This window comes from Lithobates pipiens, unplaced genomic scaffold (assembly GCF_037356315.1).
Source record: "Lithobates pipiens isolate NorthernLeopardFrog02 unplaced genomic scaffold, aLitPip1_a1.2 Scaffold_10, whole genome shotgun sequence".
NCBI lineage: Eukaryota > Metazoa > Chordata > Amphibia > Anura > Ranidae > Lithobates > Lithobates pipiens.
The window spans coordinates 71,428,942-71,573,120 of record NW_027507686.1 but is presented as its reverse complement, the minus strand read 5'-3'; the positions used below and the strand labels follow the sequence as shown (position 1 = coordinate 71,573,120).

The 144,179-nt window shown below is 43.6% G+C and overlaps 1 long non-coding RNA gene across 1 annotated transcript; it reads right to left on the bottom strand.

Moving 5' to 3' along the window:
- Positions 1-71,695: 71,695 nt before the first annotated feature.
- LOC143941858 (uncharacterized) lies at positions 71,696-138,027 on the bottom strand. Its single transcript, XR_013264488.1, has 3 exons — positions 137,786-138,027; positions 112,941-113,052; positions 71,696-72,119 (listed from the first exon to the last, which is right to left on the bottom strand). It is a non-coding gene; the product is annotated as an uncharacterized LOC143941858 (long non-coding RNA).
- Between the last annotated feature and the right edge of the window lie 6,152 nt (positions 138,028-144,179).

Sequence of the window (144,179 nt, the reverse complement as noted above, 5' to 3'; positions counted from 1 at the left end):
GAGTCTCTCCTATCCTATGGAACTCCCTACCCCAACCTGTCTATCTCCTACTCTGCTTTTAGAAGATCCCTGAAAACCCTCCTCTACAGAGACGCATATTCTACCCTCACCTAACAACTGTACTTTTATTTTCTCCATCAGATAATCCCCCACAGTTATTACCTTTTGTTTCACTTGACCCTCCCTCCTAGTTTGTAAGCTCTGATTCCTCCCATATTAAATTGCATTGTAACTGTACTGTCTGCCCTCATGTTGTAAAGCGTTGCACAGCCTGCTGATAAATCCTGTATAATAATAATAATAAAGTGCAGATGGGGTAATCGATGAATTTATTTTTTCGTTCAACTTGAGCAAAAAAAAATAAAAAATCATAAATGGTCTGCTTAATTGCTATAAACGGTGTTATACATGTATTTTTTTTATTTTGTCTATAGCTAAAGCAGTAAACGGGCCATGCAAATATGGTGCTTATTCAGTATTAAATACAATTTCTGAAAAAAAAAAAAAACATGCATGTAGATACTAAGAACTGAATGTAATCTAAAAAATAGGATTTTTATATACAGCTTACCTGTAAAATCCTTTTCTTGAGAGTACATCACGGGACACAGGAGCTCATTACATAGTGGGTTATATAGGCACCTCTGGTGATTGGACACTGGTTAACCCCCATTAAGGAGAATTCCTCCCCTATATAACCCCTCCCATATGGGAGGCACCTCAGTTTTGTAGCAAAGCAATAGAAAACCACGTAAAACCCAAGAGGGGTGGGAGCCTTGTGTCCCGTGATGTACTCTCAAGAAAAGGATTTTTACAGGTAAGCCGTATATAAAAATCCTATTTTCTTGATCATACATCACGGGACACAGGAGCTCATTACATAGTGGGATGTTCCAAAGCAATGCTCAGATTGAGGGGAGGGAGACACAGATCATAATTATAGACCGCCATGGGCCGGAGGACCCAAAACTGCAGCCTGCAGTACACTACGCCCAAAGGCGATATCCTCTTGCCCTCTGACATCCACCTGATAGAATCTGGTGAATGTGTGGACTGATGACCAAGTTGCAGCCTTACAGATCTGAGTCAGGGAGGCCTGGTGATGCGCACTGCCCAAGAAGCACTTACAGCCCTAGTAGAGTGCGCTTTCACTTGAAAAGAGAAATAATCTGTCTAATCCACCTTGAGAGAGTGGATTTTGATGCCGCCTGGCCCTTCCTAGGGCCTTCCGGCAAAATAAATAAGCAATCAGTTTTCCTTATCTGAGCTGTTGCTTGAAGATAGATACTGATTGCCCTAACCACATCCAAAGTGTGCAAAGATTCTTCTGCGGACTGTGGGTATGGAAAAAAGGATGGTAAGATTACATCTTGATTCAAATGGAATCCTGAAACCACCTTAGGTAGAAAGGACCTGTTGGGGCGCATGACCACCCGGTCCTTATGAACAATTCGATACGGCTCTTTGCTGGAGAGAGCTGCTAGTTCTGACACTCTTCTAGCCGTGGAAATGGCTACCAAGAAAACCAATTTTTTGGTCAAAAGAACTAATGAAGCCAGATGCAAAGGTTCAAAAGGTTGCCCCTGCAAAGCCAAGAGAACCAAATTCAGATCCTATGGGCATACAGGAGGTTTGACTGGCGGCCTTATCCGCATAGCCACCTGGATGAAAGCCCGCACCAGGGAATGCGATGCAAGTGGCTTCTGAAAAAAAACACTGACAAGGCCGAAATCTGCACCTTGATAGTGCTTACGGCCAAATTCATTTCTAGGCCTGACTGGAGAAAGGCCAAGATCCTGCTAATGACATACTTTCTAGGATGCCATTCCCTGAGTTCACACCAGGAAACATATGCCCTCCAGATTTTGTAGTAAATAAGCATGGAGGCCGGATTTCTGGCATTAACCAGAGTAGAAAGGACTGGCCCCGAAAGCCCACGGTCTCTCAGAATGTGGGTCTCGGCAGCCAAACTGTCAAATTCAGACTGTGTAAAGCAGGATGGTAAATTGGACCCTGTGAGAGCAGATCTGGCCGGAGAGGGAGGATCCTTGGCCTGCCTACTGCCAACTTCATGATCTCTGCATACCACGGTCGCCGGGGCTACCAAAAGAACCAATTTTGTCTCCCTCTTCACTCTTCCCAGGAACCGCGACAGAAGCGGGCAGGGGGGGAAGGCATAAATCAGATTGTACTGATCCCAGGGAACTGTCAGAGCATCTGACCCCTGAGCAAGTGTATCTCTTGTCCTTGACACTAATTTGTCCAGCTTTCTGTTGAACCTGGACGCAAACAGATCTGGAGTTACCCCACCTGCGACATATGTCCAAAGACACGTCGGGGTGCAGAGCCCATTCTCCTGGGCACAACTGCTGGTGGCTCAGAAAATCCACCTGCCAATTTTCCACTCCTGGAATGAAGACTGCAGAAAGGCATGGAAGATGCTTTTCTGCCCAGACAAGTATGCGATTCACCTCTTTTTGCGCAACCAGACTCCTAGTACCGCCCTGGTGATTGATATAGGCCACTGCTGTGGCATTATCGGACTGAACCCGAACAGGGAGACCCCGTAGTCTGGAAGACCACTTTATGAGAGCCATATAAACTGCCCGGATCTCCAAGACATTTATGGGCAATAGCTTCTCGATCGCAGACCATTTCCCCTGCGAGCACGTCTCCTCTAACACTGCTCCCCAGCCTGTCAGGCTGGCATCTGTCATAATAACCTTCCATGGAAGAGGAAGAAAGGTTTTGCAAATTCTCGGTTTGTAACCACCAGACGAGACTCTTGCGTGTCCCTGGGGATAGACGCATAGGAAGATCCAAGGATTGGGGCTTCCTGTTCCAAGCAGCAAGGATGCATCTTTGCAGAGTCCTTGAGTGGAACTGGGCAAATGGAACGGCCTCGAAGGAGGCGACCATTTTCCCTAACAGTCTCATGCACAACCGAATGGGGGAAGATCTCCTGCCCAGAATTAGGCGCACCAGATCCCCGATGGCCAAGGCTTTTGGCCTTGGTAGAAACACATTTCCCTGAGCAGTGTCGATAAACATACCCAGGTATTCCAACCTGGTAGCAGGCTGTAGGGACGACTTTTCTAGGTTTATAATCCAACCTAGGCGTTTCAGGTGTTCTAGTGTTCTGGAAACACTGTAGTTCAGGAACGCTACTGTTTTCTCCATGAGAAGCAAGTCGTCTAGATAAGCCATGACGGCTATACCCTGAGCTCTTAGGTTTGCCAAGCGAGGGTCCAGAATCTTTGTGAAGACTCGCGGGGCCATAGCGAGCCCGAACGGCAAGGCCACCAATTGAAAATGGCGCAGCTCTACCGCGAACCTTAGATACTTTTTGTGTGCGGGAAAAATTGGCACATGGAGATATGCATTCTTGATGTCTATTGATGCCATAAACTCTCCCCCTTGCAGGGAGGAGACCACAGTGCGAATTGACTGCATTCGGAAGGACCGGATGCGTAAAAACCGGTTCAGATCCAGGATAGGTCTGACACTTCCATTTGGCTTCGGAACGGTGAAGAGATTCGAGTAAAACCCTGAACCCTGTTCTTTTGGGTCCACTTCTACTATCACCCCTTGGGATAGTACTATCACCCCCTAAGTGATCTAAGGCCAGAAATAGCGGTTTTTACTTTACTGGATCCCTGGGGATCCTTGACCTTAGAAAGCGAGAAGGTGGAATCTCCTGAAACTCTAGCTTGTAGCCCAGAGATACCGAAGAGATCACCCACTTGTCCCGGATCTCTTCCCGCCAGGCTTCCGCAAACTGCCGAAGCCTTCCCCCCACTCGGCCGAGCGGGGGCGCCCCTTCACAAGGAAGCTTTTGGGCTCTGCTTGGCAGGCTTCCGCCCCCCAAGTTTTTTTCTGCCCCTGGGCCCGGCCCTGAGCCTTTCCTGTAGAGGAGGGTTGAGAAGGCCGTCGCTACTGCTTAGAGCTTGATGCTCCGGGAGAGAGAGAACGCCTAAATAATGGACGTTTGCTCTTTTTGACTGGAAGGACAGTAGATTTACCCCCTGAAATTTTTTGGATGAATTTGTCTAATTCTTCTCCAGACGTTCCCCTTTAAACGGGAACCCAATCAAATGCTTCTTGCATGATAGCTCAGCTGCCCAATTCTTTAGCCATAGGGCCCTTTGCATGTGTACCAACAGGAGAGACAAACGAGATGCTTGTTGGACAGAATCCAAAATCGCATCAATCATGAAACACAGAATTTGAGGTATTTCTGTATAATTCTCCACTTCCTCACTGGGAAGGAGGCCAAGCATCTGCTTAACCTGTTCCTTGAGGAACTGACACAACCCCACGGCTGCGACTGTAGGTTGCACTACAGCGCCAGTCATGGAAAAAGAGGCTTTTAATAATGTTCCCAACTCCTTATCAGTTGGATCTTTAAATACCTGAGCATTATCCAACGGACAGGTCAGGTTTTTATTCACGCAAGAAACAGCCGCATCGACAGATGGGACCCCCCATTTCTTGGTGAAACTTTCCTCCAGAGGATAATGCATAGAAAACCTTTTAGGAGGAGCAAACATTTTATCAGGATGTCCCCAATCCTCATACATCAATTTATCCATTAAGGGATGAATTGGAAAGGAAAAAGCAGTCTGTGGGACTTTCCTGACTCCTAGGGAAGAAACAGAGGACGTAGCGACTTCAGCAGCAGGCATTCTGAATGTGGTACGCACCAATTCAGTATAATACTGCACCTGTTTTCTGAGCGCCTGGGAGGAGGGGACTCTCTCCTGTTCCTCTGATTCCTCCGACTGCTCAGGATCCCTGTCCCAAGATAGGGATCTCTCCTCATTGTCAGAAGAATCATCAGCAGAGGGAGGGGATCTACCCCCTTTCCTGCTATCTTTCAGGGAGGCAGAAATAAAATTTATGATTCTCCCTTCAAAACCCTCCAATGTAGCCCTAAGGGAGTCCTCAGTGACGTATACCGGGGCTGAGACATTAGGAGAGGCTGCAAAACCTGACAGGGGCACTGACTCATCCTGTGAGGCTGGCTCCAGTCTTGCGGGGGGGGGGGGGGGGGTGGTACAGCGCCATGCACACCAGGTTTTTCTTGGGGTTCTTTCTCAGAAGAACCTCCTACCTGGACCTTGTAAAAGACTCTGCCAGAAACTTTCGTGCCACTATGTAAACAGTACACCAAGTCTGTTTTTTCCAGAGAGCCCAGTCTTCCAATAGGAGAGGACTTACAGGCCAAACCTCGTTTCTTCGGATGACGAGGCCCGGGTACCATACCATCTTGGGAGTCAAATATCGGCCCGAGATATGGATCCGGTTTGTTGTAGCCCTTAGGCCCCCGCAGGGAGCTGCACAGAGCTTTCTTCATAGCACATGTTTTACATGACCAACCACCATAGACACTGGCGAAAAAACTGAGGTGCCTCCCATATGGGAGGGGTTATATAGGGGAGGAATTCTCCTTAATTGGGGTTAACCAGTGTCCAATCACCAGAAGTGCCTATATAACCCACTATGTAATGAGCTCCTGTGTCCCGTGATGTATGATCAAGAAATATAGATTCTGAAGTTTGTTAATGTTCAAAAAAATAATATTCCCAGTGACCCCCTGAAAAGCATAGGATTGCTCCTGAAAGTCAGAAAGGATTAGTAATTGTGCTACTGCCATGATGCATGTGTGTTGAGGATAAGAAAACCCAAGAACATACCGTATATAATATATTGCAGCTTAAATTAGAACTGCTGGAAACTTTCGTTTTAGTGTCATATTTTTCAGAAAATCTCTGTTGATCATATCAGAAATGCAGTTTCCTTGTCACTTCTAGTGAGCTGAAATGAAACATAAAACCATGTTGCCTTTTCTCTGCAAAGTACTAATCTCCCCATACCCCATGTCATGGAAATTAACAAACACCGACATAGTTGTAGTCCAGTCTGAGTAACAAACATGACTTCTTCCATAGATACAGGGGGGGAGTGAGCATAGCCACCCATGTACAGGAACAGTGTTATTTATAGTATTACCAGGTGGAAAAAAAATAAATAAAATACTGCAGCCATCACTTTTACGAACTGGTATTTACACAGTTTTGTCTAACATCCTATCGTTATCCAAAATTTGACGCCTCAACCTCTGCAACATCTCCAAGATATGCCCCTTCCTAACCAATGTCACCACGAAGCTTCTAATCCACTCCCTGGTCATCTCTCACCTCGACTACTGCAACTCCCTCCTTATTGGCTTACCTCTAAATAGGCTATCCCCACTTCAGTCCATTATGAACGCTGATGCCAGGCTCATCCACCTTACAACCGCTCAGTGTCTGCTATACCGCTGTGCCAATCCCTCCATTGGTTGCCACTCAACCAATGATTTACATTTATAAGGAATTTTTGAGTATAGCCTCAGATATTGTGTCCTACAATTTATAGGTATAAAATGTACCATCATCCAGTTATTGTATAGAGGTGAAGGGGGGGGGGGGGGGGGCGAAGAGGGTGAGGACAGTTGCTGTGGCTGTCCTCTCACACACTAACCAACAGAGAGACTGCTGTGGACTATCCTGGTACTGATAGAGAAACAATCAACTTTAGGTAAAAATATAATTTATTACATATACGGTAAAAAAACATACAATTGAACAAAATCAATATACAGGTAAAAGGGAAATGTAGGCCTTACAATATACAAATATTAAGTAGGTTTTCCCAAGACATAGCTGGTAATGGAGTTTACTAGTTACGCAGTCCTAATGCCGCTTCTTCAGGAGGAATAATCCTATAAAACAGGTAATATATTTAGAAGAGACATACACAAAACTTAGCAGACATGAAAAAATATATGAATCAGCAGTAACACTGAGTGGTTGCTTACCCGGAAGCCCAAAGGTTCCCCCCGTGGTGGACATGGGGGATTGTTAGCGGAAAGTATATCTAAATAATGAAGATAAATATGTATAGGGTAGTGGGTAATTAGTCTGGCAAATTCCAACTAGATGATAAATCTACACTAAGATGGGAAATGTTGAAGGGAGGGGAAAGAAGGAGGAGGAAGGGAGAATAAAAAAAAAGGGGAGGGAGGGGGAGCAGGGGTATTAAGGGGGGAGGGTGAAGTGGATGGAAAAGTGAAAGGGGGGGGGAGAGGAGAGATGAAACAAAGAAAGGAAGGGGAAGGGGAGTTGTGTGTGGGTAAGGGGGGGGGAGAGGGGGATGGTAAGCTCTAAGGAGCAGGGCCCTCTAATTGCTAGTGTGTTGTATTTGTACTGTCTACTCTCAAGTTGTAAAGCGCTGTGTAAACTGTTGGCGCTATATAAATCCTGTATAATAATAACATAGTGAACATGCCTACATGAATGCAACAAAGAATGATGACCTAATCAGCCTAGGATAGGTTAAGGACCAGCCAGCACTACACTGTAGTGTAGTCTGTAGTGTTGCCCAGGATGGGGCTAGCTTGTCTGGCAGGGGTGGCTAGACAGAATTAAAATACTTTAGTACAGGGATATGCAATTAGCGGACCTCCAGCTGTTGCAGAACTACATGTCCCATGATGCATAGCGAGACTCTGATAGCCACAAGCATGACACCCAGAGTCAAAATTATGATGGGACTTGTAGTTTTGCAACAGCTGGAGGTCCGCTAATTGCAAATCCCTGCTTTAGTAGGTAAAGGTGTTCATATATATGTATAAACTGTATATTTAGCTGCTTACCAGCAGTTGAGCTTTAGGAATAGGAATAAAGCTGGGTCACTTAGACCTGATTCACACCTATGCAGGTTGCAGTTTGCATATAGCAGGTGCATTTTGCATTTTTCAATACACGCTTTTAATCCATTGAAGTCTATGGAACCAGAAAAAAAGTCCCTGGCCCTTTACATAAAATGCACAGGCATGAACTACATCCTTAGGAAACAATATTAAATGGACTGTAGTATGTTTCTGCAAAACTAAAAAATGCATAGGTGTGAACCAGACCTTACCAACTCCCTGTCTGATGATTAGACAGCGAAAATACTTCTACGCACTGAGGCCATCACTGTGCTCACCTTCTGTCAGCAAGCTCCCTGTGATAGACTGATAGTATTGTGAGATTGAGCTGAACCTTATTGTGTTGCTATTTCCAGTGTGACTCTCAATATACAGTGGATTTCAAAATGCTAATAAAGACCGATTTGGAACTACTTTACCAGCTATATCTAAAAAGACATTTACTGTTCATTGATTTTTATTGAATATACCCAGATTAAATAGTGTTTTTTGTATATCTGCCTAAATTCAGCTTTAACTTTTCTGTTCCACTATGGCTTATTAGAGTCACACCTACATGGATGCCTTTTGGTACATTTCGCTTGCTTAATCCATGTGACAAGAAATCTCATGATACTAGATAATCATGTGTTTCTGCAGTCATTGTTACTGGTCATGTAAAAACACCATGTAAACTTACATTTCATTTGGAAAACTTTGGACTAAACCTGACCCGTGGTGTTCCACAGTGGGAGCAATATGCAGTGCCTGATGGTGGTCATAGGCACCCAATTCTTTTGAGGAACAGTTTTGGAGTTGTGGCTTGGTATTGGATCATGCTGGTAGCAAGAAGTAATGCAATTGGTGCTTGAAGTGTCAGCGAGTGCACAACTATAGTGTGGGGCAGAGTGACTGGACAGGTATGGCAGGTGACAGGAAATGGAGGTAAATGGGGAAACTCCGCTTTCAAGTTCAAAATATAGTAGTTACACAATGGTTTCTATAGGAAAGCAGAGTTTGGCTCATTGGGCAAGATAAGCCAATGAGCATTACAGGGCCCTAAACTGTGGATCTGTTCAATATATATATATCAGCTATTGGCTAATCATCCCTAATTCAAGCTAGGGGGGACTGGAAAGTAAGTATAGAAAAGCCACTCTTCATTCTGGCTGACCAGACCAGCAACTGCTGCTTGAATGATTTCAAAACATAACCCATACAACTCCTTAGGCGATCATACTCATGTGCTATTGTTTCTGAGGTGCAAAAGCTGTAAACCTGTAGGTTTTTCATGTTTACTTAACACAATGACTATTTTAAGACTTACAAAGTGACAAAATCAGCTTTTCTCAACCTTTGTACCTCCAGAGGAACCCTTGAAATAATGTTCAGGTCTCATGGAACCTTTATTATTATTATTACTATTATTATTATACAGGATTTATATAGCGCCGACAGTTTACGCAGCGCTTTACAACATTGGGGTGGAACCTTTACTAAAACAAGTTCTGTGTGGGTCAGTGGGAAAAGTGTCTCCTTTACACACAGCAAAAAAAATGATTGGTGTCATGCCTGCTGATTCCGCCAAGTGGTATTGTCCCTGGAGCTATGCAGACACCATCAAATGGAAGGTCAATCAGCCACAACCCAATGAACTCCTAGCAACCTCTGGAGTAACCTTAGGAATCCGCGAAACATTGGTTTAGAATAGCTGGTCTAAATGGATGGTGTTGTTCCAGTATACAAATGTGTGCTGTTACAGAGGTAAACATAGGAAATCAACCTCTACTTTTGCATTAAATTACCTTTACGCTTATGCCTGCGGGCAATGTTTGCTATATTTATAGGAGAGGAGAGATATACTGAAGAAGAAGGAGATTCTGGTGTAAGGTAAAAAAATATTTTAAATAATAATGCACAAATGTGTAAAATAATCTTATTTGAAAGTTTAATGCCTGAGTTGCCACAACCCATTACAAAGTTATGTATCCGTCCTTACTATTTGCTACATTACTGTGACACACACAACATAATAATCTGCCTGTCCTTACATATCGTATAATCTGCCTGTCCTTACGTATTTTATAATCTGCCCTTCTCACCCAGTGAAAGAAGAGGCCACACTGACCACTAGGTGCTCTTCTACCAACATCGCTCCCATTGGCTGGGTGGCTTCTTCGTGAGGCATTGCTTTGAATATCAGTAAATTACTACTACTTCAATATTAATGATTTTGATGTGTTTGTATATTTGAACAATGTACATGAAAGCTGAATGTACAGGTTGGATTTTATTTGTATTGAATCCTCATTGTTCTATATACAGTGTGAACGGAAAGTATTCAGACCCCCTTAAATTTTTCACTCTTTGTTATATTGCAGCCATTTGCTAAAATCATTTATGTTCATTTTTTCCCCTCATTAATATACACACAGCACCCCATATTGACAGAAAAACACAGAATTGTTGACATTTTTGCAGATTTATTAAAAAAGAAAAAACTGAAATATCACGTGGTTCTAAGTATTCAGACCCTTTGCTCAGTATTTAGCAGAAGCCCCCTTTTGATCTAATACAGCCATGGGTCTTTTTGGGAAAGATGCAACAAGTTTTTCACACATGGATTTGGGGATCCTCTGTCATTCCTCCTTGCAGATACTCTCCAGTTCTGTCAGGTTGGATGGTAAACATTGATGGACAGCCATTTTTAGGTCTCTCCAGAGATGCTCAATTGGGTTTAAGTCAGGGCTCTGGCTGGTCCATTCTAGAACAGTCACAGAGTTGTGAAGCCACTCCTTTGTTATTTTAGCTGTGTGCTTAGGGTCATAGACTGGGCCGAAGGTTTACCTTCCAACCAGACAGAGGTCCTGAGCACTCTGGTTTTCGTCCAGGATATCCCTGTACTTGGCCACATTCATCTTTCCCTCAATTGCAACCAGTCATCCTGTCCCTGCAGCTAAAAACACTCCCACAGCATGATGCTGCCACCACCATGCTTCACTGTTGGGACTGTATTGGACAGGTGATGAGCAGTGCCTGGTTTTCTTCACACATACCGCTTAGAATTAAGGCCAAAAAGTTCTATCTTGGTCTCATCAGACCAGAGATCTTATTTCTCACCATCTTGAAGTCCTTCGGGTGTTTTTTTTTTAGCAAGCTCCTTGCAGGCTTTCATGTGTCTTGCACTGAGGAGAGGCTTCCGTTGGGCCACTCTGCCATAAATCCCCAACTGGTGGAGGGCTGCAGTGATGGTTGACTTTCTACAACATTCTTCCATTTCCCGACTGCATCACTGGAGCTCAGCCACAGTAATCTTTGGGTTCTACTTTACCTCTCTCACCAAGGCTCTTCTCCCCCGATAGCTCAGTTTGGCCGGACGGCCAGCTCTAGGAAGAGTTCTGGTCGTCCCAAACGTATTCCATTTAAGGATTATTTACAGGGCAGCACAGTGGTGTAGTGGTTAGCACTCTCACCTAGCAATAAGAAGGGTCGCTGGTTCATATTCCAACCATGACACTACCTGCCTGGAGTTCGCATGTTCTCCCTGTGCCTGCATGGGTTTCCTCCGGGTACTCCGGTTTCCTCCCACAAACCAAAGACATGCAGGTAGGTTAATTGGCTTCTGTCCAAAATTGGCCCTAGTATATGAATGGGGATCTTGGATTGTGGGCTCCTTGAGGGTAGGGACCAATGTGAGTGTGTAATGTACAGTAATAGGGACAATTGTAGACACTCACTCAGGTTGAACTGGATGGACTGGTGTCTTTATTCAACCTTACTAACTATGAAACTATTATGGAGGACACTGTGCTCTTATATGCAGCAGAATTTTTTTGTAACCTTGGCCAGATCTGTGCTTTGCCACAATTCTGTCTCTGAGCTCTTCAGGCAGTTCCTTTGACCTCATGATTCTAATTTGCTCTGACATGCACTGTGTGCTGTAAGGTCTTATATAGACGGTGTGTGGCTTTCCTAATCAAGTCCTATCAGTATAATCAAACACAGCTGGACTCAAATGAAGGTGTAGAAACATCTCAAGGATGATCAGAAGAAATGGACAGCACCTGAGTAAAATATAGGAGTGTCGCAGCAAAGGGTCTGAATACTTAGGACCATGTGATATTTTAGTTTTTCTTTTTTAATAAATCTGCTAAAATGTCAACAATTCTGTGTTTTTCTGTCAATATGGGGTGCTGTGTGTACATTAATGAGGAAAAAAAATGAATTTAAATGATTTTAGCAAATGGCTGCAATATAACAAAGAGTGAAAAATTTAAGGGGGTCTGAATATTTTCCATTCCCACTGTAACTGGATCAGAATAATACCATAGATCTCATCTCATGTTCAAATTGAACAATAAGACCGGTCATAAACGGGTAATTTTTTTCCGATAAGCCAGCAGACTGATCAAAAAAAAAAATGAATGCATTCCACCCATCCACACATGCGAGTTGAATGCAGGAATCCTCTCCATTGTGCCATTGAATTGTGATAGCAGGATTCCTCCGCAGTCAGAATAGGGAGTACACTGATCAGGGGCTTCAGGCCACCGATCCACAAAAGTTTTTCTTTTACAAAAGTTTTATTGAAAAGTAGTCACAACAGGTTATTACAATTATGCGATGGATACATCAGACATATAGTGAAGAGGGAGATCCCGATAACGGGATAGTGCATATATGGTATAGCAGTTATTGAAACAATGAGGGAATTATAGACTGAATATTAGTAGTACTTCACATTAAAAGTCCATTTGTGATCCGGAGAATGTTGTGTGAAGGGCGGTCACGTGAAAAAAGGAAAAGATAATTTGTGTATTTACCCTTTTTTTGTTTTCTTCATTTTACATGTCTTACTTTGCTGTAACCATCGTCGTTAAGCCGACTCCCTGAAATCAAGTTCTCAGAGAAAGGTATGCAGAGGAAGGGAGAGAATAGACTGCAGGTTGTAGGGGGGAGGACCTGCAAGAGGAAAAAGAAAAGAAGGATGGAGGGAGGAAGGTGGGAAGAGCCCATTTGGGGAGGGGTGCATCCAATTACCCATTAGATTGAGAGATGTTGGGTGTTGATTGTGTGCTATCCACGGTTGCCATACCCTGAGGAATTTATCGTGGGTGTCAGAAGTGAAGGATGTTAACTTTTTGTTAATCATTATATCATTCATTCGATTTTTAACTGCTTCAAAGCTGAGTGCAGGAGGTTTCCATGCCCTCGCAATGGTTAATTTAGTGGCATTAAAGAGATTCTGAGCCAACTGGCATTCCAGGCGGAGAAGTTCAGGGATGGGCTTACATAAGAGGGCTTCGCAGGGGTCCCTCTTAAGGTTAGAGTGATGCATGTTACGTAGAAGGGTATAGACCCTGACCCACCGCAAAGGTTTTTCAACATTCCCGTTCAACAGAAGCCAATCATTAGATAGAATTGTTGAGCAGGAATGGCCATAGCTGGATCAAAATCAGCTTTAGGCCAATGACTCACAAGTGACTTCGCCACTAGCGATCTTCTCACTGACAATTTGTCAAAATAGCCAGTGGCGGGATTGCTAAGAGGCTTACAGTTTTACATAGTTACATAGTCTGGTTGAAAAAAGACATGAGTGCATAGTTCGACCAATAAAATGTTTTGTCTCTATGGAATCATTCCCTCTGTAAATGAGGCAACGAGGCGAGATGTCGCTTCCATCACTAGCAATCGAGATTCAGGAGCATTCTGGCCAGCGACAGAGCGACATCTCGCTGCATGTGGCTACAGTGGGAGTGATTCCATAGGGATACTTAGCAGCCTCTTTATTGATCTTGCCACAGGCAATTTGTTGCCAGCGGCAGAATTGCCACGTGTCATCAGCCTTAGAATATGCTTTATGTGATGTATGCATGTGTTGGGAGTAAAATGGCTGGACCCTTTCTAGCTACAGTACTAATAACCATTCTAAAGCATATGGTCACCTTTCTACTGCACGTGTATTGGGCAGTGTTGCCGACCTACCAGACTGAAATTTACTGGCACCGCCAAGTTTTTACTGGCACTTCCAAAGGTTACAAAACACAATTTTAAGTGCAAATTTGAGTATTTAGGCTAGAAACAAGTACAATATGCAATTAGCAATATGATTTAAGGTAGATCTTAAAGCGGGATTCCGCTGACCTATCATTTTTTTTTGTATGTCATTGATATCTGATTATACTATTAGTCTAGCACTCACTTGTTGCTGTTTTTTTCTCCCGGGCTTGCCAATTAGGTCCATGAGTTTAACTTTTAAAAAATCCTCCCGGCATTTGAAGCCCACAAGCACTTAGTTCGGGGATGCGGTGAATGCTGTGCTCCCAGCATTCACCACTCGATCCCGCACATGCTCAGTGATATCAGCAAGCAGCGCCATAAAATTTCGGGTTGTCTCGTCACATGACCGGCATCTTGGTTCCGAAATCTCACGAGACGCCGTCCCCCACTGATTCCTGAGAAGACTCTAGCAAAACTCCCAGGGGTCTTTGCGAGGCCGGGGAAAGGCAATAAACACGCCTACTCCCACGGGAGGAGAGCCCGGAAGTCAGCAAACAAATTACTCCTAAAAGGTAATTACGGCATAATTATTTTTTTTAATGGTCATTTGAGCATCTATGGTCCTAAGAGAATTAAATAATATTAACTTGAAAAATTGAGTACAACACCGCTTTAATGCAAAAATCATATTTCTTATTTTATTTTCGATATAGTAAGTAAGTAGCTCAGGGACAGGACTCAGGAGGGCAAAATATTAGAATAGGCAGGCACACACACATGAAATTGACTCTCACAGTGATACTAACAGCAGTGTGCAGCACAGATGATGATGACATCTCATTGACATGACACGTCCCCTATTGAGTCACAGTGACAGTCTCTCTCCACCCTAGGTGGTCCCTTCAGTTCACTCCAGTCCAAACAGCACTGACAGTCCCGCTTCTGGTTTGCCTTGCTCCCGTCCCGCAGACCTGCACACGAGGCTCTGGCTGCTTCCTTGCACCATGACATCACATGACAGGCTCAGGCACTGCCTCTGCCCGACCTGCCCCTTGCCGGCACCGCCTGAACACACTGTAGCAGGCACTCAGATGGTCTCAGCCAACTCTGGACCAGAGCTGTGCAAGCCGAGCGTCAGTCTTATTTTTAACTGCCAACCTTTTGCTGTCACTGGCATTTACTGGCAGGAGAAAAGTGCCCGTTACTGGCTGCCAGTAAAAATACTGAGGCTTAGTAACACTGGTACAGGCCAGCTAAGCGCCAAGTCTGCACATCTATATAGAAATGCAGTAAGCCATGGGAATAATTTCTTCTCTTTGCCATTCAGATTTAGCATTGTTACCACAGACATATTCAGTGTATTTGTATATTTTGTAGGAGTCTTTTTTAATCTGATCCGGCCCCACCCTACCTCTCATGGCTGCTGGTCAAAGGATCTGCATAGTTTTAGCCAAACCACATGCAGGAAGTTTTATGACTCATACTCATGGGTATCATTACCACAGCTACAACAAAGCTTGCTCTTCTTATGCCAGTAGAATACAGCATTCTGTGATAGCCCCTGACACACAGCACCTCTGCTGAAGTCAGCTATTGTCAGCCGCCAAAGCACAAATTAACATTATTATATAGATTGTGCATCACCGTACTGCAGAATATAACTATTACATGACAATGTAATAATAACAAGGCATAGACTTGTGGGAAGGAGGGCCCCACTCACAAGAGCTCACAGTACAAGGGAGGGGGAAGAAACAAAAGTTCAAGACATTCATAAAGTGCCATACAGATAGCACCTGTTTGTGATTAGCGGAGAAAGTAGTTCCTTGCCTGGTGAAAGTTTGTGTATATAGATCAATAGGAAAAATGTGCAGACATGAGCTTGTCAGTTTTTAGACAGTTTAATGCCGTCATTGCCAACTGGGGTTCCCTGGAACTGTGGGGTTCCTTGAGATCACCAATATAATATAGGGGGCAATACAATCTTTACTGTGTCTGAAAAGAATTATTTAATTTTATGATTATTAGGGAATCCCCATTCTTTATTCTTTTATTTAAAATTCTGTTCAACCTTCTGATCATGCTAATGTATGATGAGCTGTAATAATTTTAGTAGGGGTCCCCTGAGACCTGAAAACTATTTCAAGGGTTCCTTCGTGTTAAAAAGGGTGGTTTGAATGCTTGGAATTGTTTTGTGTCATGCATAGAAACATCCTGGATTCGTGAGTGAGAAGTGGTAATAAGATAGATCTAGTAAGCAAAAGTTTTTTAACAGATAATATTTATCAAGGTCTGCACAATTCAGATTGGATATATAAGGGTTGGCTTTAAGACATACAACACATCATATAAACTAAGCCCAGAAGGCACTTCAAGGAGGTACATGAGTCTCCTACTCGATCAGATTTTCCTCCATAGCATTAAATGCAGTTTATTTGCGTATCCTTAAATTCCTTAAAAAAAGGGGAGGGAGAGGGGGTCCCAGCCTAGAGTCGGGTGGAGAAGGAGGAGGACAGAAGGATCCAGAAAAAAAGGCTTGAGGAATAAGAGGAAAGCATCACCACACCACATCAAATTTGATTCCAAGAATGGAAAAAGTTTATCTATTCAGAGGTTCAGCTGGACCATGAGTATCAAACTTTTTTGGACCTTTTTTTTGCCATCTTAGGTCAATTTATACAGTGGTAAAACTGCATTAACCGCAGACACCCGACTAGTAAGTGTCGGCGAATTGGGTTGCTTCCACCTAAGGAGAATCTCTCTACGTGCATAGTAGAGTGTAATGAATACACATAGTTTCTTATCTCTAGAGGCTACAATATCTTCCATAATGCCCAGCAACGCCAGGTGGGGGTCAAGCTCTAGAGACCAGTCACAGAGCTCGATCAGATGTGCAATCACAGATACCCAGTACAAGCAGATAGCTGGGCATTGCCACACCATGTGAAAAAAGGTTCCAGTAGAGGACGAACAGTGTGTGCAGATAGAGCTAAGCTGTGGGTAAATAACTGCCAACCTCTGAGGGGTTTAAAGGGGTTGTAAAGGTTTGTGTTTTTTCCCCTTAAAGCATCCTATGCATTAAGGTGAAAAAACACCTCGCTGTCATGGCCCCCCCCCCCCTGTTTTACTTACCTGAGCCCGTTCACCTGCTGTGCGCGTCACCTGGCGTCCTCTTCTCCACGGAGTCTGGCCGTTGATTGGATAGCCATTGGCTTGCACTGCTGTCAATCACATCCAATGATGTGGCCGCCGGAGGGGCGGGACCGAGTTTATGGACGCCAACTGTATGACACGGGAGCGTGCCTGCAAGCTAACCCTCGAAGGGGTTAGCTTTAGCGGGGAGGAGTCCAGACAACCGCCGTGGGACCCCAGAACAGCAGGCTCGGGGGGCCACTCTGTCCAAAACAAACTGCACAGTGGAGGTAAGTATAACATGTTTGTTATTTAAAAAAAAAAAATCAAACCTATTCAACCCCTTTAATAAACCCTGTGGAGAAACTTTAACTGTATAAAGCGATCTGAAATCATTGTCCCTATATAAGAGTCTACACAGTCCTCCCAGTCATCAGTAGTAAGCTCCGGTATATCCATTTTCCACCTGTCAAATGTTTTACTAGAGGTTTGGATCTATGAGTCTGTCAAATTAAGATATAAGGAGGATAGGGGATATATTATGGTGAAATTGAGTTATATGACTTTGGTGTCCTTTTATGAAGCAGTGAAATCTATTCACTGCTTCATTCTTCGGCATTCACAGAGGAGATCTTTCTCCTTTGTGTGCCAGTTTATAAAGCAAAGTAGATCGCTTCACCTTTGGAGGATCTACAAACGCTTCTAACACTGGAAAACGGCCCCTAATACTGCAATCTCGTGAGACTTTATGAGATTACAGTACTAGAAATTCACCGATACACAGAGATGTCAATTTATTAAGCAGTGATAAATTATCACAGCTCAATACACTGACACACGGTGTGATTAATGTTAGTGAAATAAAGAGTCCCCCTACATAATATATACATGTATACATACATACATACAAAGACATTATACATACATGTATATACAGACACATATATATATATATATATATATATTTATATGTATACACATAAATATGATTGGGGGACATGGTTACAGTGTTGGGGGGTCTGAACGAGGCATAAGAAAGTTAATTATCTTCCTCTTTCCTCCTCAGATCCCCCCAGATTCTCTCTTCACTCCCTGATTCTCCACCTCTGGAGCTGGTGAATTGGGGAGTGTGAATTCTGACACAGATCACTAGTGAAGCACTCAGATCGCAGCTTCATAAACTGGCCGTTACTTTGTCATTCAATGAGGATTCTCGGTGTGTGGAGATAATCGGTGGGAGAACAAGTTCAAACACTTCTCCCCCAATTATCTCTGGTTCATAAACTGTTTATGGGCTGTGATCAGCGGCGATCCTCTGGATCACTGCTGATCACTGCTTCATAAACGGACACCTTTATGGGAACAAGATCTCCAAGAGACTTTAGATCTCGAGGAATGGCACTCAATAATAACAGCAGCATCTCGTTCGCTCATCAACACCTCTATTATTGACGCCAACTATAAGGTTATGTTAAGATATAGGACAGGTATTGGGAAGAGTAGAGGAGTTGGAGGATAGGTTGGATAAATAGGATATGAGGTTGGATGGGCTAGCGGAACAAGTGGTACACCTGCAGAGAACAAATATAAATCTCCAGTATAGAATTGAAGATCAGGAAAATAGGGGGAGGAGAAAGAATGTGCGTATCAAAGGAATCCCGGAGAAATATAACTACGGGACTCTGGGAGATACATTACAAAAACTTTTTAATCCCCTGTTAGAGAGGGACCCCTCTGAACCGCTAAAATTGGAGAGAGTTCATAGGATCTCCAGGGGGAGGATAGCAGAAGAAGAGACCCCTAATAGCAAGATTCCACTATGCAGAGGAAAAAGAGCAAATAATGGGGAGGCTGAGGACGCATCCAGAATTGTCCCTGGATGGGGCAGGACTGCAGGTGTTCTCAGACCTAGCACCAGAAACATTAAGGAGAAGGAGATTACTAAAACCCCTAACTCAACAGATGTCTGCCTTGGGGATTGTGTATCAATGGGGTTTTCCGGCCTGTCTAAAGGGGAAAAAGGACGGTCGCTCGGCAGTACTACGTTTTCCGGAAGATCTCAGAGCTTTCTGTGATAGGCTGGAAATACCCCAACCCCTATTACCAGGGTGGGGAACTGAAGTTAGAGAGGAAGGACTGACTCAAAGGAGAGCAAGATGGAAGAGGGGGCGCGGGGTAGACCCTAATGGCGGGGAGACAGTTGGAAGCTAATTTAAGAGTAGGTGAGAGGGGGGGAGAATGGAGGGATGGTGGAGAGCGGGGGGTCGGGGGGGGAGCTCTTGTAGGCCTACTAATGTGAGCCACCTAGGTTAATATGGGAAGGAAAAAGACACCTCGAGGTGATGTGTCGACCCCATATGATCAACGCAGAAAGGGGGGTTCTCCGAACAGCGTTACGGAGAGGGGTGGGAGGGAGGGGGGGAGGTTTGGGAAAATTTGTATATTTGTTTTTTTTTGTGTGTTGGTCTGTCAATCCCGATCTGTCCCCTCGAAAAATGTCTCTCGGTCGGCGGAGGTCGTGAAAAGAAATTAATATTTAACATCTAATGACATTAATCAATGTGATAACATATAATGTGAGGGGGTTAAATACAAGAGAAAAAAGATTTAAAATCAATGAGGAATTGCATTTCCTGAGGGGGAATGTAATTTGTTTACAGGAGACGTACATAACCAGTACCTCGGGAATTAAAATGTCATCAGTACAATTTCCAGTGTGGTATTATGGAGATTCACCATCGGCCCACTCAAGAGGAGTAGCCATTGGTTTTGATAGACAATTGAAATTCGATATCCAAGACCGCTTAACCGACCCAGAAGGCAGATTTCTGTTTTTAAAGGGAAAAATAGGGGCAATACAATATACAATAGCAAATATTTACGCTCCAAATAGAAACCCAGATAGATTCTTAAAGAATATTGTAATAAAACTTGAGGAATTCAGAGAGGGCCTGGTAGTCCTAGCAGGTGATCTAAACTGGTGCTTGGATCCAAGGATGGATTCTTCGGGGGGGGGGCTTAAGAGCGTCGCAGCAGAGATATAGGGGGGTAATTAAAGCATTGTCAAAGGCCCAGCTTATGGATGCTTGGAGGATTAGCCATCAAAAAGAGCGGGACTATACTCATTTCTCAGCGGTCCATAAAACCTTTGCGAGATTGGATTATGTTTTTATAGAACATCGATTGGTGCCCAACCTGAAAAAAGTTGAGATCAAGTCCATTACTTTATCAGACCATGCTCCAATAGTTGCCCAAATAGAAATGCAGGAAGGGACAGAGAGGGAGAAGATCTGGAGAATAAATGATTCTCTAATACAGGAACAAGGGACAAGTCGACAAATCGAGAAAGAGCTGATCGACTTTTTTGAACTTAACGACACGCAGGAAATATCTAGAGCGACCCTATGGGAAACACATAAGGTAGTAATAAGGGGTAGGTTAATTGGGATTGGAGCAGGAATAAAGCAGGAAAAACAGAAAAGGAAGACCCAACTATATAATGAGATAGAACAATTGGAACAGAAAACTAGACCTAGAGGGTTGCAGGAGAGTCAGGATCTACAAAAAAAAAAAGAGAGCTAGAAGAGCACTTGGATCAGGACAGGAGAATAAGGTTTCACGAGATAAATAAGGAAAGGTACCAATGGGGGAATATGCCAGGTAAATGGCTCGCAAGAAGGGTCAAGGAGCAAAAAAGTAGGACTTTTATTCCTAAAATAAGAAATAAGGAGGGGGGAGTTGAAATTTGCGACACCAGAAATAGCTGAGAATTTCCATACATACTATAGTACCCTGTATAAATTAGGAACAAATGGTAAAGGAAGAAAAAGGAAGGAAGCGATTAGGGAATATCTCAAGAAGCTCGAGTTCCCAAGAGAAGAGAGAGAGGAAATGGAGGCCCTAGAGGCCCCCATCTCACCTATGGAAGTGGAGAGAGCAATAAAGGAAATGCCACTGGGGAGTAGCCCCGGCCCAGATGGGTTTTCTAGTAGGTATTATAAGAGATATAAGACCCTGTTAGTCCCAATACTATGTGAATACTTTAATGCAGTGGGTGAGGGCCTAGTGTTCCGTAAAGAAGCGCTTTTGGCCCATATTTCCCTAATTCTGAAGGAGGGTAAGGATCCAGAAGCGTTGGAGAGTTATCGCCCAATATCACTATTGAATGTAGACATAAAAATATATGCAAAAATAATAGCTGAAAGGTTAAAGATTCTCTTACCAACATGGGTCCACGCCGATCAGGCGGGATTCGTGCAGGGACGAGAGGGAAGGGATAACTCGGTGAAATCCATCATTCTGATCCAAGAGGCACATAAAGAGAAATGCCCGACAGTGCTGATGTCAATTGACGCCGAAAAGGCCTTTGACAGGCTAGATTGGGAGTTTATGTACGAAACCCTAAGTTATAAGGGGGTAGGGGAAAGAATGATGAGATGGATCAAGGCATTATACACTCACCCAACGGCCAGATTAAGGGTTAACGGATCCCTGTCTCGCCCCCTAGAGTTGTTCAACGGGACGAGACAGGGATGCCCGCTCTCTCCGCTACTATTTGTTCTGAGCCTAGAACCCCTTTTGGTGGCAATACGTAGGAATCAGGATATCCAGGGTATCAGGGTGGGGGGGATGGAATATAAATTATCGGCATTTGCAGATGATGTGTTGTTATATATAACTAATCCAAGAACTTCTATCCCCCCGATCCTGAAGGAATTGGAGTATTATGGAAGATTATCAAACTTTAAAATAAATCTCACGAAGACAGAGATCTTAAATTTGAATATACCAGTGGAAGAACAGAATGCCCTAGCATCAAGTTCACCATTTAGATGGTGTAAGGGGGAGTTGAAGTATCTAGGGATAAAATTGACCCCACAGAGACAAGGTCTCTATGAGGCAAATTACATCCCGCTCCTAAATAAAATTAAAAAAATAATGAATAACATGAGGTATAAAGCAGTATCCTGGATGGGTAGAGTAAATGTAATAAAAATGATTATCCTCCCTATAATAAATTATACATTTCAAATGAATCCTGTTCCGATCCCAATGTGTTTCTTTAGGAAATTAAAAACGTTAATGATGACTTTTGTATGGCCCCTGAAACGAGTCTTAGTAAAAGGGAAAAAAATATAAAGTCTTAGTAAAGGGAAAAGACAAGGGGGGAGTAGCATTACCAGATGTTAAGAAATATTACGAGGCAATAATAGTAGCTAGAGTTGCAGATTGGATATATAACCAGAAGGAAAAGGGTTGGGTAAACTTGGAAATGAGACTGAGTGGAGTCCCGCTAGAAAAAATGGTATGGATACCATCTGATCAGCGGAATTTAGGAGAAAACACGAGTAATTTAACGAGACACACATTAAGAGTATGGGATAGTATTAATAGGGCGCATAAATGGACTCACAATTCACCGTTAATGTCACTTTTGGACACAGATTATTTTTTACCAGGGAAAGAGGAACGTTTATATTTTAGTAGATGGGCAAGTAAAGAGGAAATAAAATTAGGAGAAATTATTAAAGGAAATAGGTTGTACACGTATATGGAACTCATACAAGAGTGGGGACAAAAACCATTGGATAAATGGAGGTACACTAAAATCACACATTTTGCACAGAGTTTACCAGGCCCACTGCGGGGATTAGAGTCTTTGAGACCTTTGGAGAATTTACTGAAGGACAATAAGTGTTTGGTTCGAAAAGTATCAAAAATTTATAAAATATTAAGACAAGAAAATGACTTAGAATTTCCGAGATTTATAGGGAAATGGGAAGAAGATTTAGGGGCACTAAGGAATGATGAACATAGGATAAAAATATGTAAGCTCACCCACACATTAACAAGAGAAGTCCGTATGATAGAGATGTCGTATAAATTACTATCAAGATGGTATATGACTCCTAAAAGCATGCAGAGGTTTACAGGGGCACGGCAGGCATTGTGTTGGAGGGAGTGTTCGGAAGAGGGCTCCCTCTCACATATATGGTGGAGTTGCCCCAAAATATCCCCGTTCTGGGACAAAATTGTAGAAATTATAAACCTGGTGACACAAAAGAAATGAAAGAAAAACCCCTGGACATGTCTCTTTCACGACACCGAACTAGGAGTAATACAATATAGGAATACGATAGTCCCACACCTCCTCAATGCCGCCAAGATATTGATTCCTCGTTATTGGAAATCTAAACAAATCCCAAGAATTACGGAATGGGTTCAGAGGGTAGAACAAACGAGGAAAATGGAGGAATCATTACATAAACTACAAAACACAGAGGAAAAAGATCATGGGGAGTGGCAACACTGGCTGGCATTGTTGGAGAGGGAGGACTGTCGCGAAATGTTTGAGGGTTAAGGGGACAGAGAGGGAGAGGACAGGGGTTTTTTTTTTTTTTTTTTTGGGGGGGGGGGGGAGGGGGGGTAAAAGAAATTTAGGGAGTGTAAGTAATTGTCAGTAGTGTACTTATATGTGAATAAATGTATAATTGTTTATTAAATGAGAAAGATAAAGGAAAGGTAAAAGAAAAACTTTGCCACAATGATGTCAAAAGGATTTAGCGGAGGCATGAACAGTGAGTTGATTATACTCCGCAAGGATAAAGTATTGGACTGAGATGGCAAGAAAAAAGAAAAAAAAAAAAAGGTTATGTTAAGATGGTATATAGTACCGGCCAGACTTGCCACTTTTGTGCCCGGAGCCACCCCGGTTTGCTTTTGAGGATGCGGACAGTTGGGGACAGCATACCATAATATGGTGGACATCCCCCAAGGTCAGAAGATTTTGGATCAGGGTCTACAACTTTATATACACCCTTACCCAGATTAACCTGCCAAAACCTGCCAAAATCCGCAAAACACGCATTCCTGGGTGGCAAGGTAGCCGAGGCTTCCAAACACAGATGAAGGCTTCTCACCTTCATATTTAAATCAGCTAATATCTTGATAGCAAGAAATTGGAGGTCTGCGGCCCTACCATTCGACCAACTTAAACATAAAATGTCATGGCTTATGCTAAATGAAAGACTTACAGCAATAGTACAGGATAAAATGAAAGTGTTTAATAAAGTATGGGACCCATAGATCAGATATTTAACAAATGACCCTCGGACCATACCAATAGAGGACCAACTATGCAATGTGGAGCCCCCCCCCTTCTCTTTCCCCCTTTTCTATTTCCACTAATTTCTACTCTCCCCCTCTTCACTCAGTTAACGACCAATAACCTCCCTTTTCTGGACAAGTTGAAGTTTACGGACAACCGGGGAGGGGGGGGGGGTCTCACACCCAATGTTAGGGGGTAAGGCCGGTGTTTCGGGTCGGGGGGAGGCCCCCCCGGGTATTATAGGATGGAGTCTTTCTCAAACCAGAAGTCAGGCAAGGACGGGTATGGCTTCAAAGGCCACACAAAGTTAAATACACTTATCTCAATGCAGGTAGAAAAACTGCTGTTGTAAACTATTTTACAGTGGATAATGAAAACAAAAACTGTGATTGTAAACACTCTAGACGAATTTCCTATGCAATTTGTATGTTTGCAATGTAAACAACCACCGTGCAATACCTAAAGAAATGTCGAGAACTGTGTTATTTGTATTCTGAAAACTTTAATAAAAATCACTGAAACATAAGGTGGATAGGGGTTTGTCCAACAGTCTTGACATCAACAGCCCCTCAATCCTATCAGTCTCTAAAGTGATAGGCTTACGAAACTGAGCCCGAAGCATGTGATGTAACAGAAAATATTGGAAGAACATACTTAGAGGCAGAGCAAATCCATCCCTCAGTGCAGCAAACATGTTAAACATGATAACATGATAACATGTTTAAGCATAACAATACCCTTAGCTGCCCTTAACTGAGGTTCCCGGGATCTGAGTAAAGTGTCTCAATTGGGGATTACCCCATAGGGGGGTATAAGGCGAAAAAGTACCCTCTGTCCTATATATACCTGCAGCTTGGACCCCCACACGAAGCGTAGTTCACATAGGTCCAGTGACCTTCATATGTGCCTTAGGTCCGCGATAAACTACATTAGTCAACGCAGCATAGGAGCCTAGCAGTGGCGCCTCAAGTGTAGTTGCCTGGTTTTGGGTGGAGTAAGCAAAAGTTTTGTTTAGGGTTGTAGTTAGAAATCAGAGCGGTTACCTACAGGGCTTTTTATAATAAGGTAAGAAATGTGGATTCTGCAATAAACTAAATGAGTGCTCCCATAGAGGGCTAGTATGGTAAAAGTGTCCCTGCCACTACAAAAATCTTCAACATGGACACACTTCCAGGTATGTTGGATGCCTGTGTCCTCTAGTGCTGGCTCTGGTTTCCCCAGCTTGCGCTATGTCACTACTGTGTCATGTAATGGCATAGGCGCTGGCAGGTGGAACTACGGAACGCAGCAGGGAATGCGATATCCTGCAGTGATGTTCCTGTATTGGCATTAGGACTGGAGGTAAAATCACAGCACACATCCTGCATAAATGCCCTGTATTGGCAGTGGGGCTACAGGTGGAACCATAACATACAGCAGGAGATGCAATATCCTGTATTGGAATTTGGGGCTGCAGGTGAAACCATAACCCACAACAGGGTTTTCAACACCTAGATCGGTGAAACACTGCAAGTTTGTTTTCGTTCAACCCAGTGAGCTGAATGGAAAAAAACAGCTTAGGTCAGAGCCGCTGTACTCACAATCTGATGTTAATACAGCAATCTCCCCTGCTGTTCTGACAGGGAGATGCCCTAGCTGCTGTACATGGACCGCATGTCGGCTTGTTTCTATTGAACCGGCCATTGTTGCCCGACATGTGGTTCAGAAAGTATTGAAGTAGGTGGTTTAGCATAGTAACCTGACCAGTCATCAACAGCGGCCTCCATGTTTCTGTCGGGAAAGGTTTAAATTTTTTTTTTAAATATTACATTTTCATTTGGACCTCCTTTATTATTGTAAACTGTTACAACAGTGGCTAAACTCTGTGAGGTCACTACTTGTTCCAATTGTCATAGGGATAGGGGGATTTCTTTCACTGAGATGTGTACTGAGATTGGTACTCTTTGGTTACTCTGGAATTTGTTCATAATCTGTATTATTGTACTACTTTCTCAATGTCATCACTGTCCCTTTCAGATGCAAAATGCACAATAAATGCTAATTTAAAAAAAGTTATATTTAAAGTGACTTAGCCATGGCATTTAAACGTTCCATAAAAGCATAATAGTAGTGTAAATACCAACCTTTCCTTTCCTGCTGCCCACACTGCTAAACTCAACTCTGATCCTGAATAAATGCTACTAGGAAGTCAGCAGGAAGTTTTAGGGCTTGTTTACACCATAGAAAACTATGTGCCCTGTTCACCCCATGCAGTACATGTGCAGTGGTGTGCAGAAAAACATAGCTCAACAGACACAGTGTGAACAAGCTGTTAAATCCCGGGTCCCCTGCAGTTCTTAATGGTCCTCTTGCTGACCACTACCTATTACAACAGAAAGTAGTGACTTGGGGTCAACAGGAAGAACCAGTGTCAGCTTTGCGGGGTGGGCCAAGTAGATTGACACTCCGAGAAGTGTCTGTTTTGTAGCCAACTTCAGAGAAAGATTTCCCAGGATCAGAGTGAAATTATGCCATGTGAGCAGCAGGTAGGGTATGTATTTACACACTTCTTTTACAAGGTATGGTTTTTGGCATTCTCTGCATTAAGGTAAAAAAAACACCACACTACCTGTCCCTAAACACCTACAGTCAAACTCCCACAAGGATGGAATAGGGGAGTGGTTTACTGACACTGTGTGTGTGTGTTTGTCTACATATGCACACAGCCCGGCTTGGGACCCAACAGGAGTGTGCATGCATGAGTGCCTCCTTAGCAGCCATACAAGTCCAAACTCGTCTGAGATATCCTGTTTGGAAGCTAATAGCTAATTATAGGCAGTGAAGGCATGGCCTGCCTCACAGCCACATGCATACATATCCCTTGCATGCCTGTTGCTGACAGCTTTCCAGGATGGTTCAGGTGGGTTTGGGCTCATGTCCAAACACAACTGAGCTCATCTCTACATCTTATTTGCTACAGGAGGCACCTAAAGGAGAGAGGAGTGGACAGTGCCAGCAGTAGGGCTTCCAAAAGAGGAGCTAAGTGACCTTTCTGTGCAGTATCGATGACCAGAGCAGGTAAGGCCTGCCATACACAGTTTGAATCTTTTCTGGTTCAGCAGAAACCAGCTGAGGTTTGAACCCCATTAATGGACAGGCTGAATGTACCAAGTTGTATATTTAGCCGCTAGCAATAATCACTGACCCCGCTGGGAAAAGACAATTGCTGTTTCCCCTATCAGAACTGTCTGTGTTGCTGGGGGAGTCGTGCAAATTTCATGGGTTGCAGGAAAGAAATTTGCACCTTGTATGGCCTTCCTTAATATAACCTCTTTTTTAATTTGCTGAATTTTTATTGAAATGTTTCCAATACAATAAGGGGAATAAAATGGAATAAACACAAGAGTAGCCGTAGAATATCAATACATCCTATGCGAATAATGCTTCCCAACTATAAAGCAAGAGTGGCAGCAGCCTTATACTATAAACAAACATGAATAAAGCCAAACTTGCAGAGCATCTATTTAAAAGAGCAATTTGAACGCCTAAGACATAGAGGTCCTTTGTTCCCAAAAAGTGTCAAGAAGACAACATTCTGGCAATCGAAACAATATGCATACAATTCATACCTCTGTGTCCTAATGCCTCTGTGATTGATCTAACTGGCAGATATGAGCAGGAGGCCTGGCAAAAAAAATAACAGCCACAGCCTTCACTGTTCAGCCAGAGCCTACTGGAGCTTAACAAAATAGGAAGAAAACACATAGAGACAATAAAGAAAAAGAGGGAAAGGAAGAGGAAACGGGATTGGAAAAGGAACCTCACTATTCTAGAAATCAGGAGGTCATTTGAGAAGGTGGGAAATGGTCTATCCAGGGTTGCCAAGTCCGTTGCAATTTGTCATACTTGTCGTCAAGGATCGTCGTCAATCTTCCATTAATTAGCATACCATGAACCCAATTTTTAACCTCTTCAATGCTAAGAAGTGGCGTTTTCCAGAACAGTGTTATGGTTTGCTTTGTCACCATGAAAATATTAGTAATTAGAGTGTGTTCCTGATGGTTAACATCAGCGATAGGTTTATGTAAAAGGTCTTCTCATGGATTTTTCCATAAATTTACATGAAGTGTATCGACCAATATGTATACCCTAATCTATAACCTTGGGACAGTTACCCCACATGTGTTTCATGTCGCCCAAATCCGAGCAACTTTAGAAACAGTTGGATGGATATGATGGCTGCAGAGCAGAACCAAGGTCATTTGCCCATTTTTTGCAGTACAAAGGGATTTGCCGTCCAGTGTTATTCAATATAGAGGAATAGATCAAAGAGATCAGACCCTGAGTCATGGGATTGGTTCGACATCTGGTCTCAAAGGCAGTAAACAATAGTGGGTGTTCATGATGTTTGGTAAGGGACTCTAAAAAGTGATGAATTTGTAGATTTTGAAAACATTCAGATTCTGGGATTTCATGGGAGTCCTGTAAGTGTTGGTACGAACAGATACCTCTAGCCGTAAGCAAAGAACGAACTGTATTGAGACCCTTATGCTTCTATCTTTGGAATCTATGAGGATCCTCCAACCCAGGTGGGAAAGGAGGGCAGTTGAGCAAGCCTATTTATTTTATTTTTTTAATGCCTTTAGTATGACTTTTAAGGTCTTCCTTAAACACTGATCTAATCAAACCTGACCACATTTGGCAAAACTACACACACTAAGTCAAAATGATGGCAAGAGCAAAAAAAAACAACAAAATTGTAAAGTATGAGCAGCTAGGAGCTTTAATACAGTGTACTGCAAAAAAAGACTGTTCACTGAGAACTTTGAAAGCTGACGTGCACATGTTGACAATAGGATCTTGTGATCTTTGCCCAGGGGTTAACCTGGATAATAGGCATCTTCTGTACATGCCTTTCTTTTGATTTATGCCTTGTCGCATACTTTAGCTGCAGAGCACTCTGTATAGTATTCCTAGATAAAAAAAAAAAAAAAAAGGTTTGGTGTCCTGTAACAATGAATCCGGTGCTAACAGTAAAATTCAACACATGAAGGAAACACAATGACTCACACATGGGTATGATTACTGGTGCCTGGCAACCCTCTTCCTATTTTGGTATTACACTGCAAACATGAGAAAACAAGCCACACATGAAACATGCAGCTGAACACCTCTAACCTCAGCCTCAATTCTGGCCTCCCTCCCCCTCTAAAGGCCTTCAGTGACTGCAGGTTGGAATGTGAAAGGCACATTCCGTACAGTGCCAGAATTCCTTCTGGAGGATTCACATCCCCATCGTTCCCCTGGGCTCCACTCCTGCCCAGCTACCCGCTCTAGTATAAGAATTTACAAACATTGAGCAATGCCTTCTTTACAAAGAATGAAACAGTGGGTAGAGCCAAAGTTGGTTTAGGTACAGGAGAAACCTTTTTTGTCCACTCACACAACACCGCATATTGAGGCACGTTGCACTAGGCAGCTTTTACTTTTTAAATGGGTTCTGATTGCCCTCCAAGGCACAAAAAAAATATATCCTGCTTTTGTTTTGAAAATGCAATGCCCTACACCGCAGCATGTACTACAGTGCACTGTGCATGTGTGTTGGTGTGCAACAATTGCACCGCACTACATATACAGTATACTGTGCTTTACCCTGCGTTGTGGCGTGAACAAGTCTTAAATTTGTCTTTACGTTAGCGGTGAGCTCTGGCGTGTTTGGATGCTCTGCTAAACCCATGTGGCTCAGCCTGCCAGGAAGTTGTCACCTGTAAAAGATAGTAGATGATTGCACTTCAGTAAAATTATTAATATCACACAGGATTTATATAGTGCCAACAGTTTGCACAACGCTTTACAATATAAGGGATACGGTATGCTTACAATACAATTTAATATAACCCCTTCCAGACCAGACCTTTTCTACCCCTTTGTGTTCACATGTAGCAATAAGTATTTTTTGTTCAGAACCCCCAAACATTATATATATATATTTTAAAAGCAGAGGCCCTAGAGCACATACAGTTAGGTCCATCTATATTTGGACACAGGCACAGTTTTAGTTTTTTCAGGTATTTACTAAAATATATTCAAGCTATAGGTATATATGGGCCGAACATGCACATTCTCAGGTTTAATTTGAGGGTATGTACATCCAAATTGGAGGAAGGATTTAGGAATTACAGCTCTTAAGAATATCCACCCCCCCTTTTTCCAGGGACTGAAAGTAATTGGACAGTTAAATCAAAAGCTGTTTCATGGCCAGATGTGGGCTACTCCTTTGTTAATTCTTCATCAATTAAGCAGGTAAAAGGTCTGGTGTTGATTCTAAGTGTGGTATTTGCATTTGGAATCTATTGCTGTGAACCTACATCATGTGTTCAAAGGAGCTGTCCATGCAAGTGAAACAGGCCATTGTAAGGCTTCAAAAATGAAACAAAGAGAGATAGCAGCAACATTAGGAGTGACCAAATCAACAGTTTGGTACATTCTGAGGAAAGAAGAATGCACTGGTGAGCTCAGCAACATAAAAAGGTCTGGATGTCCACGGAAGGCAACAGTGGTGGATGATCACAGGATCCTCTCTACGATAAAGAAAAACCCATTCACAACATCTAGACAAGTGAAGGACACTCTCCAGGAGGTGGGCATGGTCTACAATCAAGAGAAGACTTCATGAGAACAAATGCAGAGGGTTCATCACAATGTGGAAACCATTCATAAGCCTGAGGAATAGAAAAGCCAGATTAAACTTTGCCAAAAGAAATCAAAAAAATCCAAACCAGTTCTGGAAAAGCATTCTTTGGATGGATGAAACTAAGATGAATCTGTACCAGAATGACAAGAAAAAGAAAGTGTGGAGAAGGCATGGAACAGCTCATGATCCAAAGCACACAAAGTCAGGGCTGCTGATAGAAATCACGGGGCCCCCTTTAGCCCCACCCTCAACCACACCCCTGGCTCCGCCCCAGATCCTGCTTGCGCATGCGCAGTAGGAAACCAGCTAGTTACAATGGCGGTGCCTGCACCTGATCCGATGGATGGATCGGCCTCGGGGTGCCGACATCGCAGGCTCCCTGGACAGGTAAGTGTCCTTATTAAAAGTCAGCAGCTATAGTGTTTGAACACTCAGTCTGTGAAGCTGCCCGGGTCCCCCCTGCTGGCAGGGCCTGGTACAACAGGGCCAGTTGTACTGGCTTATCAGCGGCCCAGTACAAAGTCATCTGTAAAACATGGTGGAGACAGTGTGATGGTATGGGCGGCTTCCAGTGGCACTGGGTCATTAGTGTTTATTGATGATGTGACAGAAGACAGAAGCATGAATTCTGCAGTGTTTAGAGATATACTGTTGCTGCTTGTATAAACAATCCATCAGCTAGTGAGCTGCAAATATTGCTTTTTACAAGAGAGCCGACGACCGGCTCTAAAAAATAGTACCGGATGATGCCTACAGCTGCAAGCATCATTGCAGTATCACCATCCAAAGTCCAGCTATGTACAGGTACGTTGTTGGTCCAAGTAGATAATACAAGAGGGTTCCCGTGGGAAATCACAATCTAATAGAATTAACTTCTTTATCGTGGTACATAAATCCATTCATTACATGCATGAAGTGCGTTGGAGATCCTTTACATGGTTCCTACAGTTACAAGCTGGACTAGCACCTGGTTTTTGGGCACATAAAGGTGGACTGACCTGGAGCGGTATTTTATAATGTTTGCCAAGCTGTTATCTGTAATGGGCCAATCTCCAGCAGGGGCATTCCCCAGGCCGCAGCCGCACGTATATTGGGGTGTTTATACATATAATCGTGGGATGGGGCACGCCCCACAAATGACTGGCCCATTACAGATGACAACTTCCTGGTGGGAATCGGCCAAATGGGATTTGAAGAGCATTCAAACACGCCCAAGTGCATCTCTAATCCTGTCACATGCCAGCTAACAGCTGAAAGCAGGCTTACTGCTGCATCTTCATACTGGTAAGTGCCAGGATCACTTATCTGCCAATAGCCTTATGCTATGCAGCCGTACTGTGCAACAGTAGTAGTAGATCTCAACTAGATGTAAAACATTTTCTATACTTGTGTTTCAGCTGTATAATTAGCTGTTTCACTGGAATTGTCCTACCCAGGCCAGACATTTCCTGCATGTTTATATTAGACAAGGAAATTGGCTCTAGGACATTTTGTTTTTCTGAACCTAGCATAAAGCCGTGAGATAGTTACAAAAACATTTTACCTTGTGTTTATTTCTTCTGCTAATTACCTGGATTGTCTTATTACACAAGAAAAGTCTCAGTTCAGTGTTCATCAACTAAAATAAATAAATGCATGCCTTGCCCATGCAGGGACAGCCAACAGGTTTTCTTTGATCCCCTACCCCTGCAGTACATACTCACCATTTCTTCACCATTTCTTCACTCCCTATCTACTCTGTTTAGCCTTTTGGAGCAAAGACACAGTAACTTACTGGTGCCTTGGGGTTGGCCCAGCACTGTCACATAGGGTAAGGAGAAAGTTTTCAACCTTGTGCAAACTTTGAAAGGAATGGGCTGCTTTTTCTCATTCTGGGTTGGCTGGAGTGGACAAGTGAGTTTAAAGTGGAGGAGTGAAGAAAAGGTAAGTATAAACTGCTTGGCAAGAGCCAAGAGAATATGTTGCTTTGCTCTGCATGCACAAAGCACAGGGTAGCTTTAGTAACACAGGTGAACAGCTTGAGGAATCCAAGGGCAAAGTGCCACTGGAGTACCGTATTTGCCAGTATATAAGGCGACCGGGCATATAAGACAACCCCCTAATTCTCCAGTTAAAACGTTGGTTTTGGTCCCGCCATATAAGATGACCCCCTTCTGACTAGTCTGTCATCCCGGTAGATGTGCGGTAATATCGTATGTACAGTAGCTTCGACAAGACCCAGTATACATACATTATACCACGCTGAGCCAAAAACGGCGACCGATGTAGTCTATTAATGAATACAAAGCCTGCTCAGATTGGCTTTGAGAGTCAGAGAGGCGCAGGCTGATGATGTTCCAACCTCTGCCAATCACAGCGAGCGATGTATTCTATTAATGAATACAAAGCCTGCTCGAATTGGCAGAGGTTGTAACATCAGCCCGTGCCTCTCTGACTCTCAAAGCCAATCCGTGCAGGCTTTGTATTCATTAAAAGAATACATTGCTCCCCCGTGATTGGTCAGCACTGTATATTGTATGTAGCCAAAGCTACATATAGTATTACCACACATCCAACAGGCTGCAAGATTAAGGAAGCTTGGCCCAAACAAACTAAAAGTGCACATTTTGTACTGGTTTATAAGATGACCCCCGATTTTTTGGGGATGTTTTTAAGTATAAAAAGTTGTCTTATACGCCGGAAAATACAGTAGTCTGGTAGCAATTAGGGAGAGACTCTACACAGTAAGTGGATGTTTTGGAGAGCTGCAAACTACTAGGCTTCAGAGCAGCTACCCACTCTCCAGTTCTAACAGTGGTGGGCATCTCACATGGCTGCAAACCACTTGTTCAGCTTCTCTGTCTCGTCCGGTGTGGCCTCTCTGAGCTGCTGAGGGAGAGAAGCAGAGAAACGTATCTTCCCTGAGCATGTCCAAGCACTCAGGTGTGGGAAAGGAGTTAAAGGGGACTGGACCTGCAACTAAGCAGGGGAAGTAAATGGGCACTCCACTACATATCTATATCACACACCAGCCCACCCTGTGTGGCAAAGGCTTCAGAACAAGAGTAGCAGCCTGGGAAAAGATTATCAAGGAGTCAAAACACCACAAGCACAGTAGAGTCAATGTATCAACATGGTCCTCTCTGTGTCAGACAGACAAGTTGCCTGTAGGTCCTCAGTTGGTCAGTCAGTAAGATGACCTACAAAAATGTTACTAGATAATAATAAATCAGATTTGCATTTTATTATAGGTAGTGGAAAAGGGTGATCTATTGATTTGTTTCTTTGTAGCTTAACCATAACATCACAGACAGCTCCACGATCGTAATGTTTCTTCAATTCAACACCCAAATAATCTCACCAAAATTGGCAATGGTATTTTAGGTATTGATCCGTATAATTTCAATTATTTTACCAGATTAATAATAGTCTTTTACCTCTGTAAGGATAAACGGACATACTGTAAATTCTTCTCCAGATATTCTTGAGTTGTTTGTGCGGATGGAACACTACCTGAACAAATGACAGCAATCGCAAACCAGAGTTCATAAAAGACACACTGAAAAGAGTACAGCGCAATAGGATTTTTTCCTGCCAAGAAGGTTTTCCATTTGTACTTCAACATTGTTTGCAGTCCTTTCAATTTGTATGCTTCAAATGCTTACTAATGTATTGATGAGACCCAGAAACAATAATGCCGTCTACACACGACCGGACTTTCCGGCAGACTAGGTCCAACGGTCTTCCCGAAGGACTTTCGGCGGAGTTCTGACAGACTTTCCGAACTAACGGACTTGGAACGGAGTCCGTTGGAAAGATTTGAAACATGTTTTAAATCTAAAGTCCGTCTGATTTTTAGACAGCAAAGGTCAGATGAAGCCCACACACGATTGAATTGTCCGGCGGATTCGTTCCGTCGGACCTTTGCTGTCGAAAAGTCCGGTCGTGTGTACGAGGCATAACACTTTCCTTGGTGGATGCTTTTCACCAGCCAATGCTGTATAATTATTTAAAAAGCAATTATGGGAATCTTCTAGGATCAGTCTGTGGGTTACTGATGCTATCCAGGAGCCACTGGAACTGTATTAAAGTCAGGCACTGTGTACAGTTCATTTTTATCTGAGTTCTGTTCCTTCATTTAGACCATGGGTGCTCAATCTGTGTCCCTCCAACTGTTATAGAACTACAAGTCACATGAGGCATTGCCACTGACAGTTACAAGCATGACTCCCCAAAGTGTATTTTACCTGTGTAGCTTGCTGTTTGGCCAGCGCTGTTTGGTTTTTTGCTGTGACATTTTCTCTCTGGGTATGAGAGACAGACAGAGCCAGGATTGAGGGTACTTTTTCTGTATGCATGGGTGGAAAATCTGGGTTCCCAGATTCAAATTTAGTACCAAAAAGTTGATCTTGGATATCGGGATTGCTTTGCCTGGATGATTAGCGGCACAGTGGTGTGGTGGTTAGCACTCTCGCCTAGCAGTAAAAAGGGTCACTGGTTCGAATCCCAACCATGACACTACCTGCCTGGAGTTTGCATGTTCTCCCTGTGCTTGCATTGGTTTACTCCAGGTACTCCGGTTTCCTCCCACACACCAAAGACATGCAGGTAGGTAAATTGGCCCTAGTATATGAATGGAAACCTTGGATTGTGGGCTCCTTGAGGGTAGGGACCGTGTGAGTGTGCAATGTACAGGGATAGGGACAATTGTAGACACTCACTCAGGTTGAACTGGATGGACTGGTGCCTTTATTCAACCTTACTAACTATGTAACACCCCGATCAGTATAGATTTCTGGCTTCATTGTTGCTGGAATGTACCTTTAAAAAATAACTGGAAGAAATACACATGCCTGGCTTATAATGACTGCATTCCCTCAGGAATTTCTTCTCCACATCAAAAGGTTAATGGATATATATCCTGACAACACACAGCTTGTAAGGCTAACCAACTGTAGTTAGCATATTAACAAGGTTATTTTTGCTCAAGAGCAGCAATTCATTTTACATGGACAGTGACAATGTCGCTATATAATTTCAATATACAGATGTTTTTATTTTTTTTACCTTTCTAAATACTCCTCTAGTACATGTGACATTAACACAGATACCTCAAAGGGATCAGTTATATGGATAACTGGCGCAGTGGTCACATTCCCAAGGCAGGTTGCAGCTGTTGTGGAATATGTAATATGATCATCCACAGCAATGGTCACCATTTACATGTATGCATATATTTGAACTGCAGCAGTTGCAGATGGACACATACCCCATCTGTACTGAAAGTATATTGGCGTCATCATTTCAGAATCGCATTCTGTGCTTTCCATTGGGTATTGAAATACAAGTAAAGAAATTATATTATGTGGCTTGTCTTTAAACCAAAAAGTAAAGAAATCTTGTCTTGCTTAAGAAATTATGTTGTCGGTGCCCACATCTTAACAACTGGGTCACTAAAATTTGGTCATGAACATTTTTTGATGGTGTTCCAACAATGCCACTAGCTTTTAAAACCTTGGAGCTAATTAAAGGTTTTATATTATGACATTTAACTTGCCTGTAAACATTGATCGTTTTACAAACCATGCTGGTTAAAGACATTCCCACTAAATCCACCTCTATTAAGTGTTCAAGCCAACCCAACTGCAGAAGTTTATAGGTTATCACTGCCAGCCTGAGGTTTCAAAGTGGCCTATCTAAAAACATTATATGTTAGTAGAGAGGGAGTGCACATGGTGCATTAAAAGTCACCATGCATGTCTCTGTTATCATTATCATTATTACAATGTTGTATTATAATACAGGATTTCTTAGCTCCCAACTGTCCCGCATTTCGAGAGACTGTCCCTGATTTGGAGCAATGTTCCTCTGTCCCTCATTCCTCAACATTTGTTCCTCATTTTTGTCATATTTATATAGATATATATATATATATATAATGCACTTTTTAACCACTTGCCACCCGCCCTATAACAAAATGACGGCGGCAAAGTGGTTTCAAAATCCTGACCGGAGGTCATATGACGTGATCAGGATTTTGAGCCGCTGCGCTCCCCCGGGGGAGCGCATCGCGGCGATTGTTGTTGCAGGGTGTCAGTCTGACACCCTGCAACTACGATCTTGGTAAAGAGTCTCCGACGGAGACTCTTTACCACGTGATCAGCCGTGTCCAATCACGGCTGATCACAGTGTAAATAGGAAGAGCCAGTGATTGGCTTTTCCTCACTTGCGTCTGTCAAACGCGAGTAGAGGAGAGCCGATCAGCTGCTCCTCTGACGGGGGGGTCTGTGCTGATCGATTATCAGCGCAGCCCCCCTGAGGATTCCCACACTGGACCACCAGGGACGCCACCAGACCACCAGGGATGCCCAGGACAAGGTATGCCACCCTAGACCACCAGGGATGCCAGCCAGTGCCACAATGGATGCCAATCAGTGCCCATAATGGATGCCAATCAGTGCCCACAATGGGCATCACTGATTGGCATGCATTATTGTTTGGCACTGATTGGCATCCATTAGTACAGTATATTATAATACAATGCCGCCTATCAGTTCCCATCTGTGCTGCCTATCAGTGCCCATCCATGCCACCTATCAGTGCCCATCCATGCCCATCTGTGCCGCCTACCCATGCCCATCTGTGCCGCCTACCCATGCCCACCTGTGCCGCCTATCCATGCCCATCCATGCCAATCCGTGCCAGCTATCAGTGCCAATTTGTGCCACCTATCAGTGCCCATCCGTGTCACCCATCAGTGCCACCCATCAGTGCCGCCTATCAGTGTCCATCAATGCCACCTCATCAGTGCCACTTCATCAGTGTAACCCCATCATTGCCCATCACTGAAACAAAAAGTAACTTTTTTTTTTCAAAATTTTCGGTATTTTTTTATTTGTTTAGCAAAAAATTAAAACCGCAGAGGTGATCAAATACCACCAAAAGAAAGCTCTATTTGTGGGAAAAAAAATCATAAAGATTTCATTTGGGTACAGTGTAGTATGACCGCGCAATTGTCACTCAAAGTGCGACAGCGCTGAAAGCTCAAAATTGGTCTGGGCAGGAAGGTGTTTAAGTGCCCGGTATTGAAGTGGTTAACAAAAAGTGTTTTCCAGCGCTAAACCTTTCACCTGGTTTGTAAATTGCTGCATTTGTAAATTCCAAAAGACAATATTAAGGAATAGTAGTGGTAAAAAAAGCCCTTGTGGGTTTAACCAATCTTGTTTTTTTTGTACAATTCTCCTTTAACAGGGCGTGGCAAAGGGTTGTGTCCTATGCCTGCATACTTTTGCTGATAGGTGTCCCTCATTCCCATCTCAAAAAGTTGGGAGGTATGGGATTTATATAACATCAAAAGTTTTCACTGTGCTTTACAAAATAAAAGGAGACAGTATAGTTACAATACAATTCAATAAAAGAGGGTTAGGCAGGCCATACACAGTTCGATCTATCAACTTGAGTACAATCAGCATGGCGTGGTTGAAGGAAATACATTATCTCTAATTATGGCCAACCTTAGGAGCACCGGTTCCGGAATCAAGCATGGGAGGAGGCGATGAGGTAAAAAAGCAGGATGTTTTGGGAGGAGCTTTGGGAGATATTTTGGGACAAGGTTGGTGATGTAGCTTGGGACAAAGTAGTGGATAGCGTTTTACATAATATCTTGAATTATGCGTTAAGTGTGTGGAAGCCAGTGGTGGGAATGGTAGAGAGGATGGACAGACACCGAATAATGGGTGTGGCAGCAGCATTCATGATAAAATGAAGGGAGGACAGCATGTATAGAGGTAGGCCATGAGAGATGTCAACATTAATTCATAGCTTTGTGGTGTAATTGTTAACAAGGTGCAAATTTTAGAAATGATACCGAAGTTGAGGCACCAAGATATGGACAGTGATTGCATGTAGGGCCAAAAGGAGTGGTCAGGAACCAGAATTGCACCTAGCGTCCTGCCATCAGGAGATGGACTGATAGTTGTGTTGCTGAGCTTGATATAGAATTCAAGAGATGGGAGATGAGGGAAAAAAACAATATGCTCAGTTTTTAAAAGATTGAATTTGAGGAAGTGGTGTGACATTCACATTGATAGGTAGAAGTTATAAAACAACAATTAGTGAAATTCACAAAGCCATACAGTACAAAAACAGTGTAAATAAATGATTGAATATAACTTTGGTGCAAATGTGTAACATGAGATAAATGAGTTTAATAAAGTGCACAAAGTTCATTTGATTACTTCATCTGAAAATGCTCTGAAAAGGGTGGTACTTGCAGAGCCCGAATAGGTAAGGGGAGGAACAGAGAGATAGATTTAGGTGCCAATAGCATAAAGGTGCTATTGGTAGCCATTTGAAGCTATGAACTGACCAATAAAGGAGTAGAGACTACAGAATAGAAGTGGTTGGGGGACCCCTACAGAAAGTAGAAGAAGTAGAGGTGTTGGTGACATTGAAAGTTCAGTGATATAGGTAGGAGGAGAACCAGGAAAGTGCAGGGTCTTGAAGGCCAAGGTTGTGCATTTTTTTGAGAATGAGAGGGTGGTCAACTGTACAAAACAGCAGAAAGGTCGGCGAGTATGGTTTTTACTCATTAGTGAGTTATAGGAAGGCAGTTTCTGTGGAATGGTGCATGTGAAAGCCAGACCATAAGGTCAAGAAGGTTGTTATCAGTGTGGTGGTACTTCAGATAGTTGAAGTTTGCAGGTAGAAAGCAAAGCAATACGTTGTTGAAGTTGTTGAAACTGGTGGGGTCCAGTGTTTTTTTTTTAGTATGGGTGTTATAAGTGCATGTTTTTGAGGGGTGGGGAAGATGCCAGTATAGAAGGAGAGACTGAAGGCATGATTTACACAGCATGGGATAGGGTGACCAGTGTGTAGTGACCAGGGTGACCAGTGTGTAGTTGTGTGGGAACAAGGTCCAGTGGGTAGTTTAGTAACTTCTGTAGTAACAGGGTCAAAAGTGGAAAGTATTTAACGTGGTAATGCACATTATGTAAGGCGGGGGAGATATCTGGACAAACTAACTGTGAAGATGCAACTGAATGCATTAAAATACATGCAACATGTAGATGCCTCTGTATTCTGAGCTGGTACTCTTGCCTTTTGTGCCAGGTCATGTATCTTTGTGGTTATTATTGTGTTAAACACTAAATGTTTTCCCATAGTAACTACTGTGGAATATGTTTTAAAGCATAAAAGACAATGGATTTTGAAAAAAATCACAAATGAAATTATATTTTAGTTATAAATGTGGTATAAGCAATACATCAGTCACCCGACAAAAATGTGTAAACAAAAAGTGTAATAGGGGTAGTTAAACTCATATGCTAAGCCCTCCCTCTCATTTCTGCTTTCCCACCAGTTTTATACTCACGTGTCTCAAATCCAGCTCGCTAGATCACATAACCTCCTGTCAAATTCTTTCCAGCTGAACCCATGCATATAATTTGCAATCCCATATAATCCTATGGACTTCCAAGCATGAGTTCATACTTACAAAATGCATTGGGGTGCAGTGCAGTTGCACAGACCCAGCCAGCAAGAAATGGACAAGCGTCTGCGCAATCTAGTGACTGATATCTCAATTGATTGGAACAGGTAAGTATTAGCCCTTGTACACACAGTCGGAGAATCCGTCGGAATGTGTCCTATCGGACCGTGTTGTCGGATAATCTGACTGTGTGTGGTATGCATCGGACTGATTCCGTCGGACCCAATTTTCCAACTTGTTGGAAATATTTTCCGACAAACTGGTCCGATCGGACATACTCCGATCATGTGTAGAGAATTTTGATCGGACCAAGTGCCACGCATGCTCAGATCAAATTCCTACATCAAAGCTATTGGCTACTAGCTTGAATGTAGTCCCATCGTAACTAAATTACGTCATCACGTTCTGAAAGATCGGATTTTTCGACAACTTTGTCCGACCGTGTGTATGCAACAGTTTCGGACAAGATCCGACGGACAAAATCCGACGGATTTGGTTGTCGAAATCTCAGATCGCGTGTACAGGGGCTAAGACAGGGAATGCCACGTGAGTTTAACTGTCCAGAAAGGTTCAGTAACATTTTAAATAAATTTTTTTTGTTAAAGATCTGTATATCATAAACAACCGCCATGTCTGTCAAAGTACCATAGGTACTATTTTCACAATTTTTTTTTTCATCCTCTTTTGGATTTCACTGCAGCTGATCTCCTCCAGCTTCGTTCGGCTATTTTCTGCCTACATGCATGCACTCCAGCATCGGTTTCCAATCATTGCTCATACCTGCTCGTGGCTTGGCTGTTTGCAGCCTGTACCACAAGCACATGTAACAGGGTAAAAGTGCAGAAGCTCAATTTGGAGACAGTTTGTTACCCCCCCCCCAAAAAAAAAAAGAGTCAGAAAAACCCTCATGGTAGGATAAACACATTCTATTTTACTTAGATGTAGTACCCCCTATAGTTAGTTTACTAGGCTAAATTTTGTTTTTTGGCTTCACTGCAGTCAGCGGAGCAGTATTCTACTGTTTGTCTGATCCCTCTCACTTGCTTCTGGGGAAGCTTCCAGAATGTAGGGCACAGACAGTCAAATATCCAATATAAAAGTCCCTACAAGGAACCATACAGAAGGTGGCTGGGGAGGTCATGAATGTCTGGGAGGTATTTCTAGAATGTTCTTTCCTCCCCAGTTTTCCTGGGGCTGCTGCCTCTGGGAGATAGCTCATGAGACAAGAAATTACAGTCGGGCCTCAGCACTTGCTGAGCTAGGGGCCTGGAGAAGACTATCAATGGATTTTGCTAAAGTCCTGGTCTGGAGAAGGATCTTTTGTCTCACTCACTGAGGAACTAGCTGAGGAAGTTTTGTGGCAGACAGCTCTTAGTGTTGTTAGTTGTTGTTAGTAACTAAAAACATAAAAGGGGGGTTTCGGGACTTTGAATAAGGTATTATGATGGGACTCAACAAGTATAACAAGGTAGTAAGTAATGTGTTTATTGTCTAAAACACACAACAATGACATGCAGCAGTGGATACAGGGTATTTGAAAAAGTAATCCTCCATAACAGAATCCTGAAAACACCAGGTAGTGGCCTGTGAGTCTAAAACATGTGCATCTTCGTGCAAGTCCAACACGTTTTATGACACTGAAGCCGCTCTTCAGGGGCGAATACATAATAATATAAAATCTGTAGGGAGATATAAACACTCAGCTCATAAAATTTCTGATCACGCGACCCACTAGGGGGAAGAAGGGACATGGAGTGGAGGAAGTAAGAAGGGGAGTGTTAATCTCCTCTGCTATATGTTAGCAGCTTGTGAAGATATCTGTACTGGAGAAAATAGGCCAGCATGATTGTCTGTACTGGGAGCTGAGGTCAAGTCTATAGCAAGGCAGGGAAAATTAAAGTGTTTCCCAAGGACAGTGTGTGTCCAACATGGGGTGCAGCAAGGAGCGTCAATCTAGAAATTAATGATAGTATATAATATAATAATATATAACCCAAGTGGGGTAAATATAGATGAGACCCCTGAACCAAGTGAATGTAATAAAGGTTGTTGATAGTAAGACCTATGTTTGGGACTTTCATGTGTGTGTCTGTAGATAAAAGGATTTGTGCTAGAAGCTTATCCTCTTATTGATCATTTTGAAGTCTCCTGAACCCCTCTCCTGTTTAACCACTTGCCGACCGCCGCACACACACATAAGTCGGCAGAATGGCACAGGCATACGAATGGGCGTACCTGTACATCCCTTTAAATTTGCCACATATCGGGCACGCATGCACCGCGCACCCTGGGAATGTGCCCATGAGTCCTGTAAACTTGATGTTTCGCTGGCGGCCCGCGATTGCGACAAGGAGAGGCAGAACGGGGAGATGTGAACAAGGCATTTTCCTGTTCTGCCTAGAAACATGACAGGGATCTACTGCTCCCTGTCATCGGGAGCAGTGATCTCTGTCATGTTGTAGTGAGCCCATCCCTCCTATAGTTAGAATCACTCCCTAGGACACACTTAAGGTTGAACATATTTTTATTTCCAAGATCAATGAAAGTTCAGCAATACAAAATTACAAAAATTACAAAAATACACAAGTACTGAGGTACATAAATATGGAGAACCTTGTGTGTAACATAACTTGTTAACATCCATTTTTAAACACATACAGAGGGAGGAATAGGTTGACAGGGAGGGCGGGGAGAAGGGGAAAAGCAAGGTAGACGGGAACCCTAGAGATGGTGAGTGCTTGAGAACACAGAAACAAGGCGTGGGCCCCGTATCCCTGTGGCATCTGCAATTACTGGTGGGGATAATATCAGGGAACTTAGGGCCCAATACCCTGTGACAGTGAAAAAGAAAAAAAAAACTACATAACAGATACCATACGTCTTGTGGCATAACTGCAATAAACTTTGTCAACCCCCGGAACAATCTCAGGGCAGTGTTCTAACGGCTAACATAGATTGTCTCAAAGAAGGGAAGGGGAGAAAGAGCCAGTAAAAATGGGTATGTATGGGCAACCAAGAGAGCCGACATCTGAGCCATGTGGCCCTTTAGACGGTTTTCAAAATAAACACTTAAGTTCAGCTCGAATCGCCTCCTGAGCATAAACCATCTAGGAAGCTTAGCGAGGATGAGTGATGGCGCCATATAGACCACAGGGTGACGAACTTGTCATACCTGTCATCAACGTTCGCCTGTAGTTCCTCCATGACCATCACCTAGGACACACTTAACCCCTTGATCGCCCCCTAGTGTTTAACCCCTTCCCCACCAGTGTAATTTATACAGTAATCAGTGGCTATTTGAAGCTCTGATCACTGTATAAATGACAATGGTCCCAAAATAGTGTCAAAAGTTTCCAATGTGTCTGCCATAATGTTGAAAGCCCTGATAAAAATCGCAGATCACCGCCATTACTAGTAAAAAAATAATAATAAAAATGCCATAAATCTACCCCCTATTTTGTAGACACTACCAATCAGTATACACTTCTTGCAATTTTTTTACCAAAAATATGTAGAAGAATACATATCGTCCTAAACCCTGGAAGAAATTTATTTTTTTATATATTTTAGGTGGGATATTTATTATATCAAAAAGTAAAAAATATTGTTTTTTTTCAAAATTGTCTCTCTTTTTGTTTATAGCGCAAAAAATAAAAGAGGTGATCAAATACCACCAAAAAAAAGCTCTATTTGTTGGAAAAAAATATGTCAATTTTGTTTGGGTACAATGTCTCACGACCGCGCAATTATCAGCTAAAGCGACGCATTACAGAATCGCAAAAAATGCTCTGGTCAGGAAGGGGGTAAATCTTTCCGGGGATGTAGTGGTTAAGTTACTCAGCAATAAATGAATCTATTAACTGTGCTTCTTACCGGCAGCCTCTGTAATAGCAAGGGAGAGGCATATTCTCAGCAGTCCCCCCAGGGGTGAGCGCTACAGAAAGATGTAGATTTATTAGGAACAAAGGCATTGAAATTCCATTAACATGCTAAAGCTTATATGAAATTTTATGAATTAGGTTTAGGTATATTATATTCATTAGAGGGAGAACTAGGGACAAGGCTACAAGCCCCTGCTTCTAAACTAGTCCTACACCACTATATAGACTCTTTTTCACTTTAAATGATCAATTCCTGTACTTCTTAAGCTGGTCATACATGGAACGAAATTCCTACCTACTGATCGATTTCCCTGTCTGTATTTTTTCACTCAGTCAATAGGCTGCATCATTGATCTGTGTATTCTAACAGTGGGGAAGTCTCCCTGGTGTCAGAATACAATACTGCAGTGGGGAGGATTCCTTCCCCCATCCACCTCAAATGTGTGAATGTGGTAATCGGATCAGTGAATAGCCAGCCTTAGGCAAAAAAAATGGCAGTTTTGAATGGCCTTGGTTAGCTTGAAGTTTGCATAAAGTTTGCATGTTCTCGCTGTGCTTGCATGGGTTTCCTCTGGGTAAATAGTCCCTACCCAAAATTAGCCCTAATATAATATTCTACTAATATTCTACTCAGTGCACCCATGATTCCTGCCTCTACAGCAGATAATGTGTTTTGAGTTCCTATGGCAGAAGTTGCTCATTGCTCAAGGAACTCTAGCAACCTCTGGAAGAGCCCTAGTTGAGAAAGGCTAACCTAATGAAAAAAGCGACTGCAAATTTTTTTTCTCTTTCGTTCATTGAAGGACACAGCTCCATTAAATATTTTTTTTAAACTTGGTTTAGTCAAGAAAATGTGCACATCAGGGAAAGAACATGTTGACATTGAAAGCAGTACAGGGTCATGACTAATATCATACATTATGACAAATCAAACATCAAATCATCACATTACATGTACACATAAATTTCTTGAACCTGATATAGAAGAAAAATGAAAAACATCCACCAAAATAGCGAAAAACTGTCATAATACGATAGTCACAATGTTATCTACAAACTACAGTTACTCACCTACACCAATGCTCGTACAGGAGCAATACGAAATTTTATTGCCCTGACTAGTCCAGCACACCAAACCCTTGGTCTTTTGTTATATAGCAATATAGTCATATATTGACTATTAATCTGCGCAGCAATTAAATGATGGGGCAAATTAAAGTGGGGGGGTCAGAAATCAAGTGAAGGAGCCCATCACCGGCATCTTGTGAATCTTCCAAGGGCCTTAGAGTTTAAGGAACTTCTTGGGTATCCCCTCACTTAATATGTTAGTTTGTAGAGTGGTAGGTTCTGGTTAATCATTTTATTCCAAAAGCCAACATATAGGTAATTTGTGCGTATCCAGTGTAAAGCTATAGCTTTTCTGGCATAAGTAGAGTAACAATCTGAGAAATCTTTTAGCCCTAGTAGAGAGCTTGGCATCTTCAAAAATACCTAATGGACAACCCCATGGGTTACAGACATTGGGAAGATCAAAATTATCAGAAATAAAGGCCAAAGCTTCCGACCAAAATGTTTAAGAAATATTTATTTAATTATTTAATAATCAATGCAATGTCAAAAAGCAACAAATCACGTAATCTACAACTGTAGGTGAATATAGCCACCAACTGCAAGCAGGATCTTTCTCAGTAATGGCTGAAACTTAAAGTGATACTATAGGTTAGTTATTTTCTAAATAGGTTCCTTTAAGCTAGTGCATTGTTGGTTCACTTACCTTTTTTTCCTTCGATTTCTCTTCTAAATGCTTTTTTTCTTTGTGTGAATTTCTAACTTCCTGTTCCTCCTCTGTAAGTTTGCCCCCCATCATCAGAGCCGTTCTGGCTGGGGGTTAGTATGCATGCTCACCCCCTCCCTTGGCACTACATCCCTGCAGGGAGACGCTATGTACGTTCACAGGCACCGGAGGCAGGGGAGCCACGGGCGTGTCTAAGATGCTGTAGCTAGGCCTCCCATGCCTTTTTATTGTATTCAATGCTCAGCAGCACAGCCCGCCTTAACTTCGCCCCCCTAATTGCTGAAAGTTGGAATAAATATTTAAATATATTAATTTGTTTTTTTTTTAATAGTAACTAGTATTTGTTTATACTATGGGTGTGCTGGGGAGGCAGGAATGGGCGTGTTAACTGGGCAGCGTGTGTTCAACCAAGGAAGAACTAGAAACAAGAACTAGGCTCGATCTCGCTCTGTCACAAGGCGAAAAAGCGGCAGTGTGCATGCGCGATGCCGCTAAGCCTCAAGAAAACTGTAGTCCCTTTGGAGCCATGACATAGTTGAAACGAACATGCTCAAAAACCTGGAAGTTTAGGATACAGTACACAGAGCAAAGGAGGAAGGGGAGAAAAATACTTCTCTAAAAGGTAATTAAATCATTTTGGCTCAAACAAAATCTATATTCTATATATATATATATCACATAGATTACATATTCCCCCCAAATTCTTTTCCTTTACAACCCCTTTAATATTGACTTGATCTGGGGGATTATCTTGTGCTGCTTTCTAAAAGTAATGCATAAAGTTTTGTGCTCCTACACAGATCTCGCATACTAATATTGGCCCAGATCCATCAAGCACATGGCTACAGGTAACCACTGCCTCAGTGACTGTGAATTCTTCATACCACTGTGTCGCCAATAGGGAGGCAGGAAGGGCTATGAAGGCTGATCTACACAGCGCTGAAAAGAAACTAATTTGCTTTCAGACACTACCAGTGGTGGCACATTTTGTGCAGTTGTCTTATACAGAGGCATAACTAGAACCTTCAGGGCGCTGGTGCAAGAAACCATCAAGGGCCCCTCTGTCCCTTTCCGTTGGTACCGTGGCCCTTTCTTCTGGTCTCTGAGCCCTTTCTTCAAAGCCCGGGGCCCTTCAAACTGATCCCAGGGCCCTTTACTCCAGTTGGGGGGGCCTTTACTTTTCTGCAACTTTGATGCGATTTGATTGACGTAGACTGCAATGCTAAATCACAAAAGCCATAAGCAAGTGACAAGAAAATTGCTTGAAATTGGCAAAGAAATCGTTAGCAAATCACACAACTTTGGAGTCGCAGCAGTGTGAACCAAACCCTTGTTCTGCAGCGGGGCCCCTTCCTGATGTCTTGGGCTCCACCCACGGTGGCAGAACGCCAGGGCCCAATTGCAAGTGCAACCTTTGCGACCCTGGTAGTTCTGCCCCTGGTCTTACAGGCCTTGAATTGAGACAGTTAGAGATGCAACGAAGGTAAACATGTAGGTAGGATCCTAAAAGCAGACATGCTATGACACGAATACCGTAAAAATTACCTGGGATAAAGTATTAAAGATAAGATAACTACTACTGATTAGTCTGGAACTCAACTGAACTCAACTGATGATATAGTAGTCTGCCAATAACCTTAGATAAGGAAAAACAATAAAGAATGTCAAGAGTTTAATGTCAGTTAGAAATCGAATGTCTTGTATTAATATAACAGCCATTATTTATTGCAATTATAGCACAATGACGTAAAAAACTGGACCATCCTGGACCATCCTAGCTGATGCTGGCATAATAATACTACGTGATTTGGTGATTGTCAGAACATTTAGTGATGAAGCAATGGTGAATAACTTTATTTTGTGGCATCTTAACTGCTGTATCCCAGGTAATGTTTGTAAGCCTGACAGTATATCTACAGTATTGTTGTTAAAGGTTACATGATTGGCATTTCACGCTTTAATTATTTTATAGCATTCTTTTCATTTATTGCTATAATTATGTTTAACTTCCTATCAGTATATTCCTTATCACATTCATATTGTTTTTTTCACTCCGGTAATATTTACACATGAAACGTTGATAAGATAAAAATATTTCATTAGAATTAAAAAAAATGATCAAAGTGCATATTTAAAATGCCTCACCAGTCATTTCTATAGACCTTATTTGCAGATTAATTATTTTGCGTATAAATACATGTACTGCAGTCATGGTAGAGAGTGTTGCCATGTCTCTTGCTACTCCTGGCACTCAGCCTTGCCAAACTATAACAGAATGGAAAGGAAGGAGAAATATTACTTTATTCCACGGAAGGAAGAAAGGCGCCTCTAAGTGCAGTATTAAAAGGTTTAATATAGCGCACAAGGGGTTAAAAACACTTACAAGATCGTAGAGATAATCAGGCATGTAATTATCGAGTCCTCATATGATATCTTAGTCCTTTCTCTGTCCACGGGTGGAGAGTGGGGAGAGGCGACCAGCATCTGTCAGAAATCTCCAAGTATGTGCGAGAGGGAGGAGGCAGTGAGGCGGCAGTCCACGCTGAAACGCACGAGGCTGATGACATCAGTGAAGGGCGGTGGGCAGTAAAGTGTTTCAGAGCATGCGTGGCTCCTTCATCAGACCTATGCCCATATTTTCCAGACAAACTTATGAGAGGTGTGGGGAGGGAGTAAGGGAAGGAGTAAGGGATAGATGGATGGATAGTTGATGCCACTCAGGGTTGTGTTACTATGGACAAGCTGGGAGTGAAGCCTGAGCGGCCATACATATGTAGATTATGTCATCCTACTGGACCCACCGCAGCTCAACATAGAACACCATGGCCTTTACAAACTTTTACCATATGCCTTTGCCTAGCCATTTAAGATATCTGTTCACCTTTCATTAAATGTTCAATCCCCTATCCCGGATCACTATACTTAATATGCCCGTAAACTCTTATGCTGATTTACTACCTTTTTATTATCAATATCTTTTTTCCATTTTTTCCTAATTTATATTTTTTACCCATATTGAGGACGACGTGATCTACATAAATACGGCTGCTCAGGCTTCAGTTGTGATTTGTCCTTAGTAGCACAACCCTGATTGCCATCAATTACCCATCCATCTATCCCTTACTTCTCCCCTTACTTTACCCCCACACCTCTCATAAGTCCGTCTGGAAAATATGGACGTAGGTCTGACGAACCGCCCTTCACTGACGCCATCGGCCTCGTGCTCCACCAGCGCACCCTCAACTTTCTATTACTTTGTTCCATACATATGCAATAAGAGAGCACAAACAGCACACAAAGCCACAGTTATTCTTGTGCGCCATAATATTCTGTCTTGGTTGCAACTCCTGGAAATTCCACATTTGTTGTGATAAGCTTCGAAGGGGCTGCTGGAAATTCTGTTCAGAGGCTACCTGCCCAGTTTTCGGTCCCAGAAGCACACAGACAAATTCAGTCTCCAGTCTAGAGGCCTTTTTTTATTGCAGGTCTTGAACAAAATGCAGGGAGAAGGGTAGAGGGTTCAGGATACCCAAGGCACTCAGAAAACTTGGGGAACAGCTTGCCCTAGCAGTATTAAGCCCTGTTCTAGCTCCCTCAAAAATAATGCTGATAGAAGAGGCGTGTAAATCTGTAACCCTCTACGAGTAGTCACAGTCCTTTATCAACAACTTCTGACATCTCATTCTCAAAAAGTACTTCCATACCTGCCGCTATAGATGAAAGTTCCCACCTCACCAGCCAAGCTTCCACAGGCAAGTTTCCTTAAGGCTCTCAGCCCATAGCACCTGCTGAGGCCTAGTAGCACTAATTTCTCTGGAACACACACATACATGCCCCTTCCCAGTGGGAAAAATCCCTAGGGGAGAGAGACTGATCAGATCCTCCAAAATATTATCTTCTCCCCAGCCATATCTTCTGGATTTTGCTTCTAATCCCCTTATGGAGGCTGCCATTTGTGGATGGACATTTTATGGTTACACAACCTTGCCTATAATTGCTATAATCTTTGTATATGGACTATAAACTGAAGGACTTATGAATAAATAGTTGTGGAACAAATCATCTGAGTTTTAATTATTTCTTATGGGGAAATTTGCTTTGATGAGTGCTTTTGATTACAAGCAAGTTTCTGGAACGATTTATGCTGGCAATCCAAGGTTTTATTGTATTATGATATGCATAACTTTTTCTGCAGCGTTGAACTGGGTCTATAATACAACTATGGCATATACTGTACAAGTATATGAAATGATAGGGATAAGAAACATAACCAAAGTATGTCAAAGGTTGTCCACAAACACTTAAAGTGGTATTAAAAGGTTTCATAACAACAACAAAAAAAATCATACTTACCTAGGTGGATGCAGCATTGATCCAATCTGAGCTGCATCTGTCCCCTGCTGGCTCTAAGACCAAGAATGAGCGATCAAACACCGCTGCCTGCTCAGCTCCTGGTCTTCAAGTTGCAGAGAACTGGTGACTATTTGTCACCAGCTCTCTGCTCTGCCCCTGCAGCACTCACTGGAGCGCTGAGCTGTGGAGGGGGTCTCACTAAGACGCTGAGCCAGCTGCCAGCCCAAGCATTTGGGTGTATCCTGACCATATGATAGGGATCTTTTTTAAAGCCTGGACCAGCTCTGTGACTGCTGAACAAACTGCACTCCTGTGATCCATTGGAAAAGTACAGCCAAAAAAGCTTTGGCTATAGTTCTCCTTTAAACCCAAAACCAAAAATGTAATACATTGCAATTTACCAATCCCTTGGCGTAGTGCCTGAATTTGTTTTTATAGTCTTTTTTTCCTTTATTTGCACCTGCTGATATTCTCTAGATTCTCTGCTAAAAATTATATATAATGTTTGGGGGTTTTAAATAATTTCCTGGCAAAAAATAGATTTTAACTTTTAAGCAACAAATGTCAGAAATAGGCATGAAAGGGTTTTTAAGTAGTTATAGCAACATTTTTGTTTCCTTATGGGATAAAGATTTTTACATAAATGAACAAAAGCTGGCCATTGTAAGTACACCTATCAGTGTTAAATGGTTTGTCCCAACCTTTCAACTGCCAATTTTGTTGGATAGCTTGGTCAAGGAAACTGAAAATGAACAAATTTATTTTGTCAAGATCAATAACCTAAAAAAAGAAAACTTATCTTAAAGAGGAACTGCTCACATAATTTGTAATAAAAACATCTTTGCCATTCTGAAGCTTCCCTCCGACCACTTTGCATATTTTATATATACTGTGATTCTGTACTTGCGAAATATGCTGCGGAAATCTCCCACCACTGAGTCTGGCTGCAACCATTATAACTGTGGGCAGCTGAAGCTGCTGCCTGTTCACTTCCTGGATTTACACAGAGGCACACCTCCAGCTCTGCAGCTTTCATTGGCCCTCTTATGACCCATCCCCCCTCCCTTCCTAGCAAACTCTCACGTTAGACCTGCTCCTGTTCAGTGCTCTCAACCGATGTCTTAGCCCTTGTACACACGGTCGGAGATTCCGACAACCAAATCCGTCAGATTTTGTCCGTCGGATTTTGTCCGACGGATCTTGTCCGAAACTGTTGCATACGCACGGTTGGACAAAGTTGTCGGAAAATCCGATCTTTCAGAACGTGATGACGTAATTTTGTTATGATGGGACTACGTTCAGGCTAGTAGCCAATATCTTTGATGTAGGAATTTGACCTGAGCATGTGTTTGGTACTTTGTCCGATTGGAATTCTCTACACATTTTCGGAGTATGTCCGATAGGAGCATTTTGTCGGAAAATATTTCCAGCAAGTTGGAAAATTTGGTCCGATGGATATTCCGATGGAAACAGTCCGATGCAGACCACACACAGTCGGAATATCTGACAAAACGCTCCGATCGGACACATTCCGTCGGAATCTCGGATCGTGTGTACAAGGGCTAAGAGTGCTGACTAGAGTGTTCTGGTGAAGGGGCTGTCCCGCTGTCAGAACACAGTGGAACAGCAGGGGAGATCACTGTACTAACATCGGATTATTAGTACAGCGGCTCCTAGTGTGTACTAGGCTTGAGGCTGGCCATAGACTGTTCAAATCTCAGGCTGGTTCAGCAGGAACCAGCCAAGAAATTGTGTGTTGGCAGGCTGAATCTACCAAGTTGGTCAATGGATTGAATTCACTTGCGATTATCAATAGAAGTTGCTATAGCCGCTAGCATTAATCACTATTTCTTGGTGGGGGCGGCTTCCCCGACTGCCCCGCCCCCTGCTGGGAGCAAAAAATTGCTTGGCAGGAGGGATTCTGTCTGCGCTGATGGGGGAATCGTGCAAAGTCTCTTTTCTGAAACCCGTGGTTGCAGGAAAAATCATTTGCACAGCCTATGGCCTGTCTAACATTGTGAGCATGCTTACGAGAGGGTAGATCTGAGTACTCGTCACTGTGCTGCTGCTCCTTTATTGGCTCCAACCAGCAGGTTGGGGGTGCACACAGGCATTACATGACCAGGGTAGTCTAAAGGTCCCTCTTTTACCTGTTACCCATTCCACTCCAACCCCCACCCCTTTTACCACAACCCTGAATGATGAGACCACACCTTGCTTTGGAGTAAAATGGCCATAACAGCCTTTATTACCATTACTCAAACACTCCAATCAAAATATATATCTCAATATATAAATAGCCAAATATATATGTCTAACCATAACCAACATCAGGTATAACGAATAGCATATAAATAACATGCCCGGTCTGGTGATCTCTGACGGTGACCCATACTTTACCAAACAACCAACTCACTGCGGTACCCACTTCCACTTAACCAGGCCTCCAGCTGTGACCGCTCGGAGACAACTTCCGACAGTGATAACCATAAAGGTATTCCATCCAACGTTCAGGAATACACCGGAGGGACCCATAATAGCAATGGGCCCCCCACCCCTTATCAGATGACCTCTGATTTACCGCCAACCGTCAAAGACCACCAGACAAACACCGCCAACCCAGTTCCATCCGCACCGCTGTCATGACACCCGATCCTTGCCACCTGAAATAGAACAAAAACAACAACCGAAATACCCCAGCAACCTAACAATAGGGAGGGAGGGTGGGAAAACTGCCTCCTCTCGCTGTCCCTTCCTTCGCACTGCCCGTTGCTCCGCCCCTTCCTCCTTTTAAAGCGCTCCTCCCCTTCCATTACATTCTCCACTTGCTCCTCCCCCATAGCCTCTCTCTCTGCACCTTAACCCCTTAGACCTTATCCACCCTGTCATGTCCGGCCCTTCCTTACTTCCCTTTCAGTCCATCCACTGCGGGCCTCTCTTGACCAGGGTAGTCTAAAGGTCCCTCTTTTACCTGTTACCCATTCCACTCCAACCCCCACCCCTTTTACCACAACCCTGAATGATGAGACCACACCTTGCTTTGGAGTAAAATGGCCATAACAGCCTTTATTACCATTACTCAAACACTCCAATCAAAATATATATCTCAATATATAAATAGCCAAATATATATGTCTAACCATAACCAACATCAGGTATAACGAATAGCATATAAATAACATGCCCGGTCTGGTGATCTCTGACGGTGACCCATACTTTACCAAACAACCAACTCACTGCGGTACCCACTTCCACTTAACCAGGCCTCCAGCTGTGACCGCTCGGAGACAACTTCCGACAGTGATAACCATAAAGGTATTCCATCCAACGTTCAGGAATACACCGGAGGGACCCATAATAGCAATGGGCCCCCCACCCCTTATCAGATGACCTCTGATTTACCGCCAACCGTCAAAGACCACCAGACAAACACCGCCACAGCCCGAAAGGGTGACTCCCTTACCCTTAAGGGCCACCCCACCCCCACAAGGCCTTAGAATACCGTCTTGCAATCCCAAGGACCACCCATCAATCCCCACCTCGGCTAAGTGCAACCCCATTCCGTCCAACGCACATACCCCATCGCACGGCAGCACCCGGTGCCGAACCACGAACCCGCTATGCTGGGCCCCAAACCACCCCACCACCTTGTGTACCCTCAGACGGGTCCAATGATGCCCCCGACCAAACGAGCCCAGCACCATACCGTCCCGGCTAAAATGTCTGATCAGCCCACCACTATACCCGCAACACATGACGCTCAACCTCCCCGAACAAACGTTCCCACTTCACCCCCGGGACCCCCAACCCCCGCAAGCAAGCCTCACTCCGAGAAACACCGAGTTGCCTGCCCCCAGGACGTTGGTCTCCTCTCCTATCCCCCAAACACACATAGGAGTGCCCCACGATCCAGACAAGGCGAGCCATACCTCCATCTGAAAAGAAAACCAACAGCACAAAACCAGCCGTCAACTACCACCATTGCACCCACCTCCACAGGAAAACAGCCACACCACCCTGCACATATGTAAATAACTTCCACTTGCGTTGTGCATGCGTGTCCACTTATCCATTTATATATTTATTTATTTATTTATTTATTTATTTTTTTTTTTTAATAGAAACCCACTCAAACCACCACCAACTGAGGCCTAACACACGTACGAAACCACCGAGATTCCCATCTCCCATTCCAGCGAACTGCCGTCTCAACCAGCCCACACCGGGCAGCCTCAGTGACCGCCCGATGCGGTAGGAGTGTGACGCAAAGCCCCTGCTATCCAAACCCACCTCCCGCAAACACTTCCGGAACACCGAAAATTGGTACCCGATCAAAAAAGGACCCTTCCTCATCCCACAGGAAAGGCTCCCCGGCACACTTCCCAAAAACCCTGAACCGCTGCCACGGGGCAAACCCTGGAACCAGGTAACGCAAACCGGGACACCAGCACCCCCTTCCCCTGCTGGTCCGTTTTGGACCTGCGCAGCCAGAGCCCCACCCGATCCCGTCCAAACGCACCATGCCGTTAAACAGACCCCCAGTCACCCTCTCGGTCGGGCTCCCCAATTCCCCGATCCGAAACGCCCCATAAAAGCCAAAGAAAACGCTGCTGTGAACAGCCGCGCCTCGTAACCTGAAGAGCAAACAAACCCCAGCCGATAACAGATCGCCGGCAGGTTCGTGAACGGGACCGGCCTCCGCGCATCCCCCGTCCAGCCCTGCACGCGATAACCTTTTACCGCCCGTCGCACCCAGAAATCTTAGCGGTTTTTTTTTTTTTTTTTTTTTTTTTATTATTTATTACCATCCACCCACCACGAGCTAAACAAAACGTCAAAACACGCCAGTTTCCGGCCACTCGAGGAAACCGACACCCCTCGCCCCCCATTTCTGGCCACAGAGTAGAGCACAAACCGCCGCCTACCGCGTCCCCGATCACCGACCCCTGCTCCCGAACCAGAACCAACCATTTTGCCCAAACCGTGAAGAAGGCCGCCCACCTAGACGCGCTCACCAACTGCCCGAGCCATCCCGCAGCCACCTAATCCACCCCGGGCAAGGGACCCCTCCCGCTTCCGCGCCCGGAGCAAGCTCCCTGAATCTGTCCCCCTGAAAAATGAGACAGGGAGTCAGCCAGCTCAATTGCCACGCCCGAGATGCGTACAGCGTAAAGAAAACATGCAGCTGTAAACAACGAAAAACGAACTACCGCATCAGCCGTGTAACCGGAGGGGAAGTAGCTGACATGCGGCTAACCACCTGCTCAACACCCATGTCGTCGTAAATGCGCAACTTCAAACCCCGACACTCCTCCCCCCACAGCTCCAACGCTAACACCCCCGGAAATAGTGTCAACAAAACCAGATTCCCCAGGAAAGCCGCTGCCTCCCATGTCTCTGGCCAAGGCCCCGCGCTCCACTTGCCCCTGAAAAACGCCCCGTACCCGGTAGAACCCGCCCCATCTGTGGCCAAGGCCATGTAAAAGTCGCTAACCGGGCCCGCCATCCAATTGTCCTACCATTGTAGGAAGCCCAGAACTCATGCCAAACCCGCAAATCCTCCCTATGGCCCCTACCCCAGGCGCACTAAGTGCGTCAGAACGCTGACCCTCCCCGTAGCCGCCGACAGCCGCCCGCGGAAAATCCCTCCCATGGGAATGATCCTACCAGCGAAGCGCAGCTGACCCCGGATTGACTGCAACCTCCGCAACTGAACCATAGTTCCGCGCCAGTGGAACCCCAAAGCCAAAAGCTCCCATGAGGAACAGGGAGCAGCCGGAATGCCGATTCCACATCGGCCTTGGCCATCAGTGCCCCTTGACCCCACCGCCGCACCCACCGGACTGCCGCGCTGAACGACGTGCAGGACACCGTGCACCGCTGGGTCAATAACCGTGTACTGAGCCCCCTTATCGGAAACGACAGGCGATGGAAGAGTCAACATTTCCCCACTTGCGTCTTGGGGACCACCCCCAATGGGAAAACCACCCAGTTGGGCCAAGGCCTACCCCAAACGGCCCCCCGCGTCCGCCACCCCCCTAGTAGCCTGTCAGCCACGAACCCCGGACGCTGCAATGCCGATTTCAACTCCTTCGCCACCAGCGGCACCGCTGGCAGCGACAGGTAATCCTGAAGCCATGTCGAAACAACGCCGGCACCCGCGCCGCCGCCCTCTCCGGATACCTACGCAGAAAAGGAAGCATCCACGCCCGTATCACCGGCGTCCACCCGCTTCCGAGCAGCATCCCCGACTCGACCCCCTATCCGGAAGCACCGAGACAGCGTGTGTGCTCCACCGCAGCCGGAACACTCACGCCGTAACCCGCACGCTCCCCCGAACTGGCATGCTCGCTCGTCGAACTGCCCCCAGACCCCCATTCCTTTCCGGCCGGCAGCCCAGAGGTAGGCGCACACCCGGTCCCCCCGCGAGGAAACAGGCGGGGCCGCGCCTACGACATAAGCCTCATCCAGAAGCTGATGTCCTAGCGGTCCCGGCGCAACGCCGGCCGCACTGCTATGTGCGGCCGGAATTGCCCGACATACCGGGGCCACCACCCCCCCCCATACACCCTATGGGCCGTCCCGATCGAGCCATAGAGCAGAACAGCGCCAAGCCATGCTCGGGGCTTCGCTCGCCAAAATGGCAAACGCCCGTAACCAATTAGGAAATTGCGCGGTAGAAAACCACCGCTCGTCCTCATCCTCCTGCGGGGAATCATCGGGCCTGACCCCATCCACTCTAAACTGCACCAAATGGGAGAGGCGAGAAAGTCTCCCCTTACTCCCCTTTCCCGAGCCTTACCCGCACCTCCTGCGGCCAGTGGGCCCCCAGCGGCCCCACGAACCACCTGTACACCACCCACCACGCCGCGTCGGCGACCCGAACGATGTCCGACCGTACCGCCGCTGCCGTTTGTTCGTTTAATTCTATATTTTAACATGGTCGCGTCCACCACTGGTGCCCCCACCGCCCCGCCCCCACTGGAGTCGGCACAGAAGGTGCCAATGGCGGTGTACCCCCCATGCCCCCAGGAACCCCCCCAAGCACCCCAGCCAGGGGAGCCCCCCACGGGGCCACCGGCGGCGGCCGCGCCAGCCCCCAGTCAAACCGCCCCACCAAGGCCCGCAGCCCATCCCGCAAAACCTGGCAACCGTGCGGCAGGTTCAGCACCCTCGCTGCCCAGTCCCGCCGCCTGAACCCCCCCACGCTGAGGCCCGCCCCACATGCACCACTGTCCTCCCCGCGCCTGCCTGTACCCCGCAATGCCGCAGACTATAAGAAAGCATCTTGTGACTCACCTGGCTTGTCCAGGAACGCCCCCCACAGCCGGACTGGTGACATCCCCTGCTGGATCTGGTACCTCATCATCCGGAATCTCTCCTTCGGACCGATCATCCTGTCCCCAGGTAGGCGGGGGGTGTAAGCCCCCCGGGGGAAGAGACCCCGGAGGCCGATGCCACAACCCGCAGTGGTGCCGCCACCCCTCCGGCCAAGACCACCTCGGCAGACTGGCGATGCGGACCAGACCTGCCAGCCCCTGGGGAAGCAGACACCCGGGCGCCCCTGCTGGCCTTCTGTTTGGAGCAGCCTGCAGGTGATCCCCGCTCCTGACCAGGCTGAAGTGCTGTCCCCCTGATCCCCGGTAGAGCCAGCCCGAGCAGCCATCCCTCCTGCCGAACTGGGCCCCGCTGCAGAGTCCCCCCCCCTCCCCCCACCCTCATTCTACCAAGAAGCTCCCCCGCCTCGTGGCATGCCCGCCCCACCCCCCTCCGCACTAAACGAGGTGGCCGAGTAGCAGGCCCAGGCAAGAACAGGGCCCCGCTGCAGAGTCCCCCCCCCCCTCATTCTCCAAGGAAGCTCCCCCGCCTCGTGGCATGCCCGCCCCGCCCCCCGACACAGGCCGGCGGCGTGATGACCGCCCGAGGCCCGCAAAGTCCACCCGAGTCCCCCTCGCCGGGGGGAGCGATCGGTCGTCCCCAGGGCTCCGCACTAAACGAGGTGGCCGAGTAGCAGGCCCAGGCCAAAAGAGCGCCGAAGGCCGCGACCGCCACGTGCGCTGCAGACTCTCACCCCTCCTGTAGTCCGGTCCCGCCGCAACCGCCAGCCACCCGAGATGCTCCTTCAGCCCGTCCGGCCCTCGTTCCTCCGTCCGTCCGTCCGTCCGTCCGTCGCCTCAGCCCCGCCAGGAGTGTTGCAAAGTCCGCCATCACCGAGGAGCAGTGGTGTAAAACTGCCTCCTCTCGCTGTCCCTTCCTTCGCACTGCCCGTTGCTCCGCCCCTTCCTCCTTTTAAAGCGCTCCTCCTCTTCCATTACATTCTCCACTTGCTCCTCCCCCATAGCCTCTCTCTCTGCACCTTAACCCCTTAGACCTTATCCACCCTGTCATGTCCGGCCCTTCCTTACTTCCCTTTCAGTCCATCCACTGCGGGCCTCTCTTTCTTAATGCTTAAATTACTGTGCATGTTTGCATGGATGTTGCTAATTTGTTGCAAAGATTAGTGTTAGTTCAGATATAATAAAGGCATGTTAATCACAGATTTTCATATAGTAGTACATGTAAGTATTGTATACGGGATACTTTGTGTCAAGATCTTTATCTTCGAGGTGATAAAATGGGGACCAAGGGGATTCCTTGTAGAAAGATGTGAAACCATTAAGGGCTTCTCGTATCATCTTGCAGTCTTGTTTGTCAGTGGCAGAGCTGACTCTTTATGTCATGAGTATATTTTCACCTAAATAGAACTATTGATGTGAGATTAGTATACAGCACTATGAAAAGTGCACCCTTCTCCTCTTTCCGTGTTCTGTGATCCTCCGGGGATGATTGGCTGAGTCCTGGCAGCCTGTCCCAAAATGCTCAGCTGCCTATATAGATTTCAGCACAGGCATGGACTAGATATCCAAGTGCTGGCATAGTGTTCTTTGTGTGCCGACTTATCCACATACTTGCTGATCCATCATCACTACACGTGAGGGAAGAGGTCTCTCTGCCAGTTTTGCAAAACATTTGTAGCTTGAGACATAACTTGGTTAGGCGCATAATAACAAAAGGGACACAACTGTAAAACGAAAAAAAGTTTGGAAAGACTAATTTGAACAAAACCATTATATAAATTGCCACTCTCAAAAGATTAGATATGCAAAGCTGCAGTTAATAGGGTAATAATCTGTGATCTATCTATCTAAGCGCATCTAATTTAAAGAGGAACTGCAGTCTGCTCATATAATGTGTAATAGAAACATCTTCGCCACCCTGAAGCTTCCCTCCAACCACTTTGCATATTATTTTATATATACTGTTATTCTGCAACCCCAGAGTCATAAGCGAGGATATGAATAAGGTCAGATAGCTTAAAGTGGAGTTCCACCCAAAAATTGAACTTCCAATGTCCGGATTCTTCCCCCCCATCTGGTGTCACATTTCGGGGGAAGCACATACCTGTCTAATACAGAAAAAAGTAGTATGCGGCGCTACCTAACCCAAAATTAATTAACGATAAACTACAAAAATAAATAAAAAATAAAATAATACTAAATAAATAAATAGGTGCAAAATATGCAATGTACAAGTAGTACAATCAATGTGCAAAATGTTATAATGCAAAAGCAAAAAACAAAAACAAAAAAAAACTAAAACGCATAAAGTGCAATAATCAACACACTTATAGATAAAATGTGCAATATTCTTATAAGTGCAATCCACAAATAAAGTGAAAAGAATATAATAAGTCCATATATCACAGAAATATAGTGATCTTCATGAAAAGAGTGCTGTTCAGAATATACAATCTCAAACAGTGAGAGTCCAAAACGTCCATGCAGTGAAACAAAGGTGTAGAAAACTCCAAACTGTGACTTCAGTGCTCCACTTGTGCACTCCCTGTTTCCCCCAGCCTCTGACCTCAATAAAAGACCACTAAGGGCCATAAGACACTGTGTATACACTGGTAGCAATCCCAATCCTTCTTTGTTCCTCGTATGCCCAACCTGTCAATATTATAAGTATCGTCAGCAATCAGCATAAATGAGATAAGAAGAGGGGGGGGGGCTCCAATGTATAGTAAGTAAAAACTAGGCTTTAATAAAGTAAATCTTACATTTCAGTTGTAAAACTCGCGAGTGTATAAACAAACCAACTTCCGGTCTCGGCCGCGACCGGAAGTGAGGACAGTGACACCTGGCTCCTCCCTGGCGCGTTGCGTCACATATACGTGACTTTATCAAAGTATCCGCAGCCATCTACGCTATGTCTGGCCTCTCCTCCATCCCCCCGTTGTCTTCTGGGAGACACACAGGTCCCAGAAGACAGCAAGGACTACTCAGAACACACAGCGCGACTCGCGCATGTGCAGTAGGAAACCAGGCCGTGAAGCCGCAAGGCTTCACTTCCTGATTCCCTTACTTAAGCCCAGGGACAGGTTGGCTTCGGGTGAGGACATCACGGGCACCCTGGACAGGTAAGTGTCCTTATTTTAAAAGTCAGCAGCTGCAGTATTTGTAGCTGCTAACTTTTTTTAGGCGGAACTCTGCTTTAACTCACCTCCCTATCAAAGCACAACAAAGTCCTTTAACTTTCTTAACTTTATTTGTAAAATAACAGCAGAGAGTTTGTAGATGAGCTTGTAGATGTTGTAGGGTGTTGAGAGAGAGCTTCTCTATGTGGAAAGCTTATCCAGGAAGGAGATAAAAAACAGAATGCTTATTGCAAGATTTGTCAGGATGTACTTTCAGAGCCTTCCATGAGTACATAAATGAACTGGGGACTGGGCTAAACAGGAAAAGGAACAGGGAGAAAGGAACTGAGTTTAGACAGGGAGAGTGGGCTAATCCATTCTCCCTACCTGAGAATTGAAAGGTTACTATGGCACCAAGACTCTGGTAGACCAGAAAAGTAAACACTGCAAAAAAGAGATGCAGGGCAAACAAACTTGGGATTCTTGTTCCATGATAACTGTGATTCTGTACTTGCCAAATATGCTGCAGAAGTCTCCCTCCACCAAGTCTGGCTGCAATCATTTTAACTGTGGATAGCTGAAGCTGCTGCCTGTTCACTTTCTGGATTTACACAGACACATAGAGGCACACCTCCAGCTCTGGCTCATTGGCCCTCTTATGACTCATCCCCCCTCCCTTCCTGTGCATAATGTCATAAGCCTAAGGTATTTACTGGCAGAAAAAAAATGTTTTACTATCCAAAGTTAAAATAACAAGGGCAGAAGATTTAATAGATGGAAAGTTGAAACAATTACCGAAGGTCCGCTTTAATAAGCATAGTGTCATTTGAAAATTAATATTTCTACCCTCTTTTCTCATAATCATTGCTTCACAATCTAAAAGCTGGTCCCCACTGGCAGAATATCAGCTCGTATCGGCCGGTTCAACAGAAACCAGCTGACATTTGGACAGTGTGTACAGCAGCTTGTCTAACATCTGGCTTATGTTGAACAAGCATGCTGGAAAAACAGCAGCCGATCAAATTCTGATCAGCTCTGACCGGTGTATTTAGGCAGGGGGACAGTCCCCTTGTCAGGACACAATAGCTCAGTGGGGGAGATTGATGTACTAACAATGCATAGTTAGTACAGCAAGCTCATTGCGAGCTCCTCCGTTTTTTTTCCTTCAGCCCATTGGGTTGAACAAAAACAAACTACCCATGTGCACCAGGAATACTATTCCGCTTCTGTCAGATGGGCATGCTGGAGAACCAGCCGCCAGTTGACATCTGGTCAGTATGTGTATTTGTCTTTCCGTTAATACATAAAAGTCCTGGCATTTGCACCTATGCAACATTTCCTAAATATTTATGTTAAAGCGGAGTTCTAGGCTAAAAAGCAAATAGGTCCTGAACAGTAAGGCTCCTTTCACACATGCGGACAGTATGTCCGGATCATTACTGATCCGCCCCATGTGAAAGGGGCCTTTATCCTTTTTGGATTTTTTTTTTAAATGGTTTGGTACCTTTTTATGTTTTTAAGTTGCCCTTCCGTCCTAAGTACGTAAATTCCCAGATTTCTTTGGGCTCTCCTCCTTCACCCTATTGCCTTCTGGGACCTGTGTGTGTTCCAGAAGACTACGGGACAACTCAGCAAGCAAAGCACAACTCTAGCATGCGCAGTAGGAAACCGCCTGAAGGCTTCAATACCGGTTTCCCTAATGTCGCGTACACACAACCGGACTTTCTGGCAGACTAGGTCTGAGAGTCTTCCTGACTGACTTTTCAGTTGAGTTCTGATGGACTTCCGATTAGATTAGATTAGCCCACACACGATTGGATTGTCCGACTGACTGATTCCGTCAGACCGATTAGTTGCAATGTCGGCGCCTGAACCCAAAGCCAATAGACAAATTAGCTTGGGGTGCCGACATAGTGGGATCCCTGGACAGGTAAGTGTCCTAATATTAAAAGTTAGCAGGTACAGTATTTGTAGCTGCTTACTTTAATTTTTTTTTCTTTTGTACAGGCTGGAACACCGCTTTAAACCTAACACTACCAAAACTACTGGAGAGTGAATTGTGTTGATATGTCTTTTACCAGATGGGCCATTGGGTATAAAATGATACGCTCCTCACTCCTAATCATATCAATAAAAATAATACTGCTGTAGGATACCATTGCTGACCTCATTCTGAAAATGTCACTTGTCTGGCTTATCTGCCCTTAATATTTTCAGTCAGCAATCTGGTCAGAGGTAAGTCACATCTCTGATTGAAATACCTGTTCTGTCACGGACTCAAAGCTCTTCGATAACTATACCTGTTGGGTAACTTGCATTTTCAAGGATTTAGCAATAGCAGCTGTATGGAAGCTTTGTACAGTAATTGCTGAATACAATATCAAGCAGTGGACAATCAATGGTATGTCTCTTGTTCAGCACGCAGGCTGCATGAGAGAAAACCGAGCCTTATATGCATAGCTTAATTGTATTTGGCCAGAAAACCAATTGGTGTATTGTAATTGTAATTACTGTTCTGAATGGCAGAGAATTTACTAGTAAGACAGACTTTTAATCAGGGCCGTGCAGTCAGGGGAGGCAGGTGAGGCATAGCCATGAACATAAAAAAGACAAAACAAAAAACAAAACAAAAAACGATCAAATTTCAAGTTTTGTAGATCAGCGACTTGGGGTAACAGAGACTCCAAATTTGGGGAGTAGGTAGCCAAAGTCCTACCCCACCACTGGTCAAAATTTGGGGCTCCTGGTACAGCCTGTCAGAAGCTACATACAGAGCGGCCAGTTTAAATACAATCTGGCACACTCTGTTTGGAGCAGACTGAGAGGATGAGCTCACAGTGCCTCTCACTTCTTGTCAGAGGCACTGAGCTCAGTGGACAGCTTGGAGCCTTGGACCAATGGTAAAGTACCATTGGCCCCAGCAGTCCAATAAAAATGCTTCAGTGGAGGCTGTCCTCTCACTGCAGTGTCATAGAAGGGGGCATGTGTCTAAAAGACAAATACTCCCTTCCAGCCCAGCCCTCTTAACTAGAAGGAAAAAATGTGGGTTTATGTATATAAGATTTACCCACAATCACGTGTTTTTCTCACACAGTTTAGAGGGAGAATGAGAATCTTCTGCTGTTGAAAACTACTGTTTTAGTCAAGCTAAATAATATATTATTATGCTATATGTTATAACATAATAATTTATTATTTATCTATTTACTGTGAAATTACTGATTTGACGTTATAACTTCAAATTTCAGTAATTTGTCTGGTAAGCCACCTGCTTGAGTACAGATTTTGAAAATATAGTAAATTACCTTAAAAACAATATATAATAATTATTTTTATATTACTTACTTATGGTAATTAACTCCTTGCCACCCAGGCCAATTCTTACACTTCTCTCCTACATGTAAAAATCATCATTTTTTTTCTGGAAAATTACTCAGAACCCCCAAACATTATATATATATATATATATATATATATATATATTGTTTTAGCAGACACCCTAGGGAATAAAATGGTGGCCATGCTGGGACTGTGACATCATAATGGGCGGGGTCATCATGTGACATCGCGGAGGAGCCCGACGAGAAGAACCGCAAAACGCGGAGAAGTCGGAAGAAGACCCCCGAGGTCGGAAGAAGACCCTCGAAGTCAGAAGAAGACCCCAGGACGGCGGCGACGACGAAGGCCGGGCTCCTCCGGTAGCAAAAGAGCGGCAAAAGAGCAGAAGATAGCGGAGGACCCCAAGTGAGAAGACCCCCGAAGTCAGAAGAAGACCCCCAGAGCTGCCTAATAAGCTACTATAAATAAAAACCTGTGTGGTGTGTTTTTTTTTTATTGACACTTTTCCCCTCAGGTGAATGGGTAGGGGTTTGATGTACGCTGTACTCTTTCACATAAGTTGATTTCGGATTCCGATAAGCCCCCCATCCGCAGACCCCGACAACCAATGGCCAGGGTTGTCGGAAAGAGGCCCTTGTCCTCATTGACATGAGGACAAGGTGCTTTGGGGGTGGGGGGCCCACAGGGTGCCCCCCTTCCCCAAAGCACCCACCCCCCTATGTTGAGGGCATTCTGCCTGGTAAGGCTCAGGAGGGGGGGCGCTCGCTCATCCCCACCCCCTTTCCTGACTGGCCGGGCTGCGTGCTCAGATAAGGGTCTGGTATTGATTTTGGGGGGACCTCCACACCGTTTTTTCGGCATAGGGGCTTCCCCTTAAAATCCATACTAGACCAAAGGGCTTTGGATGGGCATTCCCTCTCGCTCTCGCTGCGATAGGAAAATGTGTTTTTTCTATTGCAACGAGCATGGGATGTACAGTACCCTGTCATGAGAACCAGCGCGATAGGATCGCGCTGGAAACATTCTCGCAGGCAGGTGCTGTAGTTGCCTGCGCGTCGTATTTGGTCTGTCGGACCAGCATACAGACGAACGGGTTTCCTGCTAGGAACTGAGTCCGGCGGAGTTCCGGCGGGAAAATTTAGAACGTGTTCTATTTCTAAAGTCCGTTGTATTTTTGCCATGCAAAGGTCCGTTGGAGCCCACACACAATCGGAATAGCCGACGGATTTGTTCCACCGCACCTTTGCTGTCAAAAAGTCTGGTCATGTGTACGCGGCATAACAGGTTCTCTTCTAAGATTGCCCTGTATTTGGCACCATCCATATTCCCATCAACTCTGACCAGCTTCCCTGTCCTTGCTGAAGAAAAGCATCCCCACAACATTCTGCCACCACCATGTTTCACAGTAGGGAAGGTGTCTTCAGAGTGATGTGCAGTGTTAGCTTTCCACCACACATATAGTTTTGCTTTTAGGCCAAAAAGTAACATTTTGATCTCATCTGACCAGAGCACCTTCTTCCATATGTTTGCTGTGTCCCCACATGGCTTCTCACAAACTGCAAACAGGACTTCTTATGGCTATTTCAACAATGGCTTTCTTCTTGCTATGCTTCTATACAGGCCAGATTTGTGGAGTGCAAGAGTAAGCCCCTGTACACACGGTCAGACATTCCGACAACAAAATCCGTCTGATTTTTTCTGACAGATTTTGTCCGAAACTGGTGTTGCACACGGTCGGACAAAGTTTTCGGAAAATCCAAAGGTTCAGAACGTGATGACATTCATTCGTTGCGACGGGACTATGTTGCGGCTAGTAGCCAATGGCTTTGGTCTCGTAATTTGATCTGAGCATGCGTGGCACTTTGTCTGATCGGAATTCTCTGAAAATGATCGGAAAAGGTCTGATTGGATTTTGTTGTTGGAAAATTTGAGGTCCTGCTCTCAAATTTTTTCTGTCGGAATTTCCGACGGAAAAAGTCCGATAGAGCCCACACACGATCAGATTTTCCGACAATATAATCCGATCAGACATTTTCCGTCGGAATTTCCGACCGTGTGTACAGGGCATAATAGTTGTCCTGTGGACATGTTCTCCCACCTGAGCTGTGGATCTCTGCAGCCCCTCCAAAGCTACCTCTTGGCTGCTTCTCTGATTAAAGCTCTCCTTGCCTGGCCTGTCAGTTTAGGTGGACGGCCATATCTTGGTAGGTTTGCAGTTGTGCCATACTCTTTCCATTTTCAGATTATGGATTTAACAGTGCTCTGTGAGATGTTCAAAGCAAAGGGATATTTTTTTTATAGCCTAACCCTGCTTTAAACTTCTCCACAACTTTATCCCTATCCTGTCTGGTGTGTTCTTTGGCCTACATGATGCTGTTTGTTCACTAAGGTTCTTTAAACAAACTTCTGAGGGCTTCACAGAGCAACTGTATTTATACTGAGATTAAATTATTACTATTTACTATTTAGGTGACTTCTGAAGGCAATTGGTTCCACTAGATTTTAGTTAGGGCTATCAGAGTAAGACAGTGCTCATGTTGAGGATTATGTTGAATATGATAATGTAATGCACATTCGTAAACAAAAAGATTTAAAAAAAAAAGATACTTGTAGATGTTGCAGCAAAGTTCAGTTTCAGGCTGGATTCACACCTATGCAGTTTTAGTGCTTTTTGCATTTTGCAGATTTGCAGAACAGAAAATGTTCCATAGGAAACAATTTTCAATGGACTGTAGTACAAATCTCCAAAATGCAAAAAGCAATAAAACTGCATAGGTGTGAATCCAGCGTTAGTGGCCACTGAGGACGATCGCAATGTGATGTACATCTTGATGTCGAAGACCTAATAATCCCTAATTCTGGTCTGGATTAGCAACTGTTCCTCCAAGCGGATATGTGGTCTCATCTCCTCTTTTTCTCTCACTGTTTCCTTCCTCTGGGGTTTTTAACCCAGCCCTTCAGAGAGAGGAAGTGATAGATATAAATAAATTTAAGCAGCCTATCAATTTACTAACACAGACAATAGAGGGCAGTAGATCCCTACACTAGCTTCAGTACTTAAAGCGGACCTTCAGTCATTTTTTTCAACTTTCCATCTATTAAATATTCTGCCCTTGTTGTTTTAACTTTGGATAGTAAAACATTTTTTTTGTGCCAGTAAATACCTTATACGGCCCACTTCCTATTTATTGTCTGGTCATTGGCCTAGGCTTATGCCATCATGCACAGCTCTCTCTCACTCTTGTGAGAGTTTGCCAGGAAGGGAAGGGCGTGAGTCATAAGAGGGCCAATCAGAGCTGCAGAGCTGGAGGTGTGCCTCTGTTGTGTCTGTGTAAATTCAGGAAGTGAACAGGCAGCAGCTTCAGCTGTCCACAGTTAAAATGGATGCAGTCAGAATCAGTAGAAGGAGATTTCTGCAGCATAGCAACTACAGTATCACACTATATATAAAATAATATGCAAAGTGGTTGGAAAGAAGCTTCAGAATGGCAAAGATGTTTTTGTTACAAATTATGTGAGCAGACTGCAGTTCCTCTTTAATAGCAGTGGAGAAGAGTTGGGTCAATATATGGTGTCTAGGACAGCTATGTAAATCTCAGGATCAGATGGACAGAAATACAAGTCCTTTGGCAAGTGAAAAGGCTTCTGTGTATGTATTTTAGCTGTGTATTTAGCTGCTTGCCTGGAGTTCAGCTTTAAGAATTGAGGACTTTTACTTTGCTTCAATTTTGCGGATGTGACCTCTCTGCTGCTTCCAGTCATCTGGGACTCTGGATTGTTTATATTGTACAAAGCCACATTTTGGATTGCTGTCCAGATGCCTTTTGTGCATTTAACCTATTGTGATTTTGTACATTATTCCTTCTTCAAAGGACAACAAGTGTCAGTAAAGATTAAAGCTGTCTAAAGCTAGCCATACACTTCGTTTTTGTTTCTTCGGCCCAATGAATTAACAAATAGACGGATCAGAGGCTGCAGTTGGTTTGCTGGCGCCGCCAATCATATTCCTTTGACAGAAGTCAATCAATCAGTCAACCTCTATCAAGCAGGGTTGCCAATACATTGACCAAAATTCAACGGGTCCCTGCTGAATCAGTGTACGACCAGTTTAAAGGGGTTGTAAACCCTAATTTTTAGAACAAAATAACAAACATGCCTATACTTACCTGCTCTGTGCAATTGTTTTGCACAGAGCAGCCCTGATCCTCTTCTGCTGGGGTGCCCCGTTGGAGCTCCAGGCCCCTCCTCTTTATCGGGTGCCGTCACGGAAAGTCGCTTTCCATGGGGCACCCGTGCGGGCTCGCTTCTGAGTCCCGCTGTTACGTCCATTGACACAGACAGCAGGACTCAGCCCCCCTGCATCACACTGGATTTGGATTGACAGCAGCAGGAGCCAATGGCTCATGCTGCTATCAATCTGTCCAATGAGGAGAGAGATGGCAGCTGGATCGGCTGCACTTGTGCACATTGCTGGATCGGATCACGCTCAGGTAAGAAAAAACGGTGGGTCTGGGGGGAGCTGCCACACAGAAGGTTTTTCACCTTAATGCATAGAATGCATTAAGGTGAAAAACCTTGAGGCTTTTACAACCACTTTAAGTATTACAGTATATCAAGATTGCTTTTCTATTTCAATTTTCTTGCATGGTCACAGAACTGCTGGTGGGCTTTAACCAACTGCTGCTGTTAGGCAGGACACAAACGGTTCAAATCTCAGTCGGTTCAATGTGTAGCACCCTCGTCCCTAGAGTAGGACTGCAGGTACATTTAATTGTGCTGGGTGGTAGTCAGCCTGGCTAGTTGGTAGTGTTTATTGGTCAATTGATATTTATTCTAAATTGTGGCTTCTCCCTTCTGTCAGTAGGTAGTGCTGTTGCCTTTGACATTAGAGTGATGAGCAAACGGCTTCCCCTGCCAGGAGAATACAATAAATTGGCAGGAGCTATTCCCTCACTAACACTTTGTGTTGATGGGGGAATCATGCTAATTTTTTTCCTGCAACCCGTGGTTGCAGGAAAGAAATTTGCACTGTGTATGACTGGCAAAGCCTGGTACACACTATTGTTTTTTTTTTGTCTGAGCCGCTGTACTAATGATCCTGTTAGTATGGTTATCTCCCCTGCTGAGCTGTTGTGTTCTGACAGGGACGGCCATTGACTGAGAGCGCTGATAGGGAGCTAGTTGGCTGCTGGTTTTCCAGCATGCTCTTTCGACAGAAGTTGGCCAAATGTGCAGCTTCTGTCAGACTGGCTGGCATACACACAGGCCGAATGTTTTTTATTGAACCGTTTTTTATTGCATTTGGCCCATGTGTACGGGGATTTACTTTACAACAATTGCAAACTCAGTAAAGAGCAGTCAGTGTTGACAGTGTCCTCTCAGTTCCAAGCTGCCTTATCTTTGTAATGATTTTGCTATAGGGCCCTATTATACAGAGGCACACCCTTGCTAGTGGCTGTTCAGATTTTAATTTCAAGAGATATGGTAACCTCATTTTGTACAGAATCCTGTAGAACTGCTTCTGTGACTGAGAATATAAAACAAGGGCAGATAAATGATCAAATGTTTTTTTTATATATCCCTGCAGTGAAAAGCAAAATACCACGAGCATATTTGTACTTTAAGGAGCGGCTAACTGACCATATGTTGAGTTAGTTTAGGGCCTGGTAGGGGGTGAATTGGCAGTGAATAACAAGCAAAACAATGCAGGCTTTTTAAACAAACATGCAGTAGTATTATACAGGCTAACGAGAATAAATAAAGCCAGTGGATGAACTCTTATCTTCAAATGTAGCTGATGTCTGTGCACTTTGAATTATTCCGCAGGCAATAGTCTACAAACCAGTAATATAACAAATATATGGCCTGCCTATATAGACAGTAATGTCATAGCTTTATACTCTACCCACAAAGCTGCTAGTGCCCTAATTCACTAATCTGCAAAGTCCAAAGGTTTGCATGTGTTAAAAAAAAACACTTGACTTTTCACGCACATTTGCATCTGAGTTTTTGTACGCACCGATGTTATGCCAGTTCCTGCATATTCCTCTACTAATATCATTTATGTGCAAATATTTCCCCATGCAAATGTTCTGTGTATATAAACCTGTGTGTAGCATCCTGGTAGTATGCAGGGTTGCAAACCAATTTAGCTTTGCTATGTGGTAACTAGCCTGGCTGATTGATAGGGGATTCACTGCCTTTCACCTAACTCTGGATTTGATGCACCTCTTTCATCTGTCACTAGGTGGCATTGTTGCCTGTGGCATTAGAATGAGTGCATAGTGAATTCTGAATGGGGTGGATGGGTTGTCTCAGCCAATTGGCAGGTGTTTTTGTAGTCCCTTGGCCTGCTATAAGAGTCTATTTATTTGGGAGGAGTCAGGTGATTGGGGTTCTGTGCCATCTGGGCGGCTGTCTGGGTGGACATGTGTTACAATGCTCCGGGTTGCTAGGCCAGAAGCCTGAGACCTATCCCAGGAGCACCTGGCTGCTAGGCTGTCTGAGGCCTATCCAGGTTTGAGAGAGCAGCCCGGGCTTGGGGCTTTCGGCCGGAAGCCCAACCAAGTTGCAGAGGTTCCACCAGATGGGGAACTGCATTGTTGCCATTGGCGAGAGAGAATTAGTTGCCACATGGGACGACCACTCCTGTTACCAGAGGCAAGTAAGGATCAAGGCCAGAGGTAAAGAGAGGAATAGTCGCCAGCAAGGGGCAGCAATTCCTGGTATCAGAGGCCAGTGTATGGAAGTCTGAAGAAGTACCAGAGCAGCCTTTTCACCAGCCAGGGATGGTGAAGAAGTTGCAAAGCTTCAGCAGAGTGCCAAGCCGGGACCCAGCTGGATAGCAGGGGTAATTCTTAAGGAATATACAGCGGGTTAGCTGTGGAAGAGCTCAGGGGATCTAGTGCGTCTTGGATCTTGAAGTCTAGTGAGAGATGGCGAGCGCAGTGAATGAGGATCTACAGTGGGATACTGTGTGATGTGAGAAAAGATCTATAACGGATTACTGTGAGTTACGTATATGGATCTCTAATAACTGTTCAAAATTAATTTGAAATAGGAGACAGCAGTTCTACAAATACAGTTACTGCATCCAGCTTAAAGGCTGTATATCTGTCTGCTTATTATATTGCCTCAGGATCTGCCAATTACTATTGCACCTGCCTTAGCCCTTGTACACACAGTCGGAGAATCCGTCGGAATGTGTCCTATCGGACCGTGTCGTCGGATAATCCGACTGTGTGTGGTATGCATCGGACTGATTCCGTCTGAATATCCATCGGACCCAATTTTCCAACATGTTGGAAATATTTCCCGACCAACTGGGCCTGTCGGACATACTCCGATCATGTGTAGAGAATTTTGATCAGACCAAGTGCCACGCATGCTCACATTCAATTAGATTTTATTACTCTTTTTTAACCATTTCAGCAATACAATTTTAGTTTGCGTCACATCTACACAATTTTTGATTTCTTTTTTTATTTTTTGGATGTTTTTATTGGGGGATTCACTGAAAATCTCCTTTAAAGACACTTTGCTCATTTATCCTTTTTTTGTTTTTTGTTTTTTTGTGTGTAAACTTACAAAAACAACATTATTATATTTTTGATATTTTTTTTTTCTTTTTTAATCAACAGGAGGTTGTTTAGTGTTGTTACCCCTTGTTATTTATTTCACTTTGTATTTTGGAAATGTACCTGCCTGCTCACAAATAAACTGTACTTTTGGAAGGAAAACACATTACACAAGTATTTCATCAAACAAAAAAAAATTTTATTTTGTTCGCTAGAAACTAAAAATAGGAACGCAGCACTGGAGAAACTTCTTAACTTTGGTGCAGCCTTTGGACCCCAGGGCAGACATGAACAAATTATAATTGAAAAAATTGGTGGCCTGAGGAGTAGATATCTCAGGGAGAGAAGTCTGGTCCCGAAGTCCTAGAGAGCAGGAAATTCAGATGCCATTTCTGTCCCCAGGATGTGGATCTTCAAGAGGCTGCATCTTCTGGCAGACCAGACTGAACCCAGGCCATCACTCTCTCATCTTCCTTCGGGACTTCCCACCAGGCATCCTTCCAGGCTGTGGCTGGGCTCCTGTAGCTGGGGCAGGAGAAGGAGGGTGTTGGTCAACCTCCTGGCTGCCACTTGCCACAGCCTCCCCCCGACTGAGGTCATCCTGTGTATGAAAAGGGGACATAGTTTTAGTTTTTTGATCATCAACCACACCATTTTGTGCTCCTGGCTTTTGCTAATTGAATGTTACCAAATAGAACAGACTATCATTCTGACACCAGCATTTTTCTTTCCCGTCCCAAACATTTTTGGGCACTACTGTCTATTGAGATGTAAACCACTTTGAGAAATCACAACTTACTGATCAATAAGAACATCTAGTTAACATCATTAAATGTAACACAAGAAATATGTTCAACAATGCAATACCGGTCTCAAGCTGGGCCCCACCACATGGTGCTGCCTGGAAGGCCCAGGTTGTACACCAGAAGCCTCAGCTGAGGGTGAAGGATGCCTTGAAGGAAGCCTGGAGAGTGGTGGCCTGAGTGGTGGCCTGGGTACCCCTTGGTCTACCAGAAAATGCAGCCTGTCAAAGTGAACCATCCTGGGGTAATAAACAGCATCTGGATCTCCTGCTCTCAAGGACTCCAGGTGCTTCTTTCTCTCCCTGAGATATGTTAGCTTCATGTCCCCAATTTTACCATTCAGATAGGCCATGCTGATCCGCAACAAAGCAAGCAGTTTCTCTAGTGCTGCCTTCCTCTTTGTTCTGTCAGTATAAAACTTGTTGTGGAACTGCCACAGGCAGGGCATCTCCATGTACAGTTCTATGAATAGCCCCATAAAGTTTGCATTTGTTAATGGATCCATATTGTCTGCAAGACACAACACAAGACAAACCCTCAAATACTAATAATGCAATTAAAATCCCTCCTAATCTTGTCCCAACATCGGCCTAGATAGAAGCAGTCTAGTCTAGTGAAGCACCAAGTTAAAAATGTTACCTTCGTTTCCACGTTCGTCGCGTCCGCGCCTCACACTCTCCTCCCAGATCGTATGGACGATACACACATGTTGCGTTTTATATACAGTGAGCATGCATGAAACTCCGCCCGCCCCTGACGTTCTTTCCAGACTATTCCCCGCCCCTTCGCTTCCCACGCAGTGGGGAGAGCACACGGCGGAGAGAACGCAGGTGCGCACTAATAATAGTTCCACTAACGAGGAGGAGGGTGAGGAAAGCCCGGAGCCTGAAACGTCTCGATCCAGGAAGACAAGATTAAAGCCCTCAAATATGTCTTTTAGAGAGATGTTGGAGATGGTCGACATATTGAACAGGACCGACTATGATGGGAAGTATGGACCTTACCCAAACCCAAATATCAGAAAGGCCAAGATCATGAATAAAGTTGTGAAGAGTCTTCTGAAGAATTTTGGGGTACACCGATCCAAGGATCAACTGAGAAAACGCTGGTCAGACCTGAAACTGAGGGAGCACGAGCAGTACGTAAGGATCAAGCGTGTTCTTAAAAAAAGTAAGTAGTTGTCGTGTGTTCATATGATTATTCTTGCTTGCATACATGCTCCATGTGCTTTGATTTCATGTTGTGCATTTTAAAATGGCCACTTTCAAGGTCATGGTTTCGTTCGTTCGCATGAAACATCGTTCTGCAGGGAAGTATTCCTGCTTAACAAAGTGTCCCCAATAATGTTCTCACCTTGTAACTCGGCCCAAAAACACAATTGTACAACACTTCCAAGCAATGTTTATGATTCCTATTTCTGCCCTCTGTGTGCTAATTAATCTTTGTTTACATTTTCATAGGGGAAAGAAAACTCGGCAAGTATGAGGACACCAGGGACCACACCCCTCCCAAAGAAGGGCAACTTCCAAAAGCAGAAACAGAGGAGCAGGAGCAGGAGCAGGAGGAGGAGGAGGAAGGAGAGATTGTGGAGGTTGGACAAATTGTCACCACAACAGGTGAGTGTCGGAGAACACAGCTTCCGGTAAGCTCATCAATGTATATCACCATATTTGGATTACATGGTGTGTTTGTTTGCTATGTTTTGTAGGTGATGTGGAAGAAGATTCCCGTTTTACCAGCCCAGATCTTGATCGGGGAGATAATGGGGTGCAATCGGGATTTGGAAATTGTCCAACAAAACATCAATGATGTTAAAAATAAAATGAAGAACATCATTGATGTTTTGGGGAGAGTGTGAAACCAAAAAAATTAGATAGGGTTTTATTTTTGCTTTTTTTTTTTAAATGTTGTATTTTGCAAAATAAAAAATTTGGAAGATGCACAGAGTGTGTAAACATGCGCTATCTCCCATCATGGGGGATAAATGTACATGTTTTGTGGAAAGTGTCTGAGATGAAGGGGTTGCAGCCCCAAAGCATGTACATTGATCCCCCATGATGGGAGATAGCACATGTTGACACACTGTGTGCATCTTCCAAATTCGTTTTTTTCAGGGGTCACACCCCATGTGATGAAGGCAATATCAGCCCAGTTTGTACATACTCATGTCTGATATTGTCTTCACTTTTCAAAGTTGAACTTTGTAAGTTTCTGTGTTCTGTATTTTACGGTTTGATACATGCCTGTTTACACAAAAACAACAAGGAACAAAAAATCTGATTAAACTCTGTTTTGGATACACAAAATCTCTTGGTTTGTTGTAAAAACCTTTACTAAACGCACATGTGAATGTGCTTGTATTAAAAAGTTGAATTCTGAACAATGTGTGGCTTCCTTTTTCATTGGGCATAAAATGTATTTGTAATGAAATTTGAGTTTGTGCTGAGAAGGAGTGCAATTTAATAAAAAGGAAACTCCACTTTGCACTCCAAGTGCAGTTTCAGGTGTACTTTTGCAGTGCACTTGTAGTGCATAGTGGATGTGCCTTTAGTAAAAAAAACACCCAGAGTGAGGTGTAAATTTGGACAATCATGACATTTTCCTGCCATGGTGCTGAAAATTAGCACGATTTTGGTCAGTAATGCACTACATACATTCGTTAACAAAAAGAAGGTGTGTGTGTAGCAGACCCACAACATAATAAGATTATCTGAAGAAGAGACTGTCCTCCTCATCTTGCTCTGAACTTGGGTTTGCACTGTTGGTGAAAAAGGAAAAACGGGCAAAGTGGGAGGCCACCGTCTGCCATTCCTTTGGCGTTGAAGGACACTGTGTAGTGAAACAAGAACAAAAACTAGTAATTTGACAAATCAACATTGCAAGCAGATTAGACACCCACATTTTTAGTCAAAATTAGTATAACATTTTTTTAACTGAGTATTTAAAGCCTAAAGTATAAGGTCCCCTTATGAGAGTCATACCCCCCCCCCCCCCATCCCCCCCATATGATGGGCCTTGCTAAAAAATGGGGGGAATGTTTAGGACAGGTAACCCTCTCCACTTGATTGAGAGCTGAATGCCTAAATAATGTGTGATACTTTGGGAAGCCCCTCCTTACTTACACTATTGGCAGCCCACCGGACAGGTAAGAAGTGTCATAATAACTAAATGGAAGCACATTTTGACATTCTGCTAGTACATAGCAAGAAAATTAATGTGTTAAAAAAATAAAAAGAGCATTTGAAAGTATTGAGGCAGGCCCTTACACTACATGCTTTGGTGAATTCGTCCATAAATGTCATCATGAAAAAGGTAGGTATAGTGTGTATTGGGTTTGGTCAAGTCATCAGATAGAAGATTGCTATCAGCTGAGGTAGCAGTTGGGGAGAGGGGGGTTACTAATGAGTTTGGCACAACTCCAAAAATAAAAAAAAGGTCACTTTGCATGAATTGAAGCACACACATCACATTTGTAAAGATTTTAGGGGGTGTTTAGGGGAAAGCAATACTATGAAGCTGCCAAAAGACATTGTTAAGTGACTAGACTATAGTTTTATGGGCCAAGAAAAGCATGGTGGGGAAGTTAGTGAGTCAAATATGCATGAGGACAAAGGGGCAGAGTATATGAATTAGAGCATATTGCAATGACGGTAATTAGGGAATGAGGAAAGAAATGCAAGACATTAGCAATCATGAAATACATAGAATGTGGTGTTTAAGGATAAAACTTAGCATAATATAGTCCTTCTGCAGGAGCTGAATGATGGCAGAACAGGTCTCTGGAATAATGATCCCCAGAGCCTGGGGGGAGATGCCTGTAGAGAACTTGAGGTCCTGAAGACTTCTCCCTGTCACCAAGTAGCGCAACGTGGCAATGAGCCTCTGCTCCGGAGTGATGGCTTGCCACATGCAGGTATCCTGCCTGGTGATATAAGGGGTCAGCAAAGCCAGCAGACGGTGAGAAACGGGGTCCGTCATCCGGAGAAAAATCCAGAAATGATCAGGATTATTCTCGCGGATCTCATGGAGCAAAGGCATGTGGGAGAACCGGTGGCGCTGGCGCAACCAATTCTTGGTCCACAAACACCTCCCTGTTCATGGACTGGGCTTGTGTCAAAGTCAAAGTAAGGACCCCAACATGAAGCCCCTGCACAGCACAAACTGTACGATGAGTACGTAGACGAAACATGTTTTGAAAACGGTCGGCTGGTCAGAACGGACACCAGAAAGCACCGATAAACAGCAAGGCTTGAAAGAACGACCTGAATAGCAGAAGCAAGCAGACAATAAGAAATGCCTTTCAAAGCGTACTATACCAAGATATAGTCCACAATGAAAAGAAAATACTTAATGACTGCACGCACTGATTATCAGATACGCAAAGACAAGCACAAACTGAAGAGCGGTAGCGATCTGAATCACAAATCTGAAAAGCGCGAATCGTCTCTCACCAAACTTCTACTAACACGCGATAGACACGAGATAGACACAATCCGACGGATTTGGTTGGCAGAATGTCCGACCGTGTGTACAGGGGCTAAGGGTGTCCTGGCCCTAACCCTTTCTCCACTAGTTCTGTTAGGATACAATAAATTTATTTTATTCGCACTCAAAAAGTGACTGGCGCCCAATCATTAGTCAGCTCTCCCTAACTCTGGAGGTCACCATTAGGCCTTTAGAGGTCGGTGACGCCGCCAAATTTGCATGCTCAAACATAAAAAAAGGTCAGGAGTTACAGGTAGGAGAGTGCACTTATTGGGTAATTGCTGGCCTTTGATGAAGTTAGATAAGACCATTTTCAAGAGCCAAGGCAATTGGGATTAGCATGCATTACCTTCTAAGCATGTAAACCTGAGTAAAATTCAGAGCACAGATAACCAAAAAATGTTTAAAAAGTAAATGTAAAAAGGTTTTACATGTTGCATAAAACATAGATATTAGGGATGGGCCAAACGGACCGCTGTTCGGTTCGCACCAGAACTTTCGAACACTGCGAAAGTTCGAACCCGAATAATGAACTCAAAAATCAAAAGTGCCCATTTTGAAGGCTTATATGCAAGCCTACCTGTAGCCCTACCCTTAGCCTACCTGTAAAGTGGCGGGTCATTACCATGTCTAGAATTTGCTGCAGCAATAATTGCATTTATAAAGCCAGAAAAATTTTTAATTTTCCCTGCCTTTATTTTGCTCAGCAACAGCTGGGGAGCCAGTGTGTATGATGAGGCCACAATGTAGTGCACTGGTAACAAGATTAGAGATTTTTCTAATACATTCTGGTGTCACTTTGACTTTGGATAGAAGTAACGGGTGCGTAACAATTACTCTTTGGGTATCGGGGGTGCCTTTCCACCGTAATCCTATAGAGGTGCTCTTGATGAAGGCTAAAAAAAATTGCAATTATATGCACCTGTCAAACAGGTGCTGCAAATTGGTCTTTGGGTGTTAATTGTGCCCATGAAACCTATATCAAAGACATTCTTCCAGATGAAATGATTGAACACCCTCAAAGCTAGGCAGCCTCGAAGTCCTGCAGAGATTTCAAATCCCAAAAATACTTAATCAGTGACATCGGCATCAGGGGATTCATAGCTGGTAATCCATACCGGATTCATTTTTATAACAGTCAAACGGTCTGTGGACAGATGCATTCTATGATAAGTAGAGCCTGTTTTGAAAGCATGCTGGATGCAGGGCAGCCCAATAACTTACTGGGCAATTTCTGACCAGTGGTCTATTCTCATGACCCAGTAAGTCAGTGGAACGTCAGCTAGAAAGCTCTCCATCGCTGTTTTGGCCCCATGGTAATCGTCCACCATGTGATGCAGACGCTGCTGATGAGATGTGGAAGCTGGCAGCCCTGGGTGGCGAGGACTAAAAAAATTCCAAAATGCCTCATTTAGACGGACACCTTTTCCAACACTCCTCTCTTGACCAACAGAAGACTCAAAACTAAATTTTACACCACACTGTAACCTACTGGAGTCAGGAAAAACATTCAATAAAATCCTCTTTAATGTGTCCTCAAGAGATTTTATCTATTGCACTCTCTTCTCTGTGGGGACAGGATGAGTTCTGAGACCTTCTCCTTATAAACGGTGTTCAAGGAGGGTTGCCAACCAGTAATCATCCTTCTCCTTAATGCCACATATTCTTATGTCCTTTCAATGGCTTTGAAGCATGAGGTTGCCCATGTGCCTCAAATTTGCCAAGGTTTGACTGTCAACTGACAGTATCTGGAACTTCCTCCTCCCAGCCACGTACTACTCCCAAGGATCCTGGGGTTGGAAAGCCATCGCTTACAGAATGACACATACCTTCCTCTTCTTCGAAGCCTATGAAAGTGTCAGAATAATCCTCATCCCCCTCTCCTCTCTCCTCCTGTTTGTTCTGTGACATAGGAATGATGGTGTCTGGATAAACGGGGCCTTGAGAGGAAAGGAAGTCCTCCCCTTCCTCCTGTTGCTCTGCCTCCAGTGCCTCCAGTGCCCTGTCCATAATGCCTCGCAGAGTCTGCTCCAGCAGGAACACAACAGGGATTGTGTCACAGATGCATGCACTGGCACAGCTCACCATTCTTGTGGCCTCCTCAAATGTTGTAAAATACAGTGCATGGATCCTTAATTATCAGCCATTTTGGAAAAAAAGCAGAGGCAGCCTGAGCCTGTCGTTGTGCCGTATATGCACAGGTACTTGTTTATGACAAAGTCGAGTTCCATCTGGTGGGCATGTCACAAATCAGGCGGCTAATGGGCAGATGGATTAATCTGAATTTCAGCCACTGGCTGTGTATGACTGCCTTAAATGGCTACAGACTCTTCTGGCCAGCTTTAGCACAACTTGCAACCCTGGGTATGTATTTAGGAAACGCTGCACCACCAAATTGAGGACACGTGCCAGGCATGGTACATGTGTCAACTTTCCCTGTCAACATCATATCATAAAACACATAATGACATTGAAATACACATAGAGTTTCAGCAGTGCCAAGGGAATGTCTTCCTCTCCTTGTCCTCCCAGACATTATTGGGAGGGAGGGAGCAGTGCTTATAATCAAGTTTAAAGAAGAAGTAGAAATCTGTACGTAGATGCACTTTAATCAATGTAAAGTGGTGTTTCGTGCACTTTAATTTGAGTACTCACACTACACGGGCACACTTCACGGATATACTATAATATACTGCAATTAAATGCACCAAACGTACAGTGATGCAAAGAACTATATGGCGTTAAACTGGCAGTAACCCACACAAAACTATATGGCGTTAAACTGGCAGTAACGCACACAGAAGTAAATTCTGTTAAACTGGCAGTAACGCACAAAAAACTATATGGCGCTAAATTGGCAGTAACACACAGAAGTAAATGGCGTTAAACTGGCAATAACGCACACAAAACTATATGGCGTTAAACTGGCAGTAATACACACAGAACTATATGGCATTAAACTGGCAGAAACGCACACAAAACTATATGGCATTAAATTGGCAGTAGTCCACACAGAAGTAAATAGCGTTAAACTGGCAGCAACGCACACAGAAGTAAATAGCGTTAAACTGGCAGTAACGCAATCAAATAACCGGTGTTCAACCATCACTACACTTACGCTATCTGAACTGTCCCTACTTTAGCTATACACTAGTGTAAAGATTACTGACACAGTCTCACTAAACTACAGTGAAACTGAGCTGTCCCCACTCTAGTTGCACACTGTGCAAAGCTGAATGATGGTCCTCCTCACTACCCTCACACTATCCCTAGACTGACACTAAACTAATATTCTCCACTGACAATTGAAGCAAAATAGCACAGTATAGCACACTAACTAACTCATAGCACTGAACTGAGCCCTGTTCTATCTCTCTCCATGTCAAAATTACACTGAAAATGGCTGCTATTGAAAGAGACCTTTTATACTGTGGGGTGGGAAAGAGCCATGATTGGATAGTGTCCAATCATGACTTTGACAGTGCTCTGTGTCCTGATTGGCTGATGCTTTCACTGCTTCAACCAATCAGGGCTTGCAATGCATTGTTCAGTGCCGCAATGCATTGTGGTCAGTTCAGGGGGGGGAAACAAACGGTCGAAAGACTTGTTTGTTCGGATGTTCGACGAACGACCGAACAACAAAATTTCAGCCTGAACTTATGCTCGGGCCGAACCATTTGCTCATCCTTAATAGATATCTGGTCTTGCTGCAGAGACTACCTTTTTACATCATATATAACACCCCCCCCCCCCAAAAAAAAAAAAAAAAATGTTAAAAGAATATCTAGAGCCCAAACTTTTTTCAACTTAGGATAATTTGGGGATTGATTAAAACCCTTTGTAACATTGTGTTTTTCTGTCCTGTTGGAGAGATTTCCCTTCACTTCCTGTCTCCATGACACAACAGGAAGTAACAATAATATAATATATGTAATATATTGCAGCTTAGTGGTCCTAAAGCCTAGTATTCAAATGTATTTATTTTTTCGTTCAACCCAGCAGCTCAACCCAAGAGATTGAGAGGAGCACACTGTACTAACTATGCAATGTCAGTACAGCAATCTCACCCCTCTGCTATTGTGTTCTGAATGTGGTAGCTGGCTTGTATTTTTGTGAATGACAGTGTATCATCATTAAAAATTATACAAGCTGACTCCACTCACTCTTGCCTGAATAGCAAGTGGCTGGTGGGCAGGACCGGTCTTTCTTTCTTGTTACTACAAAGATGGTGGCAGAGCAGATCAGAGAGGGCACGGGGCTGGCACCACTTAGTTCACAAGAAAGCTGTGTGTTGCCTGTCAATAACAGGACTTAAAGTGGTTGTAAACCCTTACAACACACTTTGACCTACAGGTAAGCCTAGATTAAGGCTTACCTGTAGGTCCAAGAAATATCTCCTAAACCTACACGGTTTAGGAGATATTTACCGAAAGACAGGCACCGCTGTCTACGGCGCATGCGCCGGAGACAGCGGCACGCAGGCGCACTGAGCGCGCTGCCGTCAACGGCGATATGCCGCGCGTGGCGGCTCCCATGTGCATGCGTGGGAGTGACGTCATCTCGGCTTTGCCGAATGACAGCGGCGGAGCGGCGAGACCCACCGAGAAGATGGATGCGCCAGACTACAGGGGACAGCGGTGACATCACTGGCTCCTGTGTCAGGTAAGTGACACATAATGGACTACTATGCGATGCATAGTAGTCCATTATGCTTTACCTTTGCAGGGAATGAAAGAGGAAGTAAACTCATCAGGGTTTACTTCCTCTTTAAGAGCTGAAAGCAGTTGAAACAGTTTAACAGGTATTTTTCTGTACTTGCTTTATAAATATAAAGCACTTGGAAATGTACATGCATTGTGTAAATGTACTGCTTTGTTTATACAGCATTTGTGTTGCTTTGACATAGCTTTAAAATCTAAAGTTCATCTGAATAATATAGATTAATTAGTACAGTTTAGTAATGTGACAAATGTAAAAGTAGGGAACTGTACTTCCTGAAATGAAGCAGTAGTGCACCCATGACAGCACATAGCCATTTCCATAGTTTCATAGGATTTAACAGGACTTTTACATCATCAAAGACATACAATATACTGCCCACTCTTACCTCGAATTGCTGAATTACCTTGATGGGGCCTTCGTGCCAGGTCTGGGAAGAGGAAGAGCTGCCTATTGATAGCTTGTACCTGCACTAATATGGTGGTTGCCTCACACTCATGTGAAATAGCTGACAAAGTGATCCCAGGCATAACTGACTTGTCTCACACTCACTGAAGGATACGTTTTCCAAAGTCTAGGTGTAAGGTGTGTAGCACCCTCGTTCTATAATAGGGCTATAGGTAAATTTAGTTATTCTGGGTGGTAGCCAGCCTGGCTAATTTGTAGTTTATAGTGAGTGGTCAAATGTCTTCTGTCCTAATACTGTTTAGCTGTGATTTTTCCCTTTGGTCAGTAGGTGGTGCTGTTGCCTTTGACATTAGTGTGATGAGCTACAGTGAAGCATCAAGGGTGACCATGAGCTGGAGGTTATGAAGTGGCTGGGAAGACTTCAAGAGAGAACTCATCCAAGGGAATCTATGTGTGATACTGTGAGTAAACTTTAGTTATTAGAGGAGACAGCCTATCCTACAAAGTACAGATGTGCTGGTTCAGCTTAAAGGCTCTTTTTTCCTGTACTGCTGGCTACATTATCTCACCTATTTTTGTCTAAGGAGTCTGCCAATCCACCTGTTGCTGATCATTATTAAGGGTGTCCTGTGCCCTATCCCCCCCTCAGACATTTTTCCTGTTTGAGAAATAAACTTCTCTCTTGTTTAAGCATAAAAGTGATTGACGCTCAACTTTTTTTTCTTATTCATCACCCACCATGCCCAGTACCCTGCACCCTGAGAAATTATGTTAGCTCCCCTACTTTTGGTAGCCACCATCAGGCTCCCGGAAAATTGGGGTAGGCATTACATCTGGAGCCCAACATGGGGGCAAAGCGTTATTTTTGTGGTGGTCGCCCCTAACAACAAACTGCAATCACACAGGAATTTTGTTTGGCTCTGTGGGAGAGTGGCAAGTAATGTCTGTGTACCTCAGAGACTGTGCTATTTTTCTTTTAAACCATGTGGGGAAAAATCTAATTGTCTTTTTGCTCTTGGGAGAGTGCCAGCCTGGTCTTTTGTCACTTTATGCCAGTGCTGAAGGGGTTACGGCAGACTCCACAACAGTTTTGGTATGCTGTTGGAAGAATGTGCCAGGTGCGGAAGTTTCTGCTGAGCAGCCGGACCAATCCCTTGGTAGGGGAGGAGTCACCGCCATCTTGGGTCCATGTGCTGTAATACTGATACCTAGAAGAGAGCATGGCACATCTGGGAGTCCCCATATCTGAACTCACCCGGCCTGCCTCAGCTCAATATGACCCAAGGGTCATTGCCAGCCTTTTTGCCTCTGGAGAGAATATTACTGATATGGGCCTTCGGCTGGTGCCTCGCTGGTAGATAGCACTGTACATATCCCAAAGTTCTACAGTCATGGGAATTGTTTGCAGGCGATGTTGCAGCTTTGCTGTGTTTCTGCTCCCTTGGAGTCAGTGTTATTGTTGCGGAGAATGGCTGCTGATGCCCGCTCGCCCACCATTGCTATCACAGGTGATGAAGGCAGACTTTGCACGTGGATATGCAACTGTTGAAGAAACCAAGTCCACTACTGCTGCAGCTAGTTTTAGTTTCACTGCTGCAGCTAGTGGGTTAGTTTCTGCTGACGTTAATCTCGCCTTGTCGGAGGCTACTACACCTTCCAGCACGATATCCTCATATTTCCCAAGTCCCTGGAGAGCACAATCTCTATTGTAAATTGGAGAAGTGTGAATTCCATCGTGAACAGGTTAAATTCCTGGGTTCTGTCATTTCCACTGCTGGTTTTTTGATGGACCCAGAGAAACTTTAAGCAGTCTTATAGTGGCCCTGACCCATGGGTTTATGTCCTCTGCAGCGTTTTCTGGGCTTTGCCAACTATTATCGGAAGTTTATTCATAAATTCTCATCTCTGGTCAAGCCCCTGACTGATATGACCAGAAAGGACGGTAACCCACAGTGTTGGTCTCCGGAGTCCATTAAGGCCTTCGAGAGTCTCAGGGCTGCCTTTGTTTCTGCTCCTGTGTTGGCACATCCTGATACTACGTTACCTTTTATCCTTGAGGTTGATGCTTCTGAGACGCCCTCCTGTCTCAATGTCCTACCTCTGTGAGTGCTATGCATCCTTGTGGCTACTTTTACAAGAAATTGTCATCTGCGGAGTGCAATTACCAGATTGGTAACAGAGAGCTGTTAGCGATCATTTTAGCCCTGAAAGAATGGAGACATCTCTTTGAAGGTACAACTGTGCCTGTTCTCATTCTTCCTAACCAAAGGAGACTCTCATTCTTGTCTGATGGCTAAATGCCTCTCTCCCAGAAGGGCGCAATAGGCTCTTTTCTTGTTTAGTTTCAATTACATTGTCTCATTCTTACCCGGTACTAAGAATGGGCTGACACTTTGTCACAACAATTTTCCTCCACTTCCAAGATGGAGTCGGTTCCGGTTCCTGTGATTCCTCCTGAACATATTCTGGCTACGGTTCACACCAGTTTCACTTCTCCTTTGGGTGACAAAATTCCCCCTGCTCAGGTTCATGCTCCTCCTGAGAAACCTTGCTTTGTCCCAGAGAGTCTCCATATTGCAGTGCTCCAGACTTACCATTCTCCCAAGGCTGCTGGCCACCCTAGGAACAATCAACTCTTTTGGGCCATTTCCCAACAATTCTGGTGGCCTAGTTTACGGGCTGATGTAACTGCCTACGTGGCTGGCTGTTCCATGTGTGCTCAGAGTAAGACTCCACAGTACCTTCCAGTGGGCCTCCTACAACCCATACCCAATGGAGAAAGGCCCTGGACCCACCTGTCTATGTATTTCATTGTGGAGTTACCCAACTCCCAGGGCAACTAGTAAGACCTTTTTTTTTGAAAATTGTTTTTTATTTTGTTTCATACAATACATGTTATAACGAGCCACACATTGTGGGCAACCACCGGCCACAAACTTACCGGTACAGAAAACAGTACAACATAAAAGGTATCACATAAACTTGTGATGTATCCCCCCCTAACTTTGCCCAGATAGGCACAAGAACATTCCTACCTCCAGCCGGAGGCAGTCTACCATAACACAAGGATAGAGTTCTGCATCTTCCCATATGATCTATCAAATATCCTCCGTGGAGTGGTGACGTTCCCCCCCCCCCCCGCCCCCTAGTGACATGGTTCAATCAAGGAGAGTTGCCCATCCCAAAATATGCAGTGCGCCAGTTCTTCGACCGCTCACTAATTTCTAGCCCTTCAACACAGTCTCCTCTCCGAGTTACTATGCCTACCAAGGATCCTGGGCTGTGTTCTAGTGTGATTAATCTGATGCCGTGTCCATGGAAGCCACCCCCCCCCCCCAACCTTCTCAAATTTGTTCAGAGCCCCTCTGCTCAAGTATGTAGCCTTATAAAAAGGTATTGCCTTGTTGACCAATGTTTTCCAGGACTCCAAAGTTGGTGATACAGAGCTCTTCCGTGAAAGGATAATGCGCTTTTTAGCATAAAACAGTAACAGGGTAAGAAGGGTCCGAATGGCCCTGGTAGTGGCCAGAGGCTCCACTAAGTGTAGAAGACACACCTCAATGGACACAGGGATAGAGTTTGAAATGACCGACCTTATACAGGAGGCAATGGCTTGCCAATAAGCTTTAATTGATGGGCATTCCAGGTTGGGGACAGGGTCTGGCTGTCATCTCGCAACCTCTGACTTCGTGTTCCCTCTCTGAAGTTCACACCTAAGTTTATTGGGCCTTTCTGTATTTCATGTCTTCTTATTAAAACCTTTGGTCTGCAACTGCTTTACCACCTCGGTATGAAGTACAGTCCGTTGTTGACTGCCGTAAGTTCCGTGGGTGCATACAGTACCTGGTGCATTGGAAAGGGTACGGTCCAGGGGAACGCTCTTGGGTCTCATCCTCGGATGTACATGCTTCTGTCCTTCTCTGTGATTTCCATAGACTTTTTCCCTTCAAGCCTGGTGGTCCTCCAAGGAGGAGGGGTCATTGAGGAGGGGGTGCTGTCAGAGCTGGGCTCAGCCCTTCCTTCACTGAGCTGGCCGTGAGAGAGCTCCCCCCCCTCTTTTCCTGTGGCCTGCCAGGTTGCGTGCTCAGATAAGGGTCTGGTATGGATCTTGGGGGGGGCCCTATGCCATTTTTTTTTTATTTTGGTGCAGGGTTCTCCTTCAAATACATACCAGACCCGAAGGAATATTTAATTTTTATTGTTTCACTTTAAGCATTAAAAAAAATCACTGCTCCTGAAAAAACATCAGTTTTAAAAAAAAAAAAATTTGCATTGATACATGTCCCCTGGGGCAGGACCCAGGCCCCCAAACACTTTTTATGACAATAACTTGCATATAAGCCTTTAAAATGAGCACTTTTGGTTTTTCATGTTAATGTCCCATAGACTTTAACGGTGTTGCGGCCGAACATTCGAACAACCAAAGTTCGGCCTGAACTTATGCTCTGGCCAAACCGTTAGCCCATCCCTAATTATTATCTTTGTTATTTACATTTTTTTTTCATTTATTATGTATGGATCCATTTATTAGCACTGCAACTTTTTTTGATCGTTATGAAGGGTGTCCTGTGCCCTATCCCCTCTATCCCACATTTTCCTGTTTGGGAAATAAACTCCTCTCTTGTTTAAGCATAAAAGTGACTGGCGCTTAAATTCTTTTTCTTGTTCATCACCCACAATGCCCAGTACCATGCACCCTGAGGAATTATGTCAGCCCTCCCTACTTCTGGTAGCCACCATCGGGCTCCTGGAAAATTGGGGTAGGCGCTACAGGTGTGCAAAGCGAACAACCAGTATTTATCTCTTAAAAAATATTCTGTGGCTTATAGTCCTACATTAAACTAAACAGATATTTGTTGTGCCAGCTTTGTCTCCATGGTTGTTCTACTTGTGTAGGCTTGCCCTTTTACTGCTGTATGAAACAGTGTTTACTTATAAGCACTTTTTCAACCAGTACATAATCAAAGCTTGTGCCAAAAGTCATTCCCCACTATCACCTCCTATGGCCTGTATCCTTTTTGTAGATTTTAGAGATGTTTCTCTCAATACTAGTTATATAGAAAAACTATGAACATTAGATTCTAATAGGTACATCTTAAATAAACGTGTTGGTCACAGAAAGGGTCAACAATTCTTAATGCTTACTTTGAATATTGGATATTAACTGGGCCTTATGCTACTCAACCCTCATACACAGAAGCTTCTACTGAGAAAGTTCAGACATCTTTTTGTTGGCCATACATTAATAGTTGTGGAAATGTATGAATCTCCCACTTGACAAAATTAATACAGCGCTCACAAACATAAACATATTGGAGATAGAAAAGACATCAAAAACATAAAGTCCATAAAAATAACTGAAAAAATGCTTCAAATCCGCTGTGCAGAAAGTGCAAAATGTGTTTCAGAAATTTTCAAGCGTGACGCAACACCCCCTCATGTGTCCCCACTCACCGGATCACGACACCCAGCTTTGCAGTCTGGGGGTCACTTCAGACTTATAATGATATCCAAAATGGCAGATTCGGTATTGGGACTTGAAGATCACAGAAGATCATCACAATATCTTTCAAGATGATTTCTCAACCATATAAACAGGTACCCAGAATGAAAGAAGATGAACTGATAGTGAAGTACAGCTTAAGAACCAGTTTTATTGCGCATGAAAATGCATACTTACAGACATAAGTTAAAAACAGGCATAAAATGGAGACAGTAATACAGCAAACGCCATTCCTCACATTCCTTCCACGAGACCGGAAGTGACCTCAATGCATTTCGCCCTACCACAGGGGGTCATCAAAGGACCTAATTTCCGGTTTGATCTGATTAGCTTTTAAATACTAGGAGAAGAAAACTCCCATTTGACCCACTAATCAGTAATGACAGAGCAGCCATTTTCTTGGTAGGAAAAAAACGTCGGGCTCCTGTGGATACAGCACAATCCACCAGGGAGACTAAAACGCCATATTGTTGGTTGGATAAAATCCAGCAAAGATTACTAGACACTACTTGACGTCAATTCTGGTAGCATAGTAAACTAACAATGAGAATAAGCCAAAAACTACATAAAACCTAAAAACAAATGAAATTAGAAATAATATAATGAATTGAAAAATAATAATGATCAAAAATAAAAATGAAAATGAATAAAATAAAACAAAATAATAAATAAAAATAAATATAAATAAAAATAAGTAAAAAATTATAAAAATAAATATGAAAAAATAAAAACAAGTATAAAAAAGATAAAAATAAATATGAAAAATATTTAAATTCAAAATAAAAACATAAGAAATATGAAAAAATATATATAACAAAATAAAAATAAAAAATAACAAAAAATGAAAATAGAAAATAAAAAATAAACATGAAAATAAAAATAAATGAAAAATACAAAAATAAAAAAAGTAATTAAAAATATATATAATGAAGATAAAGATAAAAATTAGAGATGATGTTGAAAATAAAATTAATAACAAAGTAATGATAATGAATCCTAACAAAACCAAAAATCTTAATGATAGCTAAAAACACCAATATAAAAGTTGGACAAAAAACAGACAAAAAAGTTGGACAAAAAAACTGTTTAAATCGAATTTTATGTTTAACCCCAAGGGGCACATCATCCTCAAATGATGAATCCATTGGGTCTCATTGTGAGAGATGGCTTTCTTGAGGTTCCCTCCTCTCCAATGACCCCTAACTCTATCTATACCAAAGAGAGTGAGACCACTCGGGTATCTTCCATGGCATAACCTGAAGTGGTTGGACAAGCTGTGATGTTTAAAACCCTTTTTTATCCGGTTGACATGTTCACATAAATGAACTTCCAATGCTCTGGTGGTCCTACCCACGTATTGGAGCCCACATGGGCAGGACAAAAGGTAGGCAACGTGGGTAGTGCCACACGTAACAAATTTGTTAATTTTTAAGGAATCACCAGAGGAATGGGATGTAAAATCTAATGTCTTTCTCACTCTATGTTTGGATGTTTTACCCATAACACACCTCTCACAGCTAAAAAAGCCAACTTGGTCTAAAGAGGTGCACGTCCTCTTAGGGGGGTTGACCACATTAGGTGCCAATTTTAGCCATAAAGTGGGAGGTTTGGTGTAACTAAACAATGGTTTACTAGGTAAAGTTTTAGCAAGATTGTTGTCCTTCAACAACAAATGCCAATACTTACGAATGATTTTTTCGACTTGTCTATATTGCCGAGTAAAACCTGTCATAAAAGCAACACCAAAATCTCGCTCACCTGCTTCCCTTTTCTTAAATGAATCATCTCTGTTCATACTTCTTACTAATGAGAAGGTTTTATTAAGCTCACGTGGAGTGTACCCTTTTTCCACAAATCTATCAAACAGGATTTTCACCTGTATATAAAAGTCCTCAATTTTGGTGCAATTGCGCCTAACTCTCATAAATTGGCTTTTGGGAATTGAACTAAGCAATCAGGGGTGATGGCAACTCCCCAAGGGAATATAGCCATTACGGTCCACCTCTTTGAAGTAAGCCTTTCTGGACAATTGGTGGTTATCTTCAAAAATGACAAGATCAAGAAAGTTAATAGTCTGATAGTCAGAAACTGCCGAGAAAGAAATGCCAAAACTGTTCTCACCAATTTTTGACAAAAAACGTAAGAACGACTCATTTGATCCTGCCCCAAATAATAACAATCTCATCCATATAACGCTTGTAAAACTTAAGCTGAGGTATGTTAGTACCAAAAATAGCATCTTTTTCCCAGTGGCTCATGAATAAATTGGCCACTGAGGGGGCATATTTAGCCCCCATGGCCACCCCTCTTTTTTGCCTAAAAAACTGTTTGTCATGCCAGAAAAAGTTATGACTCATGCCAGATCTAAGGCCTGCACCAAAAAGTCCTTTTGTTTGTTTTTCATTTTTGTATTATTCAAGGCCCATACTACTGCGTCAATCGCATGTTTCTGCTGAATATTAGTATATAGGGAGTTGACATCAATACTGGCCAATATATTATGCCCCTCATCGACCTTGACCCCCCGTAATAACTGCATAAGATCCCTGCTATCTTTAAGATAGGCTGGACAGCTCTGTGCCAATGGCTGTAAAAAGCTGTCTAGGTATTCACCAATTCTAGCAAACAAAGAGTCCTCAATGGGCTTCCGGGTGGTTTGTATGGATTTTTATGAATTTTCGGTAATTGGTAGATTACTAGTATTTTCAGAGCATCAGGTACCAAATATCTGGCCTCTTTTTTGGTAACAATACCCTCATCCTGAGCATTTTTTATCAAACGTCTCAGCTTAGCTTTGAATTTATTGGTGGGATTACCCTCCAATTTTTCATAGGTTTCGGCATCATAGACAAGTCTATTAAGTTCCTCTAGGTAATCAGATTTATTAAGAATAACCAGACCCCCCCTTTGTCTGCACTCCTAATCACTATCTGTTTGTTTTTTTTCTAAAGATTTAATACCCCTTTCAAGGTCTGTTTTGCGCCGACTGGATTTAATGGGTAGATCTTCTAGGTCCTGTTGAAGCAGAGACCTAAAGACCTCAGAAAAATGATTATTAGGATTTCTAGGGGTAAACACCAAATTATTTCTCAAATTGGTGTAACTATAATAAGGGACTTCCTGTCCTGTCTGAGGTAAAATCTTACTAAAATCTTTCTTGATATTTATTTTCCTAATGAACATCTGAATGTCAATGAAGATATCTCCCACTTGGCTTCTCAGGTGACAATTCTCCACCCAGCTCCTTTGAATTTTAATTCGAGGAATGTTTTGCGGGAGGCAGGCGATATGGTCACCCAATGAGCAAATTTCAGCCAGTTCAACAGGAACCAACAAAAATTTCATACAGCTAATGTTAAGGTATCAGCCATACAGAGATTATAAAATGCCCCTGTTACAGGCAATACGTTTTTTTTTCAGCCCGTAAAACCTCTATGTAAGCCTATGGAGGGGATTTACTAAACCTGGAGCACAGAATCTGCTGCAGATGGTCATAGTAACCAGTCAGCTACTAAGTTTTATTTTGAAAACTTAAAGTGGTTGTAACTCTAAAAAATAAATAAATAAATGCTCCTGTTTCTTTAAAGCACGATCAGTAGCATAATGTTGTTGCAGTGTAATTTGTCCCTTTTTTTAAATCTAAAATACCTGGTTGATAATGCCTGTTTTTGTGTCCCCCTGTTGTGCTGACCATGGTAATCATGGCTGCTGATTTATGATACCATGGTCAGGTTGCGTCCTTCCATCATCCCACAGTATTCTGAGTGCCTCCTCCTCTCCTTCTCCCCCTCCCTCCTTGGCTGCCAGCTCCTGCAGAGCCGATCTCCTCCCCACCCCTCCCCTTTCCTTCTGCCTCTATTCCGATGTATTACATAACACAATTACGTGAATCATCTATGTTTTTGCAAGATATAAAGTGTAGTGTGTGTTTCCTTTAAATTATAATCCTAAATACCTTTTTGCACAGCTCCTCTGTGCAGTCATATGATCTCTCTCTTCTATGCTTCCTCAATCTAGGAAGAGTAGTGGGAGGGGCTGAGATTCCCTAGTATTGTCAGCCAGCCAGCCAGCAGAGGGAGATAAGGCGACCACACAGAGGAGCTGTGCAAAAAGGTATTTAGGATTATCATTTTAAAAAACTGACACACTGCACTGAATATCTTGCTAAAACAGAGAGGATACAAGTAATTGTGTCATGTAATACATCGGAATAGAGACAAGTTTGTGACTTTACAACCTCTTTAACTGAGCAAGCTGAAGTTAGAAGCCAATTGGTTACTATAGAGCTGCATCAGGTTCTGAGTGATTCAGTTTTGGTAAGTCCTCCCATATGTGCCCATGCGCACATAGACGTTCCATGCATCCCCATGCAGTCAATCCCATTCCCTTCCATTGGGAAGTAGCAGCTGCACAGATACAGTCTTTGCTCCCATTTTGAAAGCTGTGCGAGGGCAGGTGCATGGCCCTGAATGGCAGACAGTATTTTAAGGTTGAAAAAAAACACAAGACCATCTAGTCCAAAAACACAAGTCCAAAAAAATACTCCATATATACAGAGATAGGTTAAACAGAAAAAAACAACAATAAAAGCATGATTCGATTTGCTCCAGCAGGAGAAAAATAAATCTTTCCTGATTCCCAAGGAGGGAGGCAATCAGTTATTCACTGGATCAACTATCCCCAGTGAAGATTTTGTGCATTTAGCAATGCATCCAGTTCTTTTTTTAAAACAATCTTTTGAACTGTCCAGAACTAGTTCTTGAGGGAATCTATTTCATTATTTTATAGCTATTAGGAGATTAAATCAATTTTCCTCCAGAAATAAAGAGTGCCCCCATGTCCTCTGTGAAAATCTGAAAGTGAATAACTTTGCACCAAGTTCACTATATGGACCACTTATGTATTTATACATGGTGATAATATACGCCCTTAAAGAGGAAGTAAACCCTGATGAGTTTACTTCCTCTTTTTTTCCCTGCAAAGGTAAAGCATAATGGACTAATATGCATCGCATAGTAGCCCATTATGTGTCACTTACCTGACACAGGAGCCAGCGAAGTCGCCGCTGTCCCCTGTAGTCTGCCGCATCCATCTTGCTTGTGGCGTCTCGCAGCTCCGCCGAATGACAGCGGGAGTGGCGTCTCGCAGCTCCGCCGCTGTCATTCGGCAAAGCCGCGATGACGTCACTCCCGTGCATGCGCGCGGGAGTCGACAAATGCGGCAGCTCCATTCTTGGAACTGCCGCGTTTAGTGCGCCTGCGCGCCGCTGTCTACGGCGCATGCGCCGTAGACAGCGGTGCCCGTTTTCGGGCAAATATCTCCTAAACCATTTAGGTTTAGGAGATATTTCTTGGACCTACAGGTAAGCCTTAATCTAGGCTTACCTGTAGGTCAAAGTCGTTTGTAAGGGTTTACTTCCTCTTTAATGGCCTCTTCCCAACAGAAAATAAGTTCATTTTGGCTGACTTTTCCTTATAGCTGAGCTCCTCCATGCCTTTTATCATTTTGGTTGCCCTTCTCTGCACTTTCTCGAGTTTTCCAATATATCAGATATCCCTGTTGTGAACTGGTGCCCAAAACTGAACTGCATTATTCTGCATTGTTGAGGACATTCCAAGCCACTTCTTCAGTTCCAGTGATTGTGAGGAAGATACCGAAGCATTTATATTTACGCCTTGAAACAACTTAATCCAATCACTGTGGAAGATGTAGATGTTGATTATCCAAAAAACAGAATGGGAACTGTGAAAGTTATGGAACCACCCTGTTTCAGTTACATAATTCCTTTGTGTCGGGAAGCCAGCATAAATATTACTTCCTCAACATACACAAGTAAAGGTGTGAATTGTTTTCAAATCGCCAGGGTAGGAATGTTAAAAAGCAAACTTGCTTTGCAAGTTTCTGGCCTACCCAGACTGGGTTTTTGTTAAAACATTCACAAAGTCAAGGAAAATACAGGTCCAGAAACAGAGGGCTGAAGCAGAGCGCACAAAGTAATATAGTCATCCGATCTGCAGCTGGAATGTCAGAAAAATTCACAAGGATCTTTAAAAAACATTGCAATTCTGTGCACTTTAAACCCAGCAATACACTAAGATAGAAACTCGTACATCCTAAAGCTCCAAACACAAACAAAACTTAGCATACACAGTGCAATGTAGTGAGGAATGCAAAGATCTGTACACCTGGGAGACAAAGCAATCTCTACAAAATGAATGGTCCAACATCAGAGCGCAACATCTACAGGCCATAACTAAGCATTCTTCCTACACATTAAGGAAAAAGGTATTTTTTTTGAGGACAGTGAGGTGCACATTTTGGACAAAAGAGCAAATACAACTGGTTTGCAAGAGGCCAACTGCTTCAAAATGGAACAACCATCCTTGAACATAGGCGTGGGCCTTCGACACATTGGGGTTTATCTACTAAAGCTGGAGAGTGCTAAATCAGTCTCACTTCTGCATAATCAGCTTTTAACCTCAGCTTGCTCAATTTAGCTTTGGCAAAAAAACCTGGAAGCTGATTGGTTTCTATGCAGAAGTGAGACTGGTTTTCCACTTTTTCAGCTTTAGTAAACAAACCCCATTCTGTCTTCCACATATAATGCTGTCTTAATATTTTTACCCTGGTGATTTGACAACAATTCACACCTTTACCTATGTAAACCGAGTAACCAACAACTAAGCTGCCTTCCTTACACCAACAATTGGATTATGTAATTAGAACAAGGTGGTTTCAAAACTTTCAAACCTCCTATCCTGTTTCTATACATTGTGTGGTGATTGGATTATGATGTGGATTTACATGCTGGCATATCTTCCTGAAACTCACTAGAATTGAAGAAGTGGTTTGGATCAGCTATGAATTGTATTCAACAGAACAAGTCCATTTGAATTTAACTACATCTACTAGCTAAAGACAAGAATTAAAGTGTAAGAACAGTTTGGACAGTAACAATATACTTTATTTTGCCACAATTTATTTGAATTACCATGCCAACACTCATTGCGAAGACACTGTCACTCTTGAGAAGCTGGTCTGGAGCAATGATTTGCAGCCTACACTAGAGATTTGCAGCACTAAGATAAAAAAGAATATACAAAAGGTGAAAACTGTTGTTAATAGGAAAAAACAGGGAAATTGTTTAAGATGCTTTTCGAAACGAAATGTCATTCAGATATGGTTAGATATAATTTTAGTCCCGATCCTATGGGTTGGGCTTGTATTGTATCATTCAGCAGATAGTTTGAAGGAATAAAATACAGTATGTTTCCATATTAATCATTTGGCACAGAAGACAATACAAAGTACAAAGAATACAACAAGAAATGTAAGGGTGCAATCAGGGCAGCTAAGATAGAACACTAAAGGCACATAGTGAAGGAGAGTAATAAAAATCCAAAGACATTCTTTAATAAGTACATTAGTAGTAAGAAATGGGGGTCAGATCATATTGGTCCCATAAAGAATGATGAAGGGAATCTGGTTACTAAGGATGGAGAGATGGCAAAGGTATTGAATTTATTCTTCTCCTCAGTCTTCACAAGGGAATTGGGGGGCTTCAGTAACCAAAACTGCAATGTTTATCCTCATGACATGTCACAGGAAGCACCCTTATAGCTAACAGAGGACAGAATTAGAAATAAACTTGAAAAACGTAACATTAATAAGTCAACGAGACCAGATGGCTTGCACCCGAGGGTCCTTAAGGAACTTAAGGAAGTAAAGTAATTGCCAGACCATTGTTCCTAATTTTTGAGAACAGTCTACTGAGTGGAATGGTACCAGCTGATTGGAGAAAAGCCAATGTAGCACCAATATTTAAAAAAGGGCCAAGATACATCCCTGGGAATTTCAGACCAGTGAGCCTAACATCAATTTTATGCAAGCTTTTGGAGGGGATGATAAGGGACTATATACAAGATTTTAGAAATGACAACCATATCATTAGCATTAATCAACATGTATTTGTACCTGGAGTATGCTGTCCAGTTCTAGGCACCAGTTCTCAGGAAGGATGTGCTAGAACTGGAGAGGGTCCAGAGAAGGGCAACAAAACTAATAAAGGGTCTGGAGGACCTTAGTTATCAGGAAAGGTTACGAACACTGAACGTATTCTCTATGGAGAAGCTATGCTTGAGAGGGGATATGATTTCAATGCACAAATACCGTACTGGTGACCCCACGATAGGGATACAACTTTTCCACGTAAGGAAATTTAATAAGACACATGCCCATTCACTAAAATTAGAAGAAAAGCGGTTTAACCTTAAACTGCATAGAGGGTCCTTTACTGTAAGAGCGGTTAGGATGTGGAATTCCCTTCCACAGGCAGTGGTTTCAGCAGTGAGCATCGATAATTAAAAAAACTATTATATAAGCACCTGAACGACCACAACATACAGAGATATACAATGTAATACTGACATAAAATCGCACACATAGGTTGGACTTGATGGACTTGTGTCTTTTTCAACCACTTGCCGCCCGCCCTATAACAAATTGACGGTGATCGTTGTTGCGGGGTGTAAGTCTGACACCCTGCAACTACGATCTCGGTAAAGAGTCTCCGACGGAGACTCTTTACCACGTGATCAGCCGTGTCCAATCACGGCTGATCACAGTGTAAATAGGAAAAGCCGGTGATCGGCTTTTCCTCACTCGCGTCTGTCAGACGCGAGCAGAGGAGAGCCGATCGGCTGCTCCTCTGACAGGGGGGGTCTGTGCTGATCGATTATCAGCACAGCCCCCCCGAGGATGCCCACACTGGACCACCAGGGATGCCACCAGACCACCAGGGATGCCCAGGACAAGGTATGCCACCCTAGACCACCAGGGATTCCAGTCAGTGCCACAATGGATGCCAATCAGTGCCCATAATGGATGCCAATCAGTGCCCACAATGGGCATCACTGATTGGCATGCATTATTGTTTGGCACTGATTGGCATACATTAGTACAGTATATTTTAATACAATGCCGCCTATCAGTTCCCATCTGTGCTGCCTATCTGTGCCCATCCATGCCCACCTGTGCCGCCTACCCATGCCCACCTGTGCCGCCTACCTATGCCCACCTGTGCCACCTACCCATGCCCACCTGTGCCGCCTACCCATGCCCACCTGTGCCGCCTATCCATGCCCATCCATGCCAATCCGTGCCAGCTATCAGTGCCAATTTGTGCCACCTATCAGTGCCCATCCGTGTCGCCCATCAGTGCCACCCATCAGTGCCGCCTATCAGTGCCAACTATCAGTGCCACATATCAGTGTCCATCAATGCCACCTCATCAGTGCCACTTCATTGGTGCCACCTCATCATTGCCCATCAGTGTAACCCCATCAGTGCCCATCAGTGAAGGAGAAAACGTATTTATTTGCAAAGTTTTGAAACTGAAACAAAAAAAAACATTTTTTTTTTCAAAATTTTCGGTATTTTTTTATTTGTTTAGCAAAAAATAAAAACCGTAGAGGTGATCAAATACCACCAAAAGAAAGCTCTTTTTATGGGAAAAAAATGATAAAAATTTCATTTGGGTACAGTGTAGCATGACCGCGCAATTGTCATTCAAAGTGCGACAGCGCTGAAAGCTCAAAATTGGTCTGGGCAGGAAGGTGTTTAAGTGCCCGGTATTGAAGTGGTTAAACCTCACCTACTATGTAACTATGCTCACCATGTCTCCATCTATGGAATATTGAGACATGACACAAATACTTCCAATGATGAGGAATATTCAAACCATTAGTCCAGCCTTAATCCAACGGAATCTATTCATAGGATGGTCTAAGCCCTTCTGTTAAACTTTATTATGGGAGCTGAGAAGCCCCTTGGGGACTGAGGTCCTTGTGAGAGAAATAGCATAACATTGAGTGACCAAACCAGAGAATAAAACATAACTCAATCATCTATGTTGCATAGAATATGGAAATACTTTATGAAAATGAGATTTAAGATTAGATGGTGGAAGTCCATCTAGATTTATTTGCTAAAGCATTTGATACTGTGCTTCATAAATTTTCAATCTATAAAAAAAGCTCTGTTGGAGTTGATGAAATTGTATGTACATGGATAGGTAGCTGGCTATATGCAAGGGTCCGTAAAGTAGTAATAAGTGACTTATTCTCTCAATTTACTGGTGTTGTGAGTGGTGTGCCCCAGGATTCCATCTTGGGGCCAATGCTGTTCAGTTTGTTTATTAATGATATAAAGTTTGGAATGAAGAGCTCAATTTAGTGTTTGCTGATAATACCAAATTATGCAAATAAATAATTTTGCCACCGGATACAGCATTCTTACAGTAAGTCCTTGATAAAATATAAGATTGGGCAACTACATTGCAGGTGAGGTTGAATGTTAAGAATGAAGTTGAACAGTAATGAGGTGCTTCCATGGAACAATCAATGATGGAAACTGATCTGGGTGTCCTTATGAATCACAGACTTAGCAATAGCTTGCAATGCCAAGCCACACATAACAAAGCAGGCAAAATACTAAAAAGGGCATATATTAAAGAGATAAATCAAAAATTGTTCCCCTTTACAAAACACTGGTTTGGCCTCACTTTGAACATGCAGTTGAGATTTGGTCATCAATCCTCAGTAAAGATGTTGTTGAATTAGAAAAAGCTCAGTGAAGGGCAAAAAATGTACAGTGCCTTGCAAAAGCATTCACCCCCCTTGGCATTTTTTGTGTTTTGTTGCCTCACAACCTGGAATTAACATGGACTGTTTGAGCATTTGCATCATTTAATTTACAGAACATGCCCACAACACAAAAGATGTTTTTTTTATTATGAAGCAAACAACAAAAAGGACAAAATAACAGAAAAAGTCAATGTGCATAACTATTCACCCCCCCTAAAGTCAATACATTGTAGAGCCACCTTTTGCGGCTATCACAGCTCCAAGCCATTTTGGATAGGTCTCTATAAGTTCGCCACATCTTACCACTGTGATTTTTGCCTATTCCTCCTTGCAAAACTGCTTCAGCTCCTTCAAGTTGGATGGTTTGCATTTGTGAACAGCAACCTTTAAGTCTGACCACAGATTTTCTATTGGATTAAGGTCTGGGCTTTGACTAGGTCATTCCAACACATTTACATGTTTCCCCTTAAACCACTCGAGTTTTGCTTTAGCAGTGTGTTTGGGGTATTGTACTGCTGGAAGGCGAACCTTCGTCCTAGCCTCAAATCACACACAGAGTGGTACAGGTTTTGCTCAAGAATATCCCTGTATTTAGCACCATCCATTTTTCCATCAACTCTGACCAGTTTCCCAGTCCCGGCTGCTGAAAAACAGGAGATGGTGTTCTTTGGGCGATGTGTTGGGTTTGTGCCAGACATAGCGTTTTCTTTGATGGGTAAAAAGTTACATGTTAGTCTCATCGAACCAGAGCACCTTCTTCTATACATTTTGGGAGTCTCCCACATGCCTTTTCGCAAACTCAAAATGTGTAATTTTGTTTTTTGCTGAAAGTAATGGATTTCTTCTGGCCACTCTGCCATAAAGCCCGACTCTATGGAGCGTACGGCTTATTGTCATCCTATGTACAGAAAGTCCAGTCTCTGCTGTGGATCTCTGCAGCTCCTCTAGGGTTACCTAGGGTCTCTGTGCTACCTCCCTCATTAATGCCCTCCTTGCCCGGTCTGCGAGTTTTGGTGTGCGGCTGCCTCTTGACAGGTTTGCAGTTGTGCCATGTTCTTTCCATTTGGTTATGATAGATTTGATGGTGCTCCTAGGGATCATCAAAAATTTGGATTTTTTTTATAACCTAACCCTGACTTGTACTTCTCAACAACATTGTCCCTTACTTGGACAGTTCTTTGGTCTTCATGGCAGTGTTTGGTTAGTGGTGCCTCTTGCTTATGTGTTGCAGCCTCTGGGGCCTTTCAAAAAAAGGTGTTTAATGACAGATTAAGTGACACTTAGATTGCACACAGTCACTAATTATGTGACTTCTGAATGTAATTGGTTGCACCAGAACTTTTTATGGGCTTCATAACAAAGGGGACGAATACATACGCACATGCTAATTATCAGTTTTTTTTTTCTGAAAAATAGTTTTATGTATATATTTTTTCTAATTTTACTTCACTGACTTACACTATTGTCTTCTGATCCATCACATATAATTCAGATTAAAAAAAACATTGAACTAAAGGCTGTAATGTAACAAAATAGGTAAAAAGCCAAGGGGGGGGGGGGGGGGGTGAATACTTTTGCAAGGCACTATAATAAGGGGGTAGAGGACCTCAGATATAAGGATTGATCACATAGATTGCAGTTATTCATTCTGGAGAAGAGGCGCTTAAAAGGGAAATATGATTTCATTTTATAAACTTATCAAACGTGACTTCAGTAACTGTAATACACTGTTTACTCTAAGGTCCCTGAAGAGGACACGCAGCCACAATTAGAGGTTGGAAGAAAAGAGGTCTAAGCTTAGATTGAGATAAGGGTTCTTTACTGTTGAAGCAGTAGAAATGTGGATCTCCGTCTCCAAGAAGTGGTACTAGTTGACAGTGTCGACAACTAAAAAGAATTTTAGATGTCTCTTATGGAAATTGTTAGAGAATGAAAATCACACACACAAAGGTTAAAGTGGATGGACCTTTGTTTTAAACTATTTTAAACTATTATTATTAACTATTAAAATGACAATAAAACAGTTAATGTACCAGTCCTGTCCTAAACTCTCTCCTCCACCTGAACTAGAGCAATAGACAGTAAGCAGAGACTCCTAGTATAGGAACGGGGTCACACGCTATCTATAAAAACCATGGTAACAAAGGTACAGAGGCTGGCTTCAGCTTAATCTACTCCCATCTGACACACCCCGCTAACGCGTTCCATCGGATAGGGCTTAGTTGTACAACTAATTAGTTGCTTTTTGGTACATATTATTTAAACCACAATACTTAGAGGAAAACTCAACCCAGGAACAAAATTATATGTTGAAGCTTACCAGTCCTTAGATGTGGTGGCTGCATTAGGTTTCTGCTCTCTGAAACCACACCAAAACTGCAGGATCTCATAGAAATCCATAGGAAAACACAGGTAACCAGCACAAAAACCACGAGTTAGTGGCACTTTAGCAAAAAGGCAGAGGAGCGGTATGAATCCACCCTTAGTTAGGGAAAACATTGTTAAAGCGGAGTTCCAGCCTGTAAAAAAAATAAAAGTGAGCAGCTACAAATACTGTAGAAGCTAACTTTTAATATAAGGAGACTTACCTGTCTGCAATGTCGGCACCCCAAGCCAATTCGACCATTGGCTTTAGGTGTGGGCGCCAGCATTGCAAGTATGGGTTTCCTACTGCGCATGTCATGCTGCGCTTTCTGAATGGTCCCATCATCTTCTGGGACACACACAGATGCGGTCATCTTACCAGGAATTGGGAGCGGGTACCAGGCACCTGTTCTCCCCTCCCCCCCAAAAAGTGCCAAATGTGGCAGTGCAAGGGGAGGATGCAAACAAGCTAAGCTTCCACTTTTGGGTGGAGCCCTGCTTTAAGTGAAATGTATTATTGTATACATAGGCTGGCATAAGGTTTAAATTCCCTTTAAAGTCCTTTCATTATGCCTCCTAATACACTATTTCAAAATGACTCAACTGACTGAAATGTAACTTGCAGTCAGAGGCGTAACTGCAATTTTTGGGGCCCTGTAGCAAAATTTTGACTTCTCTGTGTGAAAGGGTCAGTTGTAACAATAGTGTAATTGTCTAGCCAAAATGTTATTTTCTTGCTGGGACACTAAATATTGTCAAAAGGACAGGTATTGAGGGGAGATCTCCTTAACAAAGCTTTAGATAGCAGTAAAAACCAGACTAGGGTTCTAATCCATCCCTATTTCATCCAAAACTATAAAAAAAAAATTTGGACTTGACATGAACATAAAGTATGCTTAACGACTTTACTGGGCACCTGAACCCCCTTCCTGCCCAGACCAATTTTCAGCTTTTAGAGCTGTCACTCTTTGAATGACAATTGCGCGGTCATACAACACTGTACTTAAATGACATTTTTCAGATAAAAAAAAAAATACAAAACCGTTTTATATTTTGTTAATACATTTTAAAAACAGGTATTTTTTTTGTCCTTCATTGATGTACGCTGATGAGTCTACACTGATGGGCACTGATAGGCTGCACTGATGGGCACCAATAGGCTGCATTGATGGGCACTGATAAGGTAACACTGATGGGGACTAATAGGCGGCACTAGTGGGCACTGATGGGTGGCACTGATGGGCATTGATAGGTGGCACTGAAGGGCACTAATGGGTGGCACTGATGGGTGGCAATGATAGGCACTGATCAGCACTGGTAGATGACACTGATGGGCAGCACTGCTGGTGGCACTGATGAGGCACTGATTGGCACCACTGGTTGGCATTTATAGGTGGCATTTGTGGGCACTGATAGGTGGCACTGATTGCTGGCACTTAAGTAATGTGGGCACTGATTGATGGGCACTGATTTGTGGCACTGGCAGGAGTTACTGGTGGGCACATAATATGTTGTTTCTCTTCGGCACCGATGTCCCTGCAAACTGAAACCGGTGATCGGCTTTTTTTCTCCTCACGCTGTCAGTGTGAGAAGAAAAAAAACACGATTACCGATCCTCTGTTTACATCACATGATCAGCTGGCATTGGCTGACAGTTGATCACGTGATAAGGACCCTTACTTGGATCTGTGATCACCCAAGTCTCATTGACTCGGGTGATCACAGCAAGTGCCTCAGGGGGGCGTGGCAAGGCTGCAAGGGGGAGGGCATCAATAGACGTACGCCCAGCAAAGCAGATCCGCGTTGTAGCCGTCATTCGGCTATAGTGTGGATCTGAAGGAATTAAATCAAGAACAGGTGGCAGGAAAGCTGCATACACTAATAAAGACCAGTGCTGTAAATAGAAGTTGCCAGAAAAGAGTAGCAGTGCAGGGAATACATTTTAAATTTACTTAGTAACGCCCCAGGAGGATCTTATTTTGTTTTTTGCTTTATTTGGGGCTATAAGATCTTAAAGCTTTGGTGTAAATTTTATAACCTCTTCCCGCCAACATGGATCATGTATATACAGCCCCATGTAAACACTTTTCTGTGCTGAGGGGGTGTGGCTTGTGCATTCAGCACAGTCACTGGTGGGGACCGGAAAGATCCCAATGCATACTTGTGATCGGGGGCTTTCCAATCATGTGACCGCTGTGGCAGCCAATAAAAACAGTCACATGACCTGAATGCCAACCACGGCATTTAGAAGCTCTTAAAGGGCTGGCAGGTGGTGGTAGGAAGGAGTTAAACTGGCTTGCTCGTAATTACAAACCTCAAATCATTATATTATTATTGTACAGGATTTATATAGCGCCTACAGTTTGTGCAGTGCTTTACAACTTGAAATTATGTTTTGTCTTAAGAGATACCTTTAGATTTTCTTTAACATCAGAAAGACTGCGGTAGACATACAGGGTTATATCAACATTGGCCAGGATGACCACAAACATTAAAGGTAATAAATCTACTGACAGATGTGGAAGAAAGGGAGATCTATGACTAGCATCAGCATGATCCCAAAGACTGTTGTGTATCTGACAATCAGCTCTTTTAGATTAGAGACTTTAGAGGATCCAGGTTAATGTAACAGTACAATATCTTATCATTATATTTCCTTAACAAACTCTCTAGTGGGGCCGCCTTCCGAGTACACCAAATTAAAAAGTAGGCCGAATTTAGGATATCTATTGCATGGATATGTGGTCTCTGCAAGGGCGGAAAGTCTGTTAAGTGAGTGTTAACACTGTAGGACAGAAAAAGTGTAAGCCCTTGTACACACGGTCGGACATTTCGACAACAAAATCCGTCGGATTTTGTCCGAAACTGGTGTTGCATACACACGGTCGGACAAAGTTGTCGGAAAATCCGATTGTTCGTAATGTGATGACATTATTTAGTAACGATGGGACTACGTTCAGGCTAGTAGCCAATAGCGTTGGTCTAGGAATTTGATCTGAGCATGCATGGCACTTTGTCCGATCGGAATTCTCTACAAACGATTGCACAAAGTTTGATCGGATCATGTTGTCGGAAAATGTTTATATCCAGCTCTCAAACTTTGTTGGTCAGACATTCCGACGGAAAAAGCCAGATGAAGCCCACACACGGTCGGATTATCCGACAACATGGTCCGATCGGACATTTTCAGTCGGAATGTCTGAACGTGTGTACAAGGGCTAACTGACAGAATTACTAGGTGAAAATAAAGGGGAAAAAAATTGACAAATGATAACTAATGCAGCGATCAAATTTAAGGACTGGCAAATTGCTATATAATTATTTTTGTTTTGGGGTTTAGGTACACTTTAATGAAAGATTTCCCTGTGTCAATCATAGAAATTGTTTAGCTCACATGGTTATTTTTGTTGCCTTTGTTACGAAGCCAAAAGTGAAATAGAAGGTGCAGTACCTACGTAATCTTATCACAGGAATGCTAATAGAATGTTGTAAAGGAAATGAGTGTGCAGTGTAATTGTGAATCAGAGTGAACAGAATAGGAAAGAGGCTAATATCTTCCCACACACCTATGTGCACTCAGACTGAGGTCTTCTACTCTACAGTATCTTTTGCCACAATGTATACTTGAAGCTTCAATGATAATAAAGTTCCTTATCTTTTATTTAGTATGCACCTCTCCAGATAGACATGTAGAAAACCCAGAACCATACCCACTTACATCAAAGTGTAATTAATGGTGATTTTTTTTTTTTTTTTTTATCTTTTAACAGGACATGTATATGTGTATCAATTTACTATTAGCTTCTGTTTATCTGAAAAATCAATTTCAACCTTCTCTTCCATCTCATAAACTGGAATATGTCTAGCAGTTAACTATGTCTTTGCTAGGGATTACCAAAGTGCAGTGGCGTAGCGCGAGGGGTGCAGGGGGTGCCATGGCCCCAGGCGCGACATTTAGGGGGGCGCCAGTATGGGTCACTACTGGCTGACTCCTCCTAATTTTAACTTCCTGTGTCCCCCGTGCTCCGGCCACCATGCTCAGTGTCCGGCCGGCGCCCTGTGATTGGGCGTATGGGGGTCATGTGAGGCGTAGGGCTGGCTTGTCTGAGATTGCTCCTGAAGTCCCACCTCCACACATGACCCCCATATGCCCAATCACAGTCCACCGGCAGGACACTGAACATGGCAGCTAGAGCGCAAGGCAGAGAAGCAAAACTGAGCCGCCGCTGTCTTCTCCTATCTCCGGACCGATGCAGGGCAGGACAGGAAGTTTAGTGAGACTCTCTTCTGAGAGTCGTGGTACTGGCAGGGGGATGGGGGAGAGAGAGGGAGATACAGACTGTAGGCAGGCCAGTGTAGTGTAGTATAGTATAGTGGTCAGTGTAGTATAGTATATTGGTCAGTATGGTATAGTATAGTATAGTGATCAGTGTGGTATAGTATAGTATAGTGGTCAGTGTAGTATAGTATTGTGGTTAGTGTAGTATAGTATAGTGGTCAGTGTAGTATAGTATAGTATAGTGGTCAGTGTAGTATAGTATATGTAAAGAAAGGGAAATTTTGTCGGGACTTTATGGGTGCTAGAGAAAAAAATTAAATATAATAAATAAATAAATAATTTCAATCCATAATGGGTATAAAAGATTACACGATTTTTATTGTTACATATAAGACATGATAAAAGGTTTAATAAAAGTTATGTGCACATGTACAAGGATACAGCTAAAGTTTAAAATAGATGACAAAATATAATCACTCAAAGAAAACAGTAGAGTGATTGTCCCGACATGTTTTGCCGATCTGGGCTCATCAGGGGATATTTTAAAGACAGTCTAGATGTAACACTGCATAGAACCAAAACAAAACAAATGAAAACCATTGCATGGACTGAGGGTACAATACAGAAATGAGAATGGTAATGATACAATAAAATAAGCTGTCAACTACAAAGCCCATCATCTATCGCTCACCCAAATGAAGATCTTTCGTCTGCGCCTCAAAGTCAAATCACGAGAAAACCGTCCATGGGTATTGCACATGGGAAATGCGCCATTTAAGGCTCACAATGGAGTTTTATGGCTGAAATCTAGCCAAAAGTGTAGTGCAAAAATTTGTAAAGGTAAGAAAAAAATGATTAAAATAGTAGTGTTTCTCTTTTTATATTGATTTACATTGTATATACCAGACTACAAATCCATTCATGTTACCTTTTGCAGTGATTCATTACAACATTTTCTCTGTCTGTAGTCTAGGCATTCCCCTCTTTTTTCCATCATTGTTTTTACTGATGGAAGTAAGTGACCCTCATTCCCAGTGACCTTTTATCATGTCTTATATGTAACAATAAAAATTGTGTAATCTTTTATACCCGTTATGGATTGAAATTATTTATTGATTTATTATATTTTTTTCTCTGGCACCCATAAAGTCCCGCAAAATTTCCCTTTCTTTACATTTATGTACAGGGATGTCGGTGCCTTCTGCTTGTCATTATCACCTACCCATATTTTCATTTTCCATGTAGTATAGTATAGTGGTCAGTGTAGTGTAGTATAGTATAGTGGTCAGTGTAGTATAGTATATAGTATAGTGGTCAGTGTAGTATAGTATATAGTATAGTGGTCAGTGTGGTATAGTATAGTATAGTGGTCAGTGTAGTATAGTATGGCTGACTCCTTCTAATTTTAACTTCCTGTGTCCTCCGTAGTGTAGTATAGTATATAGTATAGTGGTCAGTGTGGTATAGTATAGTGGTCAGTATAGTATAATGCAAAATACAAAAGAGGGGAAGGCGCACTGACCTGGTGCATTACCATAAAACAGCTTTATTTAAAATTAAATCAAATAGCAAAATGGCTACTCACAAACAAGTATTGATCAAAGGCAAAATCAGTACAAATAGATCCATCGCACCAAACGTTTGGCGAATCCAGACCAGATGTCCAAGGAATTGGTAAATACCTCTACGGAAATGCGTTTCGGGAGTGACCCCCTTTCTGCCTTTGATCAATACTTGTTTGTGAGTAGCCATTTTGCTATTTGATTTAATTTTAAATAAAGCTGTTTTATGGTAATGCACTAGGTCAGTGCGCCTTCCCCTCTTTTGTATTTTTTCTCTCTAGTATTTGAACACCCAATGTTCTAAAGGAGGGCTGCAAGACCTAGTGACTACACCATTTCAAACTGTATATATCACATTTCAAAGACCAAGAAACCAGAGCGCAGGAGAATTTGCTGTTTCAGTATAGTATAATGGTCAGTGTAGTATAGTATATAGCAGTGATGGCGAACCTTGGCATCCCAGATGTTTTGGAACTACATTTCCCATGATGCTCAGCCACACTTCAGAGTGCATGGGCATCATGGGAAATGTAGTTCCAAAACATCTGGGGTGCCAAGGTTCGCCATCACTGGTATATAGTATAGTGGTCAGTGTGGTATAGTATAATGGTCAGTGTAGTATAGTATAGTGGTCAGTGTAGTATAGTGGTCAGTATAGTATAGTATAGTGGTCAGTATAGTATAGTATAGTGGTCAGTGTAGTATAGTATAGTGGTTAGTATAGTATAGTGATCAGTGTAGTATAGTATAGTGGTCAGTGTAGTGTAGTATAGTGGTCAGTGTAGTATAGTGGTCAGTATAGTATAGTATAGTGGTCTGTGTATTATAGTGTAGTGGTTAGTATAGTATAGTGGTCAGTGTAGTATAGTATAGTGGTCAGTGTAGTGTAGTATAGTGGTCAGTGTAGTATAGTATAGTGGTTAGTATAGTATAGTGGTCAGTGTAGTGTAGTATAGTATAGTAGTCAGTGTAGTGTAGTATAATATAGTGGTCAGTGTAGTGTAGTATAGTGGTCAGTGTAGTGTGGTGGTCGCAAGGGGGCGCCAATTACTTGCCTTGCCCTGGGCGCTGACAACCCACGCTACGCCACTGCCAAAGTGCACACAAGGGAAGCAGTAGAAGAACTGTACTACCTAGGTCTGCAAGTAATACAAGCAGTGGTGGCCTGTCCATTACGGGCGCAGGGGCCCGCCCCCCTAATCTCCATATGGGACACTGGACGCATAGATTTCTATGAGTTTTCTTCTTTCTTTTTTTTGAAGCACATGATTACATAGATAGCAAGCAATTGTGGTGCACGTTTGAAAATGACTTACTAAGCTGTTGCTAGACTTGCCAGACTTTACAAGTTTAATGCACAACTGCAGCAAGTCCGCATTGCATGACTCCAGATCAACTTTCTTTGCAAACATTCTGCAAGTCTGCTGCAAGTTCTGGTTCAGTTATGTTGTGGAATAGTCATCCCACCACAGGGGGCACTGTGACTGAATTTTTATGCTGTAGATTTGCAGAGCTCTTGCTGTAGACTCACCACTGCAACTTTGCTCTTGCTAGAGTCTTGCCATGCAAATTTACTACAAATTGGAAAAGTATCAACTAGAACTTGTGCTTCAAGTGCTCTGCAAGTGTACAACTTGCCAGTGAAAATGTGCAGCAAGTTAACAGACTTTCAGTTCAACACTGCTGTGGCAAATTATCCTTGCTATCTGGGTAGAGCCTGAGGCTCTAATTGGTATGAAAAAGGTTGGGCTTGAGCCAACCCACTTGTGACATTAACGAATCAATATTCACTATTATCTTCCAGATTCTCTTCCCGGCCAATCAGGACTGGAGATGGGTCTTAAGATCAGATTGGCCGGGAGGAGAAGCCAGTGCTCTATCAGAATAGGCAACCCGGACATGAACATCCTCTCCACATTCAGACATGGCACATTCAGGCCACTGGTACTTCACCCAGGAGCAGCTAGAATGCAGCCCGTCCCACCACACCGGCGTGGATCCGGACAAGGAGCTCACATACTGGCAGTAGGCCAACCTCATTCAAGACATGCGCCAGAGGCTTGGCGCATTCTAAAGGAACACCGCAACCTCGATGGGGTAAGTGCGGACTCGGGGGTGGGGGGGTTTGTTTCCCGCTCCCCCTCAAGAAAATTGGAGCCCCAGCTTCCACTGAATACAGATATACACTAAAACACCTACTTTTGGTCATAATGTTTCTGTACTTGCAGAGGTTTCTAATAATCACCAGCACTGACACATAAGTGAATTGTATTCTAAGGTTAATGTACTGATGCAATGATGATAAATCTGTGGAAAAATTACTGTACATTAAACATATGTCACTGTAGTGTTGTAATGATGTTTATCTATTGTAAAATAAGTAGACTGTCTGTAACCATGGAGCACAAGTACACTGCTTGGTGGACGTGGCTGCCATTTCTGTGACAAATGTTTTAAATAAACTAAGAGAATCCTTAACAGTCATTAACAATTTATGTTGCTTACTATGTGGTGATATTGCTAGGTTTATTTATAAAGCCATTTTTGTAAAGCTGTATTCTACTGCAAGGGTAGTTTTGACATTGCACTGGAGTTTTGCTTTAATTTGGGGTACTCAGTTTAAAAAATGTCATGCCTTCAATGAGAAGTCCTCCTTGTCCATTGGATTTGTGATGGAAGTGATGACAAATAACTTCTGTTTTAATAAAACACTGATGTATTTTCTGTGAACATCAAATTCCCAAGAATTAAGACAACTAAGCCATGGTTTCTTGGCGTTCCAAAAATTTTTGTTATATACTTTCATTTTATTGGCAGCCTAAAGTTAACTAATAATAGCATGAATGGTTGTTTTTATGGTTGGGTAGATAAGGGGCACTTCCTTTTCAAAGCAAGATGGGAAATATTTTTACCCCTGTTCCTACATGATGGAAGTATTTAAGTCAGCATTAATAAAGGCAGCAGATCTAGGATAATGATTCTACGTGTATGCATTTCTCCACTCCAAACTCGTTCGTCCATGTCTTTATAGACCTTGCTTTGTGCACTGGTCAAAATCATTTGGTGGAGGGGGATTATGGTGTGGGGTTGTTTTTCAGGGATTGGGCTTGTCTCCTTAGTTCCAGTGAAGGGAACTCTTAAGGCCTCAGCATACCAAGACAATTTGGACAATTTTGTGCACCCAACTTTGTGGGAACAGTATGGAGATGTCCTTTCCTGTTCCAACATGACTGCGCACCAGTGCACAAAGGAAGATTCATCATGGATGAGCGAGTTTGGGGTGGAGGAACTTGACTGGCCTGCCAGGAGTCCTGATCTCAACCCAAAAGAACATCTATGGGATGAAGCCAGGCCTTCTCATTCACATCAGTGCCTGACCTCAGAAATGCATTTCTGGATGAATGGTCAAACATTCCCATAGACCAGGGATATGCAATTAGCGGACCTCCACCTGTTGCAAAACTACAAGTCCCATCATGCCTTTGCCTCTGGGTGTCATGCTTGTAGCTGTCAGAGTCTTGCTATGCCTCATGGGACTTGTAGTTCTGCAACAGCTGGAGGTCCACTAATTGCATATGCCTGCCATAGACACACTAAACTAAACCTTGTGGACAGCCTTCCCAGAAGAGTTGAAGCTGTTATAGCTGCAAAGGGTGGGCCAACTCGATATTGAACCCTACAAACGAAGACTGGGATACCATTGAAGTTCATGTGCGTGTAAAGGCAGGTGTCCCAGTACTTTGGACAATATAGTGTATATGGACAGAATATATAGAAACAACGCCTAGCTGTGTAACAATGAAAGTGTTGTAAGCATATTCTAGGTTATTTATTTCACAGTGGAACAACAAAGGTCCAGACCAGTTTAACCACTTAAGGGCAGTTTCATTTTCCTGCCCAGGGCAATTTTCAGTTTTCAGCGCTGTCGCATTTTGAATGACAATTGCACGGTCATGCAACATTGCACCCAAATGAAGGTATTTGATCACCTCTGCGATTTTTATAAACAAAAGAAGATTGACAGTTTTGAAAAAAAACACAATTTTTTTTTACTTTTTGCTATAATAAATAAAAAAATAATGTTTTCCTCAGTTTAGGCCGATATATATTCTTCTACATGTTTTTGGTAAAATAAGCGTATATTGATCGGTTTGTGCAAAAGTTATAGCCTCAACAAAATAGGGGATAGTTTTAATGGCATTTTTATTATTTTCTTTTTTTTTTTTTTTACTAGTAATGGCGGTGATCTGCGATTTTTATCGTGATTGCGGCAGACACATACGACACTTTTAACACTATTTTGGGACCATTCACATTTATTCAGCGATCGGTGCTATAAGAATGCACTGATTACTGTATACATGTCACTGGCTGGGAAGGGGTTAACACTAGGGGGCGATCAAGGGTTAAATGTGTTATCTAGGGAGTGATTCTAACTGTAGGGGGAGGGGACTCACAAGGGGAGGAGACTGATCAGTGTTCCTCTGTACTGGGAACACACGATTGGTCTCCTCTCCCCTGACAGGACGTGGATCCAAGGTCCTGCTCTGCTATTGGGAAATCATGGGTACCTGTCGGACATTGCGGCTGCCGGGCACACTCACCAGCTCCCGAGTGATGCGGCGGGCACACGCCCCCTAGACGGCCCGGGAAGCCCAGGACGTCATATGACGCCCGCCCAGAATAGGAGAACACTCCTGTGGACGTCATATTACTATGGGTGGGGTATGAAGTGGTTAAAGGAAAAATATACTGAGCAAAGTGCTGTGATTGTACATTCTCCTGTAAGTATGTAGTGCAAGTGTCTGCCTGATTGGATACTAATTATATACAAATATACAAATTAGGTGAGTCCTCATATAGCATAGTTGATTGCACAGAATACTTATTATCAGATTGTAACATGTATTGTGAGTCTTTGTCATTGACCCAGAAGAAACATAATAAAGTGTATAAAATACACAATACATATAGCGCTCCTCTAGGATGTGTAGAAGCAGCAAGTACAAAGTCTGTAGTGGAAGCCGCATTATGAAGAGAAGGATGAATAGATGGGAAATAATAATGTGGTTCACCCCTGCAGCTCCTGTCCTAGATTTGGGTAGGATCTCCTAATGAGCAGGAAAGAAATAGAAGAGCAGAACACTTAGCCCTTGTACACACGATTCGACATTCCGACAACAAAATCCGTCAGATTTTTTCCAACGGATTTTGTCCGAAACTGGTGTTGCATATACACAAAGTTGTCGGAAAATCAGATCGTTCAGAACATGATGACGTTCGGTTGTTGTGACAGGACTACGTTGCGGCTAGTAGCCAATAGCTTTGGTCTCGTAATTTGATATGAGCATGCGTGGCACTTTGTCCGATCAGAATTCTCTACAAACGATCGGACAAAGTCCGGTCGGATCATGTTGTTGGAAAATTTTATATCCAGCTCTCAAACTTTGTTGGTCGGACATTCCGACGGAAAAAGTCAGATGGAGCCCAGACACGGTCGGATTATCTGACAACACTGTCCGATCGGACATTTTCCATAGGTGTGTACAAGGGCTGATGTGTGTACAAGGGCTAAGGGTAATGCCAAGCAATAATAAAAATGCAATTGAAAATATAGGAGAGGAACCTCAGGTAAAAGGCCCCCAACCAGGGTTCACTGGTATCACATACCTGCAATTACACCAAAGAAAAGATATAAGACCCTAATGCAAGAAAGCTACAGTATATTGGATTTTGAAGGTACAACACCATATTTTCATTAAAAAAATGTTAACTTTTATTAATACATGACTAAAAAAATAATCAGTCTCAATTTCTTTAAATCAAGATGGTAATGTTGCCATCTTAGGAGATATTTACTGTACCTATAGGTAAACCTTACTATAGGCGTTTACTCCACTTTAAGTAAACAAATACAGTAAGATGGTCAGTGATAGCCCACTGTATTATACCTCTACTCCCCAGACAGGCAGTTACATTCAGGTGGGCTCTCACTATAACATATTGCTGGTGACCAAAAACATATTACCAGTGGCACAAGAGGAGAATTATATTAAATTAGTGACAGTACCATTAACCCCAGTACTACAGTATATTATGATTGTCAAGGATACCCTGTGGCACAGCAGATACTCAGGCATGCGCACATATGTTGCTACGAGAATGTGCAGGTGTGTACGTGCACAGAGACACGCGGCAGACGCACATGCGCGGAAACACAGATGTGCATGCGTGTTAACTCGGCTTGGCGCGAGTGACCCTTTAAAATGACAGCAGCTGCTCTAGTACAGTGCTGTCTGATCTGCAGCTTTACCTGAGTCTGATCCTGTACCTGCTGTAATTACCTGACCCTGCTCCGTTTGACCACTGCTGCCTTCTCCTCTTCTGACCTTGACTCTGCTATATCTGAACCTGTTGATCTTCTATTGCCAAACCACTGCCTGTCTGCTGACTACTCTTTGCCTGTTGAATTAACTACCCATTACCCATGCTGACCCGGCTTGTCTCACTCTGCTTCAGTCTGTTCCTGATCCAGTCTCCGCCTAGATTCAGGGGTCGCTGACCACACCCGTAACCACTGCCTCCAACTACTTCTACAGTCTAGTCCTTCTGGTGGAACATCTCTACTCATCTGTATCAGCTACCACGGCTCCTACCTCATTGCGCTCTCGTACCACTGTTGCAACCCCAGTGGTTCCCGAGCCAGGGCTGTAAGAGAGGTCTCCTTCTACGGTTGGGCTCTGATACTTGGTACGTGACAACGATATTCTAAGTTATAGATAAAAAAAAGAGAGAAAAATATTGCTCACTGATCAATTCTTAGAATGGTGAATTAACACCCAATAAATATCAAAATTCTTACCAAATGTAATTTGAAGGATTGAAAGGTACATTTATCCACATGGGCCAAAAGAATCACATCAGTAGATTAGCCTACTCCGATCAGGGACTCCGCCCTCATTTTTAAATAAAATTTTTAAGAGAAGGGTGGACCCCCTTGAAACGTATTATGAATCATCCAGGCATTTTGACAGCTGTCATCCCTAGAGACACCACCGGTCTATCCCACATCACAGGCTGGTTTTGGCACTCTGGTGTCTCACATTGCTGCATGCTCGGCAGACACTATGCCTCAGCTGCCCTGTGTCTTGATGTCCCATATACTGTGTGGCGGATTGGTGATTATTTATACGTAAGTGTGCTGCATTTTAGTAAAGTTATTAATGCTAAGTACTAACCTCAGCGCCCTGCTCTTCTATTTCGTTCCTACCCAGAAGAATCATGCTAACCAGGAACTTTGACTACATCACAAAAGCATGGAAGCCAAAGACAAACAATTAGCATTTTCAGAAATAGCAGTCATCATTCATTTTAGTACAGGTTTACTTTAATGAATTTCATGGAAGTGTACAGCAATGACCCCTTATCACAAGGAATTCCCAGCCTGAAAGTGAAGGAGCAAACTGCCTTTATGCCACACATGCAACAACATAATGCCTATTCTACATTTAATCCATTTAGCATAAAAAATGCAAATTGCCTGCTTTTCTGTTATCTCTAGATATTAAAAAGCCATTGATAGCTTCTCCTGGCCATACTTTGTTTCTCTTCTGGTCAAATGGGCATTCAGCCGCAGCATTTTTAAATGGATCAGATCCCTATATGGTGGCCCCAGGGCTTTTGTCCTATATGGTGGATTTTGCTCCCCAGTTTTCCCTATACTAAGAGGCACGAGACAGGGGTGTTCCCTTTCAACACTTCTGTTCACTTTAGCAATGGAGCCCCTAGTATTGGCAATCAGTTCAAAACCTCGCATGCAGGGTATAGAAGTAGCTAAATATCAGCATAAACTCTTGCCTCTTTGCAAATTAAGTGGTTCCTACCCTCTCCAATCCTACCATCTTGCTTCTGAACCTTATTAAAAGCCTTAAACCAATATGCATTATTCTCTGCAGGTTTCTGCATTAACCACTCCAAATCACTGCCCCATAAATGTCACATAAACAGAAACCCAAGTCAGAAACCATAACAAAAACTTTCCCTACAGATGGGAAGTGGTCCAAATCCCTTGCTTGGGTATTTTCCTCCCACCACCAATGAAGCCCTCTACACAACCAAGTATTCCACCCTCCTCCAAGTCAACTTTAGAGTCTTGTATGAGATATCAGATATTGTAGCTCATCAGAATATCAGCATTGAAAAATACACTAATTTCCAAACTACTACACTCTTTTAGAACACTTTCAATCCACATACTGTTACTGTTTGAAGTTCATATGGAGCTACTCCAGACCAAGGGTCTCTCAAAAAATATTATGCCAACCCAAACCAAAGGGGTCTTGGCTTTCCCACATGCTATCAACACCTACCCCTCTTTTACCTCCTACCATGCAACCACAAATGCCCCACTGTGAATTGATATTGAAACTTCCCAAATAGCCCTGCTAGGGATAAACATTGTTCTATGGATACCTCCTCACTTATGAGAACATATAACAAATCCCAGACTTAACTTCCAAAGCCCCTGACACATAACTCTAACTTGGAAAGGTGATATAGAAAACCCTGTAAAAGCAATAAAAGGTCCCAAACATTGTACACGGCCACATATGGCTCCCTGAACACCTCAGTTAACAAAAATAACTACTGTATATTGTACTACTGTTTGGTATATGGTGCTCCACAGATTGGAAAAGTTGGGGAGGGGCACCTGAACCATGCTTCAGGAGTTACAAAGTGGTGGGCACACTTATGCACATCTAGTAGAATTGCCCTAGAATCAAAAGATTTTGGAACAGGGGTTTGCAATTTAGTGTACACGATCTTGGCCCCCAAGAACCCATATAAAGCCCTCCTTAATAATCAATTTCTTGTGTTTTGTTGGGAGGATAAGAATAGAAGAAGGTTAGGTGTGTTAGGCAGGCAAGTAGCAGAAATACAAGCACACCCAATCAATAGTTTTTGTAGTAAAAAAAAAAAAAAGCCTCCTTTTTAAAAAAGGCTTCTGTGTTTAAAGTATATGTACATGTCCTTACTAAAATCCCATATAAACTTTAACATGTTAATATAATTTCAGAAGTTGTTTTCAATTTTTTTTTTTCAGTATCTGGACAAAGAAATGTGTATTTCACTTTCTAAACACTGATTGGTGCTGCTCAAGATGGCACCACACCAAACAGTATTGTTTGGCAAGGGCACAGTAAGGTCCCATGTCAATAGGCTTTTGTTCACGTCAAACACGTTTTGTATTCCCAAACAATTTTAAATGATCTCAGAAGCTTCTCATACTGATGTCTAACTGAAGCTATTGACACAAGCCTAAAGCCTGTCTACACAGGCACTTATGGTAATACCAATGTACCCTTTCACACAAAAAACAAAATGTCCAAGCTAGTGTGGAAGGTAAAAGATCTCCAGCATCTAAAGCAAACAGCGCATATGCCTTCTGTTTAGAAAAAAATCCATAAACTGTCCTTATCTGGAAAGACAAGAAAAAATATCTTTACTATTGCAAAGTCATCTTGCCAAACAGATATCTACATTTCTGTATAACAAAGAAAGTCCTTAAATGTCTAATCATGGGCTAGGCAAATTTGCTTTATGAACAACAAAAGGAATATTAATACATCTTTTTAATTATACCAATGTGCATGTTGTTATTTGCAAATTTCTCCAAGCAAGCTGGAAATGTCTCCATTGTAGAGCATGATCTCTTCGTATGTCAAGGGTTTAACAGGACATCTTCATAAAATGGGATCTGGTTATCTGGAAACTAAGCCTAGTCATAAAATGTATGTGTATAGTTAAGGGTAGATGGCAACATATGAAAAGGGCTCTAAGTTTGCTCAGAAATTCAGGGAAATATTGGTTACATGGATATATTTTATGCAAGATCTGCCCCGATGAGTGTGCCCATTGTAATTCACGAAATAGATCATTATAATTATGAGAGCAGGAGTCAAGCGTAATCTGTTTTCCAAGTACTAAACAACTCGTTTGAATATCTCTATACAGCACTGACTGTTCCTAAAATTTAGAGTAATTACTATCTCTTGAGTTTCAGGGATTTGGGGCATGGAACCCACATGATTCTACTAATTAGAAAGAGAGTGCTTCATAGTCATTTCCGGTAACATATCAATGTTTTTCCATTATAGAAAAACTGTTTCATTTTTTTTAACCATTTACATAACCAAATGTTCATTGAAATGAATGGGAAATATGATACCACATGTTCCAGATATTTTCTTATTTAACTTTTTATGGTGGGAAGACTTGTAAATATCGCAAATCTGCCTTCATTTTAGATTTGTGAAGGTACAAAACCTAAGTGAATGCACACAGCATAGGGTATCCACTATTACCTTATGCTAGTTAAAAAGCCATCTCTTGTGTGACTCTTTGATACTAGTCTAACTTTGCTGCTGTCTTCCCTGATTTCAAGGCTAAGCTCCATCAATGGGGATGGTTCCAATGTTCGCTTGTTCGTAGAACAAACGAACATATAGAGCGCTCACGGAGAGCTCAAGTGCATTATGGGGCACTCCCGTTGAGGAGCGCCCCATAATGCACTTCGAGATTGCAGCGCATTGACTGCTGCTGGCTGAAACATGCACCTGACCTGTATGCTTTAGCCAATCACAGTGTGATGTGCTGTGACAGCCATGTTTGGCCAAAGGCAGGATAATACAGTTCAGAGTATATAGTGCAGTCCGTGTAGTATATATAATACAGTTCAGAGTATATAGTGCAGTCCGTGTAGTATATATAATACAGTGTCATGGGCAGTGGAGAAGGGCAGCTGCAGCCAGGGGGGCTGGCAGGGCCTGAAGATGGCCCACTGGGCTCAGTAGTTGCATGTAGGACAGCTAGTATCAGAGACTTTCTATTTTGCTACACTATAGGGGTCCATGGCCCCTGCCTGCAAAGGGCAATTGCTAAGGCCTGGTGGAGCCAGTGTCTGGCCTATCCACTTTGTTCTAGCTGTGCCTGAACATTAGAGAGGAAGCGATGTGCAGGAGGAAAGGGGAATGAACATTAGAGAGGAAGCGATGTGCAGGAGGAGAGAGGAATGAACATTAGAGAGGAAGCGATGTGCAGGACGGGAGAGGAATGAATATTAGAGAGGGAGCGATGTTCAGGACGAGAGAGGAATGAACATTAGTGAGGAAGCGATGTGCAGGAAGAGAGAGGAGTGAACATTAGAAAGGAAGCAATGTGCAGGAGGTGAAATGGAGTGTATATACCTGAGTGCATATAGTTGCCCTAGCAAGTTCTGCAAAATTCCATTGGGCATCCCATACTTTCTATACCCCATCCAAGTTCAAAACCCTCAATAAAACATAAAAACAAGCACATGGACTGTTTTTCTTTTTGATGTGTCGGAGAGGTGAACGCCAGCCAGGCATAGTGACAGGTGGGCCACAACACTTAGCAGCCCTTACGGGGGTACAGCTACATACAGTTGTGCTCATAAGTTTACACACCCTTTATGATTTCTTGGCCATTTTTCAGAGAATATGAATGATAACACAAAAACTTTTCTTTCACTCATGATTAGTGTTTGGCTGAAGCCATTTATTATCAATCAACTGTGTTTACTCTTTTTAAATCATAATGGCAACATAAACTACCCAAATGACCCTGGTCAAAAGTTTACATACCCCAGTTCTTAATACCGTGTATTGCCCCCTTTAACATTAATGACAGCTGTTTGTGGTTGAGGCTCTTTATCTTCTCAGATGGTAAAGCTGCCATTCCTTTTGGCAAAAAGCCTACAGTTCCTGTAAGTTATTGGGCTGTCTTGCATGAACTGCACATTTGAGATCTCCCCAGAGTGGCTCAATGATATTGAGGTCAGGAGACTGAGATTGCCACTCCAGAACCTTCACTTTATTCTGCTGTAGCCAATGACAGGTCGACTTGGCATTGTGTTTTGGATTATTGTCATGCTGGAATGTCCAAGTATGTCCCATGTTCAGCTTCCTGGCTGATGAATGCAAATGTTCCTCCAGTATTTATTGATAACATACTGCATTCATCTTGCCATCAATTTCGACCAAATTTATTGTGCATTTATAGCTCACACATCCCCAAAACATCAGCAATCCACCTCCGTGTTTTTACAGTAGGAATGGTGTACCTTTCATCATAGGCCTTGTTGACTCCTCTCCAAATGTAGCATTTATGGTTGTGGCGGAAAAGCTCAATTTTGGTCTCATCACTCCAAATGACTGTGCCAGAAGGATTGAAGCTTGTCTCTGTGCTGTTTGGTGTACTGTAAGAGGGATACTTTGTGGCATTTGCATAGTAATGGCTTTCTTCTGGCAACTCAACCATGCAGTTCATCTTTCTTCAAGTGCCTCCTTATTGTGCATCTTGAAACAGCCACAGCAAATGTTTTCAGAGAGTCCTGTATTTCATCTGAAGTTAGTTGTGAGTTTTTCTTTGCATCCCGAACAATTTTCCTGGCAGTTGTGGCTGAAATTTTAGTTGATCTACCTGACCGTGGTTTGGTTTCAACAGAACCCCTCATTTTCCACTTCTTAATTAGAGTTTGAATATTGCTGATTGGCATTCTCAATTTATTTGGATATCTTTTTATATCCCTTTCCTCTTTTATACAGTTTCACTACCCTTTCCTGCAGATCCTTTGACAATTCTTTTGCTTTCCACATGACTCAGAATCCAGAAATGTCAGTGCAGCACTGGATGAAAGATGCAAGGGTCTATCAGGAGTCCAGAAACTCACTGACCTTTTATACACACACACACACACACACACACTAATTATAAACAAACAGATCACAGGTGAGGATTGTTACCTTTAATAGCCATTCAAACCCCTTTGTGTCAACTTGTGTGCATGTTATTAGGCCAAAATCACCAGGGTATATAAACTTTTGATCAGGGTCAGTTGGGTAGTTTCTGTTGCCATTATGATTTAAAGCAGTTGAATACCAGCACATCAAAAAAAAAAAAAAATCTGCAAGGCAAAGGCATAATGAGCTAGTAGCTCATTTACTAGCTCATTATGAAATACTTACCTTAGATCGAAGCCCCCGTATCACAGCCAGGTCCACGTCAAGGAAGCTGACATCTTGCCTTCTGTGTTTCTTTCGGGTTCGTGGCTCCGTCGCTGTGAGTTCCCAAAACTACGATGACGTCACTCCCGCACATGCACGTGTGAATCTTGTTCCAGACAAGCTCCGACAGTGTTTGCATGCAAAGGGAATATCTCCTAAACCGTACAGGTTTAGGAAACATAAATTTTACCTACAGGTAAGACTTTTTAAAGGCTTACCTGCAGGTAAAAATTACAAATTAAGGTATACAACCACTTTAAAAAGAGTAAAACACAGTTAATTGATGATAGATGGCTTTAGCCAAACACTAACCATGAGTGAAATAAAAGTTTTTTGTGTTATTCATATTCTCTGAAAAATGGCCAAGAAATCATAAATTCTGCCAGGGTATGTAAACTTATGAGCACAACTGTATATATAATACAGTTCAGAATATATAGTGCAGTCCGTGTAATATATATATTACAATTCAGAGTATATAGCACAGTCTGTGTAGTATATATAATTCAGTTCAGAGTATATAGTGCATGTATATATATATATATATATATGTATATGTATATATATATATATATATATATATACATATATATATATATATATATATATATATATATATATATATATATATAATACATTACAGAGTATATAGTGTAGTTATTGTAGTATATATAATACAGTGGAGAATATATAGTGCAGTCAGTGTAGTATATATAATACAGTGCAGGGTATATATAAAATGTCAAAAAAAAATGGTGAGGGGTCCCCTCCATAATCCAGACCAGGCCTTTCAGGTCTGGCTTAGATTTTAAGGGAAACTCCATGGCAATTCATTTTTTTTAAATGGTGGCCCCCAGATCCCGCCCCCCCATGTGAATGCGTATCTGGTACATTTTACTCCTACCCATTCACTAGAAAAAGTATCAAAAAGTAAAAAAAAAAACAGTTTTTGACAATTCCTTTATTTAAAAAAAAAAGTGTCCGTGATGACCATCCATCTTCAATCACGCCGCCCGACGGACCCGAAAAACAGATAAAAATAAAAAAGCTCCACCTCAATGGGAGGCCTTCCAGCGACTGCTGTATCCTGGCTTTGACAGCTGTTATATAGGCACATCACGCAACATCATGTGATGTCAGAGGAAGGTGGGGGTCATCCAGTCATGTCAGTGGGTGGGGAAGAGGCTCTTGTCCCCAGGGTTGTTGGGGAATAGGCTCTTGTCCCCATCAACATGGGGGCAAGGTGCTTTGGGGTGGGGGGTGCAGAGTCTTCCTTGCCCTAAAGCACCCACTCCTCCATGTTAAGGGCATATGGCCTGGTATGGTTTGGGGGGAGTGCTCACTCGCCCCCCCCTGTATCCTGATCTCCAGGCTGCATGCTCAAATAAGGGTCTGGTATGGATTTTGGGGGGGGGCCCACACCAATTTTTTTTATTTTGGCATGGAGTTTCCCCTTAAATTCCATATGGACTGGGGGAGGACCCCACGCCATTTTTTTCCTTGGTTTTTCATCTATATTGCCGGGATCCAGCAATACATTACAGCCGCAAGCAAGTTTCAGTTAAATTTTTTCCTTTAAAAGTGTCATTATTGCTGCAGCACTGTTACACAGATGCGCCACTTTACAGGCAGACTAAGGGGACTTCCCAGGCGTGATATTTAAAGAAATAATTAATTTTTATTGTTTCACTTTAAGCGTTATTAAACTCACTGCTCCTGGAAAAACTGTTGTTTTAAAAACTTCTTTCCACATCGATACATGTCCCCTAGGGCAGTACCCGGGTCCCCATATACTTTTTATGGCAATAACTTGCATATAAGCCTTTAAAATGAGGACTTTTGATTTTTCATGTTCATGTCCCATAGGGTTTGCATGTTCGCTAGAATTTTTTGCCTGTTTGAGGTGTTTAGCCCATCCATACTCATCAACTGTCCTCCCATTGTCCAATGAAGCTGCTTGATTTGCCAATACAGTTCAAGAAAGTTCAGAACCTTGAGGGTACAGGCTGTGTTGTATTGACATCCAGATAAATGGGTTGCCCATTCAACTATGCAGAGTTCAAAAGTAGTTTTCATATGTCGATCAGAATAAATATAATAATCAGCACTTCTCCTAAATAAGAGGGGCTCTTACTAGGCCATGTAAGGACAGTCACCTTTTTCTCCTTCAACCACTGTGTTGTCATTTTTGCTGTGTGCTTTGGGTCATTGTCATGTTGGAAGGTAAACCTTCTTCCCTTTGACAACTTTCTGGCAAAGAGGAAGCAGATTTTCCTCAGGAATTGGAGGGAATTTTGCCCCCCATAACAGGATATTACCACCCCCATGCTTTTCTGTAGATATTGTGTTATTTGGATGGTGAGCTGTATTGAATTCCCACCAGACTTATCTTTTGGTGTTTAGGCCAAATAATTTGATTTTAGCCTCATCTGACCAGAACATCTTTTTCCATGTGACCTCAGAATCTTCAAGGTGCGTTTTGGCAAAGCTTAGTTGTGACTGCACGTGGCCTTTCTTGAGGAGTGGCTTTTTGCTTGCAACCCTCCCATGAAAGACACATTTGTGGAGAATTTGTGATATTGTTGTCACAAGTGCAATGACCACTGTTGCTGTAGGCCTCTTGGCAGCCCCCCTAACCAGTTTCCTCCTGATTCTTCCATCTAGTTTGGAGTGACTTCCTGACCCAGGGAGGGTCTGTTTTGTATCAAATACCTTCTACGTCTTAATAATAGACTTCACTGTGCTTCTAGGCATTGATGAAACATTTTACTTTTTTTAACCATCTCCTAACATGTGCCTGTGCACAACTTTATCCCAGAAAATTTTTGACAGTGCCTTGCCACCTATAGTTGATTGTTTGCTTCAGTTGCACTATCAGGGACTGAAATGCTCCAGGAAAGCTCTTTTTATGCTGAGCTAATCAAATTGACCACAACTGATCACAGTTGAAATTCAAATGCCTTTGTGTGCCATTTAGAAGGTGATTAGCTACACTTGATTGAGTTTACATCTCATTTTTAGGAGGTGGTGATCCTTTTTCCAACTCGTGATCCTGTTTTTTTATTTTAATTTTTCTGACATGTTGGTGTTATATCTTTCACTTTGATGTTATAAGTTGCAGAGTAAATACAACGAGATAAAACAAAAACTGTGTCTGTCTTCATTTCAGGCTGCAAAGAAACAAAATGTGATTATTTTAAAAGGGGTGATTCTTTTCTGTACCCACTATATATTTTCTTTTGACTGGATTGGATTACTGTCTGACTGCTATTTGCACATTTAAGTGTCACTCTGCTTTTTGCTTTGGAAACACAATGCACCCAGAGGAAGGAGATTCAGAACTCTGAAACACATTAGCTTCCTGCATACTTTAAATTTGTATTCTATGTTTCCAAAGAGAATTTTCTTTCCCTGTGTTTCTTCAGTATTTTGGACATTGGCTTTGTCTGTCTTATTTTAGTAGAGTAATATATATTTCTTCTAAGCCCTTGTACACACGGTCGGAGAATCTGTCAGAATGAGTCTTATCGGACCCTGTCGTCAGATAATCCGACTGTGTGTGGTATGCATCGGACTGATTCCGTCCGAATCTCCGTCCGACCCAATTTTCCAACATGTTGGAAATATTTCCCGACCAACTGGCCCGGACGGACCTAATCCGATCATCTGTAGAGCATTTTCATCGGACCAAGTGCCACGCATGCTCAGATCAAATTCCTACATCAAAGCTATTGGCTACTGGCCTGAATGTAGCCCCATCATAACGAAATTACGTCATCACGTTCTGAAAGATCGGATTTTTCGCCAACTTGGCCCAACCGTGTGTATGCAATAGTTTCGGACACAATCCGTCGGACTAAATCCAACGGGCAAAATCCGACAGATTTGGTTGGCAAAATCTCCGACCGTGTGTACAGGGGCTTAGTGGCAAATAAGGGCACTTACATTTGTAAGTTATATGACAAGTTGGCAGGCTTAGACCTAAAGGCAGAGAAGGCAGGCATTAGCAATAAAGTGAAACTAGTTTGAATTAAGCAGATCGAAGAACATTTTCTGTCCAACAGATTTAATATCAGGCATTGTGTGATGTTGGTATTTAGGTTAATAGAAATCGCGAATAAAGCAAATATTTGTGCTTCTGACAGGCACCTGAACCCCTACTTGGCTACTTAGTAGCTTGTCCTAGGACCCTGAAACCCAGATTGCTTTGCACTCATTGCATGCACATTGGCCACAAATTATGATAGTTGGCCTCATTGTCCAAAAGGGAGGGATGACCCACAGCGTGGTCATGAAAGCCATGGTTGCTGTTTTCAAAACAGAGCACTCTGGCATAGCATGAGCTGGAATGTAATGCAATCAAGCCCAAGTGGTGCCTTTTTCAGTAGCTATCAGTAACCCAAAGACAGACTTTAAATTGCATCTATACTAAATAGATATCAGGATTTAACTGCCTGCACATTTTTACAGTAGTCCTTTAAAGCTCCTTGGGTAACATACTGTGCACAAAACCAACTTAATCTAAGGAGCTGGTGCTTTGTCCTGCCATCTTTTGTCACAAACATCTAACTATTTGACCATCAGTATGATGGAAGATCTGTCTGACCAATGGTGGGATGCAGGGGGAGGGAGTGGCAGTCTCCAAAAGAAGTGAGTATTTTTATAATAGTGCACAGTGGAGCTCCTTGAGTGCAATTTCTGAACATATGTGCACCTATTTCTGGGTATTTGAGTTTACACCCCGGTGCCAGATTACTGAGTTACAGATTTCCTTAAAGCGTTACTAAACCCACAACAGTAAAATCAGTCTGTGTACTCAGTAAAGCATGCTTGTTATACTCACCTAAGGAACCTAAGGGGTTAATTCTCTGCATTGTGTAAAAAGGCCGTTTGATCCGGTATTTTCCGATCCTCCCCTTCTTCAGAGGCTAGGGGACAAGAGAGTTTTTTTTCTTGGGAGAGTGCATAGGCCAATCAGCACTAGTGATGGCCGAACGGTTCGCCCGGTGGTCGTTTCGGCGAATTTCGGCTGTTCGCGGTCCGCCCGTTCGGCGGACTATTGGCGCCGTTCGCCCGGCGGACTTCCGTGTTTACTGTGTAAAAGAACTTTGACCTATGATGACACATCCATCATGGGGTACAGGACAGCCAATTGAGACATTACAGCACATGGACACTTGGACATTCCCCCTAACTTATAAATACACCCGATCCGGCGGCCATTTTACATTCTTTCTTCTGTCACTATAGGGAGAGGTTGCTGTGTGGAGCAGGGAGAGATTACAGTGACCCAAATCGCTAGCTATTTGGTACACAAAAGTTCTTTTCAGGACTGGTATAGGTGTTAGGTGTAGTTCAGGATAGGCAGTGCTGTGCTAGTGATTGTTGCAGCAGCCTGAGTGTCTTTTGTCAGTTTAGAGAAAGGGATAGGACGGTGTGTGCTACAGGGACAGCCAGTTTAGTCATTAGCTGTTACTATCAGGTCCACAGAAGTGCTATTTCAATTATTGTTCCAGTAGCCTCTGTTTTGTCAGTTTATATAGGGACAGGCAGGAAGCAGTGTGTGAGGCAGTGAGGGTCAGTTTAATCAGTAGCTGTTACTATTAGTTCCACAAACGTTCTTTTCAGGACTGGTATCAGTGGTATGGTAATAGGCTTGTACACGTATAATATTCTTTCTTCCAAATATAGAAAGAATATTATACTTGACTGCTGCCCTTCTGCTGCAGTCAGCTAATCATTCACAACCCACTTGTTCCACAAAGCTCCTTATAAGGACTGGTAACTTGGTCTGTCTAGGGTGCTACAGTACATAGGGTTGAGTGAGGTACAGTCTGCCATTCTATAAGGACTGGTATCGGTCCACAATACATAGGGTTGAGGTGCACTACTGCTGACCGCTGCCCTATACTGCAGCAGTCCTTCATCGGTATAGGGACTGACGTACAGTCTGCTAATCACTCACACACAACCTACTTGGTCCACAAAAGTCCTTATAAGGACTGGTAAGGTATAGGGTGCTACAGTACATAGGGTTGAGTGAGGTACAGTCTGCCATTCTATAAGGACTGGTATAGGTCCACAATACATAGGGTTGAGGTGCACTATACTGCAGCAGTCCTTCATCGGTATAGGGACTGACGTACAGTCTGCTAATCACTCACACACAACCTACTTGGTCAACAAAAGTCCTTATAAGGACTGGTAAGGTATAGGGTGCTACAGTACATAGGGTTGAGTGAGGTACAGTCTTCTACTCTATAAGGACTGGTATAGGTCCACAATACATAGGGTTGAGGTGCACTACTGCTGACCGCTGCCCTATACTGCAGCAGTCCTTCATCGGTATAGGGACTGACGTACAGTCTGCTAATCACTCACACACAACCTACTTGGTCCACAAAAGTCCTTATAAGGACTGGTAAGGTATAGGGTGCTACAGTACATAGGGTTGAGTGAGGTACAGTCTGCTACTCTATAAGGACTGGTATAGGTCCACAATACATAGGGTTGAGGTGCACTACTGCTGACCGCTGCCCTATACTGCAGCAGTCCTTCATCGGTATAGGGACTGACGTACAGTCTGCTAATCACTCACACACAACCTACTTGGTCCACAAAAGTCCTTATAAGGACTGGTAAGGTATAGGGTGCTACAGTACATAGGGTTGAGTGAGGTACAGTCTGCTACTCTATAAGGACTGGTATAGGTCCACAATACATAGGGTTGAGGTGCACTACTGCTGCCCGCTGCCCTATACTGCAGCAGTCCTTCATCGGTATAGGGACTGACGTACAGTCTGCTAATCACTCACACACAACCTACTTGGTCCACAAAAGTCCTTATAAGGACTGGTAAGGTATAGGGTACTACAGTACATAGGGTTGAGTGAGGTACAGTCTGCCATTCTATAAGGACTGCTATCGGTCCACAATAAATAGAATTGAGGTGCACTACTGCTGACCGCTGCCCTATACTGCAGCAGTCCTTTATCGGTATAGGGACAGATAGTTTTGTCACAGGGTCATTTAAAAAATTACGGGCAGAGGAAGAGGCAGGCCCTTCCGCAGGGGTGGTAGGGGTAGGGTAGGAGCAACAGGCTTGAGCCAAAGTGGGAAGTTGCAGAAGGTGCGTTCAATTACTTTAAAGGACGCACCAGACTTGGTTGAGTGGCTCGCTCAGCCTTACTCTTCTGCACCCTCCTCATCCTCTCGATCTGCACCCTCTTCTTCACTCTCTGCTATGTGCACCCCAAAGACACTACCACCAACAACACCACCACCACCACCACCACATACCTTCCGCTTGAGTCACAGTAATTATTTTCCGATCCATATCAAGAGATTTCTGATGCGCAGCCACTCTTGGTATTGGATCAGGAAGAGGAGGCAGCAACAACCGCTACTCAGCAGTCTGATGACAGTACCGGTGTTGCTGCCTACTCCGAGATCTCTACTTATAGCGGTGGGGAAGGTGACGTTGATGATGACGTGTCTAGTGATGTCACGTGGGTGCCCACAAGAGAGGAAGAGGAGGGGAGTTCAGAGGGAGATATGGACCAGCAGATAGGGAGGAGAAGCAGGAATAACTTACATTGCACAGGAGGGACAAAGCAGACTGCAAATGTATCAGGAGCGAGTCATCGACCATGTACGGTCACATCTGGCGCTCCCAGGACACCGGCACAAGGGTCCGCAGTGTGGGCTTTTTTTAACGTGTCCGCTGCTGACAATAGCGTTGCCATCTGCAATCTTTGCAGTCAACGCATTAGTTGCGGTAAGCCCAACACTCACCTAGGGACGACCGCCTTAAGAAGGCACATGAGCAGCCATCACCGAGCCGAGTGGGAGCAATGGAACACACAAAGCCACACTGCAGGCTCTCACCGTCCAGCCTCGTCTTCTACTTCTCCTTCTCCTCTCTCCTCACAATTGTCCTCCACTCCACCTTCCATCACGCCAAGCTCACGTTTTTCTGCAAAAAGGCAGGCTTCTGTGGGCCTAATGTTCGAGCGTAAAAAAATGATGACGCGGGATAACCCTCTTGCCCAACGGTTGACAGCTGGCTTGTCAGAACTGATAGCCCCCCAACTACTGCCATATAAACTGGTGGACTCGGAGGCCTTTCGCAAATTTGTGGCCATTGGAACACCACAATGGAAGGTCCCAGGAAGGAAGTATTTCTCAGAGAAGGGCATCCCAGAGCTATATGGCCATGTTCAGCGGCAAGTGAATGTATCTCTGGCACACAGTGTCGGTGCCAAGATACATCTGACCACAGACACGTGGTCTAGCAAACACGGGCAGGGAAGGTATATCACTTTTACTGCCCACTGGGTGAACCTTCTGACGGCCGTCAAGCATGTAACCCGTGGCACCCGTGTAGATTTGGTTTTACCGCCATGGATTGCATGCAGGCCTGACTCTTCTTCTCCTCCTCCTCCTACTCCATCCTCCTCCCTCTCCTCCTCGGCTGACTCCTCCTTTTCCGCTGTTAGCGTCTCTTCCGCTGCGCTGCCCAAGCTCCCCAGAACCTATTCGACATGCCAGGTGAGACGTTGCCATGCCGTGCTGCGTCTGTTGTGCCTGGAAGCCAAGAGCCACACTGGCCCGGCACTCCTTTCAGCTTTGCGTTCACAGGCATATCAGTGGCTAACACCGCTCAATTTGACAGTTGGTAAAGTGGTGTGTGACAACAGTGCCAATCTGCTTAGCGCATTGAAACAGGGCAAAATCATGCACGTGTCATGCATGGCACACGTCTTAAACTTGGTCGTGCAGCGATTCCTTGTCAAATACCCAGGGGTCCAGGACATCTTGCGGCAGGCAAGGAAAATCTCGGCCCATTTCAGAAGATCTTACACGGCCATGGCTCGCCTTGCTGACATTCAGCAGCAACACAATCTGCCGGTCAGACGTCTTATTTGCGATTGCCCGACGCAATGGAACTCAACCTTCTATATGCTTGATAGGCTGCTCCAGCAGAATCGTGCAGTTAACGTCTACCTGTATGAACTCTGCGGCGGAACCGGTTCTGGGGAGCTGTTTTTTTTTTCACCACGCCAGTGGCTGCTCATGCGCGACGCATGCAGACTTCTGCGCCCATTTGAGGAGATCACCAAACTGGTCAGTCGCAGCCATTGCGCCATCAATGACATGGTACCTTATGCCTTCTTTATGGAGCGTGCATTGTGTCGTGTCATTGATCAAGCTGTGGAGGAGCAGGAAGATGAGGAAGTCGCAATGCTGGATGAATTCCCAGGGGGGGCTACTCTATCTGAGACAAGTGAACAACAGGAGTCTGAAGAGGAGTCAGAGGAGGATGGTGCCGGGGCGGATGAGGAGGAGAAAGAAGAGCATGCTTTAAACCTTTCTGGGATCCCTGTTGTGCGTGGATGGGGAGAGGAGAATGAAGAGGGCGACATTATCCTGGATGATGAGCAGGAGCCAGGTCACCACACCGCTTCCACTTTAGTGCAAATGGGGGCCTTCATGCTCCAGTGTTTTAATAGGGACCCCCGTATAAAAAGCATAAGGGTCAAGGACCAGTACTGGGTGGCAAAGTACTTAGACCCCCGGTACAAACACAAAATGGCAGAAATGTTACCGCTGTCACAGAGGGCTGTCAGAATGCAGCACTTCCAGGCCTTGCTTCGAGAAATGCTGCATTCTGCGTGCGCTGGCAGAGGAGCAATTCCCACTCCCAGAGAAGGAGTTGCGGGTACCAATCCAACAGCGCCTGCAAGAAGAGGCCGGTTTGAAGATGTGTTGGTGACTTCGGATATGAGGTCATTCTTTCAGCCAACCCATCGACAGGTGTCATCCGGATCCAGCATCAGGGAACGCTTAGACCGTCCGGTGTCCGACTACATCGGGTTAACGGCCGATGTGGACGCTCTGAGGAGTGATGAAGCCCTGGACTACTGGGTGGGCAGGCTTGACCTCTGGCCAGAGCTTGCCCAATTTGCAATCGAACTGTTGGCTTGCCCCTCATCCAGTGTCCTGTCCAAAAGGACGTTCAGCGCAGCAGGGGGGATCGTGACCGATAAGCGTACTCGCCTAGCTCACGACAGTGATAACTACCTCACATTTCTAAAAATGAATGAGGCATGGATCTCGGAGGAATTCAACACATGTGACCAGTAGACCATGTATATATCTATAAACAATTTTTTTAATCGAGCACAGAGAGCTTCTTTCTTCATTTGGCTCACTTCCTTGTCCAAAAAAAGCACACCGTACTATATGCCCGTACCCTCCTCTTTGAAGAGGTTGAGCAGTGTCATATTTCTACTGGTGCTGCTTATTATGAGGGGCTCCCACCATCCCTGTGCTGTGCTGACATCCTTCTGGGGCTGTACCTCTGCTGTGCATATTATGAGGGGCTCCCACCATCCCTGTGCTGTGCTGACTTCCTCCTGGGGCTGTACCTCTGCTGTGCATATTATGAGGGGCTCCCACCATCCCTGTGCTGTGCTGACATCCTCCTGGGGCTGTACCTCTGCTGTGCATATTATGAGGGGCTCCCACCATCCCTGTGCTGTGCTGACTTCCTCCTGGGGGCTGTACCTCTGCTGTGCATATTTTGAGGTGCTCCCACCATCCCTGTGCTATGCTCATTATGAGGGGCTCCCACCATCCCTGTGCTGTGCTGACTTACTCCTGGGGCTGCTTATTATGAGGGGCTCCCATCATCCCTGTGCTATGCTGACATCCTCCTGGGGCTGCTTATTATGAGGGGCTCCCACCATCCCTGTGCTATGCTGACATCCTCCTGGGGCTGCTTATTATGAGGGGCTCCCACCATCCCTGTGCTATGCTCATTATGAGGGGCTCCCACCATCCCTGTGCTATGCTGACATCCTCCTGGGGCTGCTTATTATGAGGGGCTCCCACCATCCCTATGCTATGCTGACATCCTCCTGGGGCTGCTTATTATGAGGGGCTCCCACCATCCCTGTGCTATGCTCATTATGAGGGGCTCCCACCATCCCTGTGCTATGCTGACTTCCTCCTGGGGCTGCTTACGGTGCAGGTGTCAGTGCTGTATATCACGGTGCTGATGTCAGTGCTCTCTGTCATGGTGCTGCTGTCAGTGCTGTATATCACGGTGCTGGTGTGAGTGCTTTATGTCACGCTGCTGATGTCAGTGCTCTCTATCACGGTGCTGCTGTCAGATCACTCTATCACAGTGCAGGTGTCATTGCTGTATGTCACGCTGCTGATGTCAGTGCTCTCTATCACGGTGCTGCTGTCAGTGCTGTATATCACGGTGCTGGTGTTAGTGCTTTATGTCACGCTGCTGATGTCAGTGCTCTCTATCACGGTGCTGCTGTCAGTGCTGTATATCACGGTGCTGGTGTGAGTGCTTTATGTCACGCTGCTGATGTCAGTGCTCTCTATCACGGTGCTGCTGTCAGATCACTCTATCACGGTGCAGGTGTCATTGCTGTATGTCACGCTGCTGATGTCAGTGCTCTCTATCACGGTGCTGCTGTCAGTGCTGTATATCACGGTGCTGGTGTTAGTGCTTTATGTCACGCTGCTGATGTCAGTGCTCTCTATCACGGTGCTGCTGTCAGTGCTGTATATCACGGTGCTGGTGTGAGTGCTTTATGTCACGCTGCTGATGTCAGTGCTCTCTATCGCGGTGCTGCTGTCAGTGCTGTATATCACGGTGCTGGTGTGAGTGCTTTATGTCACGCTGCTGATGTCAGTGCTATCTATCACGGTGCGGTTGTCAGATCACTCTATCACGGTGCAGGTGTCATTGCTCTATGTCACGCTGCTGATCTCAGTGCTCTCTATCACAGTGCTGTTGTCAGATGACTCTATCAAGGTGCAGGTGTCATTGCTGTATGTCACGCTGCTGGTGATCATCTCCTGCACCCTCTTCTTTGCCTACCCTGGTCCCTGACCTTCCCTCTCCTCCATTGCCTTCATGCGCTCCACAGTCCTGAATTGTCACAACAATTTCCCATATAAAAAAAGAATGCTTGTAGTTGTTGATCCCAGATTCACCTCATACATGTGTTATGTCATTGGCCATGTGGTGGGACTATGTTTGCACAGCTATTAATTATTTTGTGGCTGCAAATTTGACCTGTAGGTTTGCGAAGTTCGCCTCCCATTGAAGTCAATGGGGCCCGCCACGAACGTTCCGGTTCGCGAACTATCGGCCGCGTTCGCGAAACATCCCGTCGGAAGTTCGTCCATCACTAATCAGCACTATTCAGACAGAGGGTCAGAGCTCCTACATCCTCATAGGACAACCATGGGAGAATGAAATCTCCTCCTACAAGCTTTAACCAGATAATGATAGAACTCACAAGACTGCTTTAACTGCTGATGAGAAAAAGGTATTTAGCAGATTGTATTTACTAAAACTATTGCATTTTCATGTTCTGTGTACTGTGGGAGACTAGATATAGTGGATGGAGGGTCCTGGGTTTAGTAACACTTTAAGAGGGTCTTCTAGAAAAGCTCTTTCATGATCATAGTCTGAAAGTTAATGTCCTGTAGGCAAGCTTTTCTTATAGCAGGGTGTTTTTTTTTTTGAGTTGCTCAACTCTGGAATTCTACAATTGATATCAAAAACAGGCCCCAAACAGTAATCTCTGGGGTTCCGGATTATGTAAAAATTCCCATGACTCTTCTGCTTTTTTTGCTGCCAAGTACTGTAGTTGAGCCTCCTCTCCCTTAGGCCCATTTTTACACTGCTGATAGGTCACATTGGTGATTTTGTAGAAGAGATCTGCAGCAGCTACAGTCTTTTTTTTTTTTTTGCGAGAAAAAAATTAATAGCAGTCAATGGAAGGTATGTGTCACTGAAATTCCAAACAATTTGTAGCTCAGCCACTGAATGATTCAGTTTAGCAGTATTTGGATAACATGCGTAGAATGCAAAGCTGTCAGTTTTGTCGCTAGTTCCAATTATACTGAGCTGCTGATGACCATGGTACATAAGCTATTTGTAGCTGCATAGATAAGTACTGTAGACCACCCCCCCCCCCCCCCCCATCAAATCATTCTCTGCAGCTATTACCTTTTGTACCACCACCCCCTCCCTTTAGAATGTAAGCTCTACGAGCAGGGCCCTCCTGTACCTTTTGTATTGTACTGCACTGTAATTGTGTTGTCCCCCCCTATACATTGTAAAGCGCTGCGTAAACTGTTGGCGCTATATAAATCGTGTATAATAATAATAATAATACTGTAGTCAACTACAGCAGTAGCTCTGTAACTCGGCACAAATTGCAAGAGAAATCAATAAGAGAATTGCTACAAATCACTGCTACAAAAACCCCTTAGTGCCGGTTTACATGGGGGCAGCTTCAAAGTCGTCCGACTACAGCGTGACTTCAGTGCGGCTTGCAAGACCACTTCTGTATAGAAGGCAATGCAAGCCGCTCCGAAGTCACCCCAAAGTAGTACAGGAAACTTTTTCTAAGTCGGAGCGACCTGAGTCGCTCCTATTAGAATGGTTCCATTGCAATGCATGGACCGCAACAAGTCGCCTCACAGGTCGCCCCTGTTAAAAACCGGCACTTACAGTTAAAGAGGGAGTCCACCCGAAAAAAATATATTAAAAGCCAGCAGCTATAAATACTACAGCTGCTGACTTTTAATAAATGGACACTTACCTTTCCTGGGGTCCAGCGATGTCGGCAGCCGAGGCCGATTGATCGCTCGGCTCTCGGGTGCTGCCGCCGCCATTCTCAGTGAGGGGATCAGGAAGTGAAGTGTTGCGGCTTCACTTCCCGTGTGTGTTCCAGTAGACAGCGTGGCGGGACAGGAAGAGGCATAGACTCCCGTAGGAGTCTATGCCTGGAAGTGGGTGCAAATACCTGTCTTAGCCCTTGTACACACGATCGGAGATTCTGACAACCAAATCCGTCGGATTTTGTCCGTTGGATTTTGTCAGACGGATTTTGTCTGAAACTTTTGTATACACACGGTCGGACGGAGTTGTCGGAAAATCCGAACGTTCAGAACGTGATGACGTTATTTTGTTACGACGGGACTACGCTCAGGCTAGTAGCCAATAGCTTTGATGTAGGAATTTGATCTGAGCATGTGTGGCACTTTGTCCGATCGGAATTCTATACACATGATCGGAGTATGTCCGATCGGAGCATTTTGTCGGAAAATATTTCCGGCAAGTTGGAAAATTTGGTCCGATGGATATTCCGATGGAATCAGTCCGATGCATACCACACCGTCGGAATATCTGACAAAACGCTCCGATCGGACACATTCCGTCGGAATCTCCGATCGTGTGTACAAGGGCTATGACAGGTATCTGCACCCCCCTCCCCCCTGAAAGGTGCCAACTGTGGCACCAGAGGGGGGGAGGGTTCTGATGAGCGGAAGTTCCACTTTAGGGAGGAACTCCACTTTAAGAAAATAGATCAGTGTGACAGTTATCACTCCTGTAATAAACTGTTGCATTAGTAACAATAAATTATAATCAACGTTTTTCTCACTTTTGGCACTATTAGAACCCATCTCCAGGAAAAAAAAATCGAATTTAAATAGTTCATTGTGCATCACTTACCTAACCGATTGATCTTGATTTTAAACACCTCTTCCTAAGCCAAACTGCAGTGTAATGGTTCAAAACAACAGTTTGCTCAATGGGCAAAGCTAATATCCTGCCCTGGGGACTAGACGTTTTTCTCTTGGGCACTGTTCTCCTCATCACCCTTATGAGCGGTTCTGCCTCTGGAGCCCATGAAAGAACTTGGCCATTGGAAGAGTTGTCTCCACCAATATGAGGTGTGCACATCAAGCAGGTAATGATATGGACATCCAAAGGAATTAAACACAAGAAGAGAGAGCTATCATCATGTCACTGTGGCTTCAGTTAAAGTGGTTGTAAACCCTTACAAACCACTTTGACCTACAGGTAAGCCTAGATTAAGGCTTACCTGTAGGTCCAAGAAATATCTCCTGAACCTATTCGGTTTAGGAGATATTTACCTGAAGACAGCCACCGCTGTCTACGGCGCATGTGTCGTAGACAGCAGCGCGCAGGCGCACTGGGTAAGTCGCAGGTCGCGGCGATATGCCGCAGATCGCGGCGATATGCCGCGAGTGGCGGCTCCCGTGTGTATGCGCAGGAGTGATGTCATCGCTGCTCCGGCGAACCACAGCGCCGAAGCAGCGAGACCCACCAAGAAGATGGACGCTCGGAACTACAGGGGACAGCGGTGACTTCGCTGGCTCCTGTGTCAGGTAAGTGACACATAATGGACTACTATGCGATGCATAGTAGTCCATTATGCTTTACCTTTGCAGGGAATGAAAGAGGAAGTAAACCCATCAGGGTTTACTTCCTCTTTAAGTAAAATGGACGTTTGGATATTTTGTCTTCTTACCAATGGTTAGTTAGAGGGCGGTGGGAAGGAGTGGTGGGAGGGGTGTTGCTAATATCCTGCAGTTGGGCTTTAAATAAACAGGCCTGGGTTTATGACTTAGATTGCCTACATTATGTAGATTGAATAATGTTAAAGGTTAACATTAAATTATACAGGACAAAGTTTATAGGTTCAATAGCTTAAAATGTATACTGTATAAAGTCAACTGTTTTTTTAACATTGGTTAGACCCTTTTTGCATTTTTAATTGCTGTCTTTTACCCCTCTGACTGCCCTAGTGAACACTGTAACTTAGACAAAAATTAGAAAAAAATCTGAATATTTTGAATTGTTACCAGTGCAGTGAAGGAAAATGTAACAAATACAGTGCACCCGGAAAGTATTCACATCGCTTTTTCCACGTTTTGTTATGTTAGAGCCTTATTGCAAAATGGATCAAATTCATTATTTTCCTCAAAATTTTACAAACAATACCCCATAATGGCAATGTGAAAGATGTTTGAAATCTTTGCTAATTTATTATAAATAAAAAAAAAACGAAAAAAAATCACATGTACATAAGTATTACCAGCCTTAGCTCAATACTTTGTTGAAGCACCTTTGGCACCAATTACAGCCTCAAGTCTATTTGAATATGATGCTAAAAGCTTGGCACACCTATTTTTGGGCAGTTTCTCTTATTCTTCTTTGCAGGACCTCTCAAGCACCATCAGGTTGGATGGGGAGCGTCTGTACACAGCCATTTTCAGATCTCTCCAGAAATGTTCAATCAGTTCAAGTCTAGGCTCTGGCTGGGCCACTCAAGGACATTTACAGAGTTGTCCCGTAGCCACTCCTTTGTTATCTTGGCTGTGTGCTTAGGGTCGTTGTCCTGTTTGAAGATGAACATTTGCCCCACTCTGAGATCCAGAGTGCTCTGGAGCAGGTTTTTATCAAGGATGTCTCTGTACATTGCTGCATTTATCTTTCCTGCAATCCCGACTAGTCTTTCAGTTCCTGCTGCTGAAAAACATCCCCACAGCATGATGCTACCACCACCATGCTTCACAATAGGGATGGTATTGGCCAAGTTATAAGCAGTGCCTGGTTTTCTCCTGACATGACAATTGCCATTCAGGTCAAAGAGGTCAATCTTTGTTTCATCAGACTAGAGATTTTTTTTTCACATGGTCTGCGAGTCCTTCAGGTCCCTTTTGGCAAACTCCAGGCAGGCTACCATGGGCCTTTTACTGAGGAGTGGCTTCCGTCTGGCCACTCTACTATACAGGCCCGATTGGTGGAGTGCTGCAGAGATGGTTGTTCTAGAAGGTTCTCCTCTCTACGCAGAGAAACACTGAAGTTCTGTAAGAGTGACAGCCGGGTTCTTGGTTACCTCCCTGACTAAGGCCCTTCTCCCCCGATCGCTCAGTTTGGCCGGGTGGCCCGTTCTAAGAAAAGTGCTGGTGGTTCCAAACGTCTTCCTTTTATGAATGATGGAGGCCACTGTGCTCATTGGGACATTCAATGTTGCAGAAATGTTTCTGTACTCTTCCTGTCAGGAACATACAGCATTAGCTCCGAGGCACATGCAAATGCTCAGGCCTGCTGGCGCCCATCGCACGTGCACAGAAGTGTGCATGTGCACGCATTAGCCGCTTACACTGATGCCAAGTGGCCTATATAAGTGTAGTAGCTGCACTAGTTCTTCGCTGTTTGATCTGCAGCTGTACCTGTGTTCCTGTATCCGATCCTGTTGATTCCTGTGTTTGACCGACTTGCTCCTGACTTTGCTTGATCGCTACCTACCCTGACCTTGGTCTGTCTTTGGACTTTGCTCTGCTTCCTGATTAGCTGCCTAATTCCGTGTTGCAGATCCTTGTTGGTAACCTGACGATTCCACACCTGCATCTGATCATCTGTTACTGACCTGGCTTGTGTGACCATGCACCAGCCCCTCACCTGCCCTGCTAGCACCCACTACCAGCCATTACCCTCTGCTGCTTGCTGTCTACCAACTCGGGGTCTGCTGTTCCACTGTCCACAGCTCCAGCTATCCATCCAGCTCCGGTGATGCACCTGCTATGCCTCACTGCATCCAGCGAAAGACTACACAGGCACCTGTACCTCACAGCGTTCTCTCCGCTACTGTCGTAACATCTGTGTTCCCCGAGCTGGCGCTGCACGAGAGGCCTCCTTCTGCACGTTAGGCTCAGCCACCAGGTACATGACACTTCCCCAGATCTGTGCCTGGATACAATCCTGTCTCAGAGGTCTACACACAATTCTTTGGACTTCATGGCTTGGTTTGTGCTCTGACATGCACCGTTAACTATGGGACCTTGTATAGACAGGTGTGTACCTTTCAAAATCATGTCCAATCAACTGAATTTACCACAGGTGTACTCCAATCAAGTTGTAGAAACATCTCAAGGATAATCAGAGGAAACAGGGTGCACCTGAAATCAATTTTGAGTATCATGGCAAAGGCTGTGAATACTTATGTACATGTGTTTTTGTTTGTTTTTTTATTTTTTATAAATTTGCAAAGATGTCAAACAAACTTATTTCACGTTGTCATTTATGGAGTATTGTTTGTAGAATTTTGAGGAAAATAATGAATTTAATTCCTTTTGGAATAAGGCTGTAACATACAAAATGTGGAAAAAGTGAAGTGTTGTGACTACCTTTCCGGATGCACTGCATGTGCTATAAAACCTTTAGCAAATTTTCCACCAACAAAAGTCTACTAGCTATGAAGGGACAGCAAATAAAGAGGATCCAGTTTAAATGCACTGGACTGCACCTTTGATCATACACATGTAGGCAGTTGCTTGGCTAGAGACAGAGAGAAATTTAGGACACTGTGCTGCAATCAGGGGCGGATCCAGAGTCTAGTCTCGGGAGGGACACTGTTATAAAATATGTTTTTTTTGGGGGCAATTTATATGGGAAATGGCTGGTATTGGCGCTTCAACCATGGTTGTTATGGTGTCAGGATGATTGAAGCACATCATTTCTATTATTACATTGTAATATAAAATTAAATGGTTCAACTCACCATAAGGCAGAATCAGTGGGAGCCCTGAGGGTGTCACTTGCCATGTCGCCTGCCGCCAAATGCGGATTGTCACTTGCCACGTCACTCGTCACCAAATGCGGATTGTCACTTGCCACGTCACCTGCCACACATTGCGGATTGTCACTTGCCACGTCACCTGCCACACATTACAGAATGTCACTTGCTACATCGCCTGCCACACATTGCGGATTGTCACCTACATTGCTTCCATCGACCAGGGGGAGCTGACAAGCAGCAGGAGATTAGGAAACTTGATGGCTGTCAGAGCTGAATCATGGGAGAAAAGTTTGCTAAATAAACTTTACTATGGAAGTTAATAAGTGATTGGACTACAATTTCCAATGCAAGCCATGTACAGTATGTCACAAAAGTGAGTACACCCCTCACATTTTTGTAAATATTTGATTCTATCTTTTCATGTGACAACACTGAAGAAATTACACTTTGCTACAATGTAAAGTAGTGAGTGTACAGCTTGTATAACAGTGTACATTTGCTATCCCCTTAAAATAACTTAACACAGCCATTAATGTCTAAACCACTGGCAACAAAATTGAATATACCCCTAAGTGCAAAATGTCCAAATTGTGCCTAATTAGCTATTTTCCCTCCCCACTGTCATGTGACTCATTAGTGTTACAAGGTCTCAGGTGTGACTGGGGAGCAGGTGTGTTAAATTTGGTGTTATCGTTCTCACTCTCTCAGTTCAACATGGCACCTCATGGCAAATAACTCTCTGAGGATCTGAAAAAAAGAATTGTTGCTCTACATAAAGATGGCCTAGGCTATAAGAAGATTTCCAAGACCCTGAAAGTGACCTGCAGCACAGTGGCCAAGACCATACGGCGGTTTAACAGGACAGGTTCCACTCAGAACAGGCCTCAACATGGTCGACCAAAGAGATTGAGTGCACATGCTCAGCATCATATCCAGAGGTTGTCTTTGGAAAATAGAGGTATAATTGCAGCCAGCATTGCTGCAGAGGTTGAAGGAGTGGGGGGTCAACCTGTCAGTGCTCAGACCATACGTCGCACACTGCATCAAATTGGTCTGCATGGCTGTCATCCCAAAAGGAAGCCTCTTCTAAAGATGATGCACAAGAAAGCCGCAAACAGTTTGCTGAAGACAAGCAGACTATAGACATGGATTAGTGGAACCATGTCCTGTGGTCTGATGAAACAAAGATAAACCTAATTGGTTCAGATGGTGTCAAGTGTGTGTGGTGGTAACCAGATGAGGAGTACAAAGACAAGTGTGTCTTGCCTACTGTCAAGCATGGTAGTGAGAGTGTCATGGCCTGGGGCTGCATGAGTGCTGCCAGCACTGGGGAGCTACAGTTCATTGAGGGAACCATGAATGCCAACATGTACTGTCACATACTGAAGCAAAGCATGATCCCCTCCCCTCAGAAACTGGGCCGCAGGGCAGTATTGCAACATGATAACCCCAAACACACCTCCAAGACCACCACTGCCTTGCTAAAGAAGCTGCGTGTAAAGGTGATGGACTGGCCAAGCATGTCTCCAGACCTAAACCCTATTGAGCATCTGTGGGGCATCCTCAAACGGAAGGTGGAGGAGCGCAAGGTCTCTAACATCCACTTGCTCTGTGATATAGTCATGGAGGAGTGGAAGAGGACTCCAATGGCAACCTGTGAAGCTCTGGTGAACTCCATGCCCAAGGGAGATAAAGCGGGAGTCCGCCGGGAGTCCGCTGTTTTTTTTTTTTATTTAAAAGCCAGCAGCTACAAATACTGCAGCTGCTGACTTTTAAAATAATGACACTTACCCGCCCAGCACGCCCGTGATGTCGGCACCCGAAGCCGATCTCTCGATCGTCTCTCGGGTGCTGCCACCGCCATCTTGGGTATGGGAATCAGGAAGTGGAGCCTTTCGGCTTCATTTCCCGGTTCCCTACTGCGCATGTGTGAGTCGCGCTGCGCAATAAGGATGGTCCCCGCTGTCTCTGGGATCCGTGTGTTTCCCAGCAGGCACCGGGGGACCTTTGGAAAGGGGCGTAGATTCTACGGAAAGGGGCGTACCTTCTGCAGAATCTACGCTGGAAGTGGGTGCAGATACCTGTGCTGTACAGGTACCTGCACCCCCCTCCCCCTGAAAGGTGCCAATTGTGGCGCCAGAGGGGGGGAGGGTTCCAATGAGCGGAAGGTCCACTTTAGGGTGGACCTCCGCTTTAAGGCAGTGCTGGAAACGAATGGTGGCCACACTAACATAAGGGGAATACAAAGACACTGAATTTCAAAAGAGCCAACTTCCCTAAACTACGAGCCTTGCTAGAAGGCATGAATTGGGATAAAATGTAGGAACAAAGAACACGGAGGAGAGATGGGTTTGCTTTAAGAGCATATTAAATAAGGGCATTAGCCAATGCATCCAATTGGGTAATAAATTTAAAAGAGCGATCAAAAGTCCTGGATGGCTTAACTCCAATGTAAAAATGCATATAAAAGCAAAGAAGAAGGCCTTCAAAAAATACAAGTTGGAGGGATCATCATCAGCCTTCAGAGTTTATAAAGAATTCAACAAGAAATGTAAGGGTGCAATTAGGGTGGCTAAAATTGAACACAAAAAACACATAGCGGAGGAGAGCAAAAAAATCCCAAGAAATTCTTTAAGTATGTAAAAAAGGGAGGACAGACCATTTTGGCCCCATAAAGAATGAGGAAGGACAGCTGGTTACAAAGGATGGGGAATGTATTGAATTTATTCTTGTCCTCAGTCTTCACGAGGGAATCGGGGGGCTTCAGTAACCAAAACTGCAGTGTTTATCTTTATGACACATCACAGGAAGCACCTCCATGGTTAACAAAGGACAGAATTAAAATGAGACTTGGGAAACTTAAAATTAATAAATCACTGGGACCAGATGGCTTGCATTCGAGGGTACTTAGGGAACTCAGTCAAGTAATTGCCAGACCAATGTTCCTAATTTTTACTGACAGTCTACTGACTGGACTGGTACCAGCTGATTGGAGAAAAGCTAACGTAGCACCAGTATATTTAAAAAGGGCCCAAAATACATCCCTGGGAATTACAGACCAGTTAGCCTAACATCAATTGTATGCAAGCTCTTGGAGGGGATGATAAGGGACTATATACAAGATTTTAGTAATGAGAACAGTATCATTAGCTTAGCAGTAGTCAGCATGGATTCATGAAGAATCCTTCTTGCCAAACCAATCTATTAACCTTCTATGAGGAGGTGAGTTGCCATCTACAGTGCTTTGCGAAAGTATTCGGCCCCCTTGAACTTTTCAACCTTTTGCCACATTTCAGGCTTCAAACATAAGGATATAAACATTTTATTTTTTGTGAAGAATCACCAACAAGTGGGACACAATTGTAAAGTGGAACGAAATCTATTGGATTTTTGAAACTTTTTTAACTAATAAAAAAATGAAAAGTGGGGCGTGCAAAATTATTCGGCCCCCTTGCGTTAATACTTTGTAGAGCCACCTTTTGCTGCGATTACAGCTGCAAGTCGCTTGGGGTATGTCTCTATCAGTTTTGCACATCGAGAGACTGAAATTCTTGCCCATTCTTCCTTGCAAAACAGCTCGAGCTCAGTGAGGTTGGATGGAGAGCGTTTGTGAACAGCAGTTTTCAGCTCTTTCCCCAGATTCTCGATTGGATTCAGGTCTGGACTTTGACTTGGCCATTCTAACACCTGGATACATTTATTTGTGAACCATTCATTTGTAGATTTTGCTGTATGTTTGGGATCATTGTCTTGTTGGAAGATAAATCTCCGTCCCAGTTTCAGGTCTTTTGCAGACTCCAACAGGTTTTCATCCAGAATGGTCCTGTATTTGGCTGCATCCATCTTCCCCCTCAATTTTAACCATCTTCCCTGTCCCTGCTGAAGAAAAGCAGGCCCAAACCATGATGCTGCCACCACCATGTTTGACAGTGGGGATGGTGTGTTGAGGGTGATGAGCTGTGTTGCTTTTACGCCAAACATATCGTTTTGCATTGTGGGCAAAAAGTTCGATTTTGGTTTCATCTGACCAGAGCACCTTCTTCCACATGTTTGGTGTGTCTCCCAGGTGGCTTGTGGCAAACTTTAGACGAGACTTTTTATGGATATCTTTGAGAAATGGCTTTCTTCTTGCCACTCTTCCATAAAGGCCAGATTTGTGCAGTGTTCATGGGCCTCTTGGCTGCATGTCTGATCAGTCTTCTCCTTGTCTGAGCTGAAAGTTTAGAGGGACGGACAGGTTTTGGTAGATTTGCAGTGGTCTGATACTCCTTCCTTTCAAAATGATCGCTTGCACAGTGCTCCTTGGGATGTTTAAAACTTGGGAAATCTTTTTGTATCCAAATCCGGCTTTAAACTTCTCCACAACAGTATTACGGACCTGCCTGGTGTGTTCCTTGGTCTTCATGATGCTCTCTGCGCTTTCAACAGAACCCTGAGACTATCACAGAGCAGGTGCATTTATACAGAGACTTGATTACACACAGGTGGATTCTATGTATCACCATCAGTCATTTAGGACAACATTGGTTTATTCAGAGATCCTCGCTGAACTTCTGGAGTGAGTTTTCTGCACTGAAAGTAAAGGGGCCGAATAATTTTGCACGCACCACTTTTCAGTTTTTTATTTGCTAAAAAAGTTTAAATTATCCAATAGATTTCGTTCCACTTCACAATTGTGTCCCACTTGTTGGTGATTCTTCACAAAAAAATAAAATTGTATATCTTTATGTTTGAAGCCTGAAATGTGGCAAAAGGTTGAAAAGTTCAAGGGGGCCGAATACTTTCGCAAGGCACTGTAGCTAAAGGAAGGCCCGTAGATGTGGTGTATCTTGATTTTACAAAAGCATTTGACACAGTTCCCCATAAACGTTTACTGTACAAAATAAGGTCCATTGGCATGGACCATAGGGTGAGCACATAGATTGAAAACTGGCTACAAGGGCGAGTTCAGAGGGTGGTGATAAATGGGTAGTACTGGAATGGTCAGGGGGAGGGTAGTGGGGTCCCCCAGGGTTCTGTGCTGGGACCAATCCTATTTTTTTTTTTTAAACTCCGTTTTTTATTAACAATAATTGGCACAGACATATATAATAAGTCAGACTGTATACATCTTTGTGTGATGTAAACAAGACATGATAAACATTGGCAAGTCGTACTACAGTAATTGCCCTGTACCTCAGTTATACCAAAATCGTATACCAATTGTATTTTTTATTTCCACCCTCTCCCCCCACCCTCCCAACAACAACAAACAACCCTACAAAGAACAGATGCACGCACAAGGATGACAAATAGGTGGGCATGAGGTCTAAAACCTCAAATCATCTCATCAAGGGCACAATAGTCCCATGGCAACACTTTCACCGCACGGGACCAATCCTATTTAATTTGTTCATAAACGATCTGGAGGATGGGGTAAACAATTCCATCTCTGTATTTGCGCACAATACTAAACTAAGCAGGGCAATAACTTCTCCGCAGGATGTGGAAACCTTGCAAAAAGATCTGAACAAATTAATGGGGAGGACAACTACATGGCAAATGAGTTTTAATGTAGAAAAATGTAAAATAATCCATTTAGGTGGCAAAAATATGAATGCAATCTATACACTGGGGGGGGGGGGACCCCTGGGGGAATCTAAGATGGAAAAGGACATGGAGGTCCTAGTAGATGATACCACTGCAATGCCAAGCTGTTGCTAACAAAGCAAACAGAACATTGGCATGCATTAAAAAGGGGATCAACTCCAGAGATAAAACGATAAATGATTCTGCCGTTATAGAAGACTCTGGTGTGGCTGCACCTGGAGTATGCTGTCCAGTTCTGAGCCCCAGTCCTCAGGAAGGATGTACTGGAAATGTAGTGACTACAAAGAAGGGCAACAAAGCTAATAAAGGGTCTGGAGGATATTAGTTATGAAGAAAGGTTGCGAGCACTGAATTTATTCTCTCTGAAGAAGAGACGCTTGAGAGGGGATATGATTTCAATTTACAAATACCGTACTGGTGACCCCACAATAGGGATAAAACTTTTTAGTAAAAGGGAGTTTAACAAGACACGTGGCCACTCATTAAAATTAGAAGAAAAGAGGTTTAACCTTAAACTAAGTAGAGGGTTCTTTACTGTAAGATCGGCAAGGATGTGGAATTCCCTTCAACAGGCGGTGGTCTCAGTGGGGAGCATCGATAGTTTTAAAAACCTATTAGATAAGCACCTGAACGACCACAACATACAGGGATATACAATGTAATACTGACATATAATCACACATATATGTAACTATGTAACGATGTACTTCTAGCATGGAGTAAACGAGTAAACTCACTGTTTGAGGCTACCAATGGGCTACAAATTCCCCAACTTGTCACAGTACAT